The following is a 144,179-nucleotide window of genomic DNA, read 5'->3' as shown; positions in this document are numbered from 1 at the left end:
GGAAATCCAAGAGGGCTGCTTGGCTTTTCCCAGTTCCCTGACAAACCTCAATTTTTATTTGATGGGTTCAAGCCTCCCTGGCTACAGGGCCTCCATAATGAAAAATTATGGAATATTAAGTTTTGTAAATTGTTAAATTAAGTTTATAGTTTTTTTACTGTCTAGTGTTTACTGAGACTCACTGCTGAGACAGTTCCTTGTTACATGATACTGCTAAAAGATTTAACTAAGTTATTAAAAAGGACACTCTAGGTTAGTTTCTAAGGCTTATCTCAGTAACCAATCTTCAGATAAAGGTCAGATGCTCCATAATGTACAACCAGGAGATTAACACCGGGCTATAGCCTGGAGAATCACAGGAATGGGGGAGCCTGGTGGGCTGCCGTCTGTGGGGTCACACAGAGTCGGACACGACTGAAGTGACTTAGCAGCAGCAGCATAGTCATTTAACAAATGAAGTCAGGTGACTTGGGTTATACCAGGCTTTATCTAATAAAAGTTCTTGACTTATAATTCTTATTTTACTAATAACTGCTAGCTATGGCTATATTATTTTCTATGTCACTTGTTTCACTGAGCCTGTGATATAATGCTGATATGCAGTTCCATATGAGATCAATAATTGTAATAATGTGACTCTGGGTATGAGAAAAAGCAACAAGAGAGAATATTTTCCTGGACCAGGAGGCTAGTAAGACAGTGGTCCAGAGACTTTTGCTACTTGCAAGGCCTGGTCCAATTTTAGCACACTGAGTGGCCCATCGCTTCCCTAGACCTGGGAATGAGCCTTCCCAGCACCACGGGACACAATGGCCATGAAATGGTGTCACATGGTCAGATATGTGGCTATGAAGGGACCCTGCTGACTGGAAGTTGGTACTTGCCAGCTGCCTCTACAAAGATTACGTCATGACCATTGCAAACTGCTGACCTTCAACACCCCCTGAAAGAAGTTCAGGGTGAAAATCAGGAATGAGGCACTCTGTGCTCTGAGAAAAAAAACTAGCAGAACTGGCCTTCAGATAGTCAGATCTTTTCAGAAAAAGGTTTTATCAGTTCAAATTCTTGCATCTTCTCATACCTAGAAAAACACTGACGTCATTAATGGTGACATCTGCTTTGGCTATTAAAAAATTTTTTTTCTTTATTTTTCTACAATTAAAACTCAAAATACAGTAACTATGGTTCAGACATCCTGGGAAATAACTATTTCCCAGATATCCTGAAAAATGAGATTATGGGTGTGATTTCAGATTAGACGCTGTGACCTATTGTAGAACTTAATGCTCCTGTAATGCATTTTTGCTTCTGTACTTTGCTTGCTGCTTGTAAAACCAAAGTTACTCCATTTTAAGATAAGGTTGTTTTTAAGTAAAGATTCCTAAAATTGTTTTTGAGGAAGGGTGTATAATGATCCCTGGATCAAACTCTACCCACGGAGGAAGATTCCTCCGTTTGAACAACAGAAAAGGGGGGAATGTAAGAATCGGTTAGCATAAGAACGGCCATCTTAGAGGCTGGAAAAACCAATTTTACTGAGTATGTGACTTGGAAGAAGAACTAGATAAAACCTGGGAGACAAGTTAATCTTAAATACCAAGAATGTGGGCGGCTTCGACACTGAAAATTAGGTAAACAAGTCTGATAAGTTTATCTCGTTAAGACACCAGGATAGAGATATGCACAGCTGTGTGTGTGTGTGTGTGTGTGTGTGTGTGTGTGTGTGTGTGTGGAAAATTCCTCTGAGTTAGGTAATTTAGAAATATCATGATTTGAAAATCCTATATAACCCCTTGGCCCTGAGTGCTCGGGGTCCTTGTTGAAACCTGCTGTATCGGGTGGACACTTGGACCCCAGCTAGCTGGAAATAAACCTCGCTGTGTGTCTTGCATTATTGTGAGTGTCCTCTGTTCCTTTGAGGGAAGGGAGACTCCGGACTCTAACAATCGTAGAACGCTTTCATATGAATGGCACACTTAAAATTTTGCAGGATGAAAATACATTCTCTTCTCTAGTTTCAGGATGGAAGTCAGAGTTATGATCATCCATATTACCCCTTGTTTCAAAATGCTTCTTCTTATAATCTTGGACTAATAAAGATACTGTAGAGACATTTTTATTCCCAAATCTTCTCTTGATTCTTCCTAAATTTGTGGATAACCTCGTTCAAAACATGGTTATGATAGAACTGTAATTAAAACCAAAGGGGGGAAAATATCTAGTAAATTTTTCAACCAAGATAAATCAGAAAAGGAAAAAAAAATGAAAAATTGATTCCTTTAATCATACAAAGTAAATAGCATCAAATTATCCCCCTCCAATAGTAGTTTTGAAAACTTACATATAAGTGGTAAACATTGAAATCAGATTGATTATATTCCTTGCAGCCAAAGATGTAGAAACTCTATACAGTCAGCATAAAGAAGACAAAGAGCTGACTGTGGCTCAGACCATGAATGCCTTATTGCAAAATTTAGATTGAAATTAAAGAAAGTGGAGAAAACCACTATACAATTCAGGTATGACGTAAATAAAATCCCTTAAGACTATAAAGTAGAAGTGAGAAATAGATTTAAGGGACTAGATCTGACAGAGAGTGCCTGATGAATTATGGGTGGAGGTTCATTACATTATATAGGCGAGAGGAATCAAGACCATCCCCAAGAGAAAGAAATGCAAAAAAGCAAAATGGCTGTCTCAGGAGACCTTACAAATAGCTGTGAAAAAAGGGAAGTAAAAAGCAAAAGAGAAAAGGAAGGATATACCCATTTGAATGTAGAGTTCCAAAGAATAGCAAGGAGAGATAAGAAAGACTTCCTCAGTGATCAAAGAAATAGAGGAAAGCAATAGAATGAGAAAGGCTAGAGATATCGTCAGGATTATTAGAGATACTGAGCGGAAAAAGAGTGGAAACAGTGTCAAACTTTATTTTGGGGGGCTCCAAAATCACTGCAGATGCTGATTGCAGCCAGGTGTATAGAACAGTCTTTTGGACTCTGTGGGAATAATACTCCATTGTGTATATGTACCAAAGCTTTCTTATCCATTCATCTGCAGATGGACATCTACATTGCTTCCATATCCTCGCTATCATAAACAGTTCTGCAATGAACATTGGAGTACATATGTTTCTTTCTAATCTGGTTTCCTCGGTGTGTATGCCCAGGAGTACGATTACTGGGTCGTATGGCAATTCTATTTCCAGTGTTTTAAGGAATCTCCACACTGTTCTTCATAGTGGCTGTACTAGTTTGCATTCCCACCAACAGTGTAAGAAGATTCCCTTTTCTCCACACCCTCTCCAGCATTTGTTGCTTGGAGACTTCTGGATAGCAGCCATTCTGACTGGTGTAAAATGGTAAAGGAATTATCGAAGGCATGATTTCAATGAACGCAGACATTTGCATCTTCACAAACACCAAAAAGCACTAAATTCATTAACTTGTCATGCCTGGTTTTCTCTAAATCGCTGTCATCTTCTGATGTTCCAGTCTTCTTCTTTGTTGCAAGAAGTCCTATATCCTGGCATCTTCCTTACTTCTTCTGAGAGAAAAGTCTCTCAGAAAGATCTGAGAGGATACTTCCTGGGCTTAAGTCCACATGAAATCCTTGGATTACAACAGAATTCTCAGCTTTGAGATGGTCCTTATTTTTTTTTCCCCAGTAGACAAAATACAAAGTTTGCAATCATTATAAATACAAAATAAAACCATATCTTAAGAAGAGATATTTAGCAGGTAGCTCAGAAATAAAGAATCTACTTGCAATCTAGGAGACGTGGGTTTGACCCCTGGAGTCAAAGAGTCAGACAGGACTCAGCTATCAAACAACAAAACTATATACTATGAGAGGGCTTTCCTGGTCGCTCAGGCAGTAAAGAATCCACCTGCAATGCGAGAGACTTGGGCTGAATGCCTGGGTTGGGAACATCCCATGGAGGAGGGCAGGGCAACCCACTCCACTGTTCTTGCCTAGAGAATTCCCATGGACAGAAGAACCTGGTGGGCTACAGTCCATGTGGTAGCAAAGAGTTGGACACGACTGAACCACTAAACTACAATAAAGTTATATTTATACTACTGAGAAGCAGGAGCCTGAAGGAGTCTTTTGGGGCTAGGAAAGAAAACAACAATCTCAAAGGCCCTTGCTGAATCACCCAACTTCGGAGAAAACAAAAGAGAACTTTAGGTCCCACCCTGATGCTCCAGGCCGGTTGCATCAACCTGGGACTTATCAACCCCTGTCCAGAGGCCTTCAACCCGCTACACCTGCCCTGAAGACTTATCACCCCCTGGCCGAAAACTTTCCACTCCCTCAGTTCAGTTCAGTTCAGTCGCTCAGTCATGTCCAACTCTTTGTGACCACATGAATCACAGCACGCCAGGCCTCCAGGTCCATCAGCAACTCTTGGAGTTCACTCAAACTCACGTCCATCGAGTTGGTGATGCCATCCAGACATCTCATTCTCTGTCGTCCCCTTCTCCTCCCGCCCCCAATCCCTCCCAGCATCAGAGTCTTTTCCAGTGAGTCAACTCGTTGCATAAGGTGGCCAAAGTATTGGAGTTTCAGCTCCCTACCCCTGCCCAAAAGACTTATCATCCTCTTCCCAACTACAAATGTCATCTCAACTAAAGAATACGCAAACCTTCCCTCCTGATTAACGCTTTCCTTATCGCTTCCACAAACCTCCCTATAAATATGGAGTCTGCCTGATCCCTTTTGAAGTGATGGGACCAGATGCCATGTTCTTTGTTTTCTGAATGTTGAGCTTCAAGCCAACATTTTCACTCTCCTCTTTTACTTTCACCAACAGACTTTTGAGTTCCTCTTCACTTTCTGCCATAAGGGTAGTGTCATCTGCATATCTGAGATTATTGATATTTCTCCCAGCAATCTTGATAACAGCTTGTGCTTCTTCCAGCCCAGCGTTCCTCATGATGTATTCTGCATATAAGTTAAATAAGCAAGGTGATAATATACAGCCTTGACGCACTCCCTTTCCTATTTGGAACCAGTCTGTTGTTCCATGTACAGTTCTGACTGTTGCTTCCTGACCTGCATACAGGTTTCTCAAGAGGCAGGTCAGGTGGTCTGGTATTCCCATATCTTTCAGTATACTTGCCTTGAGAACCCCAAAACATGAATAGAAACAAATAAAAATAAAACACAACAACCCCAAATCTATGGGACAGTGTAAAAGCAGTGCCAAGGGGACGCTTCATAGGCTTACTTCAAGAAAGAAGAAAAAAGTCAAATAAATAGCCTAACTCTACACCTAATGCAATTTGAAAAGGAAGAAATAAAGAACCTCAGTGATAGCAGAAGGAATGAAATATTGAAAATTAGGGCAGAAATAAATGCAAAAGAGCTATATATAGAAAACTATAAATCACTGGTAAGAGAAATCAAAATGACACTAATAGATGAAGAAATATACCTTGTTCATGGATCGGAAGAATCAATAGAGTGAACATGGGTATACTACCGAAAGCAATCTATAGATTCAATGCAATCCCAATCAAGCTACCCATGGTATTTTTCACAGAGCTAGAACAAATAATTTCACAATTTATATGGATATAAAAATTCTCGAATAGCCAAAGCAATCTTGAGAAAGAGGAATGAAACTGGAGGAATCAACCTGCCTGACTTCAGGCTCTACTAAAAAGCCACAGTCATCTAGACAGCATGGTACTGGCAAAAGAGAGAATTATAGATCAATGGAACAGAATAGAACGCCCAGAGATAAATCCACGCACCTATGAACACCTTCTCTTTGACAAAGGAGGCTAGAATATACAGTGGAGAAAAGACAATGTCTTAACCAGTGGTGTTTGGAAAACTGGTCCACCACTTGTAAAAGAATGAAACTAGAGCACTTTGTAACACCATAAACAAAAATAAACTCAAAATGGAAAAAGATATAAACGTAAGACCAGAAACTGTAAAATTCCTACAGGAGAACATAGGCAAAACACTCACCGACATAATCACAGCAGGGTCCTCTATGACCCACCTCCCAGAATATTGGAAATAAAAACAGAAATAAACAAATGGGACCTAATTAAAATTAAAAGCTTCCGCACAGCAAAGGAAACTAAAAGCAAGGTGAAAAGACCGCCTTCAGAATGGGAGAAAATAATAGCAAATAATGCAACTGACAAATAATTAATCTCAAAATTATACAAGCAACATCTGCAGCTCAATTCCACAAAAATAAGCGACTCAATAAAAAATGGGCCAAGAACAAAATAAATATTTCTCCAAAAAAGACTTACAAATGGTTAACAAACACATGAAAAGGGGTTCAATATCATTCATTATTAAAGAAATGTAATTCAAAACCACAATGAGATACCATTTCACACCAGTCAGTATGGCTGCTATCCAAAAGTCTACAAGCAATAAATGCTGGAGGGGTTGTAGAGAAAAGGGATCTCTCTTACACTGTAGGTGAGAATGTAAACTAGTACAGCCACTATGGAGAACAGTGTGGAGATTCCTTAAAAAACTGGAAATAGAACTGCCATTCAGTTCAGTTCAGTTCAGTCGCTCAGTCGTGTCCGACTCTCTGCGACCCCATGAACTGCCATAGGACTCAGCAATTGCACTTCTGGGCATACACACCAAGGAAACCAGAACTGAAAGAGACACATGTACCCCAATGTTCATCTCAGCACTGTTTGTAATAGCGAGGACATGGAAACTACCTAGATGTCCATCTGCAGACGAATGGATAAGAACGCTTTGGCACGTATTCACAATGGAATTTTACTGAACAATTTAAAATAATGCATTTGGATCAGTTCTCACGAGGTGGATGAAACTGGAGCCTACTATACAGAGTGAAGTAAGTCAGGGAGAAAAACACAAATACAGTATATTAATGCATATATATGGAATTTAGAAAGATGGTAACGGTAACTTTGTATGTGAGACAGCAAAGGAAGCACCGATGTAAAGGACAGTCTTTTGGACTTTGGGGAGAAGGCGAGGCTGTGATGTTCGGAGAATGGCAATGAAACATGAATATTATCATACGTGAAACGAATCGCCAGTTCACGTTGGATTCATGATACAGGGTGCTCGGGGCTGGTGCACTGGGATGACCCAGAGGGATGGGAAGGGAAGGGAGGTGGGAGGGGTTTCAGGGTAGGGAACATATCTTCACCCTGGGCGGATTCATGCCAATGTGTGGCAAAACTAATACGATAGTGTAAAGCAATAAGCCTCCAATTTAAGTAAATTTTTATTAAAAATTGTCAACATCCTTTCAGTTCAGTTCATTTCAGTCGCTCACTCGTGTCCAAGTCGTGATCTTTGTGACCCCTTAGATCATCAGAAAAGCAAGAAAGTTCCATAAAAAAATCTACTTATGTTTTATTGACTATACCAAAACCTCTTACTGTATGGATTGCAACAAACTCTGGAAAATTTTGAACAGATGGGAAAACCAGACTACCTTACCTATATGTCAAGGCTGTATACTGCCAACCTGCTTATTTCAGTTATATTCAGAATACATCATGCAAAATGCCGGGATGGATGAAGCTCAAGCTGGAATCCAGATTGCTGGGAGAAATATCAATAGCCTCAGATACGCAGATAACATCACCCTTATGGCAGAAACCGAGGAAGACCTAAAGATCCTCTTGATGAAAGTGAAACAAGAGAGTGGAAGAAGTTGGCTTACGGCTCAACATTCAGAAAACTAAGATCATGACATCTAGTCCCATCACTTCAGGCATATAGATGGGAAAACAATAGAAACAGTTGAGAGACTTTAGCTTTTGGGGGGTGCTTCTAAATCTCCTCAGATTTTGGGTGCAGCCATGCACCCAAAAAGTTGCCTGCTCCTTGGAAGAAAAACTATGACCAACCTAGAGAGCATGATAAAAAGAAGAGACATTACTTTGCAAGCAAATGTCCATCTAGACAAAGTTCTGGTTTTTCTAGTAGTCGTGGATGGATGTTACAATCGGACTATGAAGCTGAGCACTGAAGAACTGATTCTCTTGGACTGTATTGTGTTCACTTCTCCAAACGTTTTGGAGAAGACTCTTGAGATTCCGTTGGACTGCAAGGAGATCCAACCAGTCAATCCTAAAGAAAATCAACCCTGAATCTTCATTGGAAGGACTGATTCAGAAGGTAAAACTCCATTAATTTGGCCTCCTGATATGAAGAAGTGACTCATTGGAAAAGATCCTGACACTGGGAAAGATTGAGGGGAGGGGAAGAAGGGGATGACAGAGTATGAAATTGTTGGATGGCAACACTGACTCGATGAACATGATTTTAGCTTTGGATGCTGGTGATGGACAGGAAAGCCTGTTGTGCTGCAGTCTGTGGGGTAACAAAGAGTTGGACATGAATGAGCAACTGGATGGAACCTCTAACTTCACATTTTCCTTCTCTAGAGCAATAAGGAATGCATTGGAAATCTGTAACACTAAGAGGAAATTATAAACTTGAGACCCATCTATGTGTGTTTCTTATCTAGGAACAGGCTGTTTTTGCCTTGAACAAGACTGTCACTGAATAGCAGAGCTACAAACTTCTCACACAAGGGAATATACTTTTCTTCTTGTCTTAACCATGCTGTCCTGCCTGCTTTTATGTCACAGGTATAAGAAGCTAAATATTCCATTATATTCCACAATTTTTTCCATAGAAAGAAAGTGAATCTTGTTCATATTCAGTCCCATCAAGCTACAGGTCCTTTCCCGAGATTATATTAAAAAGGGTCAGTGTCCCATTTCTGAAGAAGTTGTACAGTATTAGTGAAGTTTTCAGAGTCATTTAAGATATTTGCCTAATTCATATTTTTAAAAGATTGATAAGAGGTCATGTGGGTGGTCTTAAATTTCTCCACGAGAAACACATAAGAAGTACTGATGGAGGTATCTGGATGCTCAGGGAAAGATGTGAGTCATGTAGAAAGATGCAAGGATGGCCTGCACTGTGGCATATTTGAAGGTGTCAGAAGCAGTGGGCTAGACTGTGGATTGCTATAATAAAGCAAAAGGGGATGGCCAATGAAGTCATCAGTAATCCTTTCAGGACTCAAAGGAAGAAGTTGAAATGTGTGCTTTAGACTTGTGATCAAGCAGGATCATCACATGTAGGCAGTTTATATAATGAGGCGAGAGACTTAATGAGAACATGCTGGGAGAAATAGAGCCTTACTGATATCTATGAAAAATGAAATATTTACAAGGGTTTCTGATTTACCATCAGAATTTTCCCCATACTACCTTGTCAACCAGCCAGCTCATAGCCTATTTTCCCATGGCCTTTCTTTATTTCAGACACGCCTCTGAAGCTTGGTTTCCCTGTGCTTTTGCATTTTATATGACTTTTATTTTCTTAAGAGCCTAGAGTATGCAAGAAGAGTTATTATAAAGTGGGCCATTTAGTGACAGGAAGTAATTTACCAAAAATTAGTACAGTTTAAAAAGTGAGAGACGTGTCATAACAGTAAAATGCGTTTCCACAATATCCTGTTCCAAATAATGTTACCATTAAATATTCTCAGTTGATTATGTCTTTGTCCTGATGTGCTGCAGTACAGAGTCTGTCCTTTAGATGAAACACTGAGAGATCCTGTTGACATAATTTCTAGAGTTGGTAGATGACTTAAAGGTCTGAAATCTTTACCAGTACTTGTAACGTGTCTGAGGCATGGCTTTAGGTGTTAACAGTAAAATTGCCTGGAGTTGTGGCTTTGCTGTTCATCATAGACCTTGCTGGATTGAGCGTCACGTGCATTTCCACTTGTTGGGCCCCTTCAATTCGGACTGGATTGTATTCCTTTTTTTTTTTTTTTTTAGGTATATAGTTTGCAAACTGGATTGGTAGGCTCTAGGGGTTCTCAGGATTCCAGAGTACTGGTGATAAGAATGGCGGCCATAAACTACAAATTCTGCTGTAGAATAGGTACCACCAGTAGGCATATTAAACTCTCTGGGGGAAAGGCCCAGGTAGCTCCCATAGTTTGGAAGATTTGTGATCCCCAGCAGCAGGCTTCCCCATGGCTAGTGAAGACTAGTGTCTTGGTTAGAAAAACTTTAGAGGGGCATGGGTGCCATGATATCACCACATTGTGACATCACTAAAGCAATAGGCAGCAATGCCTTGATCACTGTTGCCTCATAGGGATTTAGAAAGAGATCTATGGTAATGATAAAAGGAGGTATCTTTTTACAAAGTCATGCTTTTTTCTTGATACGCTTATTTTCTTCTACTGCTTCATATAAATTGTGCTCATTCTAATATTTCCTAGATCAATTTACCCATGAATTAGAAATATGTTCTTACCCATTGAATCTCTAATAAACAGTGAAAACTCTTACGGAGCATTAGCAATCTGTGAGGATCAGTTTCCTTTATGGAGAACTTAGGCAAGAAAAGGAGGCCTCATTAGAAATACAAAGCCACTTTTCAAGAGAAAGTGGGTGTATTGCTTTTCTAGGGTTGCCATAACAAGGTGTTCCCAGGTAGCTTAAATAAATATTTTCTAAAACTTCTGGGCATCAAGTCAGTAATCAAAGGGTCAGCAGATACATTTTCTTATGGATTGTGACTGGTCATATTCTGGTTTTGTTTTCACTAGTAATGGCTCTGTGGTGTCCAGGACTGATATCCTTTTCTTATAAAGAACCAGTCATATTAACCCAACTACCTATTTAGAGGTCCAATTTCCAAATAGGATCAGAACGAAATGACAGTACAGAGATTTAGGTCCTCAACATACAAATTTCGAGAGATTACAATTCCTCATAATATTGCTTTTCTTTTTTCCATTTGTATATTCTTCTGTCTCCCAAAATTCACCCTACTAACCAGGTCTCCTGAACCCAGAAAGCAGATGCGTAAGAAAAATAATTTCTTCTGTAGTAAAGCAAATGAAACAAATTTCAATTTTTTTTACCTCTCCACAAAGACATAAGGGAAAGACTTTTGCTGAGCCATGAAAGATGCTAAGATTCTTGGCCTTCTGAGAAGAACCAGTGATGAGGCTTGATCGCTCAGAGCCTTTGAGCGATTAAGTTTTATTAAAGTGTAAGAGAGATAAAGAAAGCTTCTGACATCAGAAGGGGGCAGAAGGAGTGTCCCCCTGCTAGCCTGTAACAGTAAGTTATATACCTATCAGCAGGCTGCTAATTAGAGAAAGGGAATGTCTCAAAACTCAAGTGGCACGAGGCCCCTCACACACAATATACATTTTGAAATAACAATCTAAATGTCAAGAAATATCAATAACCACAGATATGTGGTACATCACTGACTCAATGGACATGAGTTAAAGTGAACTCTGGGAGTTGGTGATGGACAGGGACGCCTGGCGTGCTGTGATTCATGGGGTCGCAAAGAGACGGACACGACTGAGCGACAGAACTGAACTGAACCACCCTTATGGCAGAAAGCTCAGAAGAGCTAAAGAGACTCTTGATGAAAGCCAAAGAGGAGAGTGAAAAGTTGGCTTAAAACTCACCATTCAGAAAACTAAGATAGTGGCATCCAGTTCTATCACTTCATGGTAAACAGATAGGGAAACAAAAGAAACATTGAGAGACTTCATTATTTTGGGCTCTAAAATCACTGCAGATGGTGACTCCAGCCATTAAAATTACAAGATGATTGCTCCTTGGAAGAAAAGCTATGATCAACCTAGAGTGCATATTAAAAAGCAGAGCCATTACCTTGTAAGAAATGTTCATCTACTCAAAGTTATGGTTTTTCCAATAGTCACGTATGGATGTGAGAGTTGAACTATAAAGAAAGGTGAGCACCAGAGAATTGCTGCTTGTGAACTGTGGTGTTGGAAAAGACTCTTGAGAGTCCCTTGGACTGGAAGGAGATCGATCAAGTCCAAGGAAATCAGTACTGAATATTCATTGGAAAGACTGATGATGAAGCTGAAACTCCAATATTTTGGTCACTTGATACAAAAAAACTGACTCACTGGACAAAACCCTGATGCTGGGAAAGATTGTAAGCTGGAGGAGAAGGGGACGACAGAGGGTGAGATAGTTGGATTGCATCACCAACTCGATGGACATGAGTTTGAGTAGATTCTGGGAGTTGGTGATGGACAGGGAAGCCTGGTGTGCTGCAGTCCATGGGCAACCGAACTGAACTGGCACAAGGTGAGTCATCCTGGGCTATAAAATTATTGGCATGATTCTTGAAGTAAGGCTGGTTTCTCAGCAAATATACATTAATAAATATACATTTATAACAAATGTACATGTATACATTAATAAATATACATGTGTAACAAGTATACATTAAGTCTCATTAACATAGATTAGGAGAACAACTGTATGAGTAAAACATAATGGTTTGTTGAGGCATCATTGGTTGTGAGTCTTAGGGGGAATCGAGGTAAAGAAAGACAGAGTCTAGTGTGTAAATACATAGCTCATTAACATAGCTTCAGAAAAACGTTTCCATAGGAAAAATGCATTGGTTAAGGTTTGAGAAAAGTTAAGTTCAGGTATAACCTGGTGTCATCATAGCAACACAGAATTTTAAAAGAAACCTTTTAATTGTGTATAGAGAACAGAAAATAATCTGACACTTACAGTTTGTTTCCTCCTGCTTCTTAAGAGAGAGGTAAAAAAATGTCTGATACTTGAAGCCTATTTCTTCCATTTGGAGACCCCTAAACTCGCTTCCCATTATCCTCTCAAAGGGATGTATTTCAAATATGAATCTTAACTGTTGACTACGCTAAAGCCTTTGACTCTGGATCACAACAAACTGTGGAAAATTCTTCAAAAGATGTAAATACCAGAATGCCTTGCCCATATCCTGAGAAATCTATATGCAGATTTAGAAGCAGCAGTTAGTAACAGACATGGAAGAACAGACTGGTTCCAAATTGGGAAAGGAATACCTTAAGGCTGAATATGGTCATCTTATTTAACTTACATGCAGAGTACATCATGTAAGTAGCAGGGCTGGATGAAAAACAAGCTGGAATCAAGATTACAGGGAGAACTATCAGTAACCTCAGTTATGCACATGACACCAACCTTAGGGCAGAAAGTGAAGGGTAACTGGTTGAAAGACCATCTGGTTTAAAGTGAGAGAAGAGAGTTTCTAAAAACTAAGATCATGGGTTCCTTCACCTCATGACAAATAGACGAATAAACAATGGAAACAGTAACAGACTTTATTTTCTTGGGACACAAAAATCACTGCAGATGGTGACTTCAGACATGAAATTAAAAGATGTCTGCTCTTTGAAGAAAAACTATGACACACCAGGACAGTGTATTAAAAAGCAGACGAATCACCTTTCTGACAAATGGCTGTTTAGACAAAGCTAAAGTTTTGCAGTAGTCACGCATGGATGCGAACATTGGACCATAACAAAGATGAGTGTGGAAGTAATTAATAATTTTGAACTGTGATGTTTCAGAAGATTCTTGAGAGTTCCTTGGACAGCAGGGAGATCACACCAGTCAATCCTAAATCAGTCCTGAATATACCTTGTGAGGACTGATGCTGAAGCTCAACTCTAGTACTTTGGCCACCTGATGTGAAGAGCCACCTCATTAGAAAAGTCCCCGATAGTGGGAAAGATCAAAGGCAGGAAGAGAAGGGGACAACAGAGGACGAGATGGTTGGATGATATTGATGACTCAATGGTAAGGAATTTGAGCAAGTTTCAGGAGATGGAGAAGCACAGAGAAACCTCTGTACAGTCAGTGGGGTCACAAAACTTCAAACAGAACTGAGTGATTAAACTGATCCTATCAAACCCAGTTCATTACAAAATTTTCAAAATAATATGTAATCCTCAAAGAAGATTGAATGATGACATTTATCACAGTTATTTTCTCTTAAATTCACCTGATAATTGGGGTAGCCATCAGGGTTTGCTAATTTGTTTTTACAGAAGAATGATAAGCTTCATATAATTTTAAGACTGAATGCCATTTTGGAATGAGACATTCTCTCAGATAGTCTGTTCCCAGACTATTCTGTACACAGAATTGAGAGATAAATTGCTACTGTTATCAAATTCCCATGTGCCCGACATAGTTAGGCCAAACAATATCAGAAACACTGGAGTTTAAAACAGAGTTTTATTGCAGGGTCATGCAAGGAAATGGGTGACTTATGTCTTTAAAAATCCTGAACTCTCCAAAATCTTTCAACAAAGCCCATTTATAGGAAAGATGAGGGAGGAGTGTGATTAGCTGTGGCAGACTTCATGTAAGATCCTTTGTTCTTGAAGTAAGGTCATGGTGAGGTAGCTGCGTTTCTGTGAAACTCTAGCTAAGCAAATATTGTTCCCTATGCTGAAAGAAAGGTTCTAAGCTTGAGAAGGTCACGGGTTAGTGCTGCCTAGTATCAGCCTGTCAGCCAGCACGTTCTCACACTGATGTTGGCACCATATGAGACAAATGTCATGTCAAGGTAAACTCTCAGTGAAACACATGGTATGAGCATGTCAATGTGAAAAGTTGAGGAAAGAGCAGGTGGGGGCAGTATGTGTGGGCCCCTCCGCCGGTGTCTGCATGTGAAGGAGAAAACAGGGATGAAGAAAGTGCGATGGGCTGTTTGCATGCAGGGACCTGGGGTCAGTGACAGACAGGAGTTGCCCTATGGGCAATTTAGAGACTGAGGGTTTTCAGGCTCCAAAGTCTAGGGAATAGCCATCCTTCCAAGATGCCCCATTTATTGTGCCAAAGGTCTTGACATGAATTCGTTCCTTTATCTGAGGTCTTGTTCTAAGCTGTGGAAGGCTTAGGGACAAAGGTGTGGGTCTGCACCTGAGGGAGGGTCGGACCAGCTCTCAGGAGCAGAATCTTTGCTGTTGTCATGTCTGAAGGAGATCTGAAGCATGCAGCTCTCACAGGGACACTGGATTCTACGTGAGCCTCTTAGATATCCCCCAGCCGAACTGTGAGCTGAGTTCTGTGGACCATGAGCTGTATAGACTGTTGGTCCTTTAATGGACAGGAACCTGGTGGACCGGAGTCAACCGATGAGAAAGTAAAGGAGAGAGAAAGAGGCTGATATTCCTTGGTTTACACAGAAAGCCAATAAAGCCCCTGGCACGGGGCTTGCTCTGTTCACGAAGGTCTCAGGCATCCTCCTGATGGCGTGAAGGCACAGAACGCCTTCTCGGGAGGGTCATAGAAACCTGGGCAGGAAAGTGAACACAGAGAGCCTCTACGCTCCAGGAATTAGTCTGAAAAAGAGAGCGGGGTACAGAGAGAGAGAGAGAAAGCAAGATACGGGGACCAAAGCTCTGGTGTTTTATTCAACATTGTGTAGGTATTTATACTGTCTTCAGTTCAGTTCAGTTCAGTCGCTCAGTCGTGTCCGACTCTTTGCGACCCCATGAATCACAGCACGCCAGGCTTCCCTGTCCATCACCAACTCCCAAAGTTCACTCAAACTCATGTCCATCGAGTCGGTGATGCCATCCTGTCTTACAAGCTAGCTATTTTCAGCAGAGATAGAATCAAAACTTGCAAGTTATCAAGGAAACATGAGGTCATCCATACGAACGAGAGAGAGTTGTAAATAATCACTTTTATCATATGGTTCATAAAAAGGAAGAGGGTCCTTATCACTGTATAGAAAAACCAATGAATGAAATGCCTGGATTCCTCAGCCACCGGGAGAGGGTTGCCTCTCCTCTTAATTTCTGAGGAATTAATAAGGAACAGAGAATTCCTAACAGATCCAAAACAGCACACAGGAAGCCTTCTGTTATGCTTCCTGACAATAGAAGAACCTGGGATATAGGCAGGTCTACCACAGCCTAGTGATGGGAGCGAAGAAAGACTTGCATTCTGCAAGTCAGTGATGCCTGGGATGGAATCAGCTGTCTTGATGCATTTGTGAGAGGAATAATGCTTTCTTCACAAGGGAGATATGAACCATGTGCCCAGACGGGCTGGCTTCCCAGGGTGCCATCACTCTTGGGGTTCTGTGTCTGTGGGTTGTACTAAACTCTAGAGCCAACGGGAAGGGAGCACACCTTACTGTGTCGTCCTCATGATCAAGGCCTTGGCAAAGACCCTAGGTGTACATGTGCACGTTCTTCATGACATTGTATCAGACACAGACCTGTCGTGTTCTCTTTGGTCTTTTAGAGAACATGGTGTCTATTTGGCCTTTTCTTGTTACAGGACTATAACCCTTTGAGCGAAAGGAAAACAGTTACTAGCATTAAGCTACACAGAAAGAGCAGGGGCACCTCACTCAGAAGGTCGCAGACATGAGGACGTGCTGGACCTATGATGAAGGCGTGACATTGACAAGGAATGATCTTGGGGAGTGCATGCTGAGAAATGGGTGTTCCATTTCAGCCGAGACAAAGTGCATGGCAATTTTTCTGTGGTTCGTGGAAAGAGAGCTCAGTGACTGGAATCATGCCAATGTGATCCTCACTTTGAACCTGTCCAAGACGATGGGAGAATACAGAACACATGCACATTACTCATCTGCCCAGGGCAAGTATTTCAAACCCTGCCCACCTCTTGAGCAAGTCAGTCATCTTCATGAGCAAATCCTGAGTTTTTAACCTTCGAGGGTGACTCATAGAGGTAGAAGTGTGGGTTGACTTGATCAACGAGGGAATGAAATAAAATAATCAGACTACAAGAAGGGCGCTTACCAAAATCCATTATCCTGGACAAGTAAATCTATCACTCTATCTATCTTTTTCCTTTAATGGATGTGTGTGTGTATGTATGTGTGTGTGTGTTTGTGCAGCACCACAAATGAATGCGTGAGCCTTCAGAAACTTCCTGGCCAGGGATGGAAGAACAGACAGCAAATGTGGGGTGGGAATGAAGGAAAATATTTAAAACACCATATCATATAAGTAGACATGGGGAAACATGCAACTAGAATACCAGCTCCCATCAAGAATAACAACTTTCTGCCTTCTGCCTCTGTTATCTTCTTTAAGCAGGATTTGCTCACCACTCACCACCTCCACCTCTGTAATTTTGCTTGCCCATCACATCGACTGAAACCTAACGTGCCTGAGGAGGTGGGATCTGAGCTGCTTATGTGGGAAAGTCCTGAAGACCCAGAAATCTGTGCTGTATGAAAGATACCCAGAGCAATTCCCTGTCGTTCAGTCTCTGGAAGTGACTCCACTGAGCTTGCACAGGAGCTGAATAAACCCTGTGGTTCTGCATCTCCAAGTTCCACTTGTCTCTCTCTGCCACTACACTTTCTATACCATATTCTGGCTTATTGGCTAGGAAGCCGACAAATGTGTGCACCACCATTGTCAGGGAACCAGAGAAAGTCACAGCAGCTGACCTGGTGACAGACAGGTAAATGCCTCCCGGCTGTTTGCTGGAACCCAACAGTTGCATGAGCTGTGCCACTCCATTCTACTTCCTGAACGGACTCATAAGGATAGCAGAAGTTGGTTCCAGGATACAGTGTCAGACTGCTGATTGACTGGGGCACATCGCCCTGAGTCAGGACCCGCCACACAGTGCAAGGAGAGCCTGATCACCTTTCAACGACCAGAGAAACACTCAGAAAAGGTTTTATTCCCTTGAGTGGTCTGACAATCCTGGTGTGTGTGTGTGAGTGACTGAGGTGAATGAAAGTCCGTGCACCCCTGTCTGCAAGCTGCAGAGCCTGAGTGAGTCCCAACCTGTGGTTCCACGGTGATCAACCTCATCCAGCTTAGGGCAGCAGCAGTCTCTTGGGGGTCTACTCTCTCCCTGTGAGTCTGGTCCAGGTCAGGGGTTTATACTGACCTGCCAAGGCTAAAAGGTGCCTAAGTCTCTGAAAGGGGAGAAGCTAGGAGGATGAAAATCAGTGTTTCCATTTGTTGTGTGGCATCACCTCAGGGAGGGATCTCTTCCATAATGGGGAACTTGACTTCAAAACCCAGTAGCTCAGAGTGTATGGTTAGGAATTTTAAGAAAGGATTCACTGGAGATTATGGTGTGAAATTGAGCGCTAGAAAGCTGTTCACTCTTTGCACACTAGAGTGGCCCTCCTTTGTGGTTAGTTGGCACTCAGTCAGGACCTTAAATGTGTCCATTGCCCAGCAGTACATAGAGTTGTTACTGGAGACCCTGGCCACTCTGACCAATTTCCATGTATTGAACAATGGCTAAAAATCGCTCACCTAAGGCCTTCCTGGGTTAGGATCTGCGTGACCGGTCAGGGACAATGGAAGCTTCTTATGGCTCAATCAGGAAAACCAAGAAAAAATTTCATGTCAGTAAAAGGAACCACCTATCCTCCAAGGTGAGCCTGGAGACGTGCCTCTGATGCCCCCACCTTGCATCCCCATGGCTCCCTAATCAGGAGCAGCAGGTCTGCATTTATCAGACAGTCCACTGCCTCCATTGCGCCTTTTTCTCCTGAAGCTACTGAACCTGTTGTGCCCTCACAGCCAGCCACACAAGAGCCAAAGAGCAGTCATCTCTGGCTGGCTCAAGGGGCAGCTGTATGCACACTTCAAATACATCTAACAGAGACTCAGAGAGAATTGTATTGCTTCCAATGGGACTCTACAGAGGGGGAAACTGTTCTCTCTTACCAATGGTTTTCCATGACTGATCAACTCAACTGGAAGCATCATGCCCCCTCACACTCTGAAAAACCTCAAGTGCTGATTGATCTAGAATCCATTATCCAGAGTCACAGCCCTACTTGGATGGACTGTCAAAAGCTTCTCTTCACCCTGTTCTACACCGAGGAGCACCAACAAATTGTGAGAGAGGCTCGGAAATGGTGTGACGCCAATAGACGTGGGGGCCTAAGCACAGGAAGCCTTAATGAAAGAAAGCCCTGTTGGGACCCCAGCATTCATGGAGTGAGAAACCACGTGGAGAGATATAAAACACCTTAGAGACATTGCCTAGGCCATTGCAATCTCATTCCTCACCTCCCTGCACTCTGCTATTCTGTCTCCCAGTGGTGTATAAATTGTCTACAAAATAATGCTTGCAAGGCGCCTAGTGGCCTGGCAGGGGCACAGTTCTGTGGACTATCCCCACTTGAGGATATGGATTTAGATTTCATTGAAGTCACTACAACCTGAGGATTCAGATACATTTGAGTTTACCTCTGCGCCTTTTCGTGGTGGGTAGAGAACTTTGAATGCGAAGAAGAAAAGTAAGAGAAGTGACTAAAGTACTCCTTAGAGACATAGTCCCCAGGTATGGAATGTCTTTGATCATAGGGTCAAACAATAGACTGTCAATTGTAGCTGAGACAACCCAACAGGTGGCAAGGGCTTTGATGATCTGGTGGAAACTGCATACTGCCTACTGCCTCCAGAGTTCAGGGGAAGCAGAATATATGAACAGAAACCTCACACAAACCCTGGCCAAGCTAGGTCAGGAGACCAGCTTACGATGGGTAGACATATTACCCATGGTCCTTTTGAAGGTAAGATGTTAACCCAGGTTCAGTTCAGTTCAGTTCAGTTCAGTCGCTCAGTTGTGTCCAACTCTCCGTGACCCCATGAATCACAGCACGCCAGGCCCCCCTGTCCAGGTTAGGGATACGGTTTCCCCCTTTTGAAATCTTGTTTGAATGACTGCCCCCATTGGTCAACTTAAGACGGGACACCAAAAACTGGGAGACTTAAATTTACATAAATAGTTGCAAGAATTTGGACACACCATCTCCCAAATACACAAATGGGTCATGGATATGATACCCATATCGTTAGGCATAACAGTACACCACCACAAACACGAGGACTAAGTACGTGTACAAGACTGGAAGAAGGAGCCCTTGAAATCAGTGTGGAGAGGATCCTATTCTGTAGTTTTAACCACTCCACCTGCTCTCAAGGTGACAGGAAAATTGCTTGGATTCATCACTTCAGAGTCGATCTTTGTGGTCCAACCCATAGCTCAGGAAAGTGGGAAGCAGCCCTCAATCTGGATGTACATCCCTGAACTGCAGCTGACCTTGCAAAGATGGAAACAATGATCCCAAAGTCCTGCTCTGGCCACACCAGAAGCTGGACAGTCAGTGAACGGCTGAAGCTTAAGAAACCAGCAGGACCAGTGAACTATGGATGCATTGGCTCTTAATTGGACTGGGGCTCCCTCTATTTATCTTAGTCAAAATAACATTCTACTTTATGTCTCCCTCAGAGTGGATTATTATCTAAAAGCTTATTCTGCTTTGTTCATTTCCTCATACTCCTTATTTTTTTGTGGTCTCCTTTTACTGTAAACAGCTTATATATGAAGAAAAGAAAAAAAAAATGTTTCCTTGTAGTTCTGTTCAGATGTAAAATATCCACTCAGTTCTGAAATCAGGGGGAATGTCCTGCTTATATAACTTTGCAATGAATAACATTGTATAACATCACATAAGTCATGCCCCGCATCCACCTTTTATGCACACCTACTAGTTACTTGAATGCTATTGATCTGTTTCTAAGTGTTCCTAATTACCGGGGGTGGGGGACATTTTTGGTTTTATCATATGGCTAGTTTACAATGTGAAGATGACTTGTGGTATTCTATCACCATGGGCGAAATAGTATGCCAGGACTGGGACTCAACAAATTATTGAGGCTGGCCTGAAGACACCTAATCCTGGTTAACTCTCTTGTCAAGCACAGCTGACACCCTGATTCCTAAAACTAGATCCAAAGGATTGGACTCCAAGCCAGGACACAAGGGACTATATGACCAATTCCAAGCTTCCCTGAAAGACAAACTAGAAATGCCTACTCTTGAAAATAATCTCTTATTCACCAAACTGAGGAAGTAGACAAAGAACTAGCTATCACTAATTCTGGGGCCTGTGGAGTATCCCTGATGAGCGAGACATCATCTTGGAGAGGCGCTGGACTAAATGCCCTCCAGATATTTCAATGGAATCAAATCATCAACAGGCAATCAGGGGGATCTGTCGAGTTGGAATTTTCCCGCAATGATGCTAGGTGAGGAAAGTTTAATTTGAAGATTACACTAGGGTTTGGAAAAAAGAGTGTAAAAAGTCCTTGTTTATAAAGTTGCCAACAGTGTCATTTGTGACCAGAACAACTGACCTGGTACTTGGGCCTGTCAAAAGGGAAAAGGAAAAGCTTGATTCCTCTGCCTGTCAGTTTCTCTTGTTATGTAATTGTACTGGAGTCCAGCCTGGTCTTGATCCATTCTTGGAAGTCCGAGGTATCAGCCCATACTGGGATCATCTTAATTTTTCCAACCCAGACTTAGGGCAGGTCCCAGATGTGTTCTGGGTTTCTGGGAAAAAGGACCCATTCAGTTCAGTTCAGTTCAGTTCAGCCGCTCAGTCGTGTCCGACTCTCTGCGACCCCATGAATCACAGCACGCCAGGCCTCCCTCTCCATCACCAACTCCCAGAGTTCACTCAAACTCATGTCCACAGAGTCGGTGATGCCATCCAGCCATTTTATTCACTGTCGTCCCCTTCTCCTCCCGCCCCCAACCTTTCCTAGCATCAGACTCTTTTCCAGTGAGTCAACTCGTCGCATCAGGTGGCCAAACTATTGCAGTTTTAGCTTTAGTCTTTCCAATGAACACCCAGGATTGATCTCCTTTAGAATGGACCGGTTGGATCTCCTTGCAGTCCAAGGGACTCAAGAGTCTTCTCCAGCACCACAGTTGAAAAGCATCAATTCTTTGGCGATCAGCTTTCTTCACAGTCCAATTCTCACATCCATACATGACCACGGGAAAATCCATAGCCTTGACTAGATGGACCGACTCCCAAAGAAAGGCAATGCTAAAGAATTTTCAAACTACTGCACAACTGCACTCATCTCACAGGCTAATAAAGTAATGCTCAAAATTCTCCAAGCCAGGCTTCAACAATATGCAAACCATGAACTTCCAGATATTCAAGCTGGATTTAGAAAAGTCAGAGGAACCAGAGATCAAATTGCCAACATCCACTGAATCATCGATAAAGCAAGAGAGTTACAGACAAACATCTATTTCTACTCTATTGACTAAACCAAAGCCTTTGACTATGTGGATCACGATAAACTGTGGAAAATTCTGAAAGAGATGGGAATATCAGGCCACTTAACCTGCCTCTTGAGAAACCCATATGCAAGTGAGCAAGCAACAGTTAGAAATGGACATGGAACAACAGACTTGTTCCAAATAGGAAAAGGAGTATGTCAAGGCTATAAATTGTCATCCTGCTTATTTAACTTATATGCAGGGAACATCATGAGAAACACTTGGCTGGAAGAACCACAAGGTGGAATCAAGATTGCCGAGAGAAATATCAATAACCTTAGATATGCAGATTATGCCACCCTTATGGCATAAAGTGAAGAACTAAAGAGCGTCTTGATGAAAGTGAAAGGGGAGAGTGAAAAAGTTGACTTAAAGCTAAATATTCAGAAAACTAAGATCATGTCCTCTGGTCCCATCATTTCATGGCAAATGGAGTAACAGTGGAAACAGTGGCTGACTTTATTCTTTTGGGCTCCAAAATTACTGCAGATTGTGAGTGCAGCCATGAAATTAAAAGGCGGTTCTTCCATGAAGGAGAGTTATGACCAACCTAGATAGTATATTAAAAAGCAGAGACATTACTTTGCAAACAAAGGTCCATCTAGTGAAGGCTATGGTTTTTCCAGTGGTCATGTATGGATGTGAGAGTTGGACTGAGAAGAAAGCTGACCACAGAAGAATTCATGCTTTTGAACTGTGGTGTTGGAGAAGATTATTGAGAGTCCCTTGGACTTCAAGGAGATCCAACCAGTCAATCCTCAAGTAGATCAGTCTTGGGTGTTCATTGGAAGGACTGGTGTTAAAGCTGAAAGTATAATACTTTGGTCGCCTGATGTGAAGAGCTGACTCATTTGAAAAGACCTTAATGCTGGGAAAGATTGAATGTGCAAGGAGAAGGGGATGACAGAGGTTGAGATGTTTGGATAGCATCACAGACTCAATGGACCTGAGTTCGGGTAAACTCCAGGAGTTAGTGATGGGAGGCCTGGCATGCTGTGGTTCATGGGGTCGCAGAGTTGGACATGACTGATCAATTGAGCTGACTGATTTAGAAATAAAATGGGAGTAGCGAAATTGTGAATAAGGGCAGACTTCTAGAGATTTTTGTTTTTTTGTTTTGTCACTTCTATGCCTTGGTTCATCCCAGTCGTTTGTATTATAAACATGTCTCAATCAAAAGTGCAGCTTTGGAATTTCAGAAAGGCTTTCTGGAGCAAAGAGCTAATATAATTTGTTTTTTTCTTTAAAGAGATACAAGAAAACGCATGGGTACTTTTTTATTTTTTTTCAAATCTACACATCTACAAATACAAAAATGTTCTTCGTTTAATGATAGGACTTCATGTAGTTCTCCCTGAAAGGCTAAACCTTTTTCTAAATTATCCCTGCACATTTTTTAATAGACTACTGGCTCTTTCTTTTACTTCAAAAAAAAAAAAAAACTTATGTGGAGAGTCTTGTTTTTCTTTTTCTGCACTCATGTTTTGGAAACTCTTTCCATCTTCTTAAATAAGGGTTTCTAATTTATCTTGTCTTAAGGAGTCTGGTCCATTTGGATATTTCTTTTCCTATTTGAGAATAATATTCTTTAACTTAACTTTCCCCTTGTTTAGAGCACTAAGGAGCACATTGGAAGTCTCTGGAATTGAGAGGAAATTCCAGACTTGAGATCCACATATATCTCTTCCTTATCTAGAAGGAGGCTAATTTATGACTTGAAGTGATTTGTTGTAAAATCAAAGAAGGAAAATCTTACATCTGAAAGATATGTGGTTCTGCTTCTTGTCTTTGTCATGGGGTCCTGCATATTTTTGTCACAGTGAGAGGTTAAATATTCCATTGTAGTCCACAATTGTTTCCATAGCAAGAATGTGAATCTCTATTATATTCATTCCCAGCAAGCTACAAGTCCTTTCCACAGAATGTATCAGGGAGGTTGAGTGTCTCTTCTCTGAAGGAGTTCTTGGGTATTAGTGAAGCTTTCTTTGTGTTTTAGCATATTTACCTATTTCATATTTTAATAAGAGTGATAAGAGTTCATGATGGTGGTAAAATTGTCCTCATGAAGAACACATAAGAAGTATATAGAGAGGTATCTGGATGCTCAGAAGAAGATGGAGATGACGTTAGGAAGATGAAAGGATGGCCACTACACGGAAATATTTGAAAGTGTCAGAAACAAAAGGCTAGACCACTGGTTGCTATAGTTAAACAAAAGGGAATGGCCAATGAGGTCATCAGTAATCCTGTCATGAGACAAAGGAAGAAGTTAAAAATGTATGATTTAGATTTGGGATCAAGCAGGATCATTACCTGTAGGCAGTATATGCAATGAGGGAAGAGACTTAATGAGAACTACATGGGAAGAATAGGGGTTTACTCATATCTATGACAAATGAAATAATTGCAAGGTTTGTTAACACTTCATCAGAGTTTCCCCACATTATCTTGTCACACAGCCAACTCATGGCCTCGTGGTTTTTCCTTTTTCCCAACACTCCTGATAAGCCTGGCTTGTCTGTGCTTTTATATTTTATCTGCACTTACATTTTCTTGAAAGCCTCTGGTATGACAAGACTAGTTACTATAAAGTGGGATATTTGGTGGCAGGAAGTTATTTAGCACAACTGATACATTTAGAAAAGTGAGAGAAAAATCCTAATATAAAAATGTGATTTCAAATTAGTGCTATCTCCTTTTGTGTAAGTGGAGAAGCATTCAAAGAGAAAGAAAGTGAAACCCCAGAGAGGTAGTATATGTCCTCATAATTGGAATATGCTTAAGAAAACAGTCTATGCACAGGTGAATATTGGCTCCATCTCTATTAAATATGACAAGTGTTTGAACAATATTTTTATACTTTTAATTTTTTTTTGGAGGCTAATTACTTTACAATATTATATTGGTTGGTTTTGCCAAACATTGACATGAATCCGCCCCGGGCGTACATATGTTCCCCTTCTTCAAACCACCTCCCACCTCCCTCCTCCCCTTATCCTTCCTCTGGGTCATCCCCGTTCACCAGCCCCAAATATCCTGTATCATGCGTCGAACCTGGACTTGTGATTCATGTCACATATGATATTATACATGTTTCAATGCCATTCTCCCAAATCATCCCACACTCACCCTCTTCCACAGAGTCCAAAAGATTGTTCTATACACCTGTGACTCTTTTGCTGAACAATTCTGATAGAGCAAGTCTCTGGCAAGTACCAGCCCCCAATCACAAGTAATATCTCCTGAATTTCCAAGCGGTATCATTCAAGTGGTCTAATCTTGTGTGCTGAGGATTTTTAATATTGTAAAAGATTACTGATGCCAGAGACGACATTGTTTAATATATTTTGAACTATGTCCCCAAGGCCTGCAGCCAGGTCTGGAGCAGCTTCCACAACCTCGAAGAGCCATATCCTAGCTTTGAAGTCACCCCTTCATTCTCATCTCCATCTTATTCCATTTCATCACCAAACTTTGGGATTCTCTGTCACTAACCCTGTATGCAGGTCAGGAAGCAACAGTCAGAACTGTACATGGAACAACAGACTGGTTCCAAATAGGAAAAGGAATACGTCAAGGCTGTATATTGTCACTTTGCTTATTTAACTTCTATGCAGAGTTCATCATGAGGAACGCTGGGCTGGAAGAAGCACAAGCTGGAATCAAGATTGCTGGAAGAAATATCAATAACCTCAGATATGCAGATGACACTACCCTTATGGCAGAAAGTGAAGAGGAACTCACTTTCATCAAAAGCCTCTTGATGAAAGTGAAAGAGGAGAGTGAAAAGGTTGGCTTGAAGCTCAACATTCAGAAAACAAAGATCATGGCATCTGGTCCCATCACTTCATGGGAAATAGATGGAAAAACTGTGGAAACAGTGCCAGACTTTATTTTTGAGGGCTCCAAAATCACTGCAGATACTGATTGCAGCCATGAAATTAAAAGACACTTACTCCTTGGAAGGAAAGTTATGACCAACCTAGATAACATATTAAAAAGCAGAGACATTACTTTGCCAACCAAGGTCCGTCTACTCAAGGCTATGGTATTTCCCGTGGCCATGTATGGATGTTAGAGTTGGACTGTGAAGAAAGCTGATCGCCGAAGAATTGATGCTTTTGAACTGTGGTGTTGGAGAAGACTCTTGAGAGTCCCTTGGACTGTAAGGAGATCCAACCAGTCCATTCTAAAGGAGATCAATCCTGGGTGTTCACTGGAAGGACTGATGCTAAGAGAGTCCCTTGGACTGTAAGGAGATCCAACCAGTCCATTCTAAAGGAGATCAATCCTGGGTGTTCACTGGAAGGACTGATGCTAAAGCTGAAACTCCAATACTTTGGACACCTCATGCAACTAGTTGACTCACTGGAAAAGACTCTGATGTTGGGAAAGGTTGGGGGCGGGAGGAGAAGGGGACGACCGAGAGTGAGATGGCTGAATGGCATCACCGACTCTGTGGACATGAGTTTGAGTGAACTCCGGGAGTTGGTGATGGACAGGGAGGCCTGGCGTGCTGTGATTCATAGGGTCTCAAAGAGTCGGACATGACTGAACGAGACTGAATTGAACTGAAGATTGAAGGTGAAAGATATTTTGGGTAACAATTTCTTGAGTTGGTAGAGGACTTATCATTATTTTTTACTTTTTTTTTTTAATTTATAAAGAAAGATAACAAAAATACAAAGTCTTAAAACCTACGGGATATGGGAAACATTATCCACTGAGGCCTTACATGCAGTAGACTTTAAATAAAAAGGAAAAACAATGCATATACAAGTATACATCCAGTTTAAAAATTTAGCAAAATGAGCAAAATAATCATAAAAGAAATCCCCTAATGTATACCAGGGAGTAATGCAATAAAAATAAAATTGAGAGGTTCAGCAGAGTCAAAGCTGCCTTAACAAGCTTCACTAAAAAGGGAAACATCAGGTAACAATAATCAACAAGAAAAATCTTACAAATAAACAATATGAAAAATGGGAATTATTCATAAAAGCATTAAGAATATAAATAACAGAAACAAATTTATGCCTATACTTTCGAAGATTAGTTGTCTTGTATACAGGTTATCGTTACCATCTTTCTAAATTCCATATATATATGTTAGTATATTGTATTGGAGTTTTCATTTCTGGCTTATTTCACTCTGTATAATGGGCTCCAGTTTCATCCACCTCATTAGAACTAATTCAAATGTGTTCTTTTTAATTGCTGAGTAATATTCTATTGTGTATATGTACCACAGCTTTCTTATCCATTTGTCTGCAAATGGACATCTAGGTTACTTGCATGTCCTGGCTATTATAAACAGTGCAGCGATGAACATTGGTGTATATGTGTGTCTTTCAATGCTAGTTTTCTCGGTGTGTATGCCCAGCAGTGTGATTGCTGGGTGGTATGGCAGTTCTATTTCCAGTATTTTTAATGAATCTCCACACTGTTCTCCATAGTGACTCTACTAGTTTGCATTCCCACCAACAGTGTAAGCGGGTTCCCTTTTCTCCATGCCCTCTCCAACATTTATTGCTTATAGACTTTTGGATAACAACCATTCTCACTGGAGTGAAATGGTACATTTTTGCGGTTTTGATTTGCATTTCGTTGATTGTGAGTGATGTTGAGCATCTTTTCCTATGTTTGTTAGCCATCTTTATGTCTTCTTTGGAGAAATGTTTGTTTAATTCTTTGGCCCATTTTTTGACTGAGTCATTTATTTTTCGGGAATTGAGCTGCAGGAGTTTCTTGTATATTTTTCAGATTAATTCTTTGTCAGTTACTTCATTTGGTATTATTTTCTCCCATTCTGAATGCGGTCTTTTCACCTTGCTTATAGTTTCCTTTGCTGTGAAGAAGCTTTTATTTTAATTAGGTTCCATTTGTTTATTTTTGCTTTTATTTCCAATATTCTGGGAGGTGGGTCATGGAGGATCCTGCTGTGATATATGTCGCAGAGTGTTTTGCCTATGTTCTTCTCTACGAGTTTTATAGTTTCTGGTCTTACACTTACATCTTTAATCCATTTTGAGTTTACTTTTGTGTATGGTGTTAAGGATTGTTCTAGTGTCATTCTTTTACAAGAGGTTAGCAAGTTTTCACAGTACAACTTGTTAAAGAGATTGTCTTTTCTCCATTTTATATTCTTGCCTCCTTTGCCAAAGATAAGTTGTACATAGGTGCATGGCTTTATCCCTGGGCTTTCTATTTTGTTCCATTGATTTATATTTCCATCTTTATGCCAGTGTCATTCTGTCTTGATGACTATGGCTTTTTAATAGAGCCTGAAGTCCAGAAATAGCTCAACTGGAATTCCATTACCTCCACTAGCTTTGTTAGTAGTGATGCTTTCTAAGGCCCACTTGACTTCACATTCCAAGATGTCTGGCTCTAAGTCAGTGATCACATTATCGTGACTATCTTGGTCATGAAGATCTTTTTTGTACAGTTCTTCTGTGTATTCCTGCCACCTCTTCTTAATATCCTCTGCTTCTGTTAGGTCCATACCATTTCTGTCCTTTATCGAGCGCATCTTTGCATGAAATGTTCCTTTGGAATCTCTAATTTTCTTGAAGAGGTCTCCTGTTTTTCCTATTCTGTTGTTTTCCTCTATTTCTTTGCATTGATCACTGAGAAAGGCTTTCTTATCTCTCCTTGCTATTCTTTGGAACTCTGCATTCAGATGCTTATATCTTTCCTTTTCTCCTTTGCTTTTCGCCTCTCTTCTTTTCACAGCTATTTGTAAGGCCTCCTCAGACAGCCATTTCGCTCTTCTGCATTTCTTTTCCATGGGGATGGTCTTGGTCCCTGTCTCCTGTACAATGTCACGAACCTCCGTCCAGAGTTCATCAGGCACTCTATCAATCAGATCTAGTCCCTGAAAACTATTTCTCACTTCCACTGTAAAATCATAAGGGATTTGATTGAGGTCATATCTGAATGGTCTAGTGGTTTTCCCTACTTTCTTCAATTTAAGTCTGAACTCCGCAATAAGGAGTTCATGATCTGAGCCACAGTCAGCTCCTGGTCTTGTTTTCGCTAACTGTATACAGCTTCTCCATCTTTGGTTGCAAAGAATATAATCAATCTGATTTCGGTGTTGTCCATCTGGTGATGTCCATGTGTAGAGTCTTCTCTTGTGTTGTTGGAAGAGGGTGTTTGCTATGACCAGTGCATTCTCTTGACAAAACTCTATTAGCCTTTGCCCTGCTTCATTCCGTGCTCCAAGGCCAAATTTGCCAGTTACTCCAGGTGTTTCTTGACTTCCTACTTTTGCATTCCAGTCCCCTAGAATGAAAAGGACATCTTTTTTGGGTGTTAGTACTAAAAGGTCTTGTAGGTCTTCATAGAACCGATTAACTTCGGCTTCTTCAGCATTACTGGCTGGGGCATAGGCATGGATTACTGAAATATTGAATGGTTTGCCTTGGAAACAAACAGAAATCATCCTGTCATTTTTAAGATTGCATCCAAGTACTGCATTTCGGACTCTTTTGTTGACCACGATGGTTACTCCATTTCTTCCAAGGGATTCCTGCCCACAGTAGTAGATATAATGGACACCTGAGTTAAATTCACTCATTCCAGTCCATTTTAATTCACTGATTCCTAGAATGTCGACGTTCACTCTTGCCATCTCCCGTTTGACCACTTCCAATTTGCCTTGATTCATGGACCTAACATTCCAGGTTCTTATGCAATATTGTTCTTTACAGCACCGGAAAGATGATGCTGTGAAATTGCTGCAGTCAATATGCCAGCAAATTCGGAAAACTCAGCAGTGGCCACAGGACTGGAAGAGGTCAGTCTTCATTCCAATCCCAAAGAAAGGCAATGCCAAAGAATGTTCAAACTACCGGACAATTGCACTCATCTCACACGCTAGTAAAGTCATGCTCAAAATTCTCCAAGCCAGGCTTCAGCAGTATGTAAACCGTGAACTCCCAGATGTTCAAGCAGGTTTTAGAAAAGGCAGAGGCACCAGAGATCAAATTGCCAACATCCGCTGGATCATGGAGAAAGCAAGAGAGTTTCAGAAAAACATCTATTTCTGCTTCATTGACTATGCCAAAGCCTTTGACTGTGTCGATCACAATAAACTGTGGAACATTCTGAAAGAGATGGGAATCCCAGACCACCGGACCTGCCTTTTGAGAAACCTGTATGCAGTTCAGGAAGCAACTGTTAGAACTGGACATGGAACAACAGACTGGTTCCAAATAGGAAAAGGTGTACGTCAAGGTTGTATATTGTCACCTGGCTTATTTAACTTATATGCAGAGTACATCATGAGGAACGCTGGGCTGGAAGAAGCACAAGCTGGAATCAAGATTACAGGGAGAAATATCAATAACCTCAGATATGCAGATGACACTACCCTTAAGGCAGAAAGTGAAGAGGAACTCAAAAACGTCTTGATGAAAGTGAAAGAGGAGAGTGAAAAGGTTGGCTTGAAGCTCAACATTCAGAAAACAAAGATCATGGCATCTGGTCCCATCACTTCATGGGAAATGGATGGAAAAACAGTGGAAACAGTGTCAGACTTTATTTTTGGGGGCTCCAAAATCACTGCAGATGCTGATTGCAGCCATGAAATTAAAAGACACTTACTCCTTGGAAGGAAAGTTATGACCAACCTTGATAGTATATTAAAAAGCAGAGACATTACTTTGCCAACCAAGGTCCGTCTAGTCAAGGCAATGGTTTTTCCCGTGGTCATGTATGGATGTGAGAGTTGGACTGTGAAGAAAGCTGATCGCCGAAGAATCGATGCTTTTGAACTGTGGTGTTGGAGAAGACTCTTGAGAGTCCCTTATAGTGCAAGGAGATCCAACCAGTCCATTCTAAAGGAGATCAATCCTGGATGTTCATTGAAGGGACTGATGCTAAAGCTGAAACTGCAATACTTTGGCCACCTCATGCAACTAGTTGACTCACTGGAAAAGACTGTGATTCTGGGAAAGGTTGGGGGTGGGAGGAGAAGGGGACGACGGAGAATGAGATGGCTGAATGGCATCACCGACTCTGTGGACATGAGTTTGAGTGTACTCCGGGAGTTGGTGATGGACAGGGAGGCCTGGTGTGCTGTGATTCATGGGGTCGCGGAGAGTCAGACACTACTGAGGGACTGAACTGAACTGAACTGAAGTCCAGAAGGTTGATTCCACCAGTTCCATTCTTCTTTCTCAAGATTGCTTTGGCTATTCGAGATTTTTTGCATTTCCATACAAATTGTGAAATTATTTGTTCTAACTCTGTAAAAAATACTGTTGGTTGCTTAATAGGGATTGCATTGAATCTATAAATTACATTGGGTTGTATATTCATTTTCACAATATTAATTCTTCCAATCCATGAACACGGTATATTTCTCCATATATTAGTGTCCTCTCTAATTTCTTTCACCAGTGTTTGATAGTTTTCTATATATAGGTCTTTTATTTCTTTAGGTAGATATATTCCTAAGTATTTTATTCTTTTCGTTGCAACGGTGAATGGAATTATTTCCTTCAATTCTCTTTCTATTTTCTCATTGTTGTATAGAAATTCAAGGGATTTCTGTGTGTTGATTTTATATCCTGCAACATTACTATATTCATTGATTAGCTCTAGTAATTTTCTGGTAGAGTGTTTTTCTGTGTAGAGGATCATGACATCTGCAAACAGTGAGAGTTTTACTTTTTCTTTTCCAATTTGGATTCATTTTATGTCTTTTTCTGTTCTAATTGCTGTGGCCAAAACTCCAGAATTATGTTGAATAGTCGTGGTGAGAGTGGGCACCCTTGTCTTGTTCCTGACTTTAGGAGAAATGCTTTCTTTTTTTCACCATTGAGGATAATGCTTGCTGTGGGTTTGTCATTATAGCTTTTATTATGTTCAGGTATGTCCCTTCTAGTCCCACTTTCTGGAGGGTTTTTATCCTAAATGGATGTTGAATTTTGTCAAAGGCCTTTTCTGCATCTATTGAGATAATCATATATATTTTTTTATTTTTCATTTTGTTAATGTGGTGTATTACATTGATTGATTTGCAAATATTGAAGACTCTTTGCATCACTGGGATAAAGCCCACTTGGTCATGATGTATGAACTTTTTAATGTGTGTTGGATTCTGATTGCTAAAATTTTGTGAAGGATTTTTGCATCTATGTTCATCAGTGATATTGGCCTGTAGTTCTCCTTTTTTTGCGCCATCTTTGTCAGGTTTTGGTGTTAGGATGATGCTGGCCTCATAGAATGAGTTTGGAAGTTTTCCTACCTCTGAAATTTTCTGGAAGGTTTTGAGTAGGATATGTGTTGCTGCTGCTGCTAAGTCACTTCAGTCGTGTCCGACTCTGTGCGACCCCATAGACGGCAGCCCACCGGGCTCCCCCGTCCCTGGGATTCTCCAGGCAAGAACACTGGAGTGGGTTGCCATTTCCTTCTCCAAGGATATGTGTTAGCTCTTCTCTAAATTTTTGGTAGAATTCGGCTGTGAATGCGTCTGGACCTGGGCTTTTGTTTTCTGGAAGATTTCTGATTACAGTTTCGATTTCCGTGCTTGTAATGGGTCTGTTAAGATTTTCTATTTCTTCCTGGTTCAGTTTTGGAAAGTTGTCCTCTTCTAAGAATTTGTCCATTTCTTCCAAGTTGTCCATATTGTTGGCATATAATTGCTTATAGTAGTCTCTAAGATCCTTTTTATTTCTGTGTTGTCTGTGTGATCTCTCCATTTTCATTTCTAATTTTATTGATTTGGTTTTTCTCCCTTTGTTTCTTGATGAGTCTGACTAGTGGTCTGTCAATTTTATTTACCCGCTCAAATAACCAGCTTTTGGGTTTGTTGATTTTTGCTATAGTCTCCTTTGTTTCTTTAGCATTTATTTATGCCCTAATTTTTACGATTTCTTTCCTTCTACGAATGCTGGGATTCTTCGATTCTTCCTTTTCTAGTTGCTTTAAGTGAAGAGTTAAATTATTTATTTGACTTTTTTCTTGTTTCTTGAGGTATGCCTGTATTGATAAGAACCTTCCTCTTAGTACTTCTTTTACAGTGTCCCACAGGTTTTGGGTTTTTGTGTTTTCATTTTCATTTGTTTCTATGCATATTTTGATTTCTTCTATGATTTGTTGGTTATTCAGCACCATGTTGTCTAGTCTCCTTATTTTGGAATTTTTCATAGTTTTTCTCCTGTAGTTGAGATCTAATCTTACTGCATTGTGGTCAGAAAAGATGCTTGGAATGATTTCAATTTTTTTTTGAATTTACCAAGGCTAGATTTATGGCCTAGGACGTGATCTATCCTAGAGATGGTTCCGTGTGTGCTTGAGAAAAAGGTGAAATTCATTGTTTTGGGGTGAAATGTCCTATAGAGACCTAATAAGTGTAACTGATCTATTGTATCATTTAATGTTTGTGTCTCCCTATTAATTTTCTGTTAGTTGATCTATACATTGGTGTGAGTGGAGTATTAAAGTCTCCTACTACTATTGTGTTATTGTTAACTTCCCCTTTCATACTTGCTAGCATTTGTCTTACATAATGCGGTGCTCCTATGTTGGGTGCATATATATTTATAATTGTTCTATCTTCTTCTTGGATTGATCCTTTGATCATTATGTAGTGTCCTCTTTGTCTCTTTTCACAGCCTTTGTTTTAAAGTCTATTTTATCTGATATGAGTATTACTTCTCCTGTTTTCTTTTCGTCTTCTTTTGCGTGGAGTACCTTTTTACAACCCCTACCTTTCAGTCTGTTTGTGTCCCTCATTTAGAGGTGGGTCTCTTGTAGACAACATATATGGGGGTCTTGTTTTTGTATCCATTCATCCAGCCTTTGTCTTTGGTTGGGGCTTTCAACCCATTTACATTTAAGGTAATTATTGATAAGTATGATCCCGTTGCCATTTAGTTTTTTGTTTTGGGTTCGAGTTTATACACCCTCTCTGTTTCTTCTCTAGAGAAAGTCCTTTAGGATTTGTTGGAGAGCTGGTTTAGCGATGCTGAATTCTCTCAGCTTTTGCTTGTCTGTAACGCTTTTGATTTCTCCTTCATATTTGAATGAGAACCTCGCATGGTACAGTAATCTGGGCTGTCGGTTAATTTCTATCAGTACTTTAAGTATGTTCTACCATTCCCTCCTGGCCTGAAGGGTTTCTATTGTAAGATTAGCTGTTATCCTTATGGGAATCACCTTGTGTGTTATTTGTTATTTTTCCCTTGCTGCTTTTAATATTTGTTCTTTGTGTTTGATCTTTGTTAATTTGATTATATGTGTCTTGGGGTATTTCGCCTTGGGTTTATCCTGTTTAGGACTCTCTAGGTTTCTTGGACTTGAGTGATTATTTCCTTCCCCATTTTAGGGAAGTTTTCAACTATTATCTCCTCAAGTATTTTCTCATGGTCTTATTTTCTTCTTCTTCTGGGACTTCTATGATTCAAATGTTGGGGCATTTAACATTGTCCCAGAGGTCTCTGATACTGTCGTCATTTCTTTTAATTCGTTTTTCTTTTTCCTCTCTGTTTCATTTATTTCTACCATTTTATCTTCTAACTCTCTTATCCTATCTTCTGCCTCCGTTACTCTACTGTTGGTTCCCTCTACAGTGCTTTTTATCTCATCTATTGAATTATTGTATATTGACTCTTTTATTTCTTCTAGATCCTTGTTAAACTTTTCTTGCATCTTCTCAATCTTTGTCTCCAGGTTATTTGTCTGTAACTCCAATTTGTTTTCAAGATTTTGGATCATTTTCACCATCATTATTTGGAATTCTTTATCAGGTAGGTTCCCTATCTCTTCCCCTTTTGTTTGGATTAGTTGGCATTTATCCTGTTCCTTTACGTGCTTGTATATCTCTGCCTCTTCATCTTGCTTATATTGTTGTGTTTGGGGTGGCCTTTCCGTCTTCTGGCAGTTTGTGGAGTTCTCATTATTGTAGAGTTTCGTCACTGTGTGTGGGGTTGGATGGGTTATTTGTCAAGCTTCCCTGGTTAGGGAAGCTTGTATCGGTGATCTTGAGGGTAGAGTTTGATTTCTTCTCTCTGGAGTGTAATGAAGTGTCCAGTAATGAGTTATGAGATGTCAATAGTTTTGGAGTGACGTTGGGTAGCCTTTATACTGAAATTCAGGGCTATTTTCCTGTGTTGCTGGAGAATTTGAATCGTATGTCTTACTCTGGAATTGGTTGATCCTTGGATGATGCTTGGTTTCAGTGTAAATATGGAGGCATTTGATGATTTCCTATCAATTAATGTTCCCTGGAGTCAGGAACTCTCTGGTGTTCTCATGATTTGGACTTAAGCCTCTGCCTCTGATTTTCAGTCTCATTCCTGCGTTAGCCTCAAGACTTCGCCATCTAGCACTTCCAAGGTTATTCCCTCTATTTCAACTTCTGTTTGCTGATCTCTTCAGTGTCTAATTTCCACCCTGACACAAAGGGAAGGTGGTGGTCACTTTTTTAAGCTCCCTTGTTCAGTTGCGCTGTGGGGAGGGAGGAACTGGCATCTGTGGGGGGTACTCTAAGTGTCTCTGCCACACTGGGTTTGCTGTCCCAGTGTGCACTGCACAGGCTCTAGGTTGTTCTGCCAGGAACTGTCTGAAGCTTCACTGGTTTGCATGCACTTTCCAGGTCAAAACCATTCAGGTTCAGGTACTCGGGTACTCCACAAAGGCACAGATTCAGTTGGGCCTGCGGTTTGTGCCCTTCCCAGTTCCGAGCAGCTCAGGTGACCAGGTGTTTGGCGACCGCAGTCACTGCAACCTGTCGCCTCCCCGTCTCTGTCACTTGGTTTTCTGGATGTACAACCGGCACCCTTTCACAAGCGGATGTCAACCAGTAAGAAGGCCAATAAATCTTGGTTAGCAGCAAAGCCTGTTTGCAGTTTGGTATCGAATGTCTGTCTCGGTAGAGGACCTAAAGTCTTCACTTGCGACATGTCCCTGACATAGCTGTAAGTGTTAACAGTGAAGTTGCCTGAAGCTGTGGTTTTTCTGCTCGTCACAGCCCTTGTTGTGGTTGAGGATCATATACATCTACATGGGGTGGAGCCTGTCAGGCTGGACTGGATTGTAAGCTTGCAGTTTTCAACCTTGAATGGTGATCTCTTGGGGTTCTCAGAAATCCAAAGGACTCTTGATAAGTGTGGTGGCAGTAGACTACAAATTCTGCCACAGAGAAGGTGATACCAACATGCCTGGAAAATTGACTGGAGAGAAGGCCCACGTGGTTCCAATGCTTGGGAGGCCTTGAGATCCTCTAAACTTCCCCATGGCTACTGCCATCTAATGTCTTTATACGTAGCTTAGGGAGGCAAGGTTGCAATGGCATCAACATTTTTTTATTTCACTGATGAAATAGGCAGCAATTCCTTTGTCACTACACGTTGTCTCCTAGGGATTTAGCAAGAAATCTATGGTAAGGAAAAAAGGAGTGGACTGCATCTTTCTGACGAGGACAGAATACCTTCCTGATACTTATTTTTTTCTACCACTTCCCGTAAATTATTCACATTCTAATCTTCCCTAGGTCAAATTTACCGATAAAATAAGAATAAATTATAGCTTAGTTGAGTCTCTAAAGAAACTTGAATATTCTTAGTGAGCATTAGGAACCTGTAAGGATTATGGGTAAGAGAGTTCTTTACTAGTTTCCTTTCCCTGAGTACATAGGTAGGAAAAGGAGTCTCACTTGAAATTGATAGCCTCTTTGCAAAGAGTTTGTGGGTATTTGTGTTGCTATATCAGGTGTACCATACCACACCAGTTAGCTTAATTAATTTTCCCCTCAAACTTCTGGGGATCAAGTCAACAATCACATGGTAGGCAGATTTATTTTTTCTTCTTCTCCTGGATAGTGACTGTCCATCTTCTGCCTTTTTCTTCACATAGTAATGTTTCTATGTTTTCTCTGATCACCTTTTCTTCCAGAGAAACAATTATATTAAGTACATATTTAGAGGTTCTATTTTAAAATAGGGTCAGAAAGAAATGACAGTTTATTCATATTTTGACTAAATACAAATAGGGTTAGGTTTTCAACATACAAATTTTGAGAGAATACAGCTTATTCATAAAATTGATTTCCATCTTTTCACTTTGTACTGAAGTATATTCATCTGTGTCACAGATTTCAACCAACTAATTGTGTCTTCTCAACCCAGAAAGCAGTTGTGTGGAAAAAAAAAAAGTGATGCACATGATAAGTAAACTACTAATACTTTACACAGACAAAAGGTTTATTTTGTACATCAGTTCAGTTCAGTCTCTCAGTCGTATCTGACTCTTTGTGACTCCATGAACCGCTGCATGCCAGGCCTCCCTGTCCATCACCAACTCCTAGAGTTTACCCAAACTCATTTCCACTGAGTTGGGGACGCCATCCAACCAATTCATCCTCTGTCATCTCCTTCTCCTCCTGCCCTCAATCTTTCCCAGTATCAGGGTCTTTTCTAATGAGTCAGCTCTTCAAATCAGGTGACCAAAGCATTATATTTTCAGCATCAACTCCCACCATTGATCTCCTTTAGGATAGACTGCTTGGATCTCCTTGGAGTCCAACGGACTCTCAAGAGTCTTACCCAACACCACAGTTCCAAAACATAAATTCTAGGCTCAGCTTTCTTTATGGTCCAACTCTCACATCCATTCATGACTACTGGAAAAACCATAGCCTTGACTAGATGGGACTTCCTTGGCAAAATAATGTCTCTGCTTTTTAATATGCTGCCTAGGTTGGTCATAACTTTCCTTCCAAGGAGTAAATATCTTTTAATCATGGCTGAAATCACCATCTGCAGTGATTTTGGAGACCAAAAGAATAAAGTCAACCACTGTTTCCACCATTTCCCCCGTTTCCCCATCTATTTCCCGTGAAGTGATGGGACCAGATGCTATGATCTTAAAACATTCAGCTTTCTGAATGTTGAGCTTTAAACCAACTTTTTCACTCTCCTCTTTCACTTTAGTCAAGATGCTCTTTAGTTCTTCACTTTTTCTATCAGCGTGATGTCATCTGCATTTCTGAAGTTACTGATATTTCTCTAGGCAATCTTGATTCTAGTTTGTGCTTCATCCAGATCCAGCAAATCATTGACTGTGCTAAAGACTTTGTGTGGATCACAACAATCTGAAAAATTCTTAAATGGATGGGAATACCAGACCACCTTAACTGCCCTGCCACCTGAGACTTCTGAATGCAGATCAGGAAACAATATATTGAACTTTGTCTGCAACAAAGGACTGGTCCAATTTGGAAAAGTGCAGGTATGTCAAGGTTGAATATTGTCATCTCATTTACTTAACTTATATGCAAAATACATCATGAGAAATGAAGGACTGGAGAAACACAAGATGGAATGAAGATTGCAGGAAGAAATAAAAATAACCTTGATATTCAGATGACACCTTCCTTATGGAAGAAAGTGAAGAGGAACTAAAGAGCCTCTGGTTGAAAGTGAAAGATGAGAGTGAAAAAGTTGACTTAAAACTCAACGTACAAAAAACTAAGACCATGGCATTCGGACATGGTAGATAGATGGGGAAACAGAAAAATGACCAACTATTTTTTTTTGAGGGGGGGGAGGCTCCAACATACTGCTTTTGACTGTAGCAATGAAATTAAAACACGCTTGCTCTTTTGAAGAAAAACTATCAATACCTATACAGCATTTTAAAAAGCAGGCCCATTACTTTACTGACAAAGGTCTGTATAGTCAAAGTTATGGTTTTTGCAGTAGTTATGAATTGGTGTGAGACTTAGACCAATAAGAAAGTCACATGTCAAATAACTGATGTTTTTCAATTGTGGTATTGCAGTAGGCTCTTGAGAGTCCCTTGGAGTGCTAGGAGATCAAATAATCAATCCTAAAGGAAATCAGTCCATAATATTCATTGGGAGGACTAATGCTGAAGCTGATGCCACAATGCTTTGGCCACCTGACGTGAAGATCCATTTCATTGCAAAAGAGCCTGATGTGGGGAAAGATTGAAGACAGGAAGAGAAGGAAATGACAGAGGCCAAGATGGTTGGATGGCATCACCGACTAAATGGATTTGAATTTGAGCTTGCTTGTCAAGATTGAGAAGGACAAGGAAGCCTGACGTGCTGAAGTTCATGGAGTGGTAAAGATTCAGACATGACAGAGTCTGAACTAATCCTAGCAAGCAGAGTTGATTACAAAATTTACAAAATGAAAAATAGTCCTTAAACAAGACCTAGTCACATTTTTTTTCCAGTTATTTTGCTCTAAATTAACCTGGTAATTGGGGTAGCCACAAATGTTTACTCATTGTTTTCTACAGAAAAATGATAAACTTTAAAAACTTTCATGACTGTATGTGGTTTTAGAAAGAGACCTTCTTACAGATACTCTCTTAACCTCCACAGAAATCAGAAATGAGGTGATACTGTTAACGAGCATCCATGTTTGCAGCATAGTTAGGCCAGGCAATATCAGAGCACTGGAGCTTAATGCAGAGAGAGAGTTATTGCAGGGCTATACAAGGAGATGGTTGGTTTACTGTGAAGAAAGCTGATCGCCAAAGAATTGATGCTTTTGAACTGTGGTGTTGGAGAAGACTCTTGAGAGTCCCTTCGACTGCAAGGCGATCCAACCAGTCCATTCTAGAGGAGATCAATCCTGGGTATTCATTGGAAGGACTGATGCTAAAGCTGAAAATCCAAGACTTTGGCCACCTCATGCGACAAGTTAACTCACTGGAAAAGACTCTGATGCTGTGAGGGATTGGCGGTGGGAGTAGACAGGGATGACAGAGAATGAGATGGCTGGATGGCATCACCAACTCGTTGGATATGAGTTTGAGTGAACTTCGGAGTTGGTGATGGACAGGGAGGCCTGGCGTGCTGTGATTCATGGGGTCGCAAAGAGTCGGACACGACTGAGCGACTGAACTGAATACAAAGAGATGGGTGGTTTACACGTTTAAAAATCCTGAAATCCCCCCAAAGCTTTCAGCAAATTCCACTTCTTATTGAAAGATGAGGAAGGCGTTTGATTAGCTATTGCAAATTACTTGCTGTCAGATCCTCTGTACTTGAAGTAAATTATGTGGTGTAACTGTGTTCCTATAAACTTGTTATTCCCTATGTTGAAAGGAAATGTTCCAGTATTTACTTTCACCTTCTAAGGCCCTGGTTAGAAGGAAGGGGTCCCTCATTTCCTGTCTGGGAACATTTATCCAGCACCCAGTCAGTGCTCCCACCAGTGCCCAGTCTCTGCTGAGGAGGCAGCTCTCAGTTCTCTGTGCCCTCCTCTTACCAAGGTCCTCATATCTTGTACAACCACCTTCAGTGAGGGAGCCGAGTGTCCAGCAAACAACTAGGACTCAGTAATTTCAGTCTCCCCTAGTGGGATCTGGGTCCCATAGAGTGTGACCCATGCAGATTGCCACAAGCTTTCGGGCAGTGAGGTGGGGATGGGAAAGGTAGTTTAGCTATTGCTCTGAACACTGGGCCAGGCCAGTGAGTGACTCTAGCAAGAGCTCTGGGCCTCTGCAAGACACAGCTTTTAGCTTGTCTACATACTCCACAGCTTGCTACTCAACCCAAGGTGCGAGATCCTGGAGGGCCCTGGGCAAAGACGCTGTAGCATATACTTCAAGTACAGAGAATCTGACAGCAAGAAATTTGCAACAGTCAATCACATGCGTCCCTTCAGTCAGTTCAGTTCAGTTCAGTCACTCAGTCGTGTCCAGCTCTCTGCGACCCCATGAATCACAGCACGCCAGGCCTCCCTGTCCATCACCAACTCCTGGAGTTCACTCTAACTCATGTCCACAGAGTCGGTGATGCCATCCAGCCATCTCATTCTCTGTCGTCCCCTTCTCCTCCCGCTCCCAACCTTTCCCAGCATCAGAGTGTTTTCCAGTGAGTCAACTCGTCGCATGAGGTGGCCAAAGTAGTGCAGTTTCAGCTTTAGCATCAGTCCTTCCAATGAACACCCAGGATTGATCTCCTTTAGAATGGATTGGTTGGATATCCTTGCAGTCCAAGGGACTCTCAAGAGTCTTCTCCAACACCACAGTTCAAAAGCATCAATTCTTCGACAATCAGCTTTCTTCAAAGTCCAACTCTCACATCCATACATGACCACGGGAAAAACCATAGCCTTGACTAGACGGACCTTTGTTGCATCCCTTCCCTTTCCTGAAAGCTTTTGGGGATTTCAGAAGGATTTTTAAAGGGTGCTCATATATATATATATATATATATGACTGTTGGTGGAGCTGGTCTTCTAACTTCACTAATGGTCTTGAGCTAAGGGCTTCAGCTCCATTATGCCCCATTCCACTGATATAGCCCTGATAAGTATATCTCTCTGTTTCTATAACTCAGGTATTTTAACTAACAATATCATGCAATGATGAATTTTTTGTCTTCCTTGGTTGAATTGTAATATTTAAGAAAAAAATTATTGGAGTATAGTTGCTTTATACTCTTGTATCAGTTTCTGCTGTACATCAAAATGAACCAGTTATATGAATACATAAATCCCTTCCCTCTTGGAATGCCTTCCCATTTAGGCCAAAACAGAGCATTGTGTAGAGGTCTTTGTACATTTCTTTCTTCTTATTTTGTTAATAATTTAAACTAATTTATTTTAACTGGATGACGTTTACTATACAATATTGTGATGGCTTTTACCATACATCAGTGTTAATGAGCCATTCGTGTACATGTGTCCTACAGATCCTTAAGCTTTCCCACAACTTCCTTCCCACTCTATTCCTCTCGGTTATTCCACAGCACTACTTTAGGCTGCTCTGTTTCATTCATGTGCAAACCTCAATGAGGATTTTCTTACATCAGCTATTCAGTTATATATATATCACATATGAAAATACAGGTGCAGGTTTTTCCACATGAAATATGAAATCTATATCACATTTAATTATCTAGCTGTAAATTTTTGGTAATGATATAGGGATTACTGTATGCTTGACATATGAATATCTGTGTACATATTTTCTGCCATGAATATAGAATTATTTGTTATTCACATAGGAAAATTTGAGCACACAATTTCCTTATTGAAGTATGGAAATTTATATTTCACAAATGAGCTACTCAATTGAATTCTCTCAGTGTAATTCTCTGCACTGAATTTCAAACATGAAATTCCAGGAGCAAATTTTCATTCCTAAAATATGAAATAAGAAAATTTCACAAATGAAAGTCTAGACAGAGATTAAGTTACATGAAATTTGGTACACTTTCTATTTCAGATAAAAAAGAATCTGATCACAGATTTCCTAGATTTAAGTATATCACATATGAAAATACACATGCTCTTTGTTCCACATTAAATATATAATTTTCTATATTTCACAAATGATAACCTAGGCATGAATTTTCATACATAAATATGGGATTCACGATATTCCATATATGAAAGTCTGAAATGAAATGTTAAAGCCTTCATATTAAACTGCACATTTTCCTACACAATATATGGAATTCTCTGTTTAATATTTGAAAATATGGACATTAGTTTTCCTTCATTAAGTATCAAGTTCATTGTAATTCACAGTAAGCAGACTAGCACAGGCTTTGTAGACATAGATTCTCATATGTGACCTATGGACTTTTGTGTTTCAAGTGTGTACATCACATTAGAAGTTTTCCTAAATGAAATATGGAGTTATGTATATTTTACAGTAGATAATTGGAGCAAAGTTTTTTCTGCTATATCAATATATGGGATTCTGTGTATTACATATATGAAAATCGTAATAAAATTTTTACCTAAATATGTAAATTTCTATATTTGACATAGAAATTTGGGAACAAATTTTCTTACATATACCATGAAATCTCTACATTTCAGATATAGAAATCTGTGAACAGGTTTTCATACATGATCTATGAGATTTTCATATAAGGAAATTTCAGGTCAGATATTTGTAACAAAATTATTGACCTCTCTATATTACATGAATGAATAAATGGGTGCCAATTTTCCCACTTGAAATGTGGAATTCTCTATATATCACATTTGATATCTGACCACCCATTTTTTACATGAAATATGAAATTCTATATTTATCACATAAGAAAATCTCAAATTTTCCTATAGGAAGTATTGAACATCTCATATATCACATAAGAAAAAGTGGGTGCCATTTTCCCAGAAGCAATCTGCAGTTCTGTATATTTCACATATCAAAATCTGCACACCCATTTAACTACATAAAATATGGAATGCTTTATATTTCACATATGAAAATCAGGTGTTTTTTTACAGTTAAAATTGGAATTCTCTAAATTTTATTTATGAAAATCTCAGTGCTATTTTTACTTCATGAAATATTGAATTTTTGTCACTCCATGAAAATCTGTATGCAGATTTTCTTATATGAAATATGGGATTCTCTGTTTTTCATGTATGAAAATCAGGGTGGAGATTTCTCTATATTTCACACATGAAAACATTGGCACTGGTTTCCTTAAGATACAGAGAACCAATATGGTATTGGAATCACCTCTGTTTCACAAATGAAAATATGGGCACCACTGTTTCTTCATGAAATATGGAATTCTTCATATTTCTCATACATATAAAAAGACAATGAATTTCTACCCCCAAAATATGGAATTCTCTGTAATTTTTATACCAAAAAAAAATTTCTGTAGATGCTGGATTTCTTTCATGGATGCTGGATCTCTCTATAATTCACATTTGAAGATCAGAATGGAGATTTTCCTATAAGAAATAAGAAATCTCTATATTTCATATAAACCACTGGCTTTTCAGGTGTGGACACATGAATCCCTGTTTGTGTTTGTGTCCCTGTGCCTTGCATGTGTATATTGTGTCACTTGTGTTTGTGTGTGTGTGTGTGTGTGTACATGTTTGGCTCACTGCAAACACAGAAATGAAGGTTAAAGAACATGAGATGTTGAACAACCAGAAGTGTAAGAATGAGGCATACACAGATCAGGGGAGACTAGTTTCCCACAACTCTGCAGTGCCCCTGCCCAGGACAGGAATGAGGAAAGGATGGCCAGTGGCTACTCCAGTTAGTGGGTCCACAAGTCTGCAATTACATCAGGAGACATAAACAAGCTCACAATTTCTCCTGTGTCATTTTCTGTGTTTGTATCGTAAGAGAGGGTGAAGGGTTTGAGTTATCAACCAGAGTAAATCAAGTGCTGAGGGGTTTCAAAACCCCTGTTTGTGGACCCCTCTGACTGTGGGGGCATTGGCTGCCAAGTGGAAATAGTGGTCGTGATTAAGGCAGGACCCAGGATTGTGAAGAGGTCAAGGTTCTTCAGAAAAGGGCAGAGACTTAGAGGAGGAGGCACAGAGAGCCTGCTGCCCTAGAGACTAGCTCCACATGTGGGAAGGAGACAGTGTAAGAGCCTGGGCTAGTGCTGCCTGGGATCATTAACCTGTAAGCCGGAACACTCCTTCCCCAAGTGTGGCACATACTGGCACCATGCAAGGCAAATGTCTTGCTAAAGTAGGTGGTCAGTGTAAAATGCCAGGCATCCTATTAGAGACAGTGTGTGAATTTCAAATCTATTTTGGCACTTCCAGCCTACCTAGCAGTGCAGAAACCTGAAGAAAACACAGGTGTGAGATGTGTGTTTGTGCCCCTCTGCCACTGTGTGCCTATGAATGAAGGAACAGTGATGAAGCTAGACAGGCATGCTGTTTGCATGCATGGACCCTAGAAGAGAGAGAAAAGGAGAAGTTCAGAGCCAGCTGGTTTAAGGCTCCAGGAATTAGGGAATAGCACTCCTTCCAAACATGCACGATTGTCCATGCCTAAAGTTCTGATGTGAATTCCTTCCTTTCTTTGTGTTCTCATCCTTCTCTGTGGAGGGCAGAGGGACAGTGGTGTGGCTCTGCACCTGAGGGAGGGTTCTGTCTAACTCGCTGGAGCGCAATTTCTCGTTTTGTAATGGGCACCCTGAAGGAAATTCACACCACGTGACTCTCACAGGGAACCTGGAATCTGAGTGTCTTGGATGTACCCAGCCCAACTGTAAACTGGGGTCCATGGACCACATGCTGTGTAGGCTATCAGGGATTCCTGAGCTGTAGGTCTAGCTACCACAGCCTAATAAGGGCTGCAGAATGAGAGAACTGGTGTTCAGTAAGTCAGTGATGACTGGTGGGGATAAAGGCTTCAAGAGGCATGAGCTGTGGGCCCAGAGTGGGTCGGCTTCCCAGGGTGCCACTCTGTGGGGACACTGTGTGTGTGGATAGTAGTAAAGAGCAGAGCCAATGGGAAGGAAAGCCCCTTAACATTCTAGCATTACGTCCAGTGCCTTATTTTGGCAGGACTCTTGGGATCCATGTGCATCTCCTTCACAAAATTGTATCAGAGTCTTTGGCCTGTAACATTCTCTTTGGCTTCTTGGAAGACCTCTTTTTTGACCTTTTCCTGGTACAGTGAGATAACACTTTGGGGAAAAGGAAAGTTGCAAAGAGAAAAATACTTAGGAAGACCAGAGGAACCTCACAAAGAATGTTGCAGCTCTGCGGGTGTTTGGACTGTGATGATGGTGCAGCATTGACAAAGAATGATCTTGAGGGGTGCAGAATAATATGGAAGTGCTTCAAGTCAGCTCAGTGCTAAGTTCGGGGCCATTTTTGTGTGGTTCCTGGAAGGAAAGCTCAGGGAATGGGATCATGACAACTTGATTGTCAGTGTGAACTTGTCCAACAGTTCCTCCGTGGTGGCAGAAGGACATCCCAGAGGGCCTGCTGCACAATGTTATCATCTTCTGGCGTTAGGACATCAGTACATAATTTTAGGAAAATAAAAACAAAAACCAAAACAAATAAGCGTACAACAACCAGACCATGACAACTAGCAAACACAATGTAAGTGAAGGTTAAGTCTTTGGACAAGCCCATATTTGTATAAGAAAGTACACAGAGAAGTTTTTCACTGTGTCATGTGTGTAGATTCTTCTATTTTTGGCCAAGGGTTGAAGAAACATGTGTAAAAAGTACTAATGAACCAGGAAGCTTTGATTATTCATGAAGTCAACTTCTCAAGTTTATTTCTTGAGTGTTAAAACTAGTCCTCCATCTCAAATGCATTCAGCATATGAGTGTTCAGGAAGTTCACAGATTAGGCACCAAAAAACACACCGGTGAACTTTTTTCTTGGGTTTCATTATGTACACACTCAGTTTATAATCTGGGAAAGAATACCTAGCATCACTTGCTATGAACCATCCGAAGGTTTACTCTCCTTTTTTGTATTACAGAAACCAGCTAAATATGGATTCCCTATAAATTCTCAGAAGAAATATGTTTCAGAAATTACTAGATGAATGGTCTCTCACTACACACAAGTAAATTTTTATTGAGGTCATAAAACAAGGAATGAACTTCATTTCATCTTAATACAGAGGATAATTTCAAATCACACTGTTAAAAAACAAAGTTAGTATTGAAATTTGCTGTAAAATACACAGACCCATAAATACACCAGTGACACAAAGCAAGGCCAAAATATACTGAGTGCAACACTTTCTTGTATTATTCAGTGGCTGTTCCTTCCTTTCCCTTATCTCAGCCAAGGGAAAATTAACAAAAGACTTACTTTCCAGAATTTACTTAGGAAATTAGATTTTCACACGTACAATGTGATTCTAATACTCAACAAACTGAGCACTATTTGGTTATAATGCACATGACTTTTGAGAATGAAATTACATACAACCAATTTTATCTGTAAAGGATCATCTAGTGACTTTACCCTGCATGGTTGTCGTACTTGATAAATATTTAAAATGCTAAGTAGAAACTGGAGCCTATTATACAGAGTGAAAAGTAAGCCAGAAAGAAAAACACCAATACAGTATATTAACGCATATATATATGGAATTTAGAAAGATGCAAATGATAACCCTGTATACGAGACAGCAAAAGAGACACAGATGTATAGAACAGTCTTTGGGACTCTATGGGAGAGGGTGAGGGTGGGATGATTCGGGAGAATGGCATTGAAACACGTATGGTGTCATATGTGAAATGAATCACTAGTTCAGGGTCAATGCATGTTATAGGATGCTCGGGGCTGGCATGCGGGGATGACACAGAGGGAGGATAAAGGGAGGAGGGAGGTGGGAAGGGGGTTCAGGAGGGGGAACTTTTGTAAACCCGGGGCTAATTAATGTCAATGCATGGCAAAACCAACCAATATCATAATGTAAAATAATTTGCCTCCAATAAAAAATAAATTAATTACCAAAATAAAATAAAATAAAATGCTAAGTAAAAGCATTCTCAACAAACAGATCAAAACTTTCAACGTTAAGAAAACTAAGTATTAATTACTGTCAAATTTCTGCAATTTCTAATCCATCAATTGAACATATGACTCCAACCTGTCTTCTGAAATCTTCATTTGGAAATGCCCTTCTTATGATGTTGGCAACCCCAAATTTTGAAAAGAATATATGTTATCAAACAGAATAAAATTACACTTGGGCAAGGTAAGTAAGAAAATTGCCCTTTTCATTAGCTTCAAATGCATACTTCTGCTTTCTTTACAGTCTATCAAAAATCTCAAGAAACCTTTAGATAACTGGAATACATAGAAAGATTCTGCAAACAGACAAGTCCATTCAAACAGACAAGTTTATTTAAAACACCCATTAACTGGAGGTCAAACAGGAGAGGAATCTTCTCTCTTCTTCCTTTCCAGTGTTTTGATGCATAATTTGTGGTGTGTTTCCATTACATTGAAAGAAGCAAGTGTTAACATTTTACTCAGAATACTTCAGCTTCATCAGTTTTTAAAAGAAATATGATACTTGCAAACAACGAAAACAAACCATTGTTTATTTAAGGCACATCATTTAAGGCACAGTGTGCCTTAAACTACATTCATACTGAGGTTTTAGTCTTCTTAGCAGATGATGACCAAAATTCAAAGGGTGCATGATCCTCAGACCTCTGCGTTCAATACAGATCTGTAAGTGAAAAGAACATCAGACCTACAGAAAAATTAATTCTAATAATGCATATAGGTTCGTCTTACAGTAATTACAAAGTCCGTTTGAACTAAAGTTAAGGACACTGACCAGATTGTTTTCACAGTTCCTGTGTGTTTTCACTGAATCTCTATGATCTCCAAGAGAATAGAACATGTTATGCAAGCTATTCTCTTTTTCCATGATTTAAATTTACTTATTCATCTTAATTGGAGTTTAGCCTTTTTTCTTATCCTAAAGAGTGAAGGACAGTACTAAATCAAATTCTTCTGATACAGTCTGATCGCAGGAGAAACACTCTAATTAATCCCAGGATAACTAACTCTGGTAAGAGCTGCGATTCTGACATAAAACAAATAAAACTAAACAGAATTTCCAAAATAACACTATTGCTTTTAATTACCCTTGTCTTTTGTCCTTTCCCTAACTGAGCTGCTTAGTCACAGCTACAAAAAGCTGTTATCTTTTCCGTCTAAAACAAGGCTTATCTCTGTGGGACTTGGGGTTCAAGTGTTCCCTTTGGTTAGATTCCTTGCCTTCAACCCTAGCTCAGGCGTGACAACGTTCAGGTCTCAAATAACATACTATGCAACTGGTGCATTTTACATTCTTACCACAGAAAATAGCTGTCAGTTGTACCTCTACAGAATTAATTTAGCCACAAGGAATCTCTGGCAAAACTGAACAAAATGTAAGAAAGAGAGGACAGCATTTCTATGAAATCTGTTGTCAGCATTACAAATGACCTAGATACTACAAAGATATCATTAAACTGAAACCCATTTAAAAGACAATTTATTACTGGAATCCTTCTTTGTATGTAATCATTTTTCAGTTTCTGATTTACAACGGATTCATAAAGATCAGCGTCCACTCTTTCAAGTGAAACTGCCTTTTTTTCTTTAGCTATGATAGACATGACATCTTTGAGATGTTCATTTTAACCTTTACATGATTCAAAACTCCAAATACATAAAAGACGATGACGGAAGCGTCAAAATATATAAAACAAAAATCGACGTAAAATTGTTAGAGCCTCTGATAAATGATAACAAAACCGGAAGAGAAAAAATGAAAAAACGCTTTTAATGATACTGCAACAATACTTTTCTAATCCCTTTTCCTTTCCTATTTCTCGTGCACTTTAAAATGCATACAACATCAGTAGATTATAGGGCTTCCCTGGTGGCTCAGAGGGTAAAACATCTGCCAGCAATGCTGGAGACCCGGTTTCCAGACCTGGGTCGAGAAGATCCCCTGGAGGAGGAAATGGCAACGCACTCCAGTAATCTTGAACAGAGAACCTCACTGAAATGGACGGAGGAGCCTAGTAGGCTACAGTCCAAGAGGTCGCAAAGAGTCAGACACTACTGAACGACTTCACTTTCACCTCAGTAGAGTATTATCATACGTTTAAAAATCTGTAACAATCTGGCTTTAAAAAAATGGCAAAAATGTCTCCATTGAAGGTGCATATCCAGCTGTTCTAATTCATAGTGTGACTCATCTCAAAGAGCCTGGGTTTTCATGGTTCTTTTTGGCCATGCCATGCAGGCTGCTGATCATTCTTTTCGGAGCAGGAATTGAACTCACGACCCCTACAGTGGACGCTGAGAATCTGAAAATTCTAGACCACCAGGGCAGTGCCTTGGTTTCACTTTCTAAATGATTGGGAAATCCATCAAATTATAAATGGACTGGTATGGACAGGATAGATGCGACAGACTGTGTAGAAAGTTGCAAACTGTATAATCTTGGGGAATATGTGATTGCTCACTTCCACTTAAAATTCAGTTTCTCTGAGTGTCTGAAAATGCTCTTAATAAAAACGTTGGTGACTGAAAGATATTGAAATCTGTGTCCTAGGGCAGTGATGCAATTTAGACTTCCTAAAATCTGCTCTCAGAATTCTGAAATTCTACCTTAGTATTCAATCCAACAGTCATTGACGTTTTTGCACGAAGGACCAAAACAAGAAGAAGACACCTAACAGGCCTTACAAGAGTATATATAAACCATACTGTCATTGCAATTATTGATATGTCTGTCTGAAAAGTCAAGAGATACAAATCAATAAATTTTTTACTGAAATACATTCATAGTAGAACAGTGAGGTATTTAAGTCTTATCACCACTATCTCCTTACCAAGATAAGCAACCATTTCACACACAAAAACTCCAAACTAAAAGTTTGTCCTAGAGAGATACAGGACAATTAATGTAACTTCTAAACACATGGGCAACAAAACAGGCCTTCATTTTAAGAATGCTTTGGAGTACACTAAAATTCCAGAGCTTCAGCAAACTGGCTGCAGCATACTTTACTTCTATTAACGTACCAGCTTTGGGAGATGATACATTTTAAACCTGTCTGCAAAACATCTTAATGCTATCTCTGTAGACCCCCCTTGAGTAATAAAGTGTCATTATGAAGTGCCCACTGTCAGACCTAATTGATTTAAGAAAACAAACAAACAAACAAGGATCCCATGAATTATAAAGTTTTCAAAAATTCACAACGGTTGACACAGTGGTTCTTGAATTTTAATGAATATTCAAATTCATGGATACCTACTCTTCAATATATATTCAATTCAAGCGTTCAACCTTCTGAGACCTGAGGTGGTGGAAGATGTGGCTGCTTTCTTGTACAAGACATGAAAGAGCACACATGCACATGGTTCAATCTGGACTTACACCTCACCTCAATGTCTTCATCCTCACCTGCAGTGTCCTTAAACTGGATTTCGTCATCATCTTCAGGATCAAAGGTATCTGTTTCACTATGTTCTTCTAAAAACACAGTAAGAGCATACTCTTAAAAATATCAAATCAAGGTATTCCTAGATTAATTGCTGATTTAAAAAAATAATACTGGATAAATAGTGAAACACTGAACTGTACAAGAAACTTCTTGGACTCAATCTTCGATTCAACGGTCTCATTCCGAGAAAAATCTTCCTAACTGCAAACATATCACAGAGAACAAAGTCACAATGAAACCACTAAAAGAAATTCACAGCCAAGTAAGTATTGATCTGATTCCCACTTATCTTAGGATTTCTTAAATGGCCTAATTGTCATCAGAATCTTCACTCTTCCTAAAAATCACCTCACTTTATAATAAAATGCACTGTAATAGAAAAAGTAACACTGCTCTCATCTTCAAAACGTGAATTTAGTATATGTCCTCTCTTTTGTTACCAGAAGTATATTTTAATCTTTCCAAGCTTACTAGAGGAAGAATAGAATACTTTTCTCTTTAAGAAATAAAAGGGATATCTTTTAAAAACACTCTCCACAAAACACCACAACGACACTCTATATACTAAGAAACACTGAACACTGCTCCATAAAAATCCATACCAGTACCATAATTGTTGTTATAGAGTTTCTCAAACCAGGTATACTCTCTTAAGAATTGTTCACAAGAGGCACTACTTTAACAATTCTTACAGATAAGTCTCGCGTCTGTAAACTTTATAATTCGCCACCCAAAGAACATATTGTAGGAAGAGAATCCATTACTAAGTTGTTAATATACTGAAGTATTTAGTACACAGTTACAGTGAATTGAAGCCTATATGTAAAAATACATAATAGAGAATTCTGAAACAACTGCTTCACCTAAACACTAACTAGCAAATGCTATGAGAAGACAAGGAAATGTAAAAACTTTGATATTAACTACCATATTCTGGAAGTTTTCCGTAAGCCTTCAGACTTCTAGCTTCAGCTGCATTGTACTTTAAAATTACATCTGCTTTGTTATCCTTGGAGAAGAACAAGGGAGGATCAAAACCGGTCATGCAAAGAATCATCATTTCTTTCATAAGTTAATTTCAAATTAAACACTCTTATGTAAAACGTTACTATTCGCTCACCTTCCTTCTATCATCTGCACACACACACACACACACACACACACACACAAATCCTCATGACGAAGTTGGCATGCATGACCAAATAAAGTATAGACTAGGATTGTGATGTATACAATGCACTGAATCAAAGGAAGAAAAGGAAACATGGGTGGTGGTGGTTTTGCAATGTTGTCCTTGTTCACACTGTAACACTGTACTTCAAGGTGGAAGGGGTATTTTTACCCAAGAGAAACCTGTCTATAATGCAGAGTTCTTAGAGTATCTTAATGAGTCGAATTGTTGGAGGTGCTTTAAAAAGATACCGGTATCTTCCTAAAACCTGGCAGGCTTGAAGTGAAGGCCTTGTGTGTTTATAAAGCTCTTCTGGGTGTTTCTGATGCAAATATGCCTGAAAAGCACTGCTCTAAAAATGTTCATTTGAGGCAATGATTCTAAATGTTTACAATTAACCTAGCAAAGGCCTACAGAAAGGCAATTGAAAATATCACAGTCATAAAACTGCAGTGTAATACATACCAACACTTATCAAACTCTAATGTGCACAAAACACATGTAGGTATTGTGTGAAAACTCTGAGTCCAACTCAGTAGGGAAGAGATTAGCTAACAATGTGCTAATACACTTCCATAGAGTGGGGATGCTGCTATTATCTTTACATTATGATTCGAGCAACAAGGGTTTGTTTTTATCCACACCAGGTGAAAAATCAGAAGAGCTGTTTGTGGCTATCACTTTAAAGTTAGCATTTTAACCCCTTAATGAATTAATAAAACTGTGGTTACACTGCCCATGAGACAAAGAATTAACCTGGGAACTAACAATTTTTCACTCCATTTCCGGGATTATAGGCTGTTAAACTAAAATAAGTGGGCACAAAATTGATACACATTTAAAGATAGAGTATATATTGCTGTCATCACATACTCAAAATGGAAAGGTTATGAATGGATGATCCAGATCACAAAAACATACAAGGGAAAAATATTCAGTAAAATCAACATACAAAAATCAGGTATAGTAGTAATGTGTCCGTATTACCCAAAGTAATGTAGAGATTCCATGTAATTCCTATAAAATTCAAGTAGCAGTTATTTTCAGAGACAAAGTTAGATGGAACCTCAAACTATCTTAAGGGCCAAAGCGATCTTGAGGAAGAATAAAGCTGGAGGGCACACACTTCCTGCATTTCAAACACAATTGTCCAAATAATATGGCACTATAATTCCACCAATAATGCAGATGCTGGAAAAGAACTGAGCACTCAGAATACAATTTTTCAAAGACAGTCAACTAATACGAACGGAAGCAAGGTTACTGTGGAGAGAAGACGTCCTTCCCAATAAACAGGACTGGGAAAACAATACTTAACCTAAACATGGACCACTATCATGCTCCAGAAACTACCTAAATGTACCCTGAACTAGATCACAGATTTAAACACAGACCTGAAACCATAAAACTGCTGCAAGGGAACACGGTGTAAAACTACCAAATGTAGTGCTCTTGCACTCTGATTTTGGTATAGGACTCCAAAGCCATAAGGAACGCAAACAAAACCTAGTAGGTGTAAATACTTCACACTAAATTGCTTTTGCACAGAAAAGGAAATTGTCAACAACGACTAAAAAGACAGGGTACTAGATAGGTAAACATATTTGCAAGTGATATGACCAATAAGGGATTAACATCCAAGGTAGATAAATCCTGCCTTTTGCAACAACGTGAATGAACCTGGAGAGTAGTGTGCTAAGAGAAGCAAGTCACACAGAGAAAGCAAGCACTGTAGGACCTCATTTTTATGTGGAGTCAGGACTGAACACAAACTAGTCAAAGTTCAGGGATGCTCCTGATCTCTCTCAGCTTCGAGTGACCTGGATTTTCTGCACAGGCCTGAAATGAAGAGAAGAACTATCAGTCGCCTGGCTGACTATCAAAGGTATGCCCCTGCAAGCTCAAAGCCTAAAAGGAGAGACTGAGAGCCTTGCTGGTTTTTAATGAAACCTCAAACATGGGCTGTCTGTGACATTGTGAACAAACATTCAGTGGCCACGTGCAAGGAAAAGACACATGCCATACACAATCTGTCTCTGAAATCACCCAACAAACCATGTCAAGAAAAAATCCTTGGGAGAACAAATCTGATCTCCCATCTCACCATGTAATATTTGCATTTTCTGGCTTTCAACGACAACAAAAACCACGAGACACACAAAGAAACACGGAAAGGTGTTCGGTCACATACCAGAAAATAAGTACTCAATACAAACCATTGCTGAGAAAGCCTAGAAGCTGGACATAACAGAGATGTTGCCTCAGGTAGCATTCATTAAGAGAAGACAAGAAACAAGGTGCATAATATGTTTTTAGTTGAGAAGAATATTTTACTGGAGAATCAAGACAAACATATTCTTTAAAACAAAACTAGTGGAGATAAAACGTGGAGTCAGTTCAGTTCAGTCGCTCAGTCGTGTCCGACTCTCCGCGACCCCATGAATCACAGCTCGCCAGGCCTCCCTGTCCATCACCAACTCCCGGAGTTCACTCAAACTCATGTCCACAGAGTCAGTGATGTCATCCAGCCATCTCATTCTCCGTCGTCCCCTTCTCCTCCTGTCTCCAACCTTTCCCAGCATCAGAGTCTTTTCCAGTGAGTCAACTCGTCACATGAGGTGGCCAAAGTATTGCAGTTTCAGCTTTAGCATCAGTCCCTCCAGTGAACATCCAGGATTAACTGGCTTCAAAATGTCTCTTTAATCACTAAGAGCGCAATCACACCAAAAAAATCAACAAGGAAACAGAAAACTGAAACTTTACAAATCACATCGTCTTAACTATTTACAGAAAATATGACCCGATAATAGAATATAGAGAAAGTGAAAGTGAAATCACTCAGTCATGTCCAACTCTTTGCGACCCCATGGACTGTAGTCCACCAGGCTCCTCCCTCCATGGGATTCTCCAAGCAAGAGTAGTGGAGTGGGTTGCCATTTCCTTCTGCAGGGGATCTTCCCAACCCAGGGATCGAACCCGGGTCTCCTGCATTCCAGGCAAAGGCTTTAACCTCTGAGCCACCAGGGAGAGAGAGAACAATTATTTCACTCAAAATTTTGTTGAGCACACGTGATGCGTTTGACACAGAAATCGAAAGGATTTCTGTCTTACAAGTCATACTTCAAGCATTAATATCGTAGTGGGCAACTACCAAGTAGTTTTCTAAGTATTCATATTGGATTTATAACTTACACTCTAAATGACCTAGTCTATGTCTTACCTTTCTCTTATAATTGAAAACAAAAGAAAAAAAAAAAAAAAACACTTTCTTTGGAGATAGAGGTTTGGCCTGATTTAATTGCAACATCTACAGCAGTGATTACTCAAACTTGGATTTAAGACCTTTATATTTAAACTTCGTAACTGAGAAGCCAATATAAATTTACTAAATTTTTCTTTTAATGAATGAGAATACTAACGAATATCACTGTCTTATGCTACTGTTTAGCAAAGGGCTTTTAAAAAAATATTTAAAAAGCAAAATAGGTGGAGTCCTCTGGTGGCCCAGTGATAAGGACTCAGGGCTTCCTCAGCAGTATTCTGGGTTCAATCCTTGACTGGGGATCTAAGCTTCCACAAGCTGCAGTGCCATCAAAAATGAAAGAAAAATTATGAAAGGAAAATGAATAATATAGCTCTGTGATATACATATCATAAAATAAGAAGATAACTTCTCATTTTACTGCAGAACACGCAAAGTGTGTGTGCCATAATTATGTGCACCATAATCCCTGAAAACTCATCATAGAGCCTTGAATACACCTGGACTTTAAAGGAGGACAGACCGATGAGCTGTAGTAGTTATCCAAAATTATAAGAGAATATTTAGTACTTGTTATATTTAAAGTAAATAAACAGCCAGTCTTCCCACAAAACACTATGTACTGGCATTCAGCCAGAATCCTATTATCTTAAACATCGTGGATCATAATAAATTTTGATGCCAGAAGGATGAGAATCATAACTGGCTAGAACAGGTCGATTGCATTTTATTGCATCATCTAAATACTGATATTAATGATTCCTAAATTGAGGAACATTATAAAATTAACTGTAATTGTTACCTGATAGCCTCAAAGACCAATCAATATAATATCTGAAGTATTTATCCAAACCTATATTTAAACAAACAAAGAAACAAAAAAGCTCACAGTATACTCCATGAAAAGTGCAAATAATAGTGTTCGATGTAAAGCCATACTGAATACAAAAAATACAATTCTTTCGGTATGGGAAAAGTAGCTATTAATAATTACGGCGAAACTGCAGATGAGTGTGTGTGTGGGTGTCGTGTGTGGATGTGCCTGTATCTGTGTATTATCTCTGTGTGTGCTCATGCCTAGGAGGCAAAGTTTAGTTAAAGATACTTACCGTGTTAATTAAAAACTAAAGTTAGGCAATTAAGTTTGGGTCCAATTTTCTAATTTAGGATATTGCAATATATAATAATTTTACTTCAACTGAAGCCTTTAAATTTACGAAAGCATAATTCTTTTCTTGCTTTACATGAATTACTTTTACTCACAAATCGCACTGGACGTTTCTAGTTCTTTTAAACAAATGAAAAGAAGTCATATACACAAATATAGCCATCTAGCTACCAATCGACATCAATTCAGGCCCCCAACTCACTACTAACTGGAAAAGAAGGACTCAACAGAACAAAACTGTTTTGAATTATGCTTGAAGGAACTTTTAAACAATATGATCAATCAATGTGCCAAAATTACTGAATAAGATGCTTTATCGTGTTCCAATTTCAAATGTTCCTAACGCCACATAGAACTGTTCCCACAAAGCAAAGTCTTATCCAGGACCACACAGTACATTTAATTAGCAATTAGACTCCTTTTGTCTTAAAAATAATTTTCAGGTGTTTTATTTTTCTTTCTTTCTTTCATGGCTTAATATTTTTGTTAAGAGACTAGGCCATTTGTTTCATACACGAAATGTGTCTGTTTCCTCAAGAGCAAACATTTCTGGCATAAGTCCAGGCTAGGTATCACAAATCATTCTTTCTAAATCTAAACCCTATTATTAAAGTTACCAAGGATTTTCTAGTTTTATGGCCTTATATTGCCTTATATATCACTGATTTTGAAGTTTTCAAGAATGCACCAAATTCAGTCATTTGGAAGAACAGATATATATTTTAAAGGTAATTTTTGTACTAAAGGAAAATATGTCTCCACACTGACCTTTCTTCTCAAACTTCCTCGGATATGACATATCCTTGTCACTCCATCAAAACACATTGCTTCCAAACGTGCATTTCCCAACATTTTGGTTACTTGAGCATATTCTTAGGAAGGGACAAAACAGAAAAAAACAAAACCGTAAAATACTGTTCAATTTTTCTTAAAATGCAACTCTTGTTATTAGGTTGGTAATGCCACTTTTAGTGCAAAATTTAGACCAAACCATGATTTTAAAAAGAACACAATGTTCAAGTATTACAACAAATGAGTGCTGTCTCAAGGTGACGTATGTTAATTTTATCCACGAAAATGAGAGGATGCTTAAGATCTCAAAGAATGTCTACAGTCTCTTCCAGCTACACTTTTGCATTTATCCTCCTGTCTTTAGAGCAAGGAAAAGTCAACAAAAGTGAAGCAGTTAATTTAAAATCACAAATGTTGGGGGGAGGAACAAGATGGCGGAGGAATAGGATGGCGAGACCACTCTCTCCTCCACAAATTCATCAAAAGAACATTTGAACAATGAGTAAAGTCCACAAAACAACTTCTGAATGCTGGCAGAGGATGTCAGGAACCCAGAAAAGCAGCCCATTGTCTTTGAAAGGAGGTAGGAAAAAACATAAAAGATAAAATGCGAGACAAAAGAAGTAAGGACGGAGCTCTGTCCAGGGAAGGGAGGCTTTAAAAAGAGAGGAGTTTCCAAACACCAGGAAACACTCTCACTGGCGAATCTTTGGCGAGCCTTGGAAGATCAGAGGGCCACATAACTCTCCTTTTTTTCTAAGATTTTTTTAAAACCCACAGACTACCTGCCAAACGGTAACTCCCAGCGGAGAAGCAGCGCAGACGCCTGCATACGCCATTAGCAAGCGGGGGCTGGGCAGGGAGGAGCCGGCTGAACTGCTTAGAGAGAGGACTGGGCTTGAATGCCAGGAGAACAATTTGAGAGAACTGAGGAGAGCAAAGCAGACTGTGGGATAGCTTCCCCATGAAAAGGCGGAAAGCTTTAACCTAATACTCGGCCAGCCCCGCTCACAGAATAAAGGACTGAGCAGAGTGAGCCGGCTGCGGTTGGCCCATCCCCCATCCCCCCGCGAGACAGGCAGGGAGCGCAGCCAGAGCCGGAGTGGGCAACCGCGGCCCCAGAAAGGCATCTGATACAAACTGCAGACAGGCTTGTTGCTAATCAGGACTTCTTGGGCTCGGGCGGGTCGATAACCCCCTGAGAAGGTGCGCTGGTTGTACACCCAGAAAACTGAGTGGCGGGGACTGGGGAGGCGATAAGTCGCAGAGACAGCTCTCGCCAAACACCTGGTCCCCTGAACTGCTCGGACCAGGGAAGGCACAAAACGCAGGCCCAACCAAGTCTGCGCCTTTGTGGAGTACCTGAGAACCTGAACTTGAGCCGCTCAGACCTGAGAAGTGCATACAACCCGGTGCCGGCCTCGGAGAGTTCCCGGCAGAGCAACCTAGAGCCTGTGCAGTGTAGACTGGGACAGCATACGTGCTGTGAGCGGGGGCAAACCCAGTGTGGCCGAGATGCTGTGAGCACTCCCCACAGACGCCAGAGATATTCGTCTGCAGCGTTCCTCCCTTCCCAAAACAGGACTGAACAACTGAGCCTTAAAAAGTGTCCACCCACCCCCTAGTATCAGGGAGGAAATTAGACACTGAAGAGACCAGCAAACAGAAGCTAAAACAGAGGGAACCACCTTGGAAATGACAGAGAGAGACGTCTAGATGCTACTCCAAGAATAAGACCAAAAACCAGAGGCAAGAGGCTAAAGCCCGAATCCTGAGAACACCAGAGAACTCCTGACTCCAGGGAACATTAATCGATAGGAGCTCATCATACGTCTCCATACCTACACTAAAACCAAGCACCACCCAAGGGTCAACAAGTTCCAGAGCAAGACATACCACGCAAATTCTCCAGGAACACAGGAAACTAGCCCTGAGCTTCAATATACAGGCTTCCCAAAGTCACTCCAAACCCACTGACATCTCATAACTCATAACTGGACACTTCACTGCACTCCAGAGAGAAAAAATCCAGCTACACCCACCAGAACACTGACACAAGCTTCCGTAACCAGGGAACCTTGACAAGTCACCTGTCCAACCTCACACAGAACGAGGAAACTACATAATAAAGAGAACTCCACAAACGGCCAGAAGAGGGAAAGGCCACCCCAAGCAAAGCATTATAAGCAAGATGAAGAGGCAGAGAAATACCCAGCAAGTAAAGGAACAAGATAAATGCCCATCAACACAAACAAAAGAGGAAGATATAGGGAATCTACCTGATAAAGAATTTCGAATTTTGATGGTGAAAATGATTCAAAATCTTGAAAGCAAAATGGAGTTACAGATAAATAACCTGGAGAAAAAGATTGAGAAGATGGAAGAAAGGTTTAATAAGGACTTAGAGGAAATAAAAAAGAGTCAATATACAATGAATAATGCAATAGTTGAGATCAGAAACACTCTGGAAGGGACAAACAGTAGAATAACAGAGGCAGAAGACAGGATAAGCGAGTTAGAAGATATAATTGTAGAAATAAATGAAACAGAGAGGAAAAAAGAAAAACAAATTAAAAGAAATGAGAACAATATTAGAGACCTCTGAGACAATGTTAAACGCTCCAACATTCGAATCATAGGAATCCCAGAAGAAGAAGACAAAAAGAAAGACCATGAAAGAATACTTGAGGAGATAAGAGTTGAAAACTTCCCTAAAATAGGGAAAGAAATAATCACCCAAGTCCAAGAAACCCAGAGAGTCCCCAACAGGATAAACCCAAGGCGAAATACTCCAAGACACATATTAATCAAATTAACAAATATCAAACACAAAGAACAAATATTAAAAGCAGCAAGGGAAAAACAGCAAATAACACACAAGGGGATTCCCATAAGGATAAGAGCCGATCTTTCAACAGAAACTCTTCAGGCCAGGAGGGAATGGCAAGACATACTTAAAGTGATGAACGAAAATAAACTACAGCCCAGACTACTGTACCCAGCAAGGATCTCATTCAAATATGAAGGAGAAATCAAAAGCTTTACAGACAAGCAAAAGCTGAGAGAATTCAGCATTACCAAACCAGCTCTCCAACAAATGCTAAAGGATCTTTTCTAGACAGGAAACACAGAAAGGGTGTATAAACACGAACCCAAAGCAATAAAGAAAATGGCTACGGGATCGTACTTATCAATAATTACCTTAAACGTAAATGGGTTGAATGCCCCAACCAAAAGACAAAGGCTGGCTGAATGGATACAAAAACAAGACCCCCATATATGTTGTCTGCAAGAGACCCACCTCAAAACGAGGGACACACACAGACTGAAAGTGAAGGGCTGGAAAAAGATATTCCATGCAAATAGAGACCAAAAGAAAGCAGGAGTAGCAATACTCATATCAGATAAAATGGACTTTAAAACAAAGGCTGTGAAAAGAGACAAAAAAGGAAACTACATAATGATCAAAGGATCAATCCAAGATGAAGATATAACAATTATAAATATTTATGCACCCAACATAGGACCACCGCAATATGTAAGACAATTACTAACAAGTATGAAAGGGGAAATTAACAATAATGCAATAATGGTGGGAGATTTTAATACCCCACTTACATCTATGGATAGATCAACTAAACAGAAAATTAACAAGGAAACACAAACTTTAAATGATACAATAGACCAGTTAGACCTAATAGATATCTACAGGACATTTCACCCCAAAACAATGAATTTCACCTTTTTCTCAAGCGCACACGGAACCTTTTCCAGGATAGATCACATCCTGGGCCATAAATCTAGCCTTGGAATATTCAAAAAAAATTGAAATCATTCCATGCATCTTTTCTGACCACAATGCAGTAAGATTAGATCTCAATTACAAGAGAAAAACTATTAAAAATGCCAACATATGGATGCTGAACAACACGCTGCTGAATAATGAACAAATCACAGAAGAAATCAAAAGAGAAATCAAATAGAAATGAATGAAAATGAAAACACAACAACCCACAACCTCTGGGACACTGTAAAAGCACTGCCAAGGGTCAAGTTCATAGCAATACAGGCACATCTCAAGAAACAAGAAAAAAGTCAACTAAATAACCTAACTCTACATCTAAATCAACTAGAAAATGAAGAAATGAAGAAGCCCAGGGTCAGTAGAAGGAAAGAAATCGTAAAAATTAGGGCAGAGATAAATGCAAAAGAAACAAAAGAGACCATAGCAAAAATCAACAAAGCCAAAAGCTGGTTCTTCGAGAAGGTAAATAAAATTGACAAACCACTAGCCAGACTTATCAAGAAACAAAGGGAGAAGAACCAAATCAATAAAATTAGAAATGAAAATGGAGAGATCACAACTGACAACACAGAAATACAAAGGATTATTAGAGAATACTATCAGCAATTTTATGGCAATAAAATGAATAACCTGGAAGAAATGGACAAATTCCTAGAAAATTACAACTTCCCAAAACTGAACCAGGAAGAAATAGAAATTCTGAACAGACCCACCACAAGCACGGAACTAGAGGCTGTAATCAGGAATCTTCTAGCAAACAAAAGCCCAGGTCCCGACGGCTTCACAGCCGAATTCTACCAAAAATTTAGAGAAGAGCTAACACCTATTCTACTTAAACTGTTCAAGAAAATTGCTGAGGAAGGGAAACTTCCAAACTCATTCTATGAGGCCACCATCACCCTAATCCCAAAACCTGGTAAAGACCCCACAAGAAAAAGAAAACTACAGGCCAATATCACTGATGAACATAGATGCAAAAATCCTTAACAAAATTCTAGCAATCAGAATCCAACAACATATTAAGAAGATCATACACCATGACCAAGTGGGCTTTATCCCAGGAATGCAAGGATTCTTCAATATCCGCAAATCAATCAACGTAATACACCACATTAACAAACTGAAAAATAAAAATCATATGATTATCTCAATAGATGCAGAGAAAGCCTTTGACAAAATTCAACATCCATTTATGATAAAAACCCTCCAGAAAGTGGGAATAGAAGGGACATACCTCAACATAATAAAAGCTATATATGACAAACCCACAGCAAACATTATCTTCAATGGTGAAAAACTGAAAGCATTTCCTCTAAAGTCAGGAACAAGACAAGGGTGTCCACTCTCACCACTACTATTCAACATAGTTTTGGAAGTTTTGGCCACAGCAATCAGAGCAGAAAAAGACATAAAAGGAATACAAATTGGAAAAGAAGAAGTAAAACTTTCACTGTTCACTGATGACATGATCCTCTACACAGAAAACCCTAGAGACTCTACCAGAAAACTACTAGAGCTAATCAATGATTACAGTAACGTTGCAGGATATAAAATCAACACACAGAAATCCCTTGCATTCCTATTCACTAATAATGAGAAAATAGAAAGAGAAATTAAGGAAACTATTCCATTCACTGTTGCAACGAAAAGAATTAAATACTTAGGAATATATCTACCTAAGGAAACAAAAGACTTGTACATAGAAAACTATAAAACACTACTGAAAACAATCAAAGAGGACACTAATAGATGGAGAAATATACCATACTCATGGATTGGAAGAATAAATATTGTAAAAATGAGTATACTACCAAAAGTAATTTATACATTCAATGCAATCCCTATCAAGCTACCAACGATCTTTTTCACAGAACTAGAACAAATAATCTCACAATTTGTATGGAAATACAAAAAACCTCGAATAGCCAAAGCAATCTTGAGGAAGAAAAGTGGAACTGGGGGAATCAACAAGCTGGACTTCAGGCTCTACTACAAAGCCACAGACATCAAGAGAGTTTTGTACTGGTATAAAGACAGAAATATAGATCAATGGAACAAAATAGAAAGACCAGAGATAAATCTAAGCACCTACGTACCCCTTATCTTCGACAAAGGAGGAAAGAATATTCAAAGGAGAAAAGACAACCTCCTTAACAAGTGGTGCTGGGAAAACTGGTCAACCACTTGTAAAAAAATGAAACCAGAACACTCCCTAACACCATAAACAAAAATAAACTCAAAATGGATTAAAGATCTAAATGTAAGACCAGAAACTCTAAAACTCCTAGAGGAGAACATAGGCAAAACCCTCTCCGACATAAATCACAGCAGGATCCTCCATGATCCACCTCCCAGAATATTGGAAATAAAAGCAAAAATAAACAAATGGGACCTAATTAAAATCAAAAGCTTCTGCACAGCAAAGAAAACTATAAGCAAGGTGAAAAAACAGCCTTCAGAATGGGAGAAAATAATAGCAAATGAAGCAACTGATAAAGGATTTATCTCCAAATTATACAAGCAGCTCCTGAACTCATTTTCAGAAAAATAAATGGCCCAATCAAAACATGGGTGGGCCAGAGAACTAAACAGAGATTTCTCCAAAGAAGACATACAGATGGATAACAAATATATGAAAAGATGTTCAATATCACTCAGAGAAATGCAATTCAAAACCACAATGAGGTCCCATTTCATGCCAGTAAGAATGATTGCTATCCAAAAGTCTACAAACAAAAAATACTGCAGAGGGTGTGGAGAAAAGGGAACCCTCTTACACTGTTAGTGGGAATGCAAACTAGTACAATCACTATGGAGAATAGTGCGGAGATTCCTTAAAAACTGGAAATAGAACTGCCATACCACCCAGCAATCCCACTAATGGGCATATACACCGAGGAAACCAGAATTGAAAGAGATACATGCACTCCAATGTTGATCGCAGCACTGTTTATAAAAGCCAGGACATGGAGGCAACCTGGAGTCCATCTGCAGACGAATGGATAAGAAAGCTGTGGTACATATACACTATGAAATATTATTCAGCCATTAAAAAGAATGCATTTGAATGAGTTCTAATGAAATGGATGAAACTGGAGCCTATTATACAGAGCGAAGTAAGCCAGAATGAAAAATATCATTACAGTATACTAATGCATATATATACGGAATTTTGAAAAATGATAATGATAACCCTGTATACAAGACAGCAAAAGAGACACAGATGTATAGAACAGTCTTTTGGACTCTGTGGGAGAGGGCAATGGTGGGATGATTTGGGGTAATGACATTAAAACATGTATATTATCATATGTGGAACGAATCGCCAATCCAGGTTCCATGCATGATACAGGATGCTCAGGGTTGGTGCACTGGGATGAACAAGAGGGATGGGATGGGGAGTGATGTGGGAGGAGGGTTCAAGATGGGGAACACATGCACACACGGGGCAGATTCAAGGCAACATATGGAAAAACCAATACAATAATATAAAGTAAAAAAAAAATTTTTTTTTTTTTTTACAGTTCTTCTGTGTATTCCTGCCACCTCTTTTTAATATCTTCTGCTTCTGTTAGGTCCATACAATTTCTGTCCTTTATTGAGCCCATCTTTGCATGAAATGTTCCCTTGGAATCTCTCATTTTCTTGAAGAGCTCTCTTGTTTTACCTATTCTGTTGTTTTCCTCTATTTCTTTGCATTGATCACTGAGGAAGTCTTTCTTATCTCTCCTTGCTATTCTTTGGAACTCTGCATTCAGATGCTTATATCTTTCCTTTCACCTCTCTTCTTTTTACAGCTATTTTTAAGGCCTCCTCAGACAGCCATTTCGCTCTCCTGCATTTCTTTTCCATGGGGATGGTCTTGGTCCCTGTCTCCTGAACAATGTCACGAACCTCCGTCCAGAGTTCATCAGGCACTCTATCAATCAGATCTAGTCCCTTAAATCTATTTCTCACTTCCACTCTATAATCATAAGGAATTTGATTGATGTCATATCTGAATGGTCTAGTGGTTTTCCCTACTTTCTTCAATTTAAGTCTGAATTTCGCAATAAGGAGTTCATGATCTGAGCCACAGTCAGCTCCTGGTCTTGTTTTCGCTAACTGTATACAGCTTCTCCATCTTTGGCTGCAAAGAATATAATCAATCTGATTTAGGTATTGACCATCTGGTGATGTCCATGTGTAGAGTCTTCTCTTGTGTTGTTGGAAGAGGGTGTTTGCTATGACCAGTGCGTTCTCTTTACAAAACTCTATTAGCCTTTGCCCTGCTTCATTCCGTGCTCCAAGGCCAAATTTGCCAGTTACTCCAGGTGTTTCTTGACTTCCTACTTTTGCATTCCAGTCCCCTAGAATGAAAAGGACATCTTTTTTGGGTGTTAGTTCTAAAAGGTCTTGTAGGTCTTCATAGAACCGATTAACTTCGGCTTCTTCAGCATTACTGGTTGGGGCATAGGCCTGGATTACTGTAATATTGAATGGTTTGCCTTGGAAACGAACAGAAATCATTCTGTCGTTTTTAAGATTGCATCCAAGTACTGCATTTCGGACTCTTTTGTTGACCATGATGGCTCCTCCATTTCTTCTAAGGGTTTCCTGCCCACAGTAGTAGATATAATGGTCATCCGAGTTAAATTCACCCATTCCAGTCCTTTTTAATTCACTGATTCCTAGAATGTCGACGTTCACTCTTGCCATCTCCCGTTTGACCACTTCCAATTTGCCTTGATTCATGGACCTAACATTCCAGGTTCCTATGCAATATTGCTCTTTACAGCACCGGACCTTGCTTCTATCACTGGTCACATCCACAACTGGGTATTGGTTTTGCTTTTGCTCCATCCCTTTATTCCTTCTATAGTTATTTCTCCACTGAGCTCCAGTAACATACTGGGCACCTACCGACCTGGGGAATTCCTCATTCAGTATCCTATCATTTTGCCCTTTGTTACTGTTCATGGGGTTCTCAAGGCAAGTATACTGAAGTGGTTTGCCATTCCCTTCTCCAGTGGGCCACATTCGGCTGTGGTCCATGGGATCAGTCCTGTGATTATGATTTCAGTGTTTCTGCCCTCTGATGCCCCCTAGCAATACCTACCATCTTATTTGGGTTTCTCTTACCTTGGTCGTGGAAAATCTCTTCACAGCCGCTCCAGCAAAGTGCAGCCACTGTACCTTACCTTGGACGAGGGGTATCGCCTCAAGGCCGCCCCTCCTGACCTTGAACAGCAGATCTAAATAGTGATATACAAAGAATTCCATATATCAACTAGAAATAGTTACACTTAAATGGTGATATAAAAAAGATAAGACTACCATATTTCATGTCAGAAAGTAAGTGCCTTGGTTTTATATGTGAAATTTAGAGGATTCCCAAATGCACATGAGACTATCTACACCCATATTTTCATGAATTAATTGCTGAGGTTCCATATTTCATGTGCGAAATTTTTTGCCCAGGTTTTCAAAACAGGAAATAGGGGTCATTCCGTATTTCATGCAGAGAAAATGGCATCAAAATATTTATATGTGAAATATACAGATTTCCACTGGTCATGTGGGGAATCCAAAATCTAAAAATTCACATGTTACTATAGAGATGTACACATTTCCCTGTAGAAAAATTTGTACCCAGAATTTCATGTGACACATAGAGTTTATTGCGTTTTTCATTTTGGGAAAATTTCACATGGACTTTCATCAATGCAATACAGAGAATTATAAATGTAAATAGGGAAATCAGGTATCAGTCAGATGAGAAATAAGTCAATTCTATATATTTTTTTGCTCGTCCAAGATCTTAATTTTTGAATCATCAGTTCAGTTCATTTGCCCAGTCGTGTCTGCCTCTTAGCGACCCCGTGGACCACAGCATGCCAGGCCTTCCTGTCCATCACCAACTCTCAGAGTTTAACCAGACTTATGTCCATTTAAACCATGATGCCATCTAACCATCTCATTCTCTGTCGTCCCCTTCTCCTGCCTTCAATCTTTCCCAACATCAGGTTCTTTTCAAATGAGTCAGCTCTTCTGAATCATGGACAATTCTGTATTTTATGTGTGAAAAATCTGACACAGCTTTTCAAATGTGAATAATAGAGGCTTCGTAATTCATATGAGCAAATCTGTCCTCAGATTTTCAAATGTTAAGTATACCAGATTCCATATTTCTTGTCGGAAGATTGTATCGGTGAAATATACAGAATTTTATTGCTCAATCATTAAAATCACATTGTCTTATATGAAATAGAAGATTCCAAATTTTTTGTAGCAAAAGCGATGCCATTTTTCAAATATGAAATGCAGAGCAATCTGCATTTAATGATGGAAAGCAGCACACAGATTTTCAAATGAGAAATCTGAAAATTGCATCACGATTTCCTATTTCATGCAGAAAATTCTGTGTCCATACGTTCATATAATATACAGAAAATTCCCTACTTATAATTGAAAAATCTATCCCCTGGTTCTTATGTGAAACTGAGAATTTTATCTTTCATGTAGGACTATCTGGTGTGATTTCAATACATGAAACAGAAAATTTAGTAATGCATCCATAATCACATGTTGTTTCACATATGAAAATATATCCCTAGATTTTCATATTTGAAATATCAAATATTTCATGTCATTTTTCATGTCCATATTCCATGTCAAAATATTTTAATTCAGATTTTGGTGCATGAAATATTCAAACTGTCATAGTTTAGGAGGTAAGTTCTGTACCATGACATTCATTAATGAAGTAGAGAAAGGCAGGAACATCTAATTTTTCTATGGACATATAGACAATTCCATGTTTCAAGGTCGAAAATCTCATCCCAATTAATATATGTGAAATACAGTTGTTGGTGATATTCTGTCACTCAGTCAGGTCCAACTGGTTGCAAGACAGGACAGCGGCACTCCAGACCTCCTTATTCTTACTGTCTCCGACATTTTGCTGAAACTCATGTTCATGGAGTCAAGTGATGCTGTCCAACGATCTCACCCACTGTCGTCCCCTTCTCCTGCTGTCCTACATCTACCCATATCAGAGCCGATAATAATTATTATTATGTTCAGTGACAAGGCAGAACCTCAATCTTTTCCCATGTATTATTTCTTCACACGAGGGTAGCCAAAGTATTGTAATTTCAGCTTCAACTTCAGTCTTTCCAATGGATATTTAGGGTTAGTTTCCTTTAGGATTGGTGGGGTTGATCTCCTTGCTAGACAAGGGTCTCTCAAGAGCCATCTCTCGCACCCAGTCGCAAAGTCTCAATTCTTTGGCACTCAGCCTTCTTTATAGTGAAACTAGCACATCCGTACATGTCTACTGGTAAAACCATAGCTCTGACTATAGGGACGTTTGTTCCCAAAGAGATGTCTCTCCTTTTCATTACATTGTGTCTATGTCTAGGCTTATCATAGCTTTTCTTCCCAGGAGCAGGGGTCTTTTACTTTCGTGGATGTAGTCACTGTCCCCAGAGATTTTGAAGCCGAAGAAATCTGTCTGCCACTATTTTCATTTTCATCCTTTCTATTTGCCAAAACATTGCTAGTCTTTGTCGTGCGTCATTTCATACACCAAGGCCAAACATGCCCATTGCACCAGGTATCTTCTGATTCTCTGTTTTCACATTCCAGAACCCTATAATGAAATGGACATATTTTCTCAGCATTAATTTTAGAAAGGGCTTGCAAGTCTTCCTAAAATCACTCAAGTTCCCTAGTAGCATAGATGGTAAAGAATTGAAAAGCAGAGACTTCCATTTTTCATGTATTAAAATCTGCACCCAGATGTTCTTGTTCAATAAAAAGAACTCCTCATTTCTTGTAGGAAAAATAACTATCCTGATTTTTAGCTGTGAAGTGTAGAAAATTCTATATGTAATGTAGGAAAAAAAGTCTTCACCAAATATTCATATGTAAATTGTAGAGAACTGATATTTCAAATCGGAATATAGGCATTGATTTGACTATGTGAAATAAGTAATTCCATATTTCCAGTAGGAAATTTGGCAACTGTATAGATGATGTGAAACAAAATGATTTCATACTTCATGGAAAAAAAACACCATGCCTAGAGTTTCAAATACGGAAAATATAGAAATCCATATTACATGTAGGAAAATCAGAGCGAGCTTTTCATTTGTGAGATACAGACAATTGGAATTTTGGCCCATATTTTGCTAAATGGAATATAGGCAATTCATTTTTTTAATGGAGTCCAACTTCAATTGAGTTTTTATGTGTGAAATATAGAGAATTCCATATTTAAAGGAAGAAAATCTGTGCCCAGATTGACATATACTAAAATCAATGGCTAACATTTAATAAGTGAAATATGCAAAATTCCAGATGTCATGAAGGAAATTTAGCATCCAGTTATGTATAGGTGAAATACATTTAATTCCCATTTTCATGTAGAAAAATATGCATACAGATTTTCATATGAAATAGAGATTTTCATTGAATTTTCTTTTCTCTCTCTCTTTTTTTTTTAAACTGCAAAGACTTTTATTTTTACTCAAAATGATACAGAAAATCATTCCACTGGTACTGAACAGTGGAATAAAATGAATTGACAGGATAGAGTGACAGAACTGAGGCTTTCAAACTCTGCTGGTTACGAGTAGACGCTTGAGAGTTCCTTGGACTGTAAGGAGATCAAACCAGCTAATCCTAAAGGAAATCAGTCCTAAAATTTCATTAGAAGGACTGATGCTGAAGCTCAAGCTCCAATACTTTGACCACCTGAAGCAAAGAGACAACTCATTGGAAAAGACTCTGATGCTGGGAAAGATTGAAGGCAGGAGGAGAAGGGGATGACAGAGGATGAGATGGCTGGATGGTATCAGTGATCGGATGGACATGATTTTGAGCAAGCTCTGGGAGTTGGTGATGGACAGGAAAACTGGTGTGCTGCAGTCCATGGAGTAACAAAGAGTCAGATATGACTAATGATGGAACAACAATTAATAAAGAAGGTTAGCAGTAATGATGGCTTGAAACCCTTCAGTATAAGTGAAGATGATGAGAAGTGTTCAAATGCTAGATTTGCCAAAGACTGAAATGTGGCCTGTGAAGGAAAAAAGTCAATGATGTCTCTGCCATCTTTTTTTTTTTTTTTTTTAACAATTGGAATTGAGTTGCCATTTTTTGAGAAAAAGACTAAAGCAGGTTTTGGAGTCAGGCAAGAAATGTGCTAAATTGGAGACAATTATTGGTCAATTATGTAGAAATATCTAGGAGATTAGAAGTTTCCTTTTTAGAGGAAAGAACTATCTTTTAAAAGTTCCTTTTAAATTATTATAAGAGAGTTTCCCAGTTTCTGTCATATGAATAAGTCCTTGGTGGGATCTAGAATGCTGACTTTCTTCTAGACATGCTCAGTATACTTAAAACCCAGACTGAAAAAGCCTACGTTGTCAAGTTGAGTCCCTGATTCCACATCTCTTGGGGTGTTATTTTGTTCCCTCTTGTTCAAAAAAGTGAATTACCTTCTGCATTAAACTGAATTGTATACAGTACTTGTACCAGTCTGAAATGTACCACATTAAGAAAGAAAAGACTGGATATGAGGAATGTCCAAACTCGATTTTCAATAAAAAATGCCCTATTCGCCTAGCAGCACTGAGTTTTAGCCTTGTAATTCCTCCAGTGATGTTTTCCCAGTGGTCCTGTTTGACACACTTAACTCTTTGGGTTTCTTGTTGGACTTACTGATTTGTGACATGAATTAGAAAATTTGGTAAAACAGGAGTTCCTCTGGGTGTATGCAGTGTCCTGTAGGTACTTGATCAGTCCCTACTTACAAAATCTGAGCCTATTTGCAGGTAAAGGGATTAACTAGATATTCAGTAAGGTATTCACAGAGGTTAAAGTTTAGCTACAAGGGCTCTCAGTACCACGTTTATCAAGTACTGGGATGAAATAAGAGCTCTACTTCAATTTTGACATTTGAATGATTATTTCAAATGAGGTAAATCCTTCCTAAAATCTCCAAGCCAACTTTATTTGTCCCTCCTAAAATGTCTATTACCTGACTAGGTATTGAGATCCAATTGAAGATATACAATGTTAGCTATGCACGTTGTTAAGTATAGTGTTCTGGTGACATTCAGCAGTGTTCAGTAATTAGCTGAATGAACAGGTGTAAAATTATATTAGTTATCCAGATGCTAATTTGCAGTAGCGTGTGCTGCCTGATTTGGGAGGGTTCTTGTCTGAACTACAACCAGTAAGATTTGTTACTTAATTAGGAAATCATTGTTTGTGTGTGTGTGTGTGTTTGTCTGTGTTTGTGATTCCCACCATTAGAACCACTAGTCTTGTTTAATGTGCTCTAAACTTTGGGAACATTCTTGGTAATGTCATTCCTATGGCTTTAGGTACTATACAGGTGACAGGATGAAATCTACCTTTCTGTGGGATGTCTTAGTGCACAGCTCTAGGCAATGCAGAGAGGGGAACATTCACAGATGTAATATGCAGCTTATAAAAGGAGATAGAAATTCACTCTCCCACTGCAAATTGAATCAACCATTCCTTCCAAAGTTTGGTAAACAAATGTGTTATCCCTTTCTGAATGGATTCACAAACAATTGAAAATGAAACTGTGCATCCTTTTGGCTAAGATCAAGTGAGATCTCCATTTTCATTGTGGAAATTGAGGGTTGAGAAATTCACATATGTAATATAGAGAATTCCATATTTCATATATGGAATTTACATGCATACATTCATATTTGAAACTCTGAGTTCTGTGTTTCACATAGAAATATTTTGCCCGTACGGCAATATGCGACCTATGGAGAATTCCCTATTTAAAGACTGAATTCTCTCTATATAAAGAGAATTACAGATGAAGAATCTCTAAATAAGGAATATCAAAGTCAGCATCCCGCTAAGGGACGTGACTCAAGTGCCAGGGGCGTTGAAGTCAGCTCATTTACTGTACAGGGGCCCTTTCAAAGTGGTTCTGTTTTCTTCCTGCCTCCAAGTGAGAACACATGCCAGCTAACCCTATCACCTCAGCGCTTTGGGGCTGGGAGCAGCAGGAGGATCATCCTAAGCCATCCACTACAAAGCACTGATGCTTAAAAATTTTGTGAATACTTGAGTGATGTTGGAAAGTGGCAAATTCTGCAGTTTCAGTTCAGTTCAGGCGCTCAGTCGTGTCCTATTATTCATGAGCCCATAGCCTTCAGTATGCCATACCTCCCTGCATATCATCAACTACAGGAGTGTGCTCAAACTGATCTCCGTTGAGTCGATGATGCCATCAAGGCATCTCATCCTCTGTCATCCCATTCTCCTCTTGCCTTCAATCTTTCCCAACATCAGGGTCTTCTCCAGTGAGTGAGTTCTTCACATAAGGTGGCCAAATTACTGGAGTCTCAGCTTCAACATCAGTCCTTACAAAGAGCACTTAGGACTACTCTCTTTGAGGATGTACTGTTTGAATCTCCTTGAAGTCCAAGGGATTCTCAAGAGTCTTCTTCAACACCACAGTTGGAAAGCATCAGTTCTTCAGTGCTCAGGTTTTTTTTTTTTTAATAGTCCAAATCTCACATTCATACAGGTCTAGTGGCGAAACCATAGCCTTCATAAGATGGACCTTTGTTGATAAAGTAATGTCTCTGCTTTTTAATATGCTGTCTACATTGATCATAAGTTTCCTTCTGAGGAGGCCGTGTCTCTTAATTTCATGGCTGCAGTCACCATCTGCAGTGATTTTGGAGATCAAACAAATAAAGGCAGCCACTTTTTCAATTCTTTCCCCATTTATTTGTCATGAAGCGATGAGACCAGAGGCCATGATCTTAGTTTTCTGAATGATGAACTTTAAGCCAGGATTTTCACTCTCCTCTTTCATTTTCATCAAGAGGCTCTTTAGTTCTTTTTCACGTTCAGAGATAAGGGTGGTATGATCTTCATATCTAAGGTTATTGATATTTCTCTCTGTAATCTTGTCTCCAGGGTGTGCTTCATCCAGCCCAGTGTTTCTCATGATGTATTTGACAATATATAGCCTGACGTACTCCTTTTCCTATTTGGAAATAGTCTGTTGTTCCACGTCCAGTTTTCACTGATGCTTCCTGACCTGCATGAAGACTTTTCAGGACGTAAGTCAGGTGGTCTGGTATTCCCATCTCTTTCAGTATTTTCCTCAGTTTATTGTGATCCACACAGTCAAAGGTTTTGGCATAGTCAATAAAGTGGAAATAGATGTTTTTCTGGAACTCTCTTGCTTTTGTGATGATCCAGAGAATGTTGGCAATCTGCTCTCTAGTTCCTCTGCCTTTTCTAAAACCAGCTTAAACATCTGGAAGTCCATGATTCACATATTGCTGAAGTTTGGTTGGAGAATTTTCAGCATTACTTTACTCATATGTGAGTTGAGTGTAACTGAGTGGTAGCTTGAGCTTCTTTGGCATTGCCTTTTTTGAACAATTTTACTCAGCAAGCAGCATCAACTTATGCTACAGAGCCATCAGACTCCCAAACCTTACATAAAAGAAAGATGTACCTGATCCTGTGGCTGAAAGAATAATGCTGCATTTGAGAAAGACAGAAAGCTCTTTGTAGGGGTTCTGCATACCCCATCTCTTTGCATTGTAATCTGACCCATTCTGTTTCTTGGCTGCTTTGAATCTCCCTGAAAGGCCCTGAGTGCTCTCTTCCCACCACTCTGATATCCTTGGGCTTGATTCCCTGGCTTCAATCTGCCAGCCTGTCCAGTTCTGGCAGTTCGCATGCAGTTTTGAGCCAGTGAGTGGACACACAGACACAGATGCACCCAACGCTAAAAGGAAATTTTCACAGATGCAGAACCATACCTTTGCTTGTCCAGGATAATGGACTTGGGTAAGCACCTCTCATTTTCTCTGGTGGTTTTCTTTCATTTCCTTGTCAATCAAGTTCGTGTCCTCTTCTATCTATACTGTTTATTCTGGAAGGTTACAAAATGTTGGGATATGCTCATGAGGAGGACTGACCTGCAAAGAGTTGGGTTGGCTGGAAATGCTCGTGGTGGACAACTGAATGAGTGGTGCTATTCTGTATTCCTCCATCACATTGACTGGTTCACAGTGCCAGTCACATTGGCATGATTCTATTCCATACACTTTCCTTCCAGCAGCCACACCAGAAATAGCATGGGGCTTTGGACCGCACTGACTTTGAGCACCTCATCTCAGAAAGCTCTCTCAAAATCATTGTTTGTCAATGACATGCTCTTATGGCAGGCCCAGTACCTATTCAGGCCCAAGACCTTCTGAGAGAAGTGTGCCTGTGCCTCCTAATTGTGTAATAGTCTGTTTGGAGATGTTTTCACTTCCCCCCTCCCGCTCTGGTTATCTCCCTGTAGCAGGGAAAGGCCAAATCGAGGCCTCCAAAAGGCCAAAGAGAATGTGACAGGACTGTGTCTGAAGCAATATCATGAAGAAGGTACATATGGATCCAAAGCACCTCTGCTGAAACAAGTCACTGAACGTGAAATCCAAACGGTCAGGTGGCTTCCTTTTTTGGCAACACCACAGTTTACTTCTACCCACACATACACAGAATCCCCACACAGATCACACCATGGAGAGCCTGCCTGCCCTGGGCCCACAAATCATGGCTCTATTGTTCAGAATGTGGCATTCCTCTCCCAAATGTTCCAAGAGGGCAAGATTCCAGGCCAGGCCTCCCTAACATGCTAAATGCCAAGGCTCTCTTTCTCTTGCCCTCATAAGGCTGTGGTAGAGAGTCTCATGGTGCACATTTCACTCAGGATTACCACAAAAAAATCAGAGATTGTCCTTCAGTGAGACTTTCAGAACCATCCCTCAAGTTCAGAGAGATATTTTGCCTCTCTGCCATCCACAGGCAAGGATGAGATCCCAGAGAAAGAAAGGAATTTATGTCAGGATTTCTGGCTGAAGAAGCCGGACATCTTTGTGATGACTGCTATTCCTTGTGCCCTAAGACTGAAAAGCTGAAGGCTCTGAACTGTTCTCAGGAACATCACTGTCCTAGGATCCCTTGATGCAAACAGCCCACCATCATTCAGTGCAAGTTATTTCTGTCCCTCATTCATCCTACAATTTATGACCCCATCAACCAAAGCATGCCAGGCTTACCTGTTCATTGAAAACTCCCAGAGCTTGCTTAAATACATCTCCGTCAAGTGGTGATGCAATATCTCTCTTGCTGTTCTTTGGAAAATGTTGATGCCATCCAACCTTCTTAATTTCTGTCATCCAATTCTCCTTTTGTCGTCAGTCTTTCCCAGTATCAGAGTGTTTTACAGTGTCTTTCATCACCTCAAGTGGCCAAAATACTGCAGTTTCAGCTTCAGCATCTCTCCGAATACTCATGAACAAGATGCAGTGTAAATCTCAATCGTCTTTTCCAATATGATCGATCAAAATATCAGTTCTTCGGTAGTCAGCTTTAAGGTCCAAACCTCACATCCATACACGACTACTGGAAAAACCATAGCTTTGACTAGATGGACGTAATGTGTCTGCTTTTTAAAATGCTGTCTATATTTTCCTAGCTTTTATGGCCGCAGTCACCATCTACAGTGATTTTGAAGTCCAAGAAAGCAAAGCCTGTCATGGTTTCCACTGTTTCCCTGTCTCTTTGCCATGAAGCGTTGGTACCAGATGCCAGGAACTTCAGTCATTGAATGTTCAGGTTGAAACCAAAATGTTCACTCTCCAATTTCACTTTCATTAAGAGATTTCTTAGTTTCTCTTCACTTTCTGCCGCAATGTTGGTGGCATTGTATATCTGTGTTTGTTTCTATTTCTCCTGGCAAACTGGATGCCAGCTTGTGCTTCATCCAGCTTGGCATTTCACATGACGCATTCTACATAAGTATATAGGATGACAATACATAGCCTTGAGTTGCTACTTTGCCCAACTTGGAACCAGTCCATTGTTCCCCATCCATGATAACTGTTGTTTCATTATCTGCATAGAAGTTTCTCAGGAGGCGTGTCAGGTATTCCCATCTCTTGAAGAATTTTCCACACTTTTTTTGTTCCATAAGCTGAAGGTTTTGACATAGTCAATAAAGCAGTGGATGTTTTTGTGGAACTTGCTTGCTTTTTTGAGCATACAACGGGTTTGGGCAATTTGATCTCTGGTTCCTCTGCCTTTTCTAAATGCAGCTTGAACCTCTGGAAATTCTTTCTTTGCATACTGTTGAAAACTTCCTGGAGAATTCCGTGCATTACTCTTTGCTTTATGTGAGATGAATGCAATTGTGTGTTAGTTCAAAGAGTCTGACATTGTCTTTCTTTGGGAATGCAATGGAAAGTGATCATTTTCAGTCTTGTGGCCACTGCTGAGTTCTCCAAATTTACCTTCATATTGAGTGCAGCACTTTCACAGCATCATATTTTAGGATTTGAAATATCTCAACTGGATAGCCATCACCTCCAAAAGGTTTGTTCTCACTAATGTTTCTTAATGTTAAAGCCTTCCTGACTGTGCATTCTAGGATATCTGGGTCTAGTTGAGTGATGATACCATCGTGCTTTTCAGGGTTGAACACTTTCTTTGTGTTTTTGCCACCTCTTCTAATATTTCTGCTTCTCTTTTTTCCCTAATATGTGTATCCTTTATTGTGCCCTTCATTGCATAAAATGTTCCCCTGGTAAATTTAATTTTCTTGAGGCGATCTCTAGTCTTTCTTATTCTATTGTTTTCCTCTATTTCTTATCATAGATCAGTAAGGACGATTTTCTTATAAGCCATAGTTATTCTTCAAAACTCTGCATTCAGATGGGTGTAAATTTCCTGTTCTTTTTTCCCTTCCACTTCTCTCTCTCTTTCTCTCTCTTTTTGTTTCCTTTTCCTCAGTTGTTTTTAAGGCTTCTTCAGGTAACCATTTTGCCTTTTGCATTTCTTTCTGTTGGGGATATTCTTCATTGCTTCACTTTGTACAATATCACAAACTTCTGTACAAAGTTCTCTTTCAGATCTAATTCCTGGAATCAATTTTACATTTGCTATTGCAATCAAAAGATATTTTATTTAGGTTATACCTGAATGATGAAGGGGTTTTCTCTACTTTCTTCAATATAAGTACAAATTTTTTTCAATATGTGTTGTTGGTCTGAGCCACAGTCAACTCCCAGTATTATTTTGGCTGACTGTATAGAGACTTTAGCAATACATGAACTGTAAATTTCCAGATGTTCAAGCTGCTTTTAGAAAAGACAGAGGAACCAGAGATCACATTGCCAACATCTGCTCAATCATCAAGAAAGCAAGAGAGTTCCAGAAAACACATCTATTTCTGCTTTATTGACTATGCCACAGCCTTTGTCTGTGTGGATCACAATAAATTGTGGAAAATTTTGAAAGAGATGGGGATACCAGGTCACCTGACCTACCTTTTGAGAAACCTATATGCAGGTCAGGAATCAACAGTTAAAACTGGACATGAAACAACAGACTGATTCCAAATAAGGAAAGGAGTATTTCAAGGCTTTTTATTGTCACCCTGCTCATTTAATTTCTATGCAGAGTACATCATGAGAAATGCTGGGCTGGAAGAAGCTGGAATCAAAATTGCCGGGAATAATATCAATAACCTGAAGTATGCAGATGGCACCACCCAAATGGCAGAGGGTGAAGAAGAACTGAAAAGTCTCTTGATGAAAGTGAAAGAGGAGAGTATCAAAGTTGTCTTAGAGCTCAACCTTAGAAAACTAAGATCATGATATCTGGTCCCATCACTTCATGGAAATAGATGGGGAAAGAGTGGAAACAGTGTCAGGCTTTTTTTGGGGGGCTCCAAAGTCCCTGAAGATGGTGATTGTTGGCATGTAAGTAAAAGTCATTGACTCCTCATAAGGAAAGTGATGACTAACCTTGATATTATATTAAAAAGCAAAGACATGACTGCCAGCAAAGGTCCATCTAGTCAAGTCTATTGTTTTTCCATTGGTCATGTATGGATTGAGAGTTCGGTGGTGAAGAATGTTGAGTGCCAAACAATTGATGCTTTTGAACTGTGGTTTTGGAGAGACTCTTGAGAGTCCCTTGGATTGCAAGGAAATTCAACCAGTCCAAAAGGACTGATTCTAAAGGAGATCAGTGTTGTGTGACCTTTGAAAGGACTGATGCTAAAGCTGAAACTCTAATATTTTGGTCACCTCATGCGAAGAGTTGACTCAATAGACAATACCCTGATGCTGGGAGGGATTGGGGGCAGGAGGAGAAGGGGACGATAGAAGATGAGATGGTTGGATGGCATCCCCCATGCAATGGACATGAGTTTCAGTAACTTAGGAGTTGGTGATCGACAGAGAGGCCTGTTGTGCTGCAGTACATGGGGTCACAAAGACTTGGACATGGCTCAGCGACTGAACTGAACTGATCTGAACTGAAAGAGATTCTCTATCCTCAGCTCCATAGTATATTATCAGTTTGATTTGTGTATTGATCATCTGATGATGTGCATGTATGAAGTCACATCTCATGTTGGAAGAGGGTATAGCCAATGACAGTAACTTGTCTTGGCAAAACTGTTTTAGATTTTGCCCTGGTTTATTTTGCACCCGAAGACCAAACATGTCTGTTTCTTTAGATAGTTCTCAATTTCCTACTTTTCCATTCCAGTCCCATATGATGAAAATAGCATCTTATTTTTTGTGTGTAAGTCCTAGAATGTCCTACTGGTAATCACAGACCTACTCAGCTTCACCCTGGCCTACAGCTCAACTTCTACTTTAGCATTACTGGTCATGACGCAGACTTGGATTGCCGTGCTACTGAATGGTTAGTCTTGAAAGCAAGCAGAGATGTTTCATTTTTATATTGCAATCAAGTACTGAAATTCACACTGTTTTTATTGATGAGGGCAGCTTCTTTCATTTCTCCTCTAGGGATTCTTGCCCAACTTAGAAGACAAAATGATCATCTGAATTAAATTTGTCCATTCCATTTAATTTTAATTCAATGATTGCTGAAACTTTGATCTTCACACTTGTCATCTCCTGTTTGACCACGTAAATTTTACCTTCATCATGGACCTCACATTCTAGGTTCCTATGAAATATCATTCTTTACAGCATCAAACTTTACTTTTATCACCACTCACATCCAAAACTTGGTGTTGTTTCTCCTTTGGCTCCATCTCTTCATTTTCTCTGGAGTTACTTCCTCACTGAGTTCCAGAAGTATATAGGACACTTACCAACCTGGAGAGTTCATCTTTCAGTATCCTATCTTTTTGGCCTTTCATATCGTTCATGAGGTTTTCAAAGCAAGGATACTTAAGTGGTTTTCCATTCCCTTCTCCAGTTGACCACATTTTGCCAAAATTCTCCACTATGTCCAATCTATCATGGGTGGCCCTGCACGGCAGGTCTCATAGTTTCATTGAGGTAGACAAGGTGTGATCCATTTGAAGTTTGGTTAGTTTTCTGTGATTGTGCTTTTCATTCTCTCTGCGCTCTGATGGATAAAGATAAGAGGCTCATGAAAACTTCCTGATGGAAGAAACTGACTGTGAGTGAGCCTTGGTCCAACTCTGATATATGGGGCCATATTCAGTGAATCTTTAATCCAATTTACTCTTGATGGGTGTGGCTGTGTTCAGGCCTTGTTGTTTGAACTGTGAACAAACTATCATATGGGAAATGAAAGTCATATCCTTCAAAAGGATTTGAGCAAGCACTCTTGTATTCAGGGCCTGAGACCCCTCTGCAACCCACTTTCTGACGGAGACTCCTGAATACTCACAAGCAAGTCTGGCTCAGTCTCTTTTGGGGACATTGCTCCTTATTCTTGACTCCTCATGCACACAAGGTTTTGAATGTGCCCTCCAACAGTCTGTTTCATTCCTGTAGAAGCTGTATAATCAAATTCCACTGGCCTCCAGAGTCAAATTCCCTGTGGTTTCCAGTCCCTTGGCCAGATCCCTGGGTTGATAAAACTGTAGGAGTCCTAGAGCATCCTTAAATGTATGAAACTTTCTTTGGAATCATTATCCTGCAACTTGTGGATTGTGTACTAGGCGGCTTTATGTTAGATTGAAAGGTGACCTCCTCTGAGAAAGATTATGTCACAAACTGCATGACCCAGGCGTGTAGCAGCTGGAGCCTCTCTTCCCTGTCAGGCCATTGCTGACCCATGCCTCTGCAGGAGACACTCAATCACTCAAATGCAGTTCTGACTCTCTCTCTCTGTGCAGTCACTGGGTATAGGTGCACAAAATGTTTTCTTGAGCACTTTAGATCTCGCTTGTATTTATTGATTCTAAATGCAAATTCACCACTGCTACAGTCTTATTGGGGCTTTTCCTTTGACCTTGGACATCTGTTATTGTTGCTGTTTTCGGTGGGACCCAACATTCTCGTGTCAATGGTCCTTCAGAAGCAAGCTGTAATTTTGGAGTTCTCACAGGGAAAGTTGGGTTCAAACCCTTCTACTTTCCCATCTTCACTCCCTCACTGCCAAAGGCGGAAATGCCTCCAACCCACGTCTGCACTTTCTTCACCTTTCTGAGCTGTTAGATAGACTTGAAGTGCCTGGACAAAGCCAAGGTCTCCCTGTGTTTTCTAGGATGCGTGTGGTTTCAAAATGAAGGATCCTACCTTTTCATGTCATTTGTCTCACATGATGCTATTGTTGGTCACTCGTAAAGAGAGAGTGTGTTACCTGATTGGCTGATCCGAGGCAGCACTATCCCAGGGCCTTCCCCTAATTTGGAAAAATTCTCTAGTGCAATAGGTTTTCTTTCTGTTCCTCCTCCTTTCAGTTTCTACTCTTTTCTGAAGGACCTTCACCTCTTCACACTCTTATTTCCAGTTATAGCAATGTCCACTGTTTCTGCAGGCCAGCCTACTTCCCACAGACTGAGGGGTCCACAGGCTACGTTTTAAAAGCCCCACACCACTGGAGTTATACTGGATTAATCTTTAAGCGTTCCACATTCTCTTCTTGGTACAAACACACATCACCACAGCAGAAACTGTGAGCTTCTTCATGTCTCTTGATGTAAATCCAGATTTGTGAATTCACAGTCCTAAGTTGTCATTGGTCATCCTTTCCTCATTCCCTGTCTCAGAGATGCATGGGTCAGTCTCTCCCAGTTTGTGGATGCGTGGTGCCTCCTACTGCTTGCTCCATATCTCGTGGTCTGTAAATTTCATCTCTGGGTCAGCTGTGATTCGATGCAAATCCACAGAGAAAAACACACAGACATGTGGAACAAGCCTACGTGGCTACACACACACATGTGCAAGGCACATTGAACCATAGGCAAACAGGGAATATAGGTGTTTCTGCAGCTGAAGAACCAGTGCCTCATATGAAATATAGAGATTTCCATATTTCTTATAGGAAAATATCCATTCTGAACTCAAATATGAAGTGTAGAGAAGTCCAAATTCCATGACGGAGACTCCCCCCAGGTTTTGATACAGTAAATACAAGTCATTTCCCACTTCATGGAATCAGTTCTTTATTTTGGTATATGTTTTCAGAAATACAACAAACTCTTTACTTCATGAAGAAACAGCGGTGCCCATATTTTCACTTGTGCAATAGAGATAATTCCAATTTCATACTGGTTTTCCATGTCTTCAAAAAGCAATGATAAGATTTCCATATGTGAAATTTCCAGAACTTCACCCTTGATGGTAGAGAGTCACCACGCAGATTCATGTATGAGGTGAAGACTAGTCCACATTTCACATTAAAAAAAAAAAATTCCAAATTTTATTAAAATGAAGAAAAACATTCAATATGTCATGGAGTAAAACAAGCATCGCCATATTTGCACGTAAAAATGTAGGTAATTCTCCATTTGAGTTCAATTCAGTCCAGTCTCTCAGTCGTGTTCAACTCTTGCTACCCCATGAACTGCAGCTTGTCATGCTTAACTGTCCATCACCAACTCCCAGAGATTACTCAAACTCATATCTGTCCTGTCGGTGATGCCATCTAACCATGTTATCCTCTGTCATCCTCTTCTCTTATTGCCTTCAATGTTTCCCAGCATCAGGATCTTTTCCAATGAGTCAGTTCTTTGCATCAGGGGTCGGGAATATTGGAGTTTGTGTTTCAGCATCTGTGCTTCCAATGTATATTCAGGACTGATTTCCTTCAGCCTCCTTGACGTCCTAGAGACTCTCAAGGTTCTTCACCAATGCCACATTTTAAAGGCATCAATTCTTCCATGCTCAGCTGTCTTTACACTCTAAATCTCACATCTGTACATTACTACAGGAGAGACCATTACCTTGACCAGGTGGACCTTCGCTGGCAAAGCAATGTCTCTGCTTTTCAATATGTTGTCTAGGTAGTTCATAGCTATTAATCCAAGTACCAAGTGCCTTTTAATTTTATGGCTGCAGTCACAATCTGCAATTATTTTGGAATCCCCCAAATAAACTCTATCAGTATTTCCATTTTATCTCCATCCATATTTTAAGCATGGATGGGACCATATGTCATGATATTAGTTTTCTGAATGTTGAATTTTAACTCATAATTTTCGCTCTCCTCTTTCATTGTCATCAAGAGGTTCTGTATATCTACTTTATCTTACACCATAAGAGTGACTTCATCGAGTATTTGAGGCTGTTGATATTTCTCGAAGCAATCTTTATTCATGCTTGTGCTTCTTAAAGCCTGGCATTTAGCATGTTTTACACAACATATGAAGTATGGACGGAGGTTGGTGACATTGTACAGGAGACAGGAACCAAGACAATCCCCAAGAAAATGAAAAACAAACAAACAAACAAGAAAAAGGCTGTCTGAGAAGACCATATAAAGATCTGTGAGAAAAAGTGAAGCCAAAAGCAAAGAAGAAAAAAAAAAAAAAAAGATTTATCCATTTGAATGCAGAGTTGAAAAGAATAGCAAGGAGAGTTAAGAAAGCCTTCCTGAGTGATCAACGCAAATAAATAGATGGGAACAATAGAATGGGAAAGACTAGAGCCCCTTCAAGAAAATTTGAGATATCAAGGGAATATTTCAATGTAAAGAATGGCTCAATAAAGAACAGAAATGGAATGGACCTAAAGAAGCAGAAGTTATTAAGAAGAGGTGCAACAAATACTCAGAAGAAGTATACAAAAAAGATTTTTAGCACCTATATACTCATGATACTGTGATCACTTACCCTCCTCTAGGGCCAGACATTCTGGAATGGGAACTCAAGTGGGCCTTAGGAAATATCACTTTGAACAAAGCCCGTGGAAGTGACAGAATTTCAGTTGAGGTATTTCAAATTCCAAAAGATGATGCTGTGAAAGTGCTGCACTCAATATGTCAGCAAACGTGGAAAACTCAGCAGAGACCAAAGGACTGGAAAAGGTCAGCTTTCATTACAATCCCGAAGAAAATCAATGCCAAAGAATGCTCAAACCTACCGCACAATTGCACTCATCTCACATGCTTGCTAGTCAATAATGTTCAATATTTTCCAAGCCAGGATTAAAAAATGGGTGAACTGTGAACTTCCAGATGTTCAAGGTGGTTTTAGAAAGGGTAGAGGAATCAGAGATCAAACAGCCAACATCTGCTGCATCATCGAAAAAGGAAAAGAGTTCCAGAAAAACATCTCTTTCTGCTTTATTCACCATGCAAAAACCCTTGACTGTGTGGATCTCAAAGAACTATGGAAAATTCTGAAAGAGATCAGAATACCAGACCACTGGACTTGCCTCTTGAGTAACTTGCAACTGAGGAATGGATAGTTAGTACTGGATATGAAACAACATTGTGGTTCCAAATAGGAAAATGAGCATATCAAGGCTGTACTGTCACCCTGTTTATTTAACTTATTTGCAGAGTACATAAGAAGCGCTGGGCTGAAAGAAGCATAGTTAGAATCAAGATTGCTGGGAGAAATATCAATCAACTCAGATATACAGGTGACACCACACATACGGCAGAAAGTAAAGAAAAATTAAAGAGTTTCTTGATTAACGTAATGAGGAGAGTGAACACGTTGTCTTAAAGTTCAACTTTTAAAAACTCAGATTATGGCCTCCAGTCCCATCACTTCTGGCAAACAAATGGGGAAAGAGTGGAAAGAGTGTCTGCCAATATTTTTTTTGGGGGGGAGTAGGGCTCCAAAATCACTGTCGATGTTGATTGTAGCCATGAATATAAAAATACTTACTCCTTGGAAGGAAAGTTTTGACCATCCTAGATAGCATATTAAAAAGCAGAGACCTGATTTTGCCAAAAAAGCTCTGTTTATTCAAGCCATGGTTTTTGCAGTAGTCATGTATGGATGTCTTATTTGGACTATAAAGAGTGCCAAGAATTGATGCTTTTGAACTGTGGTGTTGGAGAAGACTCCTGAGTGTCCATTGGTCTGAAAGGATATGCAACCAGCCAATCCTAAAGGAGATGAGTCGTGGATGTTCATTGGAATGACTGTTGTTGAAATTGAAACTCCAATACTTTGGCTAGCTGATGCGAACAACTGACACAAAGGAAACGATCCTCACGCTGCGAAAGAATGAGGGTAGGAAGAGAAAGGGATGACAGAGGATGAGATGGTTGGATAGTATCACCGATTCAATGGACAAGAGTTTGGGTTGACTCAAGGAGTTGGTAATGGACAAGCAGGTCTGGCGTTCTGCGGTTCATGGGGTCACAAAGAGTTGGACACTTCTGAGCGACTGAAGTGGACATTACATATAATTTAAATTAGCAGGGTGACAAATTGCAGCCTTGTCATAATCCTTTCCTTATTTGAAAGCAGTCCATTGCTTTACATCCAGTTGTAACAGTTTCTTCTTGAGTTGCATACAGATTTCCTAGGAGGCAGGTCAAGTGATCTGGTATTCCTATCACATTATGAGTTTTCCATAGTGTCTTGTGATCCACACAGTCAAAACCTTTGATATAAACATGAAGTAGAAGTAGATTTTTGTTTGTTTGCTTGTTCCTGTAGCTCTCTTGTTATTTTGATGATCCCACAGATGTTGGATATTTAATTTCTGGTTCCTCTGCCTTTACAAAATCCAGCTCGAACATCTGGAATTTCATGGTTCATGTACTGTTGAAGCCTGGCTTGTAGAATTTTGAACATTACTTTGCTTCCGTTTGAGATGAGGGCAAGTGTATGTTTGCATGCACAGTCTGTGGCATTATCTTTCTATGGCATAGGAATGAACTTTTAAAGGCCTGTGTCCATTGGTGAGTTTTCCAAATTTGCTGGCATATTGAGTGAAGCACTTACATAGCTGTTAAATAACTCAACTAGAATTCCATCAATTCCACTAGCTTTCTTCATATGGATGCTCCATAAGGACTGCTTGACTTCACATTCTAAGATGTCTGGCTCTAGGTGAGTGATCAAAACATCTTGGGTGTTATCTGGTTAATGAACACCCTTTTTTGTATAGTTCTTCAGTGTATTATTGCCACCTCTTCTTAGTATCTTCTGGTTCCATTACGTCCATGAAAATTCTGTACATTATTTCGACCATCTTTGCATGAAATATTCCTTTGGTATGTCTAATTTTCTTGAAGTGATCTCTGGTCTTGCCCATTCTATTATTTTCCTCTATTTCTTCACTTTGATCACTGAGGAAGCCTTTCTTATCTTTCCTTCCTATACTTTGGAACTCTGCCCTAAAATGGGTATATCTTTCCTTTTCTCCTTTGCTTTCAGCTTCTATTCTTCTCATTTATTTGTAAGGCATCTTTAGAAAACCATTACGCCTTTTTGTATTTCTTTTTCTTGAGGATGGCTTGGTCACTACTTCTTCTACAGAGCCACAAACTTCTGTCTGTATTTCCTCAGGCACACGTTCTATCAGATCTAATCCCTTGCAACTCTTTGTCACTTTCATGTTTAATCCTAAAGGATTTGATTTAGATCATATCTGAAGAGTGTAGTAATTTTCCCTCCTTTTTAAATTTAAGTCTGAATTTGGCAATAAGGAGTTCATGATCTGAGCCTCAGTTAGCTCTCAGTCCTGTTTTTGCTGACTATGTATAGCTTCTCCATCTTCGGCTGCAAAGAAAATAATCAACCTGATTTCAGTATTGGACATCTGATGATTCCATCTGTAGAGTCTTCTCTTGTGTTGTCGACCAGAGTGCTTACTATAAGCTGTGTGCTTTCTTGGCAGAGCTCTGTAAACCTTTGACTAGATTCCTTTGGTACTCGAATGACAAGTTTGTCTGTTACTCATGTATCTCTTGACTTTCTACATTTGCATTCCATTCCTCTATGATGAAAAGGACATCTTTTTTTGGGTGTTCATTCTAGACTATCTTGTAAGTCTTCATAGAACTGTTCCACTTCAGCTACTTCAGCATAACTTGTCAGCACACAGACTTGGATTACTACACTATTGAATGGTTTGTCTTGGAAATGATCAAAGATCCTTCTGCTTGCTGGATATCTTGTGATCTGTCACCTTCATTTCTTCATCAGCTGTGGAAATACACATATCCACACAGGTAAAACACAGCTCACAAACTCATACGTGTAGACACACACAAATGTTCAAGGCACAGGGAAACAGGAAAACTGGGAACATAGGTGTTTCTGTAGCTGAAGAACCAGTGCATCATATGAAATATAGAGATTTCCAGTTTTTTTAATAGTAAAATATCCATTCTGATCACAAATACGAAATATAGAGAAGTCCAACATCCAAGATGGAAAATTAGCACCTAGCTTTTAATACAGTAAATACAGGACATCACATATTTCATGGAAGAAACTCTTTCTTTTGCTATATGTTTGGGAAATGAAAAGATTCTCTAATTTATGATATAACAGTGGTGTCCAGATTTTCATTTGTGCAATAGAGAAAATTGAAATTTCACACTGGCTCTCCTTATCTTCAGAAAGAGAGTGACAAGATTTTCATATGTGAAATATACATATTTCCTCATTTAATGGCAGAGAATTACTAACTGGATTTTCATACATGAGGTGTAGAGAATTCCACATTTCACCTAAGGAAAAGAGCTTCCATATTTCCATGAATGATATAAAAAATAAAAAAAAAAGCCAAGTATCAAGTAGTAAAATCAGCATCACAATATTCGCATGTAAAAATGTAGGTGATTCTACATTTGATTTTAGTACAGTTCAGTCTCTGGATCATGTTCAGCACTTTGCAACACCATGGACTGCAGCACCCCACGCTTCCCTGTCCATCACCAATTCCCGGAGCATACACAAAGTCACGTCCATCGAGTCAGTGATTCCTTCCTACCATCTCATCCTCTGTTGTCCTCTTCTGCTTCAGTTGTCAATGTTTCCAATCATCAAGGTCTTTTCAAATGAGTCAGGTATTCTCATCAGGTGGCCAAATTATTGGAGCTTCACCTTCAAAATCAGTCCTTCCAATGGATATTCAGGATGGATTTCCTTTAGCCTCTTTAAGGCCAAGTGACACTTAGAGTCTTCAGCAAAACTAGTTGAAAAGCATCAAGACTTCTTCCCTCAGCTATATTTAGAGTCCAAGTCTCACACCCATACATGACTGCTGGAAAGACCATAGCTTTGCCTATGTGGAACTTGGCAAAGCAATGTTTCTGCTTTCCAAAATGCTGTCTAGTTTGGTCATAGCTTTCTTCCAAGGAGTACATCTTTTAATTTCGTGGTGCAGTCAACATCAGAAGTAATTTTACAGTCCCCAAAATAGTATCTTTTGCTCTTTCCATTGTTTCTCCCTTTGCTGAGCATTGATTAGATTGGATATCATGATGTTAGTTCTCTGAAAGTTGAGTTTTTAAGCCAAATTTTTCACTCCCCTCTTTTATTTTCATTAAAAGGCTCTTTAGTTACTCTTCACTTTCTGTCATAAGGGTGATGTTATCTGCTTCACAGAGTTTATTTGTATTTCTCCCAGCAGTATTAATTCAAGCTTGTGCATCATCCAGCTTAGCATTCCACAAGTTTTATACTGCATAGAGGTTAATTAAGAGGAGTGACAATATGAAGCCTTGGAACAATCTTTTCCTGATTTGGAAGCAGCCTGTTATCCCGTATCCTGTTGCTTCTTGACCTGGATATAGATTTCTCAAGAAGCAGGTCAGATGGTCTGGTTTTCCCACCACTTTATTATTATTATTTTTTCACAATTTGTTGTCATCCCCACAGTCACAGGCTTCGGCATAAAGAATGAAGCAGAAGTAGAGGTTTTGGCTTTACTTTTCCTTTTTGGAGATCTCTTGTTTTTCTGATGATCCTATGGATGCTGGCAATTTGATCTTTCATTCCCCATCCTTGTCTAAATCCACCTTGAACATGTGGAAGTTCATTGTTCATGTACACTTGAATCTGGATTGGATAATTTTGAGCATTACTTTTCTACCGCTTGACATGGGGGCAAATGTGTGGTAGTGTGAACATTCCTTGGGATTTGGCCTTTCTCTGGGATTGGACTGAAAACTGAACTTTTCCAGTCCTGTGGCAATTGCTGAGTTTTTTAAATTTGCTGTCATATTGAGTGTAGCACTTTCATAGAATCATTTTTAGCCTGTGAAATAACTCTACTAACACTCCATCAGCTCCACTAGTTTTCTCTATATGATGCTTCATAAGGATTACTTTACTTCACATTCCAAGATGTCTGGGTCTAGATGAATGATCACACCATCGAGGTTATCTGGGTATTGAAGATCCTTTTTCTATAGTTCTTCTGTATATTCTTGACACCTCTTTTTGATATATTCTACTTCTGTTAGGTCCGCACCATTTATTACCGGGAGCCAGTGAGGGAAATCCTACCCATGGCAAAGGTCAACTGGGGAAGAGGCCTGACGGGCAAAGGCTAATCAGGACTCGAGGAGCCCCCTGGACTTACCTGAGCATCTACCCCAAAGAAACCCGGAGTCTGACTGCTGTACTATCTTACGCCTCTTACCAAGTCCTCTAATACTTACGGGGGCTTCCCCGCAACCACCTTTCTCTGAAAACATTAATTCAAAGCTGTAGTTTAAAAGTTCTCCTCGGCTTAATAGGAGTGTTCCAATCCAAGCCCCTCTGATAGCTTTCTAACTTGCATGACAAGTTTGTCCGGGCTCTTACAACTATGAGTGTGACTGTTTATAGCCTCCCAGCCATGCAAGGACAGAAAGCCTAATATTCTAAAATACAAGAATCTATTGAAGAAGTTAAAATCATTAGAGTAGTACTAAAAATGATTTCATTGTTGAATCAATGCTTGCTGCAGTTTCCTCTATCTATTGTATCCTTGGAAATATATTAATCACATATAGAGAATATAAGCAGTATCCTTTGATTTAACCACATCAGATCTTAAGTCAATAATTTCCTTTCTTGCAGCTCACTACACCGGTGCTTTATAGGAATGTAACTTTGTTATGCACCTAACTTTAGGAAAGTCACCTTAAAAGAAAAGTCTTTTACTTGCTAACTAACCTATTGTCAGGAGAAGAGGGCCATAAAACTGTTAGCAGGCCCCCTGGCCAGAAGGGGGTAAACCACCTAAAACTTTTATCACGAGACACACAAAAATAAGCCCTGATCCTGATAAGGATCAAGACTGCTGACCCCATTTGATTTTGGCGTGACTCTATACCTCCCTTTCTCTGTTTCTTAGGCGCATAACTTAGGGTATAAAAGCAGCACTGGAAAATAAAGTTTTGGGCCTTGCTCACTGAAGCTTGGTCTCCCCGTGTCGTTCTTTCTCTTTTTCCGTCCTTTTTCTGGTTGAGATCCTTGGAGAGCTGGGCCCTCTGAGTTTACTTATCTGCCTGGGTTTCTAAGACCCACTCGAGGGGGTGCCCTGGTGGGGTGCCTCCAGTGACTTGAGAGGGCGCCTGCGGCCTACGTAAACAGAACAAACCCTGTGATGGGGTTTTATTGGTTTCCAGCATAAACCAAGGAATCATCAGCCCCTGTCTCTCTCTCTCTCTCTTTCTCTCTCTCTCTGACGCCTATGCCATTCATCCCGAGGATACCTTGGGCCATATCGAGGCTGGTCCCCAATAATTTATGTTCTTTATTTTGACCACATTGGCATGAAATGTTCCCTTAGTATCTCTAATTATCTTGAAGAGATCTGGCCTTTTCCGTGCCATTTTTTCCTCTCTGTTTCTTTGGACTGTTCACTGAGGTAGACTTTCTTATCTCTCCTTCCTCTTCTTTGGAACTCTGCACACACGAATATATCTGTCCTTTTCTCCTTTGTTTTAGCTTCTCTTTGTTTCTCAGCAATTTGTAAGGTATATCCAGACACCCATTTTGCCTTCTTGCATTTCTTTTTCTTGAGGATGGTCTTGATCACTGCCCTTTGTACAATTTCACAAACCTCTGTCCGTAGATATACAGGAACTCTATCAGATCTAATCCCTTGGATCTATTTGTCACTTTCCCTGTCTAATCATAAGGGATATGATTTAGGTCCTACCTGAATAGGCTAGTGGTTTCCCTACTATTTTAAATTTAAATCTGAATTTGGCAATAAGGAGTTCATGATCTGAACCACAATAGATCCCAGTCATTTTTGCTGACTGTATATAGTTTCTCCATCTTTGGCTGCAGAGAAAAGAATCAATCTGGTTTCAGTTATGACCATCCGGTTATGTCCATGTATAGAGTCTTGCCTCGTGTTGCTGGAAATGAGTGCTTTCTGTGAGCAATGTGTTCCCTTGGCAAAGCTCTGTTTCTTTTGACTGGCTATATTTTGTCCTCCAAAGTCAAATTTGCCTGTTACACCAGGTATCTCTCGATTTCCTACTTTTGCATTCCATTCCCCTCTGATAAAAAGGATATCTTTTATGGGTGTCAGTTCTAGAAGTTCCTGTAGGTCTTCACAAAGCTGTGGACCTAACCTTCCAGGTTCCTATGCAATATTACTCTTTACAGCATCAGAATTCATTTCATCACGAGTCACATCTGCAACTGGGTTCTGCTTGTACTGTGGTTCCCTGCCTTCATTCTTTCTTTCGTTTCCTCTCCACTGATCTGTCATAGCAGATTTGTCAAAGACCAACCTTGGGAGTTCCTCTTTCTGTATGCTATATTTTGGATTACATGCTGCTCATGGGTTTCTCAAGGCCGAAATACTGAAGCGGTTTTCCATTCCCTTCTCCAAGGACCATATTTTGTCAGAACCCTTCATTATGACCCATCCATCTTGGGTGGCCCTATATGCCTGGCTCATAATTTCATTGAGTTAGACAAGGCTATGGACCAGGTGATCAGTTTGGTCAGTTTTCTATGGTTATGATTTTCATTCTGTCTTCCCTCTGATAGATAAAGATAAGAGGCTTGTGGAAGCTTCCTGATGGGAGAGACTAACTGAGGGGAAAACTGGTTCTTATTCAGATGGACAGGTCCATGTTCAGTTGAGTTCAGTTTTGTGTCTCAGTCATGCTCAAATCTTTGCATCCCCATAAACTACAGCATGTCAGTCTTCCTTATCCTTCACTAACTCACTGAGTTTACTCAAACTCATGTCCAATGATTCGGTATGCTTTCCAGTTATAATCTGTTGCCCCTCCTCCTCCCACATTGTACCTTTCCCAGCATCACGGTCTTTTCCAATGAGTCAGTTCTTCACATCATCTGGCCAAATTATTGGAGTTTCACCTTTAGCCCCAGTCCTTGCAAGGAATATTCAGGACTGATATCCTTTAGGATAGTCTGGTTGGATTTCTCCTAGCCATCCAAGAGACTCTCAAGAGACTTCTCCAACATCACAGTTCAAAAGCATTAATTTTCCTGCTCAGCTTTCTTTATAGTTGAACTCTCACATCCATACGTAATTTCTGGATAAACAACAGCTTTAACTAGATGCAAATTTCATGTAAAATTACTACATTAAATTTTCATATCTGAAATAAGTAGAGTTCGTCGCTTCTAAGACAGTATGTATCCTGGTTTTCATGTGTGAAAGAACAAAAATCCCACCTTTCCATGTCCAAAATTCCTCAGCAGTTTTCCATACATCAAATATAGAGAATTCATTACCTTATATCAGAGACTCTGCTTACAAATTTAAATATGTGAGCTATACAGTATTCCCTACTTCAGTTAGAAACATCTACATCTAGATGATGAAATATAAAATACAGAATACCATGCTTTGGGCAGTTTTCTTAGTTTATTTTTAACTTAGGGATAGTTATTTTACAGAATTTTGTTTTCTATTAAACCTTAGCTTTCACTTGAGAATACCGTACTTCATGCAAGAAAATATGTGCCTTGATTTTTATACATGAAATAACGTGTATTCCTTAATTTATGTAAGATTTTCTAGTACCCACATTTTATGCATGAGTTCCACATATTCTGTCTATCATGCTGGAAAGTCTAAAACCAGATTTTTAAAAGGGAAATAAAAACAATTACATATTTCATGTAACAAAAAGTGTGCTCAGATTTAGGTCTTGGAAATACTGAGAATTTCATATTTAATGTAGGAAACGGACACACAGATTTTCTAATGATATATTTACAGAATTTCAGAGCACCATGTAGTAAAATCTGCATTCAGAAATTCATAAGTGAACTCCATGTTTCACGGAGGTAAAAATGACATCCAGATTTCCATATGTGAAATATGCAGATCTTATATTTCATGTGGGAACATCACAACCTAGAAATCCAAATTTTATTCTAGTGATTTACCTGTTTCCTGTAGAAATATTGGCACCCAGATTTTCAAAAGTAAATATAGATTTTTTTCATATATCATGTAGGGATATCTTCACCCAGCCTTTCAAAATTTAATATCAGTTCAGTTCAGTTCAGTTCAGTCGCTCAGTCGTGTCCGACTCTCTGTGACCCCGTGAACCACAGCACGCCAGGCCTCCCTGTCCATCACCAACTCCCGGAGTACACTCAAACTCATGTCCACAGAGTCGGTGATGCCATCCAGCCATCTCATTCTCCGTCGTCCCCTTCTCCTCCCGCCCCCAACCTTTCCCAGCATCAGAGTCTTTTCCAGTGAGTCAACTCGTCGCATGAGGTGGCCAAAGTATTGCAGCTTCAGCTTTAGCATCAGTCCCTCCAATGAGCATCCAGGATTGATCTCCTTTAGAATGGACTGGTTGGATCTCCTTGCAGTATAAGGGAATCTCAAGAGTCTTTTCCAACACCACAGTTCAAAAGCATTGATTCTTCGGCTATCAGCTTTCTTCACAGTCCAACTGTCACATCCATACATGACCATGGGAAAAACCATTGCCTTGACTAGACAGACATTGGTTGGCAAAGTAATGTCTCTGCTTTTTAAAATACTACCAAAGAGAATACTAAATTTAAGTAGGGAATTATGTGGCCACATTTTCTTACAGGAAACATAGACGCATGTACATTACCTGTTTGGCACAGATCTAAACGAATCATGGAATATTGCAAAAATTATGTATGAAAATCTGACACAAATTTTCTTATGTGAATAACTGAGAATTCATATTCCATATTTGATTCTTGTCCCAAGTTTTTCAAGTGCAGAATATAAAGTATTCCATATTTCACGGAAGAAGGTCTTTCTTCAAATTCTCTTTGCTGAAATAAAAAGAAATTCATAGCTCAAGCGATTTTTCTATATGATACATAAAATTCCATATTTATTGTAGGGAAATAGATGCCTGATGTTAAACACACAGTATTCCCTATTTCTTGAAGGAATGTTAGCACACAGATTTTCAAATGATAAATATAAAAAATTCCACTACTCAAGTTGAAAATCGGTGACGGTACTTTAAGACGTGAAATAGAGACTTTCATATTCCCTGAATAGAACTCTGCATTCAGAATTTCATAACTGTAATATTAAAAATTGGATATTTCATTCAACAAAATCTTCATATGTGATACACCAATACTTTTCATGTTGGAAACTTGGTCCCCAGATTTTCAAATATGAATTATAGAGACTTTCATAATTCATGTCTTAAAACCTGCACCTAGATTTTCATATGTGAAACTGAGAATTTCCTCTTTGCTGAAGAACTATCTGCTGTCAAACTTCGACACAAGAAACAGAAAATTCGACAGTGTGCCCATAATCATATGTGAAATATATCACATAAGGACAAGCATACTCTGACTTTCACATTTGAAATTGAAATACTCCATATTATTTGTAAACATATTTTCAGTAAAATTTGGGTGCCTGAGTAATTGAATCCCTCATAGTTTAAGAAGTAAAATATTCAACCAGACTTTCATAAAAGAAATAGAGAGACGTCCATCATTCATAAAGAAGCATGTAATTTTTCTAAAGGCATATACAGAATTCCATATTTCAGGTTCGAAAATCTCCTTTTATTGACAAATGTGAGACCGAGTTGTTGCTATTTTTCAGTTGATCTGTCATATCCAACTCTGCAACACCGTGGACAGCAGTACTCCAGGGTTCCCTGACCTTCCGTGTCTCCAACACTTTGCACAGACTCATGTTTGTTGAGTCGAGATATTACCGTCTCTTGAAGAATTTTCCACAATTTACTGTGATCCAGAGAGTCAAAGGCTTTGGCATAGTCAATAAAGCAGAAATAGATGTTTTCTGGAACTCTCTTGTATTTTCAGAGATCCAGCGGATGTTTACAATTTGATCTCTGATTCCTTTGCCCTTTTCCAAAACCAGCTTGAATATCTGGAAGTTCATGGTTCACATATTGTTGAAGCCTGCCTTGGAGAATTTTGAGCATTATTTTACCAGCACGTGAGATGAAGCTCTTTGTTTAGTAATTTGAGTATTCTTTGGCATTGCTTTTCTTTGCGATTGGAATGAAAACTGACCTTTTCCATTCCTTGGCCATTGTGGAGTTTTCCAAATTTGTTGGAGCAGAGAGTTGTGGCTGTGTGGCACCGGAGCAGCCAGCAGTCAAGAGGAGATATCCCACACCCAATGTAAGGAGCAGAGGTTGTGTTTTGCTGTAGGAGCAGGGAAGAGATACTCCCCGTCCAAAGGAAAAGAAACCCCAGTAAGATGATAGGTGCAGAGAGAGGGCATTTGAGGGCAGAAAGACTGAAACCACCATCATAGGAAGCTAACAAATCCATCACATGGACCACCACCTTGTCTAACTCAGTGAAACTAAGACATGCTGTGTAGGGCCACACATGAGAGGCAAACATACATATCCACTGGGAAACAACCTCGCTTTGCCTATATGGACCTTTGTTGACAAAGCGATGTCTCTGTTTCTCAGTACATTGTGTTTAGGTTTGTCATAGCTTTTCTTCCTGGGAGCAAGAGTCTTATATTTTCATGGCTGTAATCTGTCCCCAGTCATTTTGGAGCCTATTCACTGTCTGTCACTGCTTTCATTTTTAAACTTTCTATTTGCAAAATTCTGCCTTTAGCCTTTGTTCTGCATCACTTTGTACCCCAAGTCCAAACTTGCCTGTTACTCCACGTATCGCTTGACTTCCTGTTTTTACGTCACAGTTAGCTATGATGAAACAGACATCCCTTTTTGGTGTTAATTTTATAAAATCTTGGAGGTTTTCCTAAATCTATTAAAGTCCCTGGTAGCTTTGATGATAAAGAATTGAAATAAAGAAACTTGCATTCTTCATTTACAAAAATCTACACCAAGATTTTCATACAAAATTAGGGAATTCCACATTAACAGTAGGAAATATAACCATCCTGCATTTCAAATGTGAATTACAGAGAATTCCAACTTTCAAATAGAACTGACACCTAGATTTTCATATGTGAAATTTAGAGAATCATATAGGAAAATATACACCAAAATACTTAAATATGAAATATAGACAATTTATATTTTGTTTGAAAATATTGCCCTTGATTTTCATATTTGAAATACAGGAATTCCATATTTCAAGTGGTAAAGCAACACCTGGACAATCAATAAATACAAAAATTTCGTATTACATGAAAGAAATTTATGTATCTAGATTTCACTTATTCATAATTTTTAGTATTTATTTATTTATTTAAGGCTACACTGAGTCTTCATTGCTGTGCAGAAAGTTTCTCTACTTGCAGCAGTTGGGGACTACTCTTCATTGCAATGAGCTAGCTTCTCATGGCAGTGTCTCCTCTTCCAGCGCACAAGCTCTAGGGCTCTCAGGTTCAGCACTTGTGGGTACACAGGTTTATCTACTTTGCCAGTATGTGTGATCTCCTCAGACCAAGGATCAAACCCATGTCCCCTGCATTGACAGACAAATTCTTAAGCCACTGGATCACTGGTGAAGACCAACAGGCTTTTTTTTTTTTTTTTGGTACATTTTAAAAAACTTATTTATTAAATTGGGGGCTAATTGTAGTATTGAGTGGGTTTTCCATACATTGACATGAATCAGCCATGTGTTTACAATTGTTCTTCATGTGAACATTCCTTCCACCTCACTCCCATCCCAAACCTCCAGGTCATCCCAGTGCACCAGCCCTGAGCACCTTGTCTCATGTATCGAACCCGGACTGGTGATCTGTTTCACATATAATCATATACATGTTTCAATGATATTCTCTCAAATAAACCCACTTTCACCTTCTCCCACAGAGTCCTAAAGACTATTCTATACATTTGTGTCTCTATTGCCGTCTCATCTATACTGTCATTGATATCATATTTTGAAATTTCGTTATATGCATTAGTGTAGCGTAGTGGTGTTTTTTGTTCTGATTTACTTCTATTTCTGTAATAGGCTTCAGTTTCATCTACCTCTTTAGAACTGATTCAAATTAAATCTTTTTAACGACTGAATAATATTCCTTTGTGTATATGTACCAAAGATTTCTTATCCATTCTTCTGCCAGTGGACATCTAGGTTGCTTCCATATCCTGGCAATTATAAACAGTGCTGTGATGACCATTGGGGTACACATGTCTCTTTCAGTTCTTGTTTCCTTGGTGTGTATGTCAGGCAGTGGAATCGCTAGGTCATATGGCAGTACTGTTCCCAATTTTTTACCTAATCTCCACAATGTTCTCCATAGTGCCTATACTAGTTTGCTGATCCACCAACAGTGTAAGAGGGTTCTCCTTTCTCCACACCACTCCAGAATTTCTTTCGTGTAGACTTTAAGGTAGCATCCATTTTGACCAGGATGAGGTGTTACCTCTTTGCTGGTGTCATTCTTTTACACTTGGATTACCAGATTTCCTAGCGCCACTTGTTTAAGAGACTTTTTCTTTTTTTTTCCATTGTAGATACTTGCCTCCCTTTTCAAAGAGAAGTTGCCCATAGGTGTGTGGCTTCATTCCTGGGCTTTCTATTTGTTTCAATGATCTATATTTTATCTTTGTGCCAGTACCATAATGTCTTGATGATTACAGCTTTGTAGTATAGCCTGAAGTCAAGCAGGTTCATTCTTCCAGGTCCATTTTTCCTTCTCAAGATTGCCTTGGTTATTCGAGGTTTTTGGTATTTCCATACAAATTGTGACATTATTTGTTTATAGTTCTATGAAAAATACCTTTGGTAGCTTGATAGGGATTGCATTGAATCTATAGATTGCTTTAGGTGGTATACTCATTTTCACTATTCTGATACTTCCAATCCATAAACATGGTATATTTCTCAATCTATTTATGTCCTCTTTGATTTCTTTCACCAGTGGGTTTCTTTTTTTAGTTATATATATATATATATATATATATATATATGTCTTTTTTTAGTTATATATATATATATATGTCTTTTTTTAGTTATATATATATATATATATGTCTTTTTTTAGTTATATATATATATATGTCTTTTGTTTCTTTAGGTTTTTTTTTTTTTAGTTTTATATATATATGTCTTTTGTTTCTGTAGGTAGATTTATTTCTAAGTATTTTATTCTTTTTATTTCAATGGTGAATAAGAATGTTTCCTAAATTTGTCTTTCTGTTTTCTAATGTTAGTAAGTAGGTATGCAGAGAATTTCTGGGTGTTAATTTTACATCCTGCAACTTTACTATGTTTATTGCTTCAGTTTAGTTCAGTTCAGTTCAGTCGCTCACTCGTGTCTGACTCCTTGGGTTCCCGTGAATCACAGCACTCCAGCCTCACTGTCCAACACCAACTCCCGGAGTTCACTCAAGCTCATGTCCATCGAGTCGGTGATGCCATCCATCCATCTCATTCTCTGTCCTTCCCTTCTCCTCCCGCTCCCAATTCTTCCCAGCATAAGAGTCTTTTCCCTTGAGTCAACTGGTCGCATGCGTTGGCCAAAGTATTGGAATTTCAGCTTTAGCATCAGTCCTTCCAATGAACACCCAGGATTGATCTCCTTTAGAATGGATGGTTGTATCTCCTTGCTGTCCAAGGGACTATCAGCACTAGTCATTTTCTGGTGGAGTCTTTAGTGTTTTCTATGTAGAGGATCATGATATCGGCCAAGACTCACAGTTTTAATTCTTCTTTTCCAAAAGATATTCCATTTATTTCCTTTTCCTCTCTGATTGCCTGGTTAAAACTTCTAAATCTGTGTTTAATAGTAGCGGTGGGAGTGGGCATTCTTGTCTTCTTCCTGACTTTAGGGGGACTGCTTTCAATTTTTCACCATTGAGGATCATCTTTGCTGTTTGTTTGTCATATATAACTTTTATTATATTGAGGTATGTTCCTTCTATTCCTTCTTTCTGGAGTTTTGTTTTTTTTTTTGTCATAAATGAATGTTGAATTTTGTCGACGACCTTCTCTATCTATTGAGATAATCATATGCGTTTTATCATTCAATTTGTTAACGTGGTGTATTACTTTGATTGACGTGCAGATATTAAAGAATCCTTGGATCCCTGAGATAAAGCCCACTTGATCTTTTTAAAATGCTGTTGGATTCCGTTTGTTAAGATTTTGTTAAGGATTTTTGCATCTATGTCCATCAGTGTTATTGGAGTGTAGTTTTCTTTTCTTGTGGCATATTTGTCTGGTTTTGGGGTCAGGGTGACAGTGGCCTCATAGAATGACTTTGGAAATTGTACTAACTCTGCAAATTTCCTGAAGAATTTGAGTAGAATCAGTGTTCAGTTCAGTTCAGTTCATTCGCTCAGTCGTGTTCGACTCTTTGTGACCCAATGTATCACAGCACGCCAGGCCTCCGTTTCCATCACCAACTCTCGGAGTTCACTCAAACTCACCTCCATTAAGTGGGTGATGCCATTCAGAAATCTCATATTTTTCATCCCCTTTTCCTTGGCCCCCAATCCCTCTCAGCATCAGAGTATTTTCTAGTGAGTCAACTCTTCGCATGAGGTGGCCAAAGTACTAGAGTTTCAGCTTTAAGATCAGTCCTTCCAAAGCACACCCAGGACTGATCTCCTTTAGAATGGACTAGTTGGATTTCCTTACAGTACAAGGGACTCTCAAGAGTCTTCTCCAACACCACAGTTCAAAAGCATCAATTCTTCAGTCATCAGCTTTCTTCACAGTCTAATTCTCACATCCATACATGACCACTGGAAAAAACATAGTCTTGACTAGACAGACCTTGGATGGCAAAGTACTCTCCCTGCTTTTTAATATGCTATCTACGTACGTCATAACTTTGCTCCCAAAGAGTAAACATTTTTTAATTTTATGGCCGCAATCAGCATCCGCAGTGATTTTGAAGCCCAAAAAATGAAGTCCGACACTGTTTCCACTGTTTCCCCATCTGTTTCCCATGAAGTGATGGAACCAGATGCCATGATCTTCGTTTTCTGAATGTTTAGGTTCAAGTCAACTTTTTCACTCTTCTCTTTCACTTTCATCAAGATGCTTTTGAGTTCCTCTTCACTTTCTGCCATAAGTGTGGTGTCATCTGCACATCTAAGGTTGTTGATATTTCTCCCGGCAATCTTGATTCCAGTTTGTGCTTCTTCCAGCTTAGCGTTCCTCAGGATGTACTCTGCATATAACGTCAATAAGCAAGGTGACAATATACAACTTTGACGTACTCCTTTTCCTATTTGGAACCAGTCTGTTTTTCCATGTCCAATTCTAACTGTTGCTTCCTGACCTGTATACCGATTTCTCAAGAGGCAGGTCAGGTGGTCTCGTATTCCTATCTCTTTCAGAATTTTCCAGTTTGTTGTGATCCACAGAGTCAAAGGCTTTGGCATAGTCAATGAAAAATAAGTGTTAGCTCTTGTCAATTTTTTTTTTTTTTTTTTAAGAATTCAGCTCTGAAGCCACCTTGTTCTGGGCTTTTGTTTGCTGGAAGAATTATGACTACAGTTTATATTTCCGTGCTTGTGACATGTCTGTTAGGTGTTTCTATTTCCTCCTGCTTCAGTTTTGGAAAGTTATACTGCACTAAGAGTTTGTTCATTTCTTCACAGTTGTACATTTTATTGGCATATAGTTATTGATAGTAGTCTCTTATGATCCTTTGTATTTCTGTATTATTTGCTATAGTTTCTCCAGTTTCATTTCTAATTTTGTTGATTGATTTTTCTTCCTTTGTTTCTTGATGACTGTGGATAATGTTTTTTTTTTTTTCAATTTTATTTTTCGTCTCATTGAACCAGCTTTTATATTTGTTGATTTCTGCTATGTTCTAGTTTGTTTCTTTTGAATTTGCTTCTCTCCTAATTTTTATAATTTCTTTCCTTCTACTAGCCATGGCATTTTTCATTTCCTTCTCCAGGTGAGGAAACATCCCTGTTTATTTTGTTACCCTAACCTTGTGGGGCCACGTGCAGTGGGAGAATAAATCAAAACCATCCTTTGTAGAATCCTTGATACCCAAGCCAAGATTTAATAGACTAGTTCTGGAAGGCAGAGAGCCTGATGAACTATGAATGTAGGTTCGTGACATTGTACAGGACAGAGATCAACACCATCCCCAAGATAAAGAAATTTCAAAAATTTAAATGCATGTGGGGAGCATTTACAAATAGTTGTGAAAAGACGGGAAGTAAAAAGCAAAGGTGAAAAGGAAATGTATACCCATTTGAATGCAGAGTTGCAAAGAATTGCTGGGAGAGATAAGAAAGTCTTCCTCAGGGATCAATGCAAAGAAGGAGAGGTAAATAATAGAATGGGGAAGACTAGAGATCTCTTCAAGCAAATTAGAGAATCCAGGGAAATATTTCATGCAAAGATGGGCTAAATAAAAGACAGAAATGGTAGAGACCCATCAGAAGCAGAAGATAATAAGAGGTGGCAAGAATACACAGAACTGTAAAAAAAGATATTGGAAATTGAAGTCAAGTGGGTCTCAGTAAGCATCACTATGATCAAAGCTAGTGGATGCGATGGAATTCCAGTTGAGCTATTTCAAATCCTGAAAGATGATGCTGTGAAAGCTCTACATTCAGCATGCCAGCAGATATGGAAAACCCAGCCATGGCCACAGGACTGTAAAAAGTCAGTTTTCATTCCAATCTCAAAGAGAGTCAATGCCAAATAATGCTGCCTTCTATGGGGGGAAGGGGTATCAAAGAATCACCCCAAGCACATTATTTGGTGACTGAACCACAAAACTCATCTCATTTTAAAAGCCTTTCCAAATTTCCACAGGATGTGTTTTCATCCATGCACAGACCCTTAAATGACACCTTTCAGGCAGTGATGCCAGTATCCACACTACCCACTCTTCTTACATTTTGTGGAGCCATCTGTGGCCAACAACTTTAGAATGAAAAGTATTAGTGTCATTTATGAGTAGCAACACCCTCATTATAAACAATGCAATGTCGCTGGAGGTTTGCTCCATTCTTCCTGCCCTCAGGCTTCTCTCGTTAAGAATAGTACTCCAGTCTCACCCAATTGGCTGAAATTGCATCTGTTCACCTAGTCCTTAGGGATGCCACAACGAAATGGGTTCTCAAAAATATATGCACATTCACAGATTCCTATGCTGTGGCTAATGCCTGCCCCCTGCCCCCCCCCACCCCGCGGTAAATTGATTTCACCTGCTCACTGCTCCTTTCTCCTGGGGTCTCACACACACTGCTGCCACAATCACTAATACTCACACAAGATTCCTACTAAAGACAGGTAATTGCTTCCTTAATTAATTTATTCTTGGTTCCTTGGAATCAATAGATATCACTGACTCTGGTCAGTGAAATCACTCCAACTCTCAGAAAACTCAACAGCGGACACTTCAACAAAAAATTCTTTCATATTTTCAATGCAAAAGACTTTGCTTATTGAATGCCATAGCAAGTTTCTTAAAGAGATACTCCTAAATGTGATTCCAGAAATGGATAAAAAAGAAGATCTTTGTCCTCATCTTGCTAAACTCTCACACCCTGAGTCTTCTTCCTCACGTAGAAATTCTTCTATTCTCCCCAGATTCCACGTTGGGTATTTTTTAGGCAAGAATCAAGTTTTTTTACTCTAAGACAATGTTCTAATTTGTCCTATGATTCTACTTCCCCAGTCTGCTATAATTTTAGAATCACTTCACTACGCACTACTTGGGTGCAACCTCAAAAATGACAGAATGACCTTAGTTCATTTCCAAGGCAAACCATTCAAAATCACAGTAATGCTAGTCTCTGCCCTGAATTCTGATCCTGAAGAAGTTCAGATTCATCAGTTCTCTGAAGACCAAGAACACCTCCTTGAATTAACAGCAAGTGAAAGATGTCCTTATCATCATAAGGGATTGGAATGCAAAAGGACAAAGTCAAGAGATACCTGGAATAGCAGGCAAGTTTGGCCTTGGAATAAAAGATGAAGCAGAACAAAGACTAATCAAACTGTCAAGAAAATGTAGTGGTCAAAGCAAAGATCCTTTGACAACCACACAAGAGATGGCTTTACACATGGACATCACCAAATGGTGCCTAATGGTATCAGCCTGACTATATAATCAGAGGGAGAAGTGTATAAGTTCAGGGGAAAAAAAAATCTGGAGCCCACTATGGATCAGATCATCAGTAACAATCTGCCAAATTCAGAAGGTCAGGTGCACAACTACTACAGGTGCCAGCCAGGGACTAGAAAATCAAATCCTCTATGAATATGCAGTGCAGGTGGCAAAGAGATTCCAGCGTTTATATCTAGTAAACAGAGCACCTCAAAAACCAGGGAAGGAGGTGCAAAATATTGTACAGCAAACAGTGAGTGAAACAATGCCAAAGAAAAAGAAAAGAATGGAGGTGGATGTACAAATAGCTGAGGAAAGAAGAGCAGCAGAAAGCAAGTGGAAAAGGCAAAAGTATCCAAACAAAGTTCAGATTTCCAGAGAAGAGAAAGGAGATGTAAAACACTCCTGCAGTACACAATGCAAAGATATATAAGAAATCAAAAAAAGCGGAAAGACTAAAAAAATCTCTTAAAAAATCTGAATATATAAATGCAACATTTCATCCACAGGTGGGCTCAGTAAAGGACAGAAAATTGAAAGGCCTAAAAGAAGGAAAAGAGATCAAGACAAGATAGAAAGCATGCAAAGAACTTTAGGACAAAAAGATCTTACTGCCCCAGATAACCAGGACACTGTGATGAATCCCACAGAGCCAACCATTCTTGAATGTGAAGTCAAGTGGGCCTTACAAAGCACTGCTGTCAACAAAGCTAATGTAGGTGATGGAATTCTGTCAGTGCTGCATAAAATTCCAAATATTGATGCTATGAAAGTGTGACATTCAATATGTCAGCAAATGTGGAAAATTTAGCAGTGGTCACAGAACTAGAAAAACGAAATTCTTACCCCAGTCTGCAAGAAAGACAATACTAACGAATGATAAAAACCACTGCACAACTTCACTTGTCTTCCAAGCAGGTAAAGTTATGCTCAAAATCCACTAAGCTTCTCTTCATCATTCCATGAATTGAGGAACTCCAGATGTTCAAGCTGGGTCAGACATATCAGAGGTATAAGAGTTGAAATGGTCACCATTTGCTGGATTTTAGAAGTAATAGAAGTACTAAATTTCGTTGATCACTCTCAGCAAATTTGGAAACTCAGCAGTGGCGACAGGAATGGAAATGGTCAACATTCATTTCAATTCTAAAGAAAGGCAGTGCCAAAGAATGCAGAAACTACCACACAAATGCACCCATCTCACACGCTAGTAAAGCAATGTTTAAAATTCTCTTAGCCAAGCTTCAGCAATATGTAAACCATGAACTTCTAGATGTTCAAGATGGTTTTAGAAGAGGTAGAGGAACCAGAGATCAAATTGCTAATATCTGCTTGTTCATCAAAAAAGAAAGAGACTTCCATAGAAACATCTATTTCTTCTTTATTGACTATACCAAAGCTTCTGACTGCGTGGATCACAATAAACTATGGAAAATTCCAAAGGGAATGGGAATACGAGGCCACCTGATCTGCCCCTTGAGAAATCTGTATGAGGGTCAGGAAGCAACATGTTAGAACGGCCATGAACAACAGTCTGCTTCCAAATAGGAAACGGGGTACATCAAGGCTGTATGTTGTCACCCTACTTATTTAACTTATAGGCAAAGTACATCATATGAAATGCTGGGCTAGAGGAAGCACAAGATGGAAGCAAGATTGCTGGGACATATTTCACTAACCTCAGATATGTACATGACACCACCCTTTTGACAGAAAGTGAAGAAGAAGTAAAAGAGCCTCTTGATGAAAGTGAAAGAGGAGAGTGAAAAAGTTGGCTTAAAGCTAAACATTCTGAAAACTAAGATCATGGCACCCGGTCCTATCACTCCATGGCAAATAGAAAGGGAAAAATGGAAGTCATTGACGTATTTTATCTTTTTGGGCTCTAAAATCACTCCAGATGGTGACTTTGGCCATCAAATTAGAAAACAAATATTTCTTGTCAGAAAAGCTATGAGAAATCGAGACATGTGTGAAAAAGAAAAGATACCAGTTCGCTCACAAACTTTGGTATAGTCAAGTCTATGGTCTTTGCTGTATTCACATAGAGTTGATTGAGCAGGACCACAAAAGTTGCAGAATCCTGAAGAATTGATGCTTTTGAATTGTGGTATTGGAGAAGATTCTTGAGAGTTCCTTGGACAGCAAGGGGATCAAATTAGTCAATCGTCAAGGAAATCAGCCCAAAATAACCATTGGATGAACTGCTAGTGAAGCTGAAGCTCTAATACTTTGTCTATCTGATGCAAAGAGCCAACTCATTGGAAAAGACCCTGATAATGAGAAGTACTGAAGGTAGAAGGAGAAGGGTGTGACAAGACTGAGTGTGTTGGATGGCATCACTGCCAATGCAATAGATATGAACTTGGGCAAGCTCTGGGAGATGGTAGTGCCTATTGAGGCTTGCCTGATGCAGTCCATGACATCACAAGGAGTCAGATATGACTTCCCACTAAACAACAAAAGGGAGCGTCCTAATTGCACTTTCATCTTTATCTCTCAAAATTTTCCAGCAGCACCTATAAAGGATAATATATTCTCTCCATTGTATATTGTTGCCTCCTTTGTCATAGATTAGGTAAGCATTTGGACAAGAGATTATTTCAGGGTCTTCTATCTGTTCCATTGGGCTGTATTCTTTTTTTTTTGGAAGTTTCATGCTGTGTGGATGACTACAACTTTGAATTACAGACTGAAAACAGGAAACCTGATTCCTCCAGATCTGCTTATTTTTCTCATGATAGCATGGCTATTCAAGGTCTTTTACATTTCCCAACAAGTTATAAAAAAAAAAAATTATCTAGTTCTGTGAAAAATGTCATTGGCAATTTCAAAGCAATTGTTTTGAATATGTAAATTGCTTTTTGTCGCACAGCCATTTTCACAGTATTGATTCTCCAAGTCAAAGAGAATGTTATATTTATCCATTTATTTTGTCACCCTTGATTTATTTCCTCCATGTCTTATTCAATTCAGCACACAAATCTTTTCCCAGGTTTACTTTCGGGAATTTTATTCTTCTTGCAGTGGTGACTGGGATTCCTTTCTTAATTTGTTTTTGATGTCAGTTTATAGGAATTCCAGAGATTGCTGTGTGTTAATTTTATAGCCAGACACTTCCCTGAATTCATGAAGTACTGCTAGTAATTATCTGGTTGTATGGTAGGATTCTCTGTGCATAGTATCATATCATCTGCAAACAGGGACAGTTTTACCTCTTATTTTCCTTTTCATTTGAAACTTTTTTTCCTTCTTCTTCCTATTCTCTGATTGCAGTAGCTAAGTGTCCCAAGACTGTGTTGAGTAACCATGGTGAAAAAGAAGCATCTTTCTTGTATTCATGAATTAGGGGTCATGGTTTCAGAATTTTACTATAGAGAACACTGTTTGTGGTGAGTTTATCCATGCTGCTGCTGCTGCTGCTAAGTCACTTCAGTCGTGTCCGACTCTGTGTGACCCCATAGATGGAAGCCCAATAGGCTCCCCCGTCCCTGGGATTCTCCAGGCAAGAACACTGGAGTGGGTTGCCATTTCCTTCTCCAATGTGTGAAAGTGAAAAGTGAAAGTGAAGTCGCTCAGTCGTGTCCGACCCCTAGCGACCCCATGGACTGCAGCCCACCAGGCTCCTCCATCCATGGGATTTTCCAGGCAAGAGTACTGGAGTGGCTTGCCATTGCCTTCTCCGGAGTTTATCCATAAATGGCCTTTATTATGTTAAAGAAGATTCCCTTTATTCCCTCCTCCTCTACAGGTTTAATCATAACTAGGTGTTAAATTTTGTCAAAAGCTTTTTCTGAATCTATATCCTAAACAGATTCAACACCTCTCCTTGGAATACTTAGGTATCTTTCGGTTTGTTTGTTTGTTTTTCTTCCTTTGGCCACATGTCCTGATGCTGGGAATGATTGAAGGTAAAGGAGAAGTGGGTAGCTAGTGATGGGATGGTTAGATAACAGCACTGATTCTATGGACGGAAATCTGAACAAATTGTGGTAAATAGTGAAGGGAAGCCTGTCAGGCTAAAGTCCATGGGGGTGACAAAGAGCCAGAGCTGACTTAATGACTGAATAACAGCAAATGTTCTCCTTATGTTCTTGACAGGAGTAGCTTTTTTTTTTTTTTTACTACTTCATTTTCTATCCCACCTCACCCTATCTAGATTCTACTTATGTTACATCGGCTCCTTATCATGTTGAGATTCAGCCACATTTTGCTGTTTTTATTGCTACCCACATGGCCCAACATTTCTGTGATTTTAAACTCCACATGTTTCAGTGGTTTCCTAACCACCAGCATCCTGATATTTTCCTGACACACTGATGTTTCATTCTATTCTGTTCATCTCGGTGTCACACTGTGTGCATATGCCAATTTTCTATTTCCCTTGATTTTTCTTTGCTGTTAATGTATATGAGACATTCTTTTAAATTACTAATGAAGATTTTTTTCTTTGTTTTGTACATTCTTATGTGATGACTATTCCATATTGACCTGTTTGATGTTCTTTGATATAATATGTTCTCCAGTTGAAATAAACAGTCAAATCATATGACTATTTCTGTTTATGATTTACTCACCGCTGTTCAGGATTAGAGGCCTCTGTTTCAAAAATATAGCCTAAATAATGAAACAAACAAGAAACAAAACTTAAATATGTAAATCTTAATAAAGTCTAGATTTGAAAACAAAATTATCTCCAAGAAAGGAGTATATTGTTTGCAAGTTAAAACTGCCAACTTTGTCTATTCATCCCTAGATCAGCCAAAAAATATCATCAGCTTCTTTGAAAAGCATATTTTAAAATGATGATTAAGGCAAATGGCAGACGAAACAATGGACAACAAATTAATCTGAAACATATACAAGCAACTCCTACAGCTCAATTCCAGAAAAATAAATGACCCAATCAGAAATTGGGCCAAAGAACTGAGATTACTTTTCTCCAAAGGAGACATACAGATGGCTAACAAACATATGATGATGCTCATTATCAGAGATGCAAATCAAAACCACAATAAGGTACCATTCCATACCAGTCAAATTGACTTCTATCCAAAAGTCTACAAGCAATAAATTCTGGAGAGGTTGCAGAGAAAAGGGAAGCCTCTTACACTGTTGGTGGAATGCAAGCTAGTACAGCAACTATGGAGAACAGTGTGGGGATTCCTTAAAAAATAAAACTGCAATAGGACTGCCATGTGACCCAGATTACACTGCCTGGCATACACTCCGAGGAAACAAGAATTGAAAGAGACAGGTGTACGCCAATCTCCATTGCATCACTGTTTATCATAGACAGGGTATGCAAGCATCCTAGATGTCCATTCGTTGAAGACGAATGGATAAGAAAGCTGTGATGAATATACACACTGGAATATTCACTTCAGTTCAGTTCAGTCGCTCAGTAGTGTCCGACTCGAGCACCCCATGAGTCTCAGCACGCCAGGCATCCCTGTCCATCACCAACTCCCAGAGTTTACACAAACTCATGTCCATCGAGTCGGTGATGCCATCCATCCATCACATCCTCTGTCATCCCCTTCTCCTCCTACCCCCAATCTCTCCTAGCATCAGGGTGTTTTGCAATGAGCCAACTCTTCACAGGACGTACCCAAAATATTGACCCAGATTCATCATCAGTCCTTTCAATAAACACCCAGAACTGATCTCCTTTAGGATGGACTGGTTGCATCTCCTTGCAATCCAAGAGACTCTCAAAAATCTTCTCCAACAACACAGTTCAAAAGCATCAATTCTTTGGTGTTCAGCTTTCTTCAAGTTCAACTCTCACATCTATACCTGATCATTGATAAAACCAGAGCTTTGAATGGACGGACCTTTTTTGTCAAATTAATGTCTCTGTTTTTTTATATGCTGTCTAGGATGATCATCACTTTCCTTTAAAGGAGTAAAAGTCTTAATTTCATGCTATAATCACCATCTACAGTGATTTTGGAAACCAAAAAAATAAAGTCTGACAGTGTTTCCACTGTTTCCCCACCTATTTCCCATGAAGTGATGGGACCAGATGCCATAATCTTAGTTATTTGAATGTTGAGCTTTAAGCCAGCTTTTTACTCTCCTCTTTCACTTGCATCAAGAGGCTTTTTAGTTCCTCTTCACTTTCTGCCATAAGCGTGATGTCATCTGCATATCTGAGGTTATTGATATTTCTACCGGGAATCGTGATCCAAGATTGTGCTTTCCGACCAGTGTTTCTCATGAAGTACTCTGAAGAACTTAAAAAAGCAGGCTGACAATATATAGCCTTGATGTACTTTTTCGTATTTGGAACCAGTCTATTGTTCCAGTAGTAGAATATTATCAGCCATTAAAATCAGTTCTAAAGAGTGGGTGAAACCAGAGCCTTACTTAGAGAGTGAAGTAAGCCAGAAAGAAAAACACCAATAGCATATACTAATGCATATTTGTGGACTTTAGAAAAATGGTTATGGTAACCCTGTATGCGAGACAGCAAAAGAGACACATGTAAAGAACAGTCTTAGGACACTGTGGGAGAGGACGAGGGAGAGATGATATGGGAGAATGACATTGAAACATGTAAATTATCACATGTGAAAGAAATTTCCAGTCCATGTTCGATGCATGATACTGGATGCTCAGGGCTGGTGCACTGGGATAACCCAGAGGGATGGGATGGGAAGGGAGGTAGGAGGGAGTTTAAGGATGGGGAACACATGTACACCCATAGGAGATTCATGTCAATACCTGGCAAAACCAATACACTACTTTAAAGTAAAAAAAAGAAAAAAGAAAACTGAAAATAAAAAAGGATTAGAACATATAAAAGCAAACAAACAATACGAAATTCAGAATTCTACATCAGGAGTACTAAATAACAACAGACAGGGGCATTTCTACTTTAGAGAAATTGTGGTTAGAGTAAAAATATCTTTCACTTTCCTTTTCTTGGTGAATGGTATTTGCTCTTCTGTAGTGGGAATGTTTTCATCAGTATCCCTTAAATCAGAGTCCATAATTGCTCTTCAAGTGACTTATTACTGAGGATTTCAAGGAGAAATGGAAAGAGGGAACAAAGATATATCAGAAGGAGTACAGAATCTAATATTAAGTGTAGAACAAATTGCACCACTTTGTATATAAATTTTTCAAAATTTCTTCTCACTTTGAATTAAGCGATTTTTTCCCAGTCACTCACTGTTTAAGTTTTACCCATGAAAATGGGATCCTCTCCTCTCACACGAGGAGGCTTTCATGTGACCAAAGGAAAATATTTTCAGACTAGGGAACTTTTTAAAGAGATTAGCGGTCAGGGCTTGTAGAACTTGAAGGGTACCTAATGAAAGACACCTGAGTGGGGCACTGTAAAAGACAGATAGTCTGGACACAGTCTCCCCAGCTTGCCACGCTTCATCTCTCTTTAAAAATTGGTCTTTTTACTTACCGTACCCCCAAAATAGAGGCTACCTCTGATCTTTGGACCACTACATATGGGAAGAAAGTCTGCTAAGAAGCAAAATAACCAAGTGGTTGGTATTGAAAATACCTAAATATGAAAGAGGTTAACAGTTCCAAGGAAATGGTTTGATTATGAAGATTATGAGAAAAATTAAAATTAGAAGACAGAACTTTGCAGGCCCACGTTCATTCCATAGTTCCACCTCAAACAGTTTACATTTTATCTACTCTACGCAACATAATCTGAGGAAGAAATTGTTACAATTTAGAGTTTGGCGGCTGCTAATCTGAAAATATCTTAAGTATTTAGAAGACATACACATATAAGGGAAGTTGTTTGTTCAAGTCCAGAAAGTTATTAGTACGAGGTTTCCTCAGGAACTCTCCACTTGATGAAATTGTAGTACATTCTCAAGCTACTCTTATTCTCACATTTCCCTAAGGTTGGACAAGGTACTACAACAAGCAACCTGATACTCTGTGCAAGCTACTATTATCAGTATCATCATTTTCCATATTCCCATTGTATTGTTCTCATCAGCAGTAGGAGAAGGCAATGACAACCCACTGCAGTACTCTTGCCTGGAAAATCCCATCGACAGAGGTGCCTGGTAGTCTGTAAGCCATGCGGTTGCGAAGAGTCGACATGACTGAGCGAGTTTCATTTCGCTCTTCACTTTCATACATTGGAAAAGGAAATGGTAACCCACTCCAGTGTTCTTGCCTGGAAAATCCCTGGGATGGAGTTACCTGGTGGTTTGCCATCTATGGGGTCACATTAAAGTTATCTGTCATGCTTGTGGAGAAGCCAATGGCAAGGCCCTATCTATAGCTATTCATCAGAAAGTGTCTGTGTTTAACTATGTTAGGAATCTATACGCTATATGTATAGATGTGCTAAAGCACAATTTATACTATTTAAACCTTAGTCTAAAGAGAAGATAGAGTCAAAAATTATGATATTGAATATGAAGAATTCATATTAATGCATAGACTTTGTACAGACTACAGATACTGATATATTTGTGGAAGCTTCTTGGTGTTTCTGGGAGCTTTTGAAGATTAAAATGAGTCTGATCTAGGCCTTCAAATAATGACGAGGTTTCAGTAGGAGACATTCAGAAAGAAGGGAAGGACACCTCTGGCAAAAGGAACATTAACAAGACTCTGAATAGGAAAATAATAAAGCAAGGAGTTTAAGTGTACCTGAATGACAGATTTGCCTGTTACTCCAGGTGTTTCTTGACTTCCTACTTTTGCATTCCAGCCCCCTCTAATGAAAAGGACATCTTTTTTTGGGTGTTCTAAAAGATCTTATAGGTCTTCATAGAACCGTTCAACTTTGGCTTCTTCAGTGTCACTTGTTGGGGCATAGGCTTGGATTACTTTAATATTGAATGGTTTGCCTTGGACACAAACAGAAATCATTCTGTCGTTTATGAGATTGCATCCAAGTATTCCATTTCAGACTCTTTTGTTGACCATGATAGCTACTTCATTTCTTTTAAGTGATTCCTAACCCACAGTAGTAGATATAATGGTTATTTGAGTTAAATTTAACCATTCCAGTCCATTTGAGTTCACTGATTCCCAGAATGTCGATGCTCACACTTGCCATCTCCTGTTTGACCACTTCCAATTTGTCATGATTCATGGACCTAACATTCCAGGTATCTAAGCAATATTGCTCTTTACAGCACTGGATCTTGCTTCTATCACTAGTCACATCCACAAGACGGTTTTGTTTTTGCTTTGGCTTCATCCCTTCAGTCTTTCTGGATTTATTTCTCCACTGATCTCCAGTAGCATATTGGGCACCTACCAACCTGGGGAATTCCTCATTCAGTATCCTATCATTGTGCCTTTTCATACTGTTCATGGGGTTCTCAAGGCAAGTATACTGAAGTGGTTTGCCATTCCCTTCTGCAGTGAACCACACTGAGTTAGACAAGGCTGTGATCTGTGAGATCAGATCGACAGGTTTTCTGTGATTATATTTTCAGTGTGTCTGCCTGCTGATGCCCTCTCGCAATACCTACCATCTTACTTGGGTTTCTCTTACCTTGGTTGTGGGGTATCTCTTTACGGTTGCTCCAGCAAAGCACAGCCACTGCTCCTTACCTTGGACAAGGTGTATCTCTTAACTACCACACGTCCTGACCTTGAATATGGAATAGCTCATCTCGGCCCTCCTGCGCCTGCATAGTCGCCACCATTTGGACATGGGGTTGCTCCTCTCAGCCACAACCCAGAGCTCGGGCGAGGGGTAGTTCCTCTTGGTCATGCTTCTGCGTGGTCCATCACACAGCCGGCATCACTTCTGCATGGTCTGTTGTGCAGTTTTGCCAAGAGAACGCACTGGTCATAGCAAAAACCCTCTTTCAACAACATAAGAGAAGACTCTACACGTGGACATCACCAGATGGTGAACACTGAAATCAGATTGATTATATTCTTTGCAGCAAAAGATGGAGAAGCTCTATACAGTTAGCAAAAACAAGACCAGGAGCTGACTGTGGCTCACATCATGAATGCCTTATTGCCAAATTCAGACTTAAATTGAAGAAAATAAGGAAAACCACTAGACCATTCAGATATGACCTAAGTCAAATCCCTTATGATTATACAGAAGAAGTGAGAAATATATTTTAGGGACTAGATATGATTGATAGAGAGCCTGACGAACTATAGATGGAAGTTCGTGACATTGTACAGGAGAGAGGGATCAAGATCATCCCCACTGAAAAGAAATGCAGAAAAGCTAAATCACTGTCTGGTGAGGCCTTACAAATAGCTGTGAAAAGAGGAGAAGTGAAGAGCAAAGGAGAAAAGGAAACATATAAGCATCTGAATGCAGAGTTCCAAAGAATAGCAAGGAGAGATAAGAAAGCCTTGCTCAGCGACCAATGCAAAGAAATAGAGAAAAACAACAGAATAGAAAAGACTAGAGATATCTTCAAGAAAATTAGAGATACCAAAGCAACATTTCATGCAAAGATGGTCTCGATAAAGGACAGAAATGCTATGGGCTTAATAGAAGCAGGAGAAATGGAGAAGTGGCAAGAACACAGAACTGTCCAAAAAAAAGATCTTCCCAACCAAAATAATCATGATGGTGTGATCACTCATCTAGAGCCAGACGTCTTGGACTGTGAAGTCAAATGGGCCTTAGAAATCATCACTAGGAACAAAGCTAGTGGAGGTGATGGAATTCCAGTTGAGCTGTTGCAAATCCTGAAAAATGAAGCTGTGACAGTGCTGCCCTCAATATGCCAGCAAATTTGGAAAACTCAGCAGTGGCCACAGGACTGGCAAAAGTCCGTTTTCATTCCAGTCCCAAAGAAAGGCAATGGCAAAGAATGCTCAAACAACCACTCAATTACACTCATCTCACACTCTAGTAAAATCATGCTCAAAATACTCCAAGCCACTCTTCAGCTATACATGAACAGTGAAGTCCCAGATGTTCAAGCTGGTTTTAGAAAAGGCAGAGGGACCAGAGATCAAATTGTCAATGCCCCCTGTTTCATGGAAAAAACAAGATAGTTCCAAAAAACCATACATTTCTGCTTTATTGACCCATTTCTTTTTTCAGTCATTTGTTATTTAGGCATTGAGCTTCACGAGCTGCTTTTGTAGTGTAAGGATTAATTATTTGTCAGTGACTTCGTTGCCTGTTATTTCCTCTGTTTCATAGGGTGCCTTTCACATTGCTTATAGTCTCCTACTGATCACTATAGTAAAAGCGGATATCAAACGAAATCATAAGTAATCCTGTCAGTCAAGTAAGGAAGAAGTTGAAATTTGCGGTTTAAATATCAGAGGAAGCTGGTTCATCACCTGTAAGCAGTGTATGTGATGAGGGGAGAGACTTGATGAAACCTCAGTGGGAGGAAAATGGATTTCTTGATATCAACAACAAATAAGATATGTACAAGGATTGCCAATTTCTCATCAGAGCTTCTTCCACACTATTATGTCAATCAGACGTCTAACGGTCTACTTTTCCATGGTCTTTCTTTATCTCCAACACTTCTCAGGAGCTTGGCTTCATTTACTGTTATTTTCTCCCTTTCAAAGGATGTCTTTTCACATTTCTTTTAGGTTCCTTCATTGTACAAAAGATTTTAACTTCAATTAGGTCACATATGTTTGCTTGAGTTTTATTTCCGTTTCTCTGGGAGGTGGGTCAGAGAGCATCTTGCTGTGATTTACGTCAAAGTGTGTCCTGCCTACATTTTCCTCTAAGAGTTTTATAGTTTCTAGTCTTATATTTAGATCTTTAATCCATTTTGAGTTTAGTTTTGCATATGTTGTTAGGAAGGGTTATGGTTTCATTCTTTTAGAATTTGTTGATGATTTTTCCCTCAACACCACTTGTTAAAGAGATTATCATTTTTCCATTGTATATTATTTCCTCCTTTGTCAAAATTAAGATGCCCATGGATGTGTGGACTTATGTCTAGGCTTTCTATTTTGTTCCACTGATCTAGATCTCTGTCTTTGTGCTACTGTCTTGATAACTGTAATTTTGTAGTATAGTCTGAAGTCAGGCAGGTTGATTACTCCATTTCATTCTTCTTTCTCAGGATTGCTTCTGCTTTTAGAGGTTTCCCTGTGTTTCTATATTTACTTTGAAAGTATAAATACTGTGAAAATATTTGTTCTAGTTTTGTGAAGAATACTATTGCTTACTTGATAAGAGTTGCATTGAACCTATAGATTGCTTCGGTTTGTGTACTCATTTTCACTATATTATTTCTTCAAGTCCATCAACCTGGTATAATTCTCTATCTGTCTCATCTTTCTTTTATCATTGTTTTATAGTTTTCTATATATGCATATAAGTCTTTTTGTTTCTTTATGTAAATTTACCGCTAAGTATGCTATTCTTTTCATTGAAACGCTGAACAGGATTTATTCTCTATTTTCTCATTGTTCATGTATAGCAATGCAAGGGGCTTCTGGGTAATAATTTATAACCTGCAACATTTTGATATTCATTAATTAGCTCTAGTAATATTCTTGTGGTGTCTTTAGGGCTTTATATGTAGAGGATCATGTCGTCTGCAAATAGTGAGAGTTACTTTTTTTTTTTTTTAACCAACCTGGATTACTTTTTATTTCATTTTCTTCTCTGACTGTTGTGTCTAGGACTTCCAAATCAATGTTGAATTGTTGTGGTGAGAGTGAGCACCCTTGGCTTGCTCCTGATTTTATAGGAAATCCTTTCAATTTTTCACCATTGGAGATACTGTTTGTCGTGGGTTTCTCATATATGGCTTTTATTGTGTTGAGATATGTTCCTCTTAACACTTGCTTTCTGGAGAGTTATCATAAGGAGGTGTTGACTTTTGTGAAAGAATTTCTCTGCATCTATTGAGATAATCATATTGTTTTTAATCTTTCCATTTAATATGGTGTATCAGATTGATTTGCAAATATTAAGGAATCCTTGCATCCCTGGGATGATGTCCACGTGCTTCTGAGGTAATGATGTATGACCTTTTTGATATGTTTTTGGATTCTGTTTGCTAGAAGTTGCAGGAAAATTTCTGCACCTATGTTTACCAATATGTTTAGTAACATTAGCCTGTAGTTTTCTTTCTTTTTTGCATCTTTGTCTGGTTTCGGTATTAGGGTGATGGTGGCCTCGGAGAATGAGTTGGGGAGTTTATCAGCCTCTGCAATTTTCTGGAAGAGTTTGAGTTGGTTAAGGCTTTGTTCTTCCATAAACCATTTTTTGGTAAATTCCAAAAAAAAAAAAAAAAAGTAGGATTCACCTGTGAAACCGTCTGGTCCTGGTCTTTTGATCATTGAAAGATTCTTGATTACAGGTTTTATTTCCGTGATTTTGTTTCATCTATAAGATTTTCTACTTGCTCGTCCATTTATGGACAGTTATTCTTTTCTAAGATTTTTTTTTTCCATTTCTTTAACGTTGTCCATTTATGTGACATATAATTTCTCACAATAATCTCTTATGACCTTTGATATGTCTGTGTTTTCTGTTGTGATTACTCTATTTTCATCTGTAATTTTATTATTTGGATTTTTCTCCACCACCCCAGCACCCCCTCTTTTTTTAAAATTTTTTCCTTGATCACTCTGGCTAATGCTTTGTCCTTTGATTTATATTCTAAAAGAACCAGATTTTCATTTTATTGATCTTTGCCATAGTCACTATTGTTTCTTTTTCACTTATTTCTGCTCTGATTTTTATGATTCTATTCATTCTACTAACTTGGGGGTTCTTTTCTTCTTTTTGTGTTTGCTTTAGATGTAAAGGTAGCCTCTTTCTTTGATGTTCATCTTCTTCCTTGAGGCAGATTTGTATGCTGTGAAACTCCTTCTTAACATTGCTTGTTACTGAAACCCAAAGTTTTGGGTTGTCGTGTTTTAATTTTCTTTTTGTAATTTTATTTATTTTACGGAGGATAATTAGTTTACATTATTGTATTGGTTTTGCCATACCTTAACATGAATCTGCCCCCAGGTGTATATATGTTTTTATTTTCCTTTGATTGAATTTAAATTTGATTTCCTTTTTGATTTTTTCTGTGATCTGTTGCTTATTCAGATGTCTGTTATTTAACCTCCATATGCTTGGAGATTTATTTAATTTTTCTTCTGTGTTTGACACCTATTGTTACTTCATTGTGATTGGAATAGATGCTCGAAATTCTTTCACTTTTCTTTTCTTTCTTTTTTTTTTTTTTTTTTTTGTTTGAATTTAGCAATGCTAGTTTTATGGACTGGGATTTGATCTTTCCAGGAGGCTGTTCCATGTGCACTTGAGGAAAGGTGTATCCATTACTAATGAGTGTAATGCCTATATATAGCAATTAGGTGTAACTAGACCATTGTGCTATTTAGCAGACCCTCAATATGTAAGGTAAATGAAATCAAGTAGAAAAGGGGAAATTAACAGTAACACAATTATAATGGGGGCTTTTATATCCCACTCACACCTATGGACACTTCAACTGAAAAGAAAATTAGCAAATACTCATGAGCTGTAAACGTTCTTTTGTAGGTTGTCTGTTTTTACACTTATTACAGTGCCTCAGGTACGGGAGGAGGAGGTACTCTAAAGTTGGCCATGTTTAGAAGTGGCAGAAAGTTACCCAGCACAATTGGTAGAGTTGGAAAATTGATAGAAAAGCCCTAATACAAAGATGTGACTTCCAAGCTATTGCTATCTTCCATTTTTATGAGTCGAGAAGTACTCACCAAGAAAGTGAAATCCCTAATATGAGGGTATATGATCTCAAAATTGAAATATGCCTAAGAGAACAGTCTATATGCATAAAATTGAGTCCTGGCTCGAGCCTTATTAATTATGCTAAGTGTTAGAACATGTCTGATAGACCACATCCCCTGCAAGTCTCCCAGAACCTCCCCTAAATTACTATCTCCTGCATTTCTAAGCTATGGCATTGTACTTTCTATAGTATCATAGGCTGAGGCTTTAAGATTATAAAAGCTCGTTGAGGACAGAGATCACATTAATTTATTACCGTTGGAAATATCTCCCCAAGGCCTGAAGCCAAGTCTGGTGCAGCTGCCACCACCCAAAAGGCCAGATGCTAACTCTGAAATCTGCCCTTAAATCTCCTCTCCAACTTCCCCCATCTTATCACCAACCAGTAGTGTCTTTTGTCCCTTGCCCAGGAAAGATTCTTTGTTCTTACAGTCTTCTTCATCGTCCAGGGGTGACTACCCATTGTCTGTATTTCAAACTCTCTGCTGATTGAATGAACATAATTTAGGAATGGAAACCAGAGGCTTCAGACAGGCCAGTACAGAAGCTTCTGAAGTTACATAGTGGGAATCTGCACTGACATGTGGCTACGTTGAATGTTATTAGTGACTTGAATCCTATCAACTGGGTCATCTGGGAGATGAACATTTTCTCTGTGACACTGTACAAAAGTATTTCTATATGACTTCATTTGGGTGCAAGCCTTCTCTATAGTCTCCTATACCTGGTACTGTTCCCTACAAATATTCCCAGTTGAACATACCTTGGCCTGATGTGCACACAATCTCTCCTTTAGGCTTGGCTAAGACGGGAGGTTCAGAGGTCTTGTTAGCCCAATTTCTCAAGTTGGTAGAGGACTTACAATCTACACTCTTTGTCAATAACTGGGGTATGTGCCTTTAAGGGCTGCAGGTGTTAACAAAGTACTTGCCTGGAGCTGTGGTTTTGCTGCTCTAATGGCCCTTTTTAGAGCAGAGGAACATGTGATTATCCGTAGGCCCTTCAGTTTGGACTGGTATTATTTATTTATTTTTATCATTTGTGCACTTTGCAAACTAGAATCGTGGTCTTTTGGGGTTCTCACAAATCCAGAGGACTGGCAGTAAGACTGGGGGCCATAGATGAGAACTTTTAAAAAGGGACTTCAACACACCTGGAAAACTCTCTGTGGGAAAGGCCCAGGTGGCTCCAACACATCGTGGGAGACCTTGTGATCCTCTAATCTCCCCAAAGGCTCCTGCCGCCTATTGTCGTGGTTAACGAGGTGTGATTACCATGATGTGATTGCTTTGTGTCATCACTAAAACAATAGGCAGCAATGCCTTGGTCACTGCCCTTTGCAACGACCAGTCCTCAGGATTGGTCAGGTCTTATCCTTGGGATTTAGAAGGAAATCAGTGGGAAGGATTAAAGGAGAGTTCTGTATGTTGTTGACCAGGTCATGCTGCCTTCCTGATGTGCTTACTTTCTTCTATCACTTTCTCTAAATTATGCCCCTTCCATTGTTTCCTAGGAGATCTTACCCATTTAATAGAATGTTCATCCCAGCTGAATCTCTGAGGAAACAGTGAAAACACTTAGGGAGCATTAGGAATCTTTGAGGATTATCAGTTGATGGGTAAGAGTGTTCTTTACCACTTTCCTTTCCCTGAGAACCTAAGTAAGTACGGTAAATTCTGTTAAGTCACTCAGTCCTGTCCAACTGTTTCTGACCCCATGGATTGTAGCCTGCCAAGCTTCCCCGTTCATCAGCAACTCATAGAGCCTGCTCAAACCCATGCCCATCGAGTCAGTGATTCCATCCGAGCATTTCATCTTCTGTCTTCGCTCTCTCCTCCAGCTTTCAATCTTTCTCAACATCAGGATCTTTTCCAGTGAGTCAGTCCTTCACATCAGGTGGCCAATATATTCAAGTTCCAGTTTCAGAATCAGTCATTCCAGTCAATATTCAGGACTGATTTCCCTTAGAATTGACTGCTTTGATCTCCTTGCAGTCAAAGGTACTCTCAAGAGTTTTCTCCAACACCACATTTCAATAGCATTGATTCTTTGGAGGTCAACTTTCTTTCTAGTCGAATTCTCACTTCTACTTGACTCTGTACGTAGATTTGACTAGACCGAACTTTGTCTGCTTTATAATATGCTGTCTAGCCTGGTCATAACTTTTCTTCTAAGGAGAATGTGTATTTTGATTTCCTGACCAGAGTCACCATCTGCAGTGATTTTGGAGCCCCCTCCCCCAATTAAGTTTCTCACTGTTTCCATTCTTTCCCCATCTTTATGACATGAAGTAATGAGACCAGATGCCATGATTCTCATTTTGGATGTGGTGTTTTAAGTCATCTTTTTCATTCTCTTTCACTTTCCTCAAGAGACTCTTTAGTTCTTTTGAAGTTCTGCCATGTGAATCGTGTCTTCTGCATATCTGAGGTTATTGATATTTCTCCAGAAATCTTGATTGCAAACACTGTTGCATCCAGCATGGCCTTTTGTATGATTAACTCTACATGTAAGTTCAATAAAGAGGGTGACAATATACAGCTTTGACGTGCTCCTTTCCCAACTCCTAACCATTCTGTTCTTCCATGTCCTGTTCTAACTTTGTTTCTAGACCTCCATACAGTTTACTCAGGAGGCATATAACATGGTCTAGTAGTGCCATCTTTTGTCGAATTTCCCATTTTGCTATGATCTACCCAATCAAAGTCTTTGGCATCGTCAAATAGGAGTAGATGCTTTCCTGGTGTTTTCTTGCTTTTTCCATTCCCCAACAGGTGTTTGCAGTTTGATTTTGGGCTCGTCTGTCCTTTTTAAATCCAGCTTGAACATGTGGAAGCTCATGGTTCACATTCTGTTGAAGCCTGGTTGGGGAATTTTGAGCAGTACTTTGCGAGCGTGTGAAATATGTGCAACTAAGCCGTAGCATGAACATTCTTTAGATTGCCTTTTTTGCAGTTGGAATGACAACTGACCTTTTCCAGTACTCTGGCCACAATTGAGTCTTCCAAATTTGCTAGCATATGGATGGCAGCACATTCCTAGTATTATCTTTTAGAATTTGAAATAGCTCAACTGAATTCCATCATTTCCACGAGCTTTGCTTGTAGTTATGCTTCCTAAATCCCACTTGACTTCACATTCCATGATGTCTGACTCTAGGTGAGTGATCACAACATTGTGCTTAACTGGGTCATGAAGAACTTTTGTGTATCATTCATCTGTGTATTCTTGCCACCTCTTCTAAATAGCTTCTGCTTCTTTTACATCTGTACCATTTCTGTCCTTTAATGTGCTCCTCTTTGAATGCAATTTTCCCTTGGTATCTCTGATTTATAGGAGGGATCTGAAGTCTTTCCAATTCTATTTATTTCCTCTATTGGCATTGATAACCGAGGAAAGTTTTATCTCTCTTTGCTATTCTTTGGGACTCGGCATTCAAATGTATATAGTTTTCCTTTTCTCCTTTTCATTTAGCTTGCCTCCTCTTCTCAGCTCTTTGTAAGGCCTCGTCACTTTGCTTTTTGCATTTCTTTTTCATGGGGATGGTCTTGATCACTGCTTCCTTTACAATGCCACAAATCTCCACCCATAAGTCTTCAGGCACTCGATCAGATATAATCCCCGGATTCTGTTTACAACTTCCACTGTATAATCATAAGGGCTTTGATTTTACATGTGTAAAATATATTAATTCCCTGTTTCATGTAGGGAAATATTCACCCAGGCTTTCATCTAAGAAATACAGAGAACTCTTTATGGTATTAGGGAAATACATGAAATATAGCTGTTCAATGTTTGACTGTTTAGCACAGGTCTTAATTTCTGAATCATTGAAAATCCTCTATTTTAAGTTTACAAATCTGGGAAATGTTTTCATACGTGAATAACTGAGATTTCATATGAGAACCTTTCTCCCCAGATTTTCAAATATGAAATATACAGAATTCCAAATCTCCTATCAGAAGACCTTCATTCAAAATTTCTTGATGGAAATACAGACAATTTCATAGCTCAAGCATGAAAATCTGTAGACAAATACTATATGTCAGTAGGAAAATTAGTGCAAGTTTTTCACATATTAAATAGACAGTATTCAGTATTTTATGAAGGAAAGACAACACAAAGATTTTCAAATGAGAATTATGAAAATAATCTCATATTTCATGTTAGAAAACCTGTGACCATGTTTTGATATGTGAAATGGACATTTTCATATCTCCTTTAAAAGAATCTGCATCCAGATTTTCCTAGCTCTAACGTGAAAAATTCCAGATTTTATGCAGAAAACTCTGTGTCCATACTTTCATGTGTGATGTATAGAGAATTCCATGATTCAAACTGGAAAAACTGTCCCCAGATTTGTATATGTGAATAATAGAGAATTCTGTATTTCACCTACTGAAACCTGCATCTAGATTTTCATATGTGAAACTTAGAATTTCATCTTTTATTTAGGACTATCTCTTTTCAGATGTCTATGCTTGAAACAGAAAATACCTTCATGAAGAGGCTCCGTGGTTCCTATTGTTCTTCTGTCATTTGTGTGTTGTCACTGGGATAACTAAGGTGATTCGTATCTCCCACATAAATTTTGTTTCCAGCTTGAGCTTCATCTAGGATTTTATTTTTCATGATGTTCTCAGAAACAGAAGTTAAATAAGTAGGGTAACAATACATAGCTTTGATATAGTCCTTTCCCGATTTTGAGCCAGTTTATTGTCCCCTGTCCAGTTCTAACTGTTGCACTTTTACTAGCACGCACATTTCCCAGCAGACAGGTAAGAAGTACTGGTATTCTTATCGCTAGGAATTTTCCACAATTATTTTTCCTTTGTTTTGGTTTGTGTGTGATTCACAGTGTCCTAGTCATGAACAGAGACAAATAAGCAGATATATATGATTGCATGGTATCCCCTTTCTTTTTCTATGATCCAAACATCAATTAATGTGTACCTCTTATAATTAAATCACTAACTACACATTTTGCTTTGTTTATTTTGTATTTTAATTTTATATTTTGGTCATTGTTGCTATTGTGGTTTTCTCTCTTTTGCAAGTATTCAAGTAGGAACTGGTAATTTCTTGTGTTTGCCTTCTTATTTTACAAGATTTAAGTTATGGTCAGGGCAGTCTCTGACCTTTGACACCCACTGAATGGAGTTAAGCTTTGAGATCCAAAATTAGACATCTGTGCTGTGGGAAAATGTCAGGAATGTTAATAATAATAATAAAAAAAGCTAGTTATATTCAAGTGCTGACTTTTTGAGCTCAATTATGCTATTATATTTTAAGTGGAAAGTTCTGAATTTCTTCATGCTGATGAAAATTCTTCATTAAGAGAAATTTATAAGGGGGAAAGAAAAGCAGTAACAACAATAAAATGCACTTGATTGCATTTGGAAGTCAAAGTAGTACCAGTTATGTGTGTATGTATGCAAACTCCCACCAAACAGAGTAATTCATGTTAACTAATGTTTCATGTTTTGCTTTCAAGGATAAAAAAAAAAATAGAGCTTGCCAGGAAAAACAGAAGTTCGAAGAAGATAAAAATTTAGGTGGACGTGAAATGCAACTCTCTCAAAGAATGGATCACAAATACTACTTCTACACTGACAACAGTTCTCCCAGAGCATCCGATAAATACTAGCAGAAGACCCGAGTCACCAGAGTGTCCCTTGTGGGTTTCAGACATACCGGGGTGGAAAGGAAATAAGATGGAAGAAGGAAGGTAAGAGGAAGCAAGACAAAACCTGCGCCTTGGGGTGGGAGATGGAGAAGCAGGGAAGAGATTTCCGGAACGAGGCAAGACGCTTCACTAAAGTGTACATTACTTTGGCTGAAAGGAAGCAAGGAGGAACAGCTAATGAAATATAAATTGTATAGAGCAAGAGTCACACAGACAATGTGTGTCATGGCCCTATAGGCCCAAACTACAATGCAGCTCAACCAGTGTGCATGGGGTCTGGCAGCTGGAACACTGGATTTAGAGAGCCATCCTGGGAGAGGACTTCTCTTGACTATGTGGAGATGGCCTAATGGAGTAGGTACAAGTAGATATGTAGCAGGGAATGCATTTTGAGTATTCCCAAACTGCCAAAGAGGCAGGACCTTACAGCTGATCACACTCAGGAGGTAGAGACACATTTGTAGCCCCTCCTCTTCCTACCTGTTAACACCGACTGCAAGGCAATAGAGAAAGACCAGCCAGAAGTACCACTCATTCCAAATCTCTTATGCCCATGGCTGCTGACTCCTATTCATAATTGGCACCACCAGGGTTCCAGCATTCCAAGCAGCTGTACCACTCCTGTGCTCAACAGGGCAGATCCCAGTGCTCCACAAGTGTCTCGGGGAAGACTTCTTTGGTGACCACAGGTGAAGGAAAGATGAAAATTACATCTTAGACCCAGGGACAGAGACATTAAGGAACAAGACTGAAAATCTTCCAACCGGTTGAGCATGCCACAGATTAAATACACACTATTAATCACATAGACCCTGCATCTACAGAATAGATCAAAAGATGATAAGAGCTCAAGCAAAAGAAAATGACCAGGCTCAGGCAGCTGTAAGAACGCACAGGAATTATACCAGTTTTAAGTATGAGCTGTCCTTAGAGAGATCCAGAGTCCAGTTTCCTCCATCGTTGGACAGCTTCCTAAAGAGGTATAGTTGTCCTCTGACTCATCTTGGGGACTAGGACACTGACAGATGAGACACGAGGAAATATGCATTATTCTTTTGATGCATTGCATTGTTGTGTTGTTGGTGCACTATTTTGCCCAGTTGTAGCCTTCTTTGTTATTACACATTCAGTTCAGTTCAGTTCAGTCGCTCAGTCGTGTCCGACTCTCCGCGACCCCATGAATCACAGCACGCCAGGCCTCCCTGTCCATCACCAACTCCCGGAGTACACTCAAACTCATGTCCACAGAGTCGGTGATGCCATCCAGCCATCTCATTCTCGGTCTTCCCCTTCTCCTCCCGCCCCCAACCTTTCCCAGCATCAGAGTCTTTTCCAGTGAGTCAACTCGTCTCATGAGGTGGCCAAAGTATTGGAGTTTCAGCTTTAGCATCAGTCCCTCCAATGAACATCCAGGATTGATCTCCTTTAGAATGGACTGGTTGGATCTCCTTGCAGTATAAGGGACTCTCAAGAGTCTTCTCCAACACCACAGTTCAAAAGCATCGATTCTTCGGCGATCAGGTTTCTTCACAGTCGAACTCTCACATCCATACATGACCACGGGAAAAACCATTGCCTTGACTAGACGGACCTTGGTCGGCAAAGTAATGTCTCTGCTTTTTAATATACTATCAAGGTTGGTCATAACTTTCCTGCCAAGGAGTAAGCGTCTTTTAATTTCATGGCTGCAATCAGCATCTGCAGTGATTTTGGAGCCCAAAAAAACAAAGTCTGACACTGTTTCCATTGTTTTTCCATCTATTTCCCATGAAGTGATGGGACCAGATGCCATGATCTTTGTTTTCTGAATGTTGAGCTTCAAGCCAACCTTTTCACTCTCCTCTTTCACTTTCATCAAGAGGCTTTTGAGTTCCTCTTCACTTTCTGCCATAAGGGTAGTGTCATCTGCATATCTAAGGTTATTGATATTTCTCCCAGCAATCTTGATTCCAGCTTGTGCTTCTTCCAGCCCAGCGTTCCTCATGATGTACTCTGCATATAAGTTAAATAAGCAAGGTGACAATATACAACCTTGACGTACACCTTTTCCTATTTGGAACCAGTCTGTTGTTCCATGACCGGTTCTAACTGTTGCTTCCTGACCTGCATACAGGTTTCTCAAGAGGCAGGTCAGGTGGTCTGGGATTCCCATCTCTTTCAGAATGTTCCACAGTTTATTGTGATCCACACAGTCAAAGGCTTTGGCATAGTCAATGAAGCAGAAATAGATGTTTTTCTGGAACTCTCTTGCTTTCTCCATGATCCAGCGGATGTTGGCAATTTGATCTCTGGTGCCTCTGCCTTTTCTAAAACCTGCTTGAACCTCTGGGAGTTCACGGTTTACATACTGCTGAAGCCTGGTTTGGAGAATTTTGAGCATGACTTTACTAGCGTGTGAGATGAGTGCAATTGTGCGGTAGTTTGAGCATTCTTTGGCATTGCCTTTCTTTGGGATTGGAATGAAGACTGACCTCTTCCAGTCCTGTGGCCACTGCTGAGTTTTCCAAATCTGCTGGCATATTGAGTGCAGCACTTTCACAGCATCATCTTTCAAGACTTGAAATAGCTCAACTGGAATTCCATCACCTCCACTAGCTTTGTTCGTAGTGATGCTTTCTAAGGCCCACTTGACTTCACATTCCAAGATGTCTGGCTCTAGGTCAGTGATCACATTATCGTGACTATCTTGGTCGGGAAGATCTTTTTTGTACAGTTCTTCTGTGTATTCCTGCCACCTCTTCTTAATATCTTCTGCTTCTGTTAGGTCCATACCATTTATGTCCTTTATCGAGCCCATCTTTGCATGAAAAGTTCCCTTGGAATCTCTAATTTTCTTGAAGAGGTCTCTTGTTTTTCCTATTCTGTTGTTTTCCTCTATTTCTTTGCATTGATCACTGAGGAAGGCTTTCTTATCTCTCCTTGCTATTCTTTGGAACTCTGCATTCAGATGCTTATATCTTTCCTTTTCTCCTTTGCTTTTCGCCTCTCTTCTTTTTACAGCTATTTGTAAGGCCTCCTCAGACAGCCATTTCGCTCTTTTGCATTTCTTTTCCATGGGGATGGTCTTGGTCCCTGTCTCCTGTACAATGTCACGAACCTCCGTCCAGAGTTCATCAGGCACTCTATCAATCAGATCTAGTCCCTTAAATCTATTTCTCACTTCCACTGCATAATCATAAGGGATTTGATTGAGGTCATATCTGAATGGTCTAGTGGTTTTCCCTACTTTCTTCAATTTAAGTCTGAACTTCGCAATAAGGAGTTCATGATCTGAGCCACAGTCAGCTCCTGGTCTTGTTTTCGCTAACTGTATACAGCTTCTCCATCTTTGGTTGCAAAGAATATAATCAATCTGATTTCGGTGTTGACCATCTGGTGATGTCCATGTGTAGAGTCTTCTCTTGTGTTGTTGGAAGAGGGTGTTTGCTATGACCAGTGCATTCTCTTGACAAAATTGCTTTGGCCTTTTAAGATTATTTCAACCATATTTTTTATTTCTTGTATAGCTGTTTCAACTTTTACTTTGGCTACCTATTTTCCATGCCTTTAGTTGCTGTTGCATCGCTTCCTTTTTAAAAGGTATGCATTTCTACATTAATTGTGATTTTCTGTTATTCTGTGGGGGCTGTATCTGATCTTGTCAGATTTGCTCTCTTTATTCTTCAGTTGACATTCTGCTCTGGTGTTGTTTTTTGGCTTGAGATTATTTCGATTGGTTCCCTTTATGAATCTATTGCTTTCTCTGTTGTGTTTATTGCTTGTGCTCCTTTTATTTTTTTTTTTTTTTCTTTTTGCCATTTACCTGTGTTACTTTTTAAAATCTCCTCAATCTCTTCCTATGGTATCGTGTTTCTCTGAGCATAAGATGGGCCTGATCTTCTCAGGTGTCAGCATGGAAAACAGGATCATGGGACACCAGGGAATTCCTGTCTACAGTGAATATTAACTGGTGACAGTTTCCATGAAAGCCTCCTTCTTGATCTAAGATGCACTTCAACCAACGACCTGTGCAACCCAGGGCTGATGCCTCACACCACACAACAAGCAAGACAGAAACACAAACCAAATCATCAGCAGAAAAACTGGCTAATGTCAGACTAATCCCATCAGTACAGTTCCGTTCAGTCGCTCAGTCGTGTCCGACTCTCCGCGACCCCATGAATCACAGCACGTCAGGCCTCCCTGTCCATCACCAACTCTCGGAGTTCACACGAACTCATGTCCACAGAGTCGGTGATGCCATCCAGCCATCTCATTCTCGGTCATCCCCTTCTCCTCCCGCCCCCAACCTTTCCCAGCATCAGAGTCTTTTCCAGTGAGTCAACTCATCGCATGAGGTAGCCAAAGTATTGGAGTTTCAGCTTTAGCATCAGTCCTTCCAATGAACACTAATCCCATAGACACATGCAAATGACATGAACAGACATGGTCCCAACATTAGTGAAAGAAATCTCAGCTGCAGACTCAAGAACATAGTTGCCAGTCTCTCCCACTCCAAAGTCCAAACTAGTCACTCAGCCAACTTTATCGACTTGGAGTGGAGACGAGGAGCAATAACTATAACCCAGCAGTCTGAGAAGGAATGACCATTAACACAGAAAGTAGGGAAATATGAAGACAGATAAATATGTTGTGGGCAAAGGAATGTGGTAAAAGCTCAAAACACAATGAGAGAAAAAACGGGTAGGCTCCCTACAAAATACTTGGAAGTAACGATAGTAAAGGTGAGAAACGTATTCCTGAGATCGAATGGAGAAAAGATGAGAAATATTTTTGAAGGGCCTAGAAAAACGAATAAGTAACAAAAAATAATTAACAACGGACATTAATAAAAATGGACATTGGTCTCCTATAGGCTAATACACACTGTTGTACTGTTGAAGCCAACACAACTTTAGGAAGCAATTATCCTCCAATTAAAAAAATGAAGTTTAAAAAGAAACACAACCGTTCAATGGCAAAAGAGACCTGACAAAGTTAAATGATACATATAGGACATTTCAACTAAACAGAGAAAAATATGTATTTTTCTAAAGCGAAAATGAAATATCTCCAGGATATATTACAAACTGACTCTCAAAACAAGCCTCAGTAATTTTAAGGTAATGGTAATTGTATCATTTTTTTTAAAAACCTACAATGCTATGTTTTACATACCAGATATGGGGACAGAGACTGTAAAAATCACTAATCCATGTAGGCTAACAAATACACCTCTACATGGCCAAGAGATCACTGATGAAATCAGAGAGAAAATTAAAAAAAAATTTAGAAGAAAATAATATTAAAAGCATGATTATCTGAACGTTGTGGAGCATGCTAAAGCAGTAAGAGAGTGAAGTTGGTAAATACTACACATCTCAAGTAATTAGCATAATATTAAATCTAAAGCATTTAGAGAAAGAAGAAAAAGCAGACAAAATTCCCCAAAGTGAATACAAGGGACAAAAACGATAAAAAAAAATCAGAGCTGAAATTAAAGAAAATACATGATGAAAAAAAAAAAAAAATAAAGCCAAAATCAATATCTTTAAAAGGGGTCTCTTGGAGAGGATAGACAAAATAGATAAATCATTGTCCAGACTTATCAAGAAAAAAGAGACAAACACTTAAATCAATCAAATTTGACATGACAAAGGATGACATTATAACGGATACCACAGAAATAACAAAGAATCGTAAGAGACTACAGCAAAATTCAGGGTCTTGAATCCATAGATAAATGCTCAGAAATTCAATGAAGAATAAACAGAGAATATTAACCCAATAATGGTAAGCACTAATATTGAAACTGTGATAAAAAATTTCCAATTGATAAAATTAAGGCAGATGGCTTAACATGGAAATTTTACAAACCAGTCAGAAAACTGCTAATACATGGACTTCTGAAACACTTCTAAAATTCTAGAGTGGAAGAAAACCCCACAAACTCTCCTTCAAGGTCACTATCACTCCAATGCCAACACCAACATAATAGAGAAAAGGAAAGTTAAACCTATATCACATAGATGAACAGAGGCAAATATCCTTACAAAATACAAGCAAAAAAATCCACCACTACCTTAAAAAGACTGAACAGAATTACTAAGTGGGGGTATATGACAGATACAGAAATATCTTCAGAAGCTGCATATCAGTGGGTCAGTACAGTTCACTTCAGTCTCTCAGTCATATCCGACTCATTGCGACGCTATGAATGAGAGCCTGCTAGAATACACAGAAGAACTGTACAAAAAAGATCTTCCCGACCAAGATAGTCACGATAACGTGATCACTGACCTAGAGCCAGACATCTTGGAATGTGAAGTCAGGTGGGCCTTAGAAAGCATCACTACTAACAAAGCTAATGGAGTTGATGGAATTCCAGTTGAGCTAATTCAAGTCTTGAAAGATGATGCTGTGAAAGTGCTGCACTCAATATGCCAGCAGATTTGGAAAACTCAGCAGTGGCCACAGGACTGGAAGAGGTCAGTCTTCATTCCAATCCCAAAGAAAGGCAATGCCAAAGAATGCTCAAACTACCGAACAATTGCACTCATCTCACACGCTAGCAAAGTCATGCTCAAAATTCTCCAAGCCAGGCTTCAGCAATATGTAAACCGTGAACTCCCAGATGTTCAAGCAGGTTTTAGAAAAGGCAGAGGCACCAGAGATCAAATTGCCAACATCCGCTGGATCATGGAGAAAGCAAGAGAGTTTCAGAAAAACATCTATTTCTGCTTCATTGACTATGCCAAAGCCTTTGACTGTGTGGATCACAATAAACTGTGGAACATTCTGAAAGAGATGGGAATCCCAGACCACCTGACCTGCCTCTTGAGAAACCTGTATGCAGGTCAGGAAGCAACAGTTAGAACCGGTCATGGAACAACAGACTGGTTCCAAATAGGAAAAGGTGTACGTCAAGGTTGTATATTGTCACCTTGCTTATTTAACTTATATGCAGAGTACATCATGAGGAACGCTGGGCTGGAAGAATCACAAGCTGGAATCAAGATTGCTGGGAGAAATATCAATAACCTCAGATATGCAGATGACACTACCCTTATGGCAGAGAGTGAGGAGGAACTCAAAAGTCTCTTGATGAAAGTGAAAGAGGAGAGTGAAAAGGTTGGCTTGAAGCTCAACATTCAGAAAACAAAGATCATGGCATCTGGTCCCATCACTTCATGGGAAATAGATGGAAAAACAGTGGAAACAGTGTCAGACTTTGTTTTTTTGGGTTCCAAAATCACTGCAGATGCTGATTGCAGCCATGAAATTAAAAGACGCTTGCTCCTTGGAAGGAAAGTTATGACCAACCTTGATAGTATATTAAAAAGCAGAGACATTACTTTGCCAACCAAGGTCCGTCTAGTCAAGGCAATGGTTTTTCCCGTGGTCATGTATGGATGTGAGAGTTGGACTGTGAAGAAGGCTGATCGCCGAAGAATCGATGCTTTTGAACTGTGGTGTTGAAGAAGACTCTTGAGAGTCCCTTATACTGCAAGGAGATCCAACCAGTCCATTCTAAAGGAGATCAATCCTGGATGTTCATTGGAGGGACTGATGCTAAAGCTGAAACTCCAATACTTTGGCCACCTCATGCGACGAGTTGACTCACTGGAAAAGACCCTGATGCTGGGAAAGGTTGGGGGCGGGAGGAGAAGGGGACGGCGGAGAATGAGATGGATGGATGGCATCACCGACTCTGTGGACATGAGTTTGAGTGAACTCCGGGAGTTGGTGATGGACAGGGAGGCCTGGCGTTCTGTGATTCATGGGGTCGCGGAGAGTCGGATACGACTGAGCGACTGAACTGAACTGAACTGAACTGAGGCTTCCCTGTTCATCACAATGCTCGGAGTTCACCCAACTCATGTCCATGGAGTTGATAATGCCATCCAGCCATCTCATTCTCTGTCTCCCCTTATCCCCTGGACTCCAATCCCTCACAGTATCAGGGTATTTTTCTAAGAGTCATCTCTTCCCAGCAGGTGGCCAAAGTATTGAAGTTTCAGCTTCAGCATCAGTCCTTCCAATGAACACCCAGGACAGATCTCCTTTAGAATGGACTGGATGGATCTCCTTGCACTCCAAGGGACTCTCAGGAGGTGTCTCCAACACCACAGTTCAAAATCATCAATTCTTCGGTGATCAGTTTTCTTCACAGTCCAACTCTCACATTCATACATGACCGCGGGAAAAAGCATAGCCTTGATTAGACGGACCTTGGTTAGCAAGGTAATGTCTCTACTTTTTAATATGATATCTACTTTGGTTAAAATTTTCCTTCCAAGAAGTAAGCGTCTTTTAATTTCATGACTGCAATCACAACCTTCAGTGATTATGGAGCCCCAAAAAATAAAGCCTGACACAGTTTCCACTGTTTCCCCATCTATTTCCCACAGAGTGATGGGACCAGATACTGTGATATTTTCTTTCTGAATGTTGAGCTTTAAGCCAACATTTTCACTCTCCTCTTTCACTTGCATCAAGAGGCTTTTTAGTTCTTCTTCACATTCTGCCATAAGGGTGCTGTCATCTGCATATCTGAGATTGTTGATATTTCTCCTGTCAATCTTGATTCCAGCTTGTGCTTCTTCCAGCCCTGCATTTCTCATACGTGCTCATATATAAGTTAAATAAGCAGGGTGACAATATACAGCCTTGACATACTCCTTTTCCTATTTGGAACCAGTCTATTCTTCCATGTCCAGTTCTGACTGTTTTTTCTTGACTTGCATATAGATTTTTCAAGAGACAGGTTGTTAGGAGCCCTAACATCTGAGTAGCCAGGATAGGCCTGAGACCTTGCTTAGGCCTAAGTTTTGATTTCCTGGAGAAAGGGTGGAGGCCAAGTCCACAGAAACACCTCTCTAAGAAGAGGCGCCAAAATTAAGAAACTCCTCCCTAGAAGAGTCCCGCCGGCGCCAAAAGTTGAGCCAATCAGAGTAAAAAGGGAAATCCCCCAGAAAAACCCCGCGCGCATATAAAGTGGCCAATGAGCTTCCGTGTGTGCGTGAACTGGCCAATGAGCTTCTTCCAGCTTGATCTTTTGAACAGAAATAGGTGCTTACGTAACCTGAGATTATAAAAACCGCTGTGACCTGGGCTCAGGGCTCTTGTCCCACTCCACTGCGCTGGAGGAGGCATGAGCCCTAGCTCAAGCTAGAAATAAACCCCATTCTTGCTTTTGCATTGCTGCGAGTGTCTTATTCTACCAGTTAAGGGGGACCGATCTCAGGGCATAACATTTGGGGGCTCGTCCGGGATCCCTCTGACTGGGGAGAATAACGCTCTCCCGGCAGAAGGGGTTCATCAGCCTGGAGGAGGGCTGATTATAGCACCGGTGCAAGGTCTGTTCAGTGGCGATCGCCGTAGCCAGCGTAAGGCCGAGGACCAGCATTCGAGCTGGAAGGCAGCTGGATCTGCAAGGTCTGTTCAGGGGCGAATTGGTCGCCATAGCCAGCGTAAGGCCGAGGCCCAGCATTCGCGCTGGAAGGCAGCTGGCTCTGCAGGAGAGAGGAGGTCTCTCCCGATCCGGAATCTGGTGGGCAGTGGACGCCCTTTGGTAAACTGCAGGAAGCCTCAGAGGTCTCAGAGACCTAGTAGTGTGTTTTCGGTGGACGTTTGTCTGTCCTCCGTTTGTCGTGTTATCGTGTGTGCCGGCGTTGTCTCTGTCTCTCTCCTGTGTATGTTTTCTGCCGTTATCTGTTCTGTGGTCCTGGGTCAAGGAAGCTCTACCCTGCTTTCCCTCATGATGGGTCATTTCGCTGACTTTAAATCTAGCTCGCGAGACTTGTCTCTGCTAGTGAAGAGGAATAAGCTGGTGACGCTCTGCTCCTTGGAGTGGCCCACTTTTAATGTCGGGTGGCCGAGAGAGGGAACCTTCAGCCTGCCCACCATCCGGGCTGTTGTGGGAAGGTTCTCCCGCCCGGCCCGGCCAGCCACCCGGACCAGATGCCCTATATCCTGGTCTGGCAAGATCTGGTGGAAAACCCACCAGCATGGATAAAGCCTTTTGTTTCTATCCTTTTCACCCATAATCCCACCTGGGATGGCTGTCAGTAGCTGTTACAGGTGCTCTTCACCATGGAAGAATGGGAGCAGATTCTATCGGAAGCTCGGAAACATGTCCGGGGTGTGGACAGGAGGCCCACTCTGCAGCCAAACTTAACTGATGAGGGATTTCCATTGACCCGGCCCCAGTGGGACTTTGAGCGCGCAGAAGGTAGAGAGCATCTCCAAGTGTACCGCCAGACTCTTATGGCAGGCCTCCGAGCAGCTGCCCAGAGACCAAGGAATTTGGCTAAGATAAAGTTGTTCAGGGATTGGTTTTGGGTATGGAGATTAAATGATAATTATGCTGCAAATACAATCCCCAGAGCTTGGGTCAAGTAAAAAGGATGAATCGGACCCTAAAAGAAACATTGGCAAAATTGGCAATAGAGACTGGCGGGGACTGGGTGACTCTCCTTCCGTATGCCCTTTTATTGTTTATGGGGTCCCTCCACCAACCCCCTATAAAATTGGTCCAACTGTTTTATAAACTAGTAAATTTTATATTGTAATGTGTAAGTCATGACTAAAGACTCGCACTGTGTCTGTCTTGGTATGTCTTTGTCTCTGAGTAATATTTTTGAAGTTAATTTGTAAATGAGCTCTATTTAATTGGCTTAAAGGGTAAGCGCTTACAAATCAGATAATTCTAAATTAATAAATTCCAAGTTCAAGTAAAGTGGAAAATATTCAGTATTAAATACCTGATATTAATGTTTGTTGATCTATCTAATATAGACATGTCTTAGAGTAATTAACATTAAGTAGAATATTTTCATTGCACCTAGGTTCAACATAAATTAAATATATCTGTTACAAGTTTGTCGACAAAGAAATTACCTTGAGTGAAAAAAAAAAAACTTCTAAGAAATGTAAATGAGACAAGAGCTTTAAGATAAACTCTATTAAGATTAAAATGTCTGTCTAAAACAGTTTCTCTAGATTTTGGTAACCTGAATTTCTAAGGTTGTGCTAAATTAAGTACCAAAAGTTTATTGAATAGCTAGGTCATTTCCAAATAAAATAAGGTTCTGAAATATTCACTACTGAATACTAACTTACAGAAAAACTAAAGATTTTAGACTAGTAACAAATAATGTTTGATGACATCCTGAGATGTTTGCTAAAATTTTTTAAGTTATCACTGATGTTTATGTTCACCAATCTATAGAATGCTAATATAAAGGTCAATTCTTGGTTGCTTAAGGGAAGTAAGATCTGTGTGTTCAGTAAAGAAGGTATGAATAATGAAGTTACATTTATGAAGGAAAAAGGTAATAGGTCTGACTTACAGTTGGCTGTTTCAGGATGGGAGAACAAATGGGTACAGAGAGTGATAAAATGGTTTTGTGGAAAGTGGACCCCAAGGAAAGAGTTTTGTGTATAAACAAACGTTTTCTTGAGATGTTAAACTGCATTTGACAATAGATTTAAGATTATTTGCCTCTTAAATGGTCTGTTCTATATTTGCCTCTGAAATCCTATATTGTTACTATGGCTGAGTGAATAGCTATTGCTTTAGTGACCTATAATCCCATCTGACTGAGTGTTCTAAACCTTTCTGATATTTGTTGACAAAACTTCCTAAATCAATCTGATGAAGCACTTTTGGCTTCTAGCTGACTTTGGGATGCTTCAGGGGGCCCCTGAAACATCCCAAAGGGAGATATTACACTAATTGTGTTCAACTTCCATGTTAAATTACATGGCAAGTACTGTCAAGTGAATAATAAGTCTCGGGTATATTGTATGCTAAATGTTACTAATACAGATATCCTAGAAACAATTTATATATAAATTCTGATATATTCAGGTAAAATGTTGCCGTAATTCTGATTACTATCTTAAAGTGTTGTCACAGCACTAACCAAGTTTCTTGTGAAAATGCTTCCTCTTCAAGAAGATTTATAAAAAGGACTTTTGGATAAATACAAGTTTCTGAACTGGGTAAGAAATTAAAAGATTCTAGTAAGAAACCTGATGACTGTACAAAGGTTAACAAAAGGACCGAATGAACTGGCAAATATGCTTATAACTTTTATGGTTTCTGAAAAATTACTGGTTTGAATCTGTGTTTTCCAGATTTTAGGAAACCTTCCCCTCAAACTAATTATGACTTAACAGTAATTTGGTAAAATGGTATTTAATAGACAAATTCGAGCATTTAACATTTTTCTCTGTCTGACCCCTTCAGAGACTGGAAACTCTTAGGCTTCCAGTAACTTTATCAGATAAACTAAGAAGGTTATCTCACTAACAGGTACAGAAATCTCAGTTTGGGAGACCTTAAGAAAGGGAGGAATTCACTCACATCTGTTAGGCAAAATCTGTGATAAGCCTTTGAGATGACTTTCTCTAACCCTGAAAGGTCTTAAAGTTAAGTTTGAGACTCCAGAAAAGTTTCAGCAAAAAAAAAAAAAGAAAGAAAGAAAAGTCTATGGTTATATAAATAATCAGGTCAAGTTTATTGAGAACAGATTTATTTTGTAAACAAGTCTTAATTTGGTTATATTTGGTAAAAATGAGAGTAATTTTAGGGAAAAAATGATGTTTCAATGAGTGTTAAATCCCAGTTTGTTAACGGAAGTCTGTATCTACTAAGACTCATTTCCTGAGTGGATCTTTGCTGTTATGTGATATTAATATAGGATTTGGTTGAGTTCTTGAAGAGCACCCTAGGTTTGTTTCTGAAGCTTGTCTCAGTGATCTATCTTTGGATGAAGATCAGATGCCTCATGACCTGCAACCAGTACTAGAAAAAGACATTATTTAAGGGACTGTCTCCAACCTGGATGGAAGGACTTTTTTCAGAAGAAACTACACTACACCAGGATGAGAAGACGACAACATCAGAGGTAGACAGCTTGCCCAAGATGCCGGACCTGATTCGTATGATTATTTATAATGTTTTCTTGACTTCTTAGCCCTCTGCATATAAATCAAATGCTTTTCTACCATAGGCCTGATCCTATGCTAGTTTTAGAAATTAATCCAATTGTCGGGTTTGTAGACATGTAAAAGCTCATTCTGCTTATACAAAAACTCTGTTAGACTTGTGCCATCCTAATGTCCTTAAACCATGGCAACAGTCTGCTTCTAAATTGGAAAATGAAAAACAATTGCTGGAAATCAGAGTCAGGGCTATGGGAAATCCAAGAGGGCTGCTTGGCTTTTCCCAGCTCCCTGACAAACCTCATTTTTTTATTGGATGGGTTAAAGCCTCCCTGGCTACAGGGCCTCCATAATGAAAAATCACGGAATATTAAGTTTTGTAAGTTGTTAAATTAAGTTTCTAGTTTTGTTAATGTCTAGTGTTTACTAAGACTCACTGCTGAAACAGTTCTTTGTTACGTGATACTGCTAAAAGATTTAATTAAGTTATTAAAAAGGACACTCTAGGTTAGTTTCTAAGGCTTATCTCAGTAACCAATCTTCAGATAAAGGTCAGATACTCCATAATGTACAACCAGGAGATTAACACCAGGCTATAGTCATTTAACAAATGAAGTCAGGTGACTTGGGGTATACCAGGCTTTATCTAAGAAAAGTTCTTGACTTATAACTCTTATTTTACTCTTAACTGCTAGCTATGGCTATATTATTTTCTATGTCACTTGTTTCACTGAGCCTGTGATATAATGCTGATATGCAGTTCCATATGAGATCAATAATTGTAATAGTGTGACTCTGGGTATGAGAAAAAGCAACAAGAGGGAATATTTTCCTGGACCAGGAGGCTAGTGAGACAGTGGTCCAGAGACTTTTGCTACTTGCAAGGCCTGGTCCAGTTTTAGCACACTGAGTGGCCCATCGCTTCCCTAGACCTGGGAATGAGCCTTCCCAGCAACGCGGGACACAATGGCCATGAAATGGTGTCACATGGTCGGATATGTGGCTATGAAGAGACCCTGCTGACTAGAAGTTGGTAATTGCCAGCTGCCTCTACAAAGATTATGTCATGACCATTGCAAGCTGCTGACATTCAACACCCCCTGAAAGAAGTTCAGGGTGAAAATCAGGAATGAGGCACTCTGTGCTCTGAAAAAACTGGCAGAACAGGCCTTCAGATAGTCAGATCTTTTCAGAGAAAGGTTTTATGAGTTCCAATTCTTGCATCTTCTCATACCTAGAAAAACACTGACGTCATTAATGGTGACATCTGCTTTGGCTATTAAAAAAATTTTACTATTAAAAGTCAAAATAGAGTAGCTATGCTTCAGACATCCTGGGAAATAACTATTTCCCAGATATCCTGAAAAATTATATTATGGGTGTGATTTCAGATTAGACGCTGTAACCTAATGTAGAACTTAATGTTCCTGTAATGCATTTTTGCTTCTATACTTTTCTTGCTGCACATAGAACTAAAATTACTCCATTTTAGATAAGGTTGTTTTTAAGTAAAGATTCCTAAAATTGTTTTTGAGTAAGGCTGCATAAGGATCCCTGGATCAAACTCTACCCACGGAGGAAGATTCCTCCGTTTGAACAACAGAAAAGGGGGGAGATGTTAGGAGCCCTAACATCTGAGTAGCCAGGATAGGCCTGAGACCTTGCTTAGGCCTAAGTTTTGATTTCCTGGAGAGAGGGTGGAGGCCAAGTCCACAGAAACACCTCTCTAAGAAGAGGCGCCAAAATTAAGAAACTCCTCCCTAGAAGAGTCCCGCCGGTGCCAAAAGTCGAGCCAATCAGAGTAAAAAGGGAAATCCCCCAGAAAAACCCTGCGCGCGTATAAACTGGCCAATGAGCTTCCGTGTGTGCGTGAACTGGTCAATGAGCTTCTGCCAGCTTGATCTTTTGAACAGAAATAGGTGCTTACGTAACCTGAGATTATAAAAACCGCTGTGACCTGGGCTCAGGGCTCTTGTCCCACTCCACTGCGCTGGTGGAGGCATGAGCCCTAGCTCGAGCTAGAAATAAACCCTATTCTTGCTTTTGCATTACTGCGAGTGTCTTATTCTACCAGTTAAGGGGGACTGGACTCAGGGCAAAACAAGGTCTGGTATTCCCATCTCTTTCAGAATGTTCCACAGTATATTTTGATCCACACAGTCAAAGGCTTTGGCATAGTCAATAAAGCAGAAACAGATATTTTTCTGGAACTCCCTTGCTCCTTTGATGATCCAGCGGATGTTGGAAATTTGATCTCTGGTTCTTCTGCCTTTTTATAACCAGCTTGCGCATTTGGAAGTTCACAGTTCACATTTTGCTGAAGCCTGGTCTGGAGAATTTTGAGGATTACTTTACTAGCGTGGGAGTTTCGTACAATTGTGAGGTTGTTTGAGCATTCTTTGGCATTGCCTTTCTTTGGGATTGGGATGAAAACTGACTTTTTCCAGTCCTGTGGCCACTGCTGAGTTTTCCAAGTTTCCTGGCATATGGAGTGCAGCACTTTCAAAACATCAAATTGCATTATTTGCAATAGCTCAACTGGAATTCATCACCTCAGCTAGCTTTGTTCATAGTGATCCTTTCTAAGACCCACTTGACTTCACATTCCAGGATGTCTGGCTCTAGGTGAGTGATCACACCATTGTAATTATCTGGGTCATAAAGACTTTTTTGGTACAGTTTTGTGTATTCTTGCCACCTCTTCATAATATCTTCTGCTTCTTTTAGGACCATAGCATTTCTGTCCTTTGTTGACCCCATCTTTGCATGAAATCTTCCCATGGATTCTCTAATTTGATTGAAGAGATCTCTAGTTTTTCCCATTCTATCGCTTTCCTCTCTTTCTTTGCATTGATCGCTGAGGAAGGCTTTCTTATCTCTCCTTGCTATTCTTTGGAACTGTGTATTCAGATGCTTATACCTTTCATTTTCTCATTTGCTTTTCGCTTCTCTTCTTTTCACAGCTATTTGTAAGGCCTCATCAGACAACCATTTTGCTTTCTTTGCATTTCTTTTCCATGGGGATAGTTCATCCGACATTCTATCAGATCTAGTCCCTTAAATCTATTTCTCAATTCCACTGTATAAACATAATGGAGGTGATTTAGGTCATACCTGAATGGCCGAGAGGTTCTCCCTACTTTCTTCAATTTAAGTCTGAATTTGTCAATAAGGATTTCAAGATCTGAGGCACAGTCAGCTCCTGGTCTTGTTTATGCTGACTGTATAGACCTTCTCCATTTTTGGCTGCAAAGAATATAATCAATCTGATTTCAGTGCTGACTGTCTGGTGATGTCCATGTGTAGAGTCTTCTCTTGTGATGTTGGAAGAAGCTGTTTGCCTGTTTGCTATGACCAATGCATTCTCTTGGCCAAACTCTATTGGCCACTGCCCTGTTTCATTCTGTACTCCAAGGTCAAATGTATCTGTCACTCCAAATGTATCTTGACTTCCTGCTTTTGCATTCCAATCCCCTATTGAAGGATTGAAACCATATGATCATCTCAATAGATGCTGAAAAATCTTTCATATATTCCAACAATCATTTGTGATAGAAACTCTCCAACAATTGAACATAGTAAAAACTACCGCAATTAACAAAACCATACAAATCAAAACTACAATGATGTATCAACTTGCACCATTCCAAATGGCCATCATTAAAAAAAAAAAAAATCTGTAACAGCCCTGCTGGTCCAGGGGCTAAGACACCATGATCCCAATGCAGAGGTCCCAGGTTTGATCCCTGGTCCTGGAATTAGATTCCACATGCAGCGATTGAAGTTTGTTGCAGCCAAGTAAAGAAGTAAATATATACGTGTATATATATATTTATATGATTGCATACTAATATATGAAGGAGAAGGTATGGAGAAAAGAGAAACCCCCTGCCTGTAACCCAATAATCACACTGTTTGCCATACACTAAAAGGAAACCTTAAACAAAAAATACATGTGTATGCCAGTAACCACTGTAAAACCATTTAGAGTAGCCAATGAAGGGAAGCAACCTCAGTGTCCATCAAACGAAGAATGGATAAAGAAGCTATAGTCCATATATAGGATGAAAATTTATTCACCCATAAAAAGGGAGAAAGTTGGATTATTTGCAGGGTTGCAGATGAATCTAGAGCCTATTACACAGTGAAGGAATTAAAAAACAGAAAGACCAACATTGCATATTAATATATATATATATATATATATATATATATATATATATATATATATAAGTGGAATTTAGAACACAGGTACTGAAGAACCCATTTGAAGGGTAGGAAGAGATGTAGTCATAGAAAACAGACTTGTGGACACAGTGTGGGAAGGAGAGAATGGAATGCATTGACAAACTGCACAGACATATGTAAAATACCAAGTACGTAGTAGATAACTAGTGCTATGGAGAGTTCTAGTGGAGTGGGTTGTGGGGTAGGAGAGGAGGTACAAGAGGGAGATGGGAGGACCGCTCAAAAGGGAGGCTCAGCTATGTTTAGTAATAACTGATTTATTTCGCTGGGCCGCAGAAATTAACACAATATTGTAAGTTAATTATGCTCCAAATTTTAACCATTTTGTTTCAATTGAAGAAAGAATATCAGTCCTTGGCCAACTTGTGAAAGTGACAAATAAAATATCCAGGGCATGTCAAGTAAAATATGTACGCAAGACTGCTTTAGTAAATATAGACTTAGCAAAAACAAACAAATAAACTTAAAATGCAGAACTAAGTTAGCCAAAATAAGTTCAGACTCTACACTTAAGTTTCCCTTCACTTCACTAATTTGTCATAAACGTAAAGAAGGGGTTCCTAAAATAAAGCAAACAAATGTGATATGTTTTCATAAAATGATGTCACCATTTTATGAATTCCCTCAAGTTTTAATAAGTAATAGCAGACCTTTGACTTTCAGAACTATAGTAAGTAGGAATTAGTAAGCATAGGTTAAAACTGAGGTACTGCACAATAATCCCTTATATCGCAATACTAGAATGTGTGCTTCTGCTGCTGCTAAGTCACTTCAGTCGTGTCCGACTCTGTGTGACCCCAAGGACAGAAGCCCACCAGGCTCCCCTGTCCCTGGGATTCTCCAGGCAAGAACACTGGAGTGGGTTGTCATTTCCTTCTCCAATGTGTGAAAGTGAAAAGTGAAAGGGAAGTCGCTCAGTCGTATCTGACCCTTAGCGATCCCATGGGCTGCAGCCTACCAGGCTTCTCCATCCATAGGATCTTCTAGGCAAGAATGCTGGAGTGGCTTTTGTGTGCTCCGAGAATGTGTGCTACTGACTGGGAAAAATGCATAGCCTAAAAGTGGAGAATTATGTTTTCTTCAGCAGGACTTTCAACCTAAGAAGGATTTTATCATGAGGAGTAACTTCTCAAGTATTGCAAAAAGACTGCTCTGAACAAGGATAGATGGAGCCAGGTTTTACAAAAGTTTTGGTACAATGATCAGGTATGGAGAATGTCCAAATATTATGGTTAATGAAGAAACACTGGACACCACAAGTGAATGGATTGAGATATTTTTTACTTCTGGGAATAGGCAAAAATCTGGGCTCCTTGAAATAATTCCTTTGATAAACACCTTAACTAGGGCTAGTATCTATTCTTTCAGTCTGGAATCAGTCCTTCAGGCAACACTGGTGGCAGCTGCAGTAACTAAGGACTTGATCAGTTCAGTACAGTTCAGTTCAATTCAGTCGCTCACTCGTGTCTGACTCTTTGCGACAACATGAATCAGAGCATGCCAGGCCTCCGTGTTCGTCACCAACTCCCGGAGTTCACTCAAACTCTTGTCCATCGAGTTGGTGAGGCCATCCAGCCATCTCATTCTCTGTCGCCCTCGTTTCCTCCCGCCCCCAATCTCTCCCAGCATCAGAGACTTTTCCAGTGAGTCAAGTCGTTGCTTGAGGTGACCAAAATATTAGAGTTTCAGCTTTAGCATCAGTCCTTCCAACAAACACCCAGGATTGATCTCCTTTAGAATATATACTGCTACCTATATACAGCAAGATGATATACGTAAACTTTCCACATATACATATGCATGTATATGTTTAGCTATATATATATGGCTGTCTAGGTTGCACTAGTAGTAAGTATCCTGCCTTCTAACGCAGAAGTCATAAGAGATGCAGGTTCGATCCAAGTGTTGGGAAGATCTCCTGGAACTAAGCGTGAAAACCAAGTCCTGTTTCCTCACCTTGAGAATTCAGTGGATTGAGAATACATGATGGGAAACAGTCTGTGTGATGCAGAGTGTCAGACAGGAGTGTAGTGACTTAACACATGAAATATCACTAAATAAGGGTTGCTTAAATATATATATATATATATGTACACACATTACAATACAATATGCACTATAATATATGTAAACAAGTATGCTAATAATGTATAATAGTATATATTATATATCATTAATATATATTATAAATGATATAATAGTATAATATAATATGTATGTGTGTGTGTACATGTATTGTACACCTGCTTCTTTCATTTACAACGAATGATATGCTCAGAAAAAATCAGTATCAGGTCAGTTCAGTTCAGTCGCTCTGTCGTGTCTGACTCTCCGCGACCCCATGAATCACAGCACGCCAGGCCTCCCTGTCCATCACCAACTCCCGGAGTACACTCAAACTCATGTCCACAGAGTCGATGATGCCATCCAGCCATCTCATTCTCCATCGTTCCCTTCTCCTCCCCACCCCCCCAACCTTGCCCAGCATCAGAGTCTTTTCCAGTGAGTCAACTCGTCGCATCAGGTGGCCAAAGTATTGCAGTTTCAGCTTTAGCATCAGTCCCTCCAATGAACATCCAGGATAAAATCAGTATAGTACAGCATAAAAAAATATCCAGTTCTCTGGGCTTATTTACAAACAGTGTGGTAACCAATTCTACCTCTTTTTTTTTTAATGAATCTGTTCATTTATTTCCAGTTTTTAAAATTGTTTTAGTCTCTTTGTTATTCTAGCAATTTGACTGCTTTACATAGCTTGAGACTTTTGTTGACAGAAATACCTGTCCTAAATACCTAAAATTCCTCTTTATTTAGTATGTTTAATAGAAATGACACCTTATTCATACTCATTTCAGTACTTAAATCTTCTCTTTTTGTTTGTGTAGTTTACCTAATATTCTTTTTACTAATTTTGATTTTTGTTCAATTTTCTCTATTGTTTTACTATCTATATTATCTTATACCCATACTAATATTTGCTGATTTCCTCTTTCTCTTTGCTGTGAATTAAGATTTTTGTTTTCGGCTTCTGAAGAAGGCATTAGCTTCTTCCCAGGATGGCAGAGCTTTCATTTTATGTAAGCTTAAATAAATGTGGGTTTCCATTCTGATGATCTGCTACCTTGTGTTTCATTTTGAATCACCTCAGAATATGTTCTTATTTCCCCTGTGAGTTATTCTTTGCCTCATTGAGCCCTTGAGAATGTGATGTTTAATTTTCCACACATTACATTTCTCAAATTTTCCTCCCATTGTTGATTTCAATTTACATGGTTGGATGCCAGATACCATATTTGGTATGATTTACATAATTAATTGAAATTCTATGGCTTAATATAAACCCAATTATCAGGAATGTTCTGGACATTATTCCATGTGCAGTTGAGATAGATGTGTATTTTTCTGTTCTTTTGGATTGGAATGCTCTGCACGTCTGTGTTGAGTCCACTGGTTTGTATTGTCATTTAGGTTTACTCTTCCCTTAGGAGTCTTATCTTTTTCTTGAATGATTTGGATATTTATTGCTGAATGTTTACTCTTGGACTATAATCCTTGCTCATGTTTTGCTTGTTTTACAATTCATGTTAGCCTAAAGGATTCAAATATTAGAAAACTGTAACGCTTTGATGATGTGAAATTATGAGTGTGTGTGTGTGATATACCAATATATCATTAATATAAAGACAATATGAAAATATAAAATTAGAAGGAGTAGAAGATGGCAGAAAAATAGGATGGGGTGACCACTTTCTCTCCCAAAAAAATCAGCAAAAGAACAACTGAATGCTGAGTATATCCCACAAAACAACTTCTGAATACCGGCAGAGAACACCAGGCACCTGGAAAAAACAGCCCATAGTCTTTGAAAGGAGGTGGAAAATAGTATAAAAGATAAAAAGAGAGACAAAGAGGGAGGGAAGGAGCTCTGTTCTAGGAAGGGAGGCCTAAGAAAAAAAAGAGAGAGAGAGAGAGAGAATTTTCCAAACACGTGGAAACACTCACGGACGAGTCTGTGGTGAGCT

At 39.5% G+C, this 144,179-nt stretch overlaps 1 pseudogene; it reads right to left on the bottom strand.

Annotated features, from left to right (window-relative positions):
- Positions 1–44,703: 44,703 nt before the first annotated feature.
- Positions 44,704–112,230, bottom strand: LOC129557912 (eukaryotic translation initiation factor 1A-like; annotated as a pseudogene).
- Positions 112,231–144,179: the final 31,949 nt, after the last annotated feature.

Source organism: Moschus berezovskii, chromosome Y, assembly GCF_049115385.1.
Source record: "Moschus berezovskii isolate FMDL1 chromosome Y, NW_MosBer_1.0, whole genome shotgun sequence".
NCBI lineage: Eukaryota > Metazoa > Chordata > Mammalia > Artiodactyla > Moschidae > Moschus > Moschus berezovskii.
This window is presented reverse-complemented; position numbering and strand designations above follow the sequence as displayed.